At 42.6% G+C, this 121,488-nt stretch overlaps 2 protein-coding genes and 1 non-coding gene across 3 annotated transcripts; 1 reads left to right on the top strand and 2 right to left on the bottom strand.

Moving 5' to 3' along the window:
• The first annotated feature begins 6,379 nt into the window (after window positions 1-6,379).
• CEP83 (centrosomal protein 83) lies at window positions 6,380-32,836 on the top strand. The gene is made up of 16 exons (XM_065742688.1): window positions 6,380-6,446; window positions 15,437-15,608; window positions 15,907-16,057; window positions 16,815-16,907; window positions 17,192-17,323; window positions 19,807-20,058; window positions 20,750-20,881; window positions 23,850-23,964; window positions 25,402-25,546; window positions 25,682-25,831; window positions 26,476-26,551; window positions 27,674-27,831; window positions 29,997-30,126; window positions 31,013-31,116; window positions 31,855-32,035; window positions 32,651-32,836. Exons 2-16 carry the CDS (start codon window positions 15,460-15,462, stop codon window positions 32,834-32,836), a joined length of 2,154 nt encoding a protein of 717 aa, XP_065598760.1. The 5' UTR covers window positions 6,380-6,446; window positions 15,437-15,459.
• A 3,115-nt stretch (window positions 32,837-35,951) lies between these two features.
• On the bottom strand, window positions 35,952-99,966 carry PLXNC1 (plexin C1). The gene is made up of 31 exons (XM_065742678.1): window positions 99,019-99,966; window positions 90,142-90,264; window positions 87,108-87,242; window positions 84,976-85,076; window positions 80,122-80,236; window positions 78,976-79,120; window positions 75,983-76,052; window positions 74,453-74,528; window positions 74,277-74,333; window positions 70,347-70,486; window positions 68,975-69,154; window positions 67,576-67,663; window positions 66,486-66,692; window positions 66,182-66,373; window positions 62,506-62,605; window positions 61,261-61,362; window positions 60,774-60,877; window positions 57,780-57,821; window positions 57,186-57,310; window positions 56,420-56,618; window positions 54,898-55,044; window positions 47,294-47,471; window positions 46,617-46,720; window positions 42,929-42,983; window positions 42,064-42,095; window positions 41,868-41,975; window positions 40,276-40,439; window positions 39,785-39,932; window positions 38,152-38,292; window positions 37,999-38,073; window positions 35,952-36,780 (listed from the first exon to the last, which is right to left on the bottom strand). The coding sequence occupies exons 1-31, from the start codon at window positions 99,964-99,966 to the stop codon at window positions 36,676-36,678; spliced, it is 4,506 nt and encodes a 1,501-aa protein (XP_065598750.1). The 3' UTR covers window positions 35,952-36,675.
• Window positions 99,967-106,796: 6,830 nt separating this feature from the next.
• Window positions 106,797-106,868, bottom strand: TRNAM-CAU (transfer RNA methionine (anticodon CAU)). Its single transcript has one exon. It is a non-coding gene; the product is annotated as a tRNA-Met (tRNA).
• Between the last annotated feature and the right edge of the window lie 14,620 nt (window positions 106,869-121,488).

The following is a 121,488-nucleotide window of genomic DNA, read 5'->3' as shown; positions in this document are numbered from 1 at the left end:
AAAAATACATTAAAGCGCTCTAAAGGTCATTAAAGAATTCTTTGATGTGCAGCAGCTCTGAACACAGCTACCAGGAAGGACGGTACCTGGCCTGCAGGCACTGCTAGTGGATCAGATCAGGCACACCCCATGTTCATCACCCAGCCCTGCTCAGTCTTCTGAGGAAGATGGTATGAAAAGCAGAGGTCCTGCTGCAAGTGGCATCATATCATAAAGCCCAAATGTACCCATGGCCTCCTCTATGGCTGGAAGAATTATTAGATAGATACATTCTTATTTTTTTTTCTTTTTTGCCTTTACATCTGTATTCCCTGAAGAGGAGCATGGCAATTGTGTTATGCATAAACCTTCTCTGCCTTAGTTGCTGCATGTGTTCCTGCTGCTCCTTGGTGCAGGAAGACCTTTCTTCCCACTTCTCTTAACCTGTTCTGGCACTGTGCACAGCAGCAGGCCTGTAGCCCCCCTGACAAGTATCTGCACTGGCCTTCTTTCTCGGCCAGCTGATTAACTGAGACTGCCTCCACTGATGCAGCTTATAAACTTCTATTCACAGGAAAGTCTGCTTACAATTCTAAAAAGATTAAAAACAGGAAAAAAAAGAAGTTGCTCTTTTCTGGCCCTTACATCACAAGAAAAGATTTCCCTTGGTCTCTTTTTATGCCCTTTTGATGTATGTGAGACTTCCTTGGTCTTTTTTACTCTTTCAGTATAATTTGTTCCCATCTTCATTTTTAAAAAGGCATATACTACATTTTAAGCTGTACTTTTCATTTCTTTACATCATGCACGTGCTTCTAGTCAGAATCCATTGCTTTCTGAAGCCATTTGCTAAATTACAAGTAATCCCTATGACTTTTTGTTCTCAGGCCATAAGCATCTACATTTGTTACAAAAAAAAAAACCCACCACTGAAAAAAACAAGAGAATCCTGGAGGTGATGCTCAGAAACACAGGATGGCGTGCTCTCTTGCCTTCCTTATTCTAATCTGCCTTCTTGTGCTTAGCACGCACAGCCACCTTCTGGTTGGGCTGCTTAAGAAACCACTGTCCAGCGTTTTGTTACATGGGTTCGGAAGACTACGTGCAGAAAAGGCTGTACCAAGCAAGTGCATTGTTAATTTTACTTAGAAACTCCTTTGCCTGATGTGCGATGAGATGTTTAAACAGATGAAACTCCTGTGCTATAGTGTATGTAGTTAAAAATGAAACATCAGGTAGTTGGTCTGGTACATCCTGAGGATGCAAATGTTTCTGCTCTGAGGTCACACTGTGACAGTGCTGGAAGATGTCCTCCGTGCAAAATGAAGGTAGAATATAAAATCAATGGGCCTGTGAAAGATATTCATAGATTCATATTCATAGATATGAAAGAAAAAAAAATCTGTGAAGGATTGCTTGCTGTCCTAATAAAGTATCTGGGGCCAAATTGGAAACAGAAGGGCCCTGCAATTTCATATTGGCTTTTATCTGACAGCGGGCATAGAAAAAGCTGTAAGCTCTGAGCAATGTTACTTACACAAATTAAACAACCCTAATGGACAAACGGGCACAGCCCTTCTCTGGGTTATTTCTCTGCTGTATTTAAATTGCTGGGCGATGTGATGTGTGTCAAGAAACTAAGCAAGACTTGAAGGACAAAAGACAGGCTGCAGCATGAGGAGCTCTGCTGAGCTTGTTCCCACCCAAAAGAGTGATTTGTTACCTCGTGCTGACACGTGCTGCAGAGAACCTTGTTTAACTTCTCAATCAATGGACCACATCTGTTGGGACAGTGTGAACTTTTATGTTCTCAAACAGCACATTCAATGTCACTCAGTATATTTACTGCTCTTACTCATCATGAGCCTATAATACACTCCCACTCTATAAAAATTGCCGATGTCTTTTCTGCCTGATGCTGCCTGGTAGTCAATTATTTCACTTCCCTTTGATGTCATTCTCTAAATGAAATGTCCTTCAGTTAATTTTTAATGCCTGTCCTTACGACTTCATTTCAAAACACTTGTGTTACACGGTGTCTCTGCTGCAGGATCAATGGACATGGACCTGGTATCTGCAACCTGTGAAGGATCTCTAAAAGCCAGTATTTTTCTCTGAACAAAACCTTAAGTGCTTCCACAGGGACTAGAAATCCAATAGGTGAAGCCAACTTGCTGTAGCAACAATACAATGACTGGAAGTTGAAGCTGGGCAAATCTAGTGCACAAATCCAGTGTAAACACAGCCCAGTGATTGTAAGAGTTAGTAGCTAATTGTTAGCTATAGATTAACGCAGACAAGGGCTCAAATATTTTTAGCTACAGTTGAATGGTGTTGTTCAAGGAGGAATCAGTCCAGGCTTATGTTTGATCCAAAGTCAACTACGCAAACAAAAGTAGTGCTTTCAGAGTTAACACTGATGAACAAGAACTGATTTGGGGAAACAAAACAAAACAGAAGCTTCCAGCTCATTTAGTTGGCATGGGATTTTGGAAGCCAAGATACAGATATATTACTTCTGGATTCAATGGTGTGGCAGAAGGTAAACACAGATTAATGTAATTAAACATTTTAATTTGGATAACAGAATTTAATCACTTCTGAAAGTGCAGCTAGGAACTGCAATCAGGCAAGTTTTCTCTCTTTTTTAATCAAGCAAATATCTGTCTACTGTCTAGAGTTTTGTTTGTTTTTTTTTTTTTTGTAGGTTTTTTTCATTTATTTATTTACTGTCACGCCAAAATTTGGCCTTCAATTAATCATATTGCTCCCTTTTAAAAAGCAATAGATGATAAGAGCCTTATTTTCAAGTAAAGTTTGAATGATCTCTGATGCGGGATAGAATCCAGGAGAAAGAATTTCATGTGACCATTTCACATTACAGCGATGAAAGACAAGGAAAATTCCAATTTTAGTTAATGGAATTGTGTATCGTCCCTGACAAAGGAAATAGAGTTGATGCTGTCTATGAAGACTGCATGAGGACTGTCAAATGATGTTGTACAGCTGATTTACTGTATGTTTAGCATATGAAGTTATACTGTTGTTGGAAAGTTTTGCACAAAGCCACCTTTCCTTCCTTCTTTCCCACCCCCCTCCAACCTAGGGAAACTGGGCCTGTAAGTACCAACCTGTACCAGAAATTGTCTGTTTTAATTGACTGAAGTTAATTGTCTCAATGTGTAATCTCCAGTGTTTCTCATAGTGTATTCATTTTGTGCACCACTGTGGAGAGATGTAACTGTAAAAATGTAGTTTTTGTATATTTTGTTGTGTAGTCATGACTGCCTCTGAGGTGCCATTAACTTTTTTTTTTTAAATAATAAAACTTATTTACATTTATTTGATGATGGAAATTGTTTCTTAAAGTTACTGTCTGATCACTCCAACCCATATCGGTTTCTCTTTGTCAGTAGCAGTGCGAAAGAAAGCTTTCAAGTACTGAAGAACCTGAGCATTCTGCTCTGTTGAAGTTCTCATCCAGCTGCTCATTGGAATTGCATTTACAGCTATGTCATAGTAGAACTGCAAGCATAAGAGTTATCATCCCACTCTTCTCAGAGCTTGTGTGAACATGCCCTACGTGATGTCACTGTGCCAAGCAGCTGGACTCACTCTGGATTACTTGTTTGGAAATCAGAATTTGAAACCAAAGCCAAATTTTTTACATTGTTGTCAGAAGTCTTGGTCACGTGCCACAAAATCTGTGACGTGCCTAATAGCTAACATATGAAGCAAAATATTTTGTGTTTCCTCTTCGCATAGCAGAGTTTCTGTCATCTGGCACTGGCAGCCAGTAGCAATGACCTCATTTTACCACCATGAACAGCACAGTAACAGCGTTCTGCTTTGGGTTCACGCTGTACTTCCTATATCCTCCTAATCCTCCCATTCAGATGCTCCTAGGTCACCTGCAGACTGGTTTCATCGTGCTGAGTCTCACACAGATACCTGGAACTCAACTCTGTATTAAGACTAACTCAATTCACAAACAGCAGGGTCCCCTCCAGCTGCTAATAACTTCTGCCCATTTCTGAGATGAGCTGAATAACCCTTGCTAACACACCAACAAACCAGACATAAAAAACAGCATCATCTGTTCTGAGCTGCTTGTTTCTCTGGTTTTGAAGAGTGCATAGCACACCCTGACCGGTGTTTTCACAGTATCACAGAATATCCTGAGTTGGAAGGGACCCACAAGGATCATGGAATGAAACACCAGGCTCCACATAGGACCACCAAAAATCAAACCCTGTGTCTGAGAGTGTTGTCCAAACACACCTTGAACTCCAGGAGCTTGGGGCCATGAACACTGCCGTGGGGATCCTGTGCCGGTGGCCATCACCCCATGGTGAAGAACCTCTTCCAAACCCCCAACCTGATCCTCTCCTCACACAGCTCCATGCTGTTCCCTTGGGCTCAAGAGAGTAGAGCTCAGTGCTTCCCCTCTGCTCCCTGTGAGAGCTGCAGCCGCCATGAGGCCTCCCCTCAGCTCCTTTGCTCTGGGCTGAGCCAACCACGGACCTCAGCTATTCCTCATATTCTTCCCCATCTTTGGAGCCCTCCTTTGGGTGCTCTCTAATTGTTTTATGTCCTTCTGATACCATGGTGCCCAAATCTGCACCCAGTGCTCGAGGTGAGGTCACACAGCACAGAGCAGAGAACTCCTTCCCCCAACAGCTGGCGGTGCAGGGCCTGGTGCATCCCAGGGTATGGTTGGCCTTTCTGACTGCCACGGCACACTGCGGTCTCACATTCAACTTGCCACCAGAACCCTCATGCAGCCTTCCCATGGAGCTGCTCTCCAGTCTGTACACAGAGCCAGGGCTGCCCCATCCCAGGTGGAAAATTCAGCACTTGCTCTTCTTCATGCAGATGGTGGCCATCCTCCCATTTGCCAAGATCTTGGTGCAAGGCTTCTCTGCCCTCAAGGGAGTCAGCACTCTTCCCAGTTTAGCATCATCTACAAATTTACTTAATATAACTTTCAGATCTTTATTGGAGTAATTGATGAAAACATTTAATGAAAACTGGTTCAGAAGCCAGGAGCTGTGTGGAGTCCCACTAGTTCCAGCTAGGGCAGCTCTCAGGCCATAGCCTATCCTTGCTTAACACAGCCATGTTTTGGTTGTCGTGGGACACAAGGGTCACACTGCCATGGCTTTTACCACAAGCCACTTCCCTGTAAATACAACTGCTATACATACAGCAGCTCTGACAACAGAACATCAGTCTCTAGCTGACTTGTGTGGTTACGTGACATGAAGAGCAGTTTTAAGTCCATTCCCACCCAGGGCAGGCCTTTATGGAGGAGGATAGATCCTCCTCCACCAAAGAAGCTTCTCCTTTAGAGGAGCAGTAGCAAATCCAAGCCAATGGATACTGATCCTCTTGATGGTGATGTTGAGCTCCTGGAGGTGGGCCTACCAGTGGAGGTGGATTCATCTCCACCAAAGCTGGGCAACACGAGTAATGTTTTCATAAACTGCCTCATGGTTTCTATCTATTGTGGTCTTACATGCTAGAATATACTCTGTACTACTGTGTACTACAAATTATATTCAGGTCCTACTGAGCTCCATGGTAAAAATTGCTGTGTTTACCCAGAAAAGACTCTTATCACAGCACTATGGCATTTAAAAACAATTTCATCTTCTGGTTTTGCAATGCCAAACGTATTATTTTTTCAAGCAATTTACACCAAACAAAGTACAGCTCAGCTGCCCAACACCAATACCATGCTGCTCGGTTACAGACGTCCCTGCTGTTGCAGGAGATGACAATACCACTTGCACGCTTTCAGGCTCTGCTGACTCTGCGAAGCGGGGCTGTGCTGCCAGCAGTCACAGAATCACAGAGCTGTAGGAGTTGGAAGGGACCTCTAGAGATCACTGAGTCCAACCCCCTGCCAAAGCAGCTCCCTAGCCCAGGTTACACAGGTAGGCGTCCAGGTGGGTCTTGAACATCTCCAGAGAAGGAGACTCCACCAGCTCTCTGTGCAGCTGTGCCACTGCTCCGTCACTGCACTGTGAAGAAGATCCCATGCACGTTTGTGGGGAACTTCCTATGCTTCCGTTTGTGGCCATTTCCCCTCGTCCTATTGCCACACACTGCTGAGAACAGTCCCCCCAGCAGCCCTGTTTGGCCGCCGTCCTGACAGGCTGGATTCGGGTCAAGGTGATACAGACTAAGTGGGGATTAAACTTCAGGTACGACCAGCAGCCTGCGTGCTTAGCACAGCGTCCAGGCCTCTCGTACCACAGAACCGCAGAGCCGCTTCCGCCTGAAACCGCCCCCATCGTGGCGCGGGCGGTGCCGGGGCCGACGGCGCATGCGCAGACGGGAGCGAGGAGGCCGCGTTGTGTCGTCACCCTCACAACGCGGCCCCGCCCCACCCCGCGGCCCGTCCCGGTGCTCCCAGGATACCCCGCGGAGCCGCGGCGGGCGGCGGCGCGAGCGGGGACGAGGTGAGGCGGGGCGTTTAAAATTCAGCGCGCCGGGCCGTTCGGCTGTGGGGCTTTCGCTGTCCTCAGCGCTCTCGGTTTTCCTCTGCTTTTTCGGGAGTGTTATTCTTGTGCGGGGCTCTTTAAGCGCGGAGAAGTAGTACGCGTCGCGGACAGCGCTGGTCTCGGTCTCGCGTCGGGCCGCGGCTGGCGGGTATGGGAGGTGCGCGGGGTGTGCTGTCTGCTCCAGGCACTGCACTCTGAGGCTGAAATCTTTTCACAATGTGTGCCACAGGTACATAGCTTACTCCAAGAGCAATGCCCTCTGTTTGTTTCCGTGGGTTCCGCAATACAAAGAACACGGTAACGCTACTTTGCTGCAGTAACTATTATCAGCTACAAAATACTGTTTTTCTGCAGTCCCGGAGCTTTGATGGGCAATGAACAGAAGCTTGCGTGCTGAACTCCTCTAAATTCGCACTAGTGGAGGTGGCTGCTGTGACCACAGCTGAAATGCACCCTGTGATCACATCTGCTGTTCATCCAGCAAGTGCTGATGAATGTCAACGGGACAGTGTTTTCTGAATGAAGGAATCCAGTGACGCACTGTGGTGTCATCTGCACTTTGTGTCAGATGCTGTCTGTCACATGGCAACAACATGGTATGCAACAGCGGTGGGAGGTTCAGCCTTTACCGTCGTGCCACCAACAGCCACCACTGGTGTTGTGGCTCACCATAATGAAACAGGAGGCATTACTTTTGGAGCAGCCCTCACGTTTGTGTCTGACGTCTTTTGTATCTCACCAAGTGAGATGGTAGGAAGGACAGGATTGTCATGTGTATTTGAAAGAAAGAAAAACTCCAACAAAGAGAACCACAAGGAAGCCTGGTATACGTAGGCTAGGTGTTCCTGAATGCCACTAGGAGATACCCTCCCATGCAGTTCGATCAGTGATTGCTGTCAGTTTGCCCTACAAGTGCATGTGACCAGAGTAAGATCTTTAGACCTGGGTTATGTTATGACCTTGTCTGTTGCTTTTTATCTATCTCCTAAGAATAACCCTGTCTGTAGTACAAAGGGAATGAAAAGGGTGATGCTGTGTGCCATGTGTAAGGATGGACTCTGAAGTAAAGCATACCCAGTAGTTAAAATCTGTGCTTTGAATCATGGTGTGGAAGAAGCAATACTGGCTGAAGTGAGACTGATGCCTTCTGTTGTTTATAAGTATAGAGAAGTTCTCCAACATTTCTGCACCTAGGCATGCAAAAGCATTGTCCTTATTTTCACTGGGCTCTCAGTGATGGCATCCAAGCAGTTATCCAAATTACAGAAACCACTGTATAAAAGCTTACGCATTTCCTCTCATTTTTTTCCAAGGTGTTTACTTTGGCTGTTGTGAGTTGCTGCTGATGGATTAGGAAATACAAACTATTAATGAAATGCAAAGTATGCAGGCGTATTTCTCAAATGATGTGCAATTTTGTTTTATTTTTCATTCACTGTGGTGTTTTCGTTAAGTCTAATCCCTGCTGTGCTGCATAGATATAAGGTAGGGCTCATGCAACCTGACTTTATCTAAAAACTAAGCACTAAGGGAAAGCAGGAAGGTAATGCAAACCAAAATTAACCTCCCCACGTCCCTCCAAAAAGAAAACAACACAACCTTTAAAATAATAGAGCTCAGAGATCTTATCAAAGAAGTCCTTTCATGATGTGTAGGTATAAAGGAGAGAGCAATGTGAAGTAGGTCTTTAAGCAGTGTTTTTTTCCATATGAAGACAGTAATTGGAGAAGAAAAACAGAACGAAGGTGGTTCTTGGAAACGTAGCCCATGTCCTTCACGTAACTTCATATTGCACCAAAAATATAACTGAAGCTCAAGGACTTTGCACCAATACTTTTCCACGTGCACCTGTGCAGTATGATGTTAAGTTTTCGTAGCAGCTGGTGAATGGTTACCATTCTGAAGCATGATAAGATTTGGCATATGTACAAATGATTTTATATACGCTGGGGTTTTAGTTTCTTTAAAGTGTGTTTTATGGTTCTCTACTTTTCAAATAGGTCTTCATGAGAGGCAGGAATTTTAACTAGTGTTCTTGGACAGGGAAATGATATATTGTCTTGGGGAAATTTGAAGGTTTTTAGGTCTAAGCATCAACTGTGTGTTAGTACCACTGACACATAAGAGGTTCATGTCAGCAGTTGAGTATTAGCAACCCGAACAGTAATTATTTTGTTTTGGGGAAAGAAAAAAAAAAAGTGAAAGAGAAGAAAGTGAGTAGTCTAAATATTCCAAGTAGCCGACAACGATTTCAAGTGATGAAATCTGTCGCTGCAGAATGCAAATCACGAAGTTAGCCGCTAGATGTCCCTGCAAGCCAAAATAGCTTTGTTGCCTTTAGTCCGTCCTGCTTAGATTTTTGAGGGTGTGAAATGGTTTTGTGCGCACCGTTTTCCCCCCTCTCTTCTTTCCTCTTTTCTTATACCTGCAGAAAACGCCATGATTCTGTGGTGATGTTGGATTTGTATCTGTAGTATGACTTCAGAAGTACTTCCTGCTCACATAAGGCATAGGTTTCGGGCCCAAGCCCCGTGCTCCTAATTCTGCAGTTTGGCATGCAGTTGGATATTTTCATTTGGTATTGCAGCTTATGGAACCAGAGATGAGGATGAGGAATACTGTTGCTTGCTTTTTTCATGGTGGTCACGATTAACTTTGTTGATATGCCTAGAAATTTTGAGGAGCATGCTGCCTGGAGTTCTCTTTGTCCTCTCACATAGCTTATTGTCCTTAGGGTTACTGAGCAGTTTTCCCCACACGACTGTTGCTTGAACAATAGCAAATGTCATGATATCGAGTCTGGAAATCACTATTGTGCCTTATCTCTCAACAAACAACAAAAAGCAGGATTGAAAAACAGATGCTAGTTTGGTTAGAAAGGCCTTCATAATTTGTTCTGTAAATATACAAAATGTGCAATGTATGCATGTGGGCAATCATCGAGGAGAATGTTCTTTATTCCTGTTTTCTCTTCCCTACCCTCAGCAGGTATGGGCAGAGCAGAATGAAAGTAGTCATGTCACCATGTGCTGGTACTTGGAACACTGATAGGTTTTGCTCTCACCTTTTCCCATAGAGTGACAGAGAAAGAAATTGGGCATTAACACACATTTCTTTTCCTATTTGGCAGATAATTTTCATCTTGTTTGTAGTTTGGGGCTTTCTAGAATCAAATGCTAAGCGTTCAAAATAGGTCCATGGAAGATCTGGGGAGCAGAATGCTGATGTATCCAGCTCATAGGTTCATAAGGTTGGAAAGGACCTACAAGATCATCTAGTCCAACCATCCTCCTATCACTATCCCTACCCAACGACTAAATCAAATCCCTTAGCACCTCATCTAAATGCTTCTTGAACAGCGCTAGGGATGGTGCCTCAACCACCTCCCTAGGCAGGCCATTCCAGTGCCTGACCACTCTTTCAGAGAAAAAATGTTTCCTCAGGTCTAATCTAAATCTTCCCCGGCGCAACTTGTGGCCATTCCCTCTCATCCTGTCATTATTTATCAGGGAGAAGAGGCCCACCCCCTCCTCACCACAGCCTCCCTTCAGGAAGTGGTAGAGTGCAATAAGGTCTCCTCTGAGCCTCCTCTTCTCCAGACTAAACAATCCCAGCTCCCTCAGCCGCTCCTCATAAGACTTGTGCTCCAGACCCCTCACCAGTTTTGTTGCCCTTCTCTGAACACGCTCCAGGGCCTCAATGTCCTTCTTGTAGTGAGGGGCCCAAAACTGAACACAGTACTCGAGGTGCGGCCGTACCAGAGCTGAGTACAGGGGGATGATCACCTCCCTGCTCCTGCTGGCTACACTATTTCTAATACAGGCCAGGATGCCGTTGGCCTTCTTGGCCACCTGGGCACACTGCCGGCTCATGTTGAGCCAAGCATCAACCAACACCCCCAGGTCCTTTTCCTCTCTACATTCTTCAAGCCATTCTGCCCCAAGCCTATAGCATTGCATGGGGTTATTGTGGCCAAAGTGCAGGACCCGGCACTTGGTCTTATTGAACCTCATCCCATTGAGCTCAGCCCAGCTGTTCAGCCTATCCAAATCCCTCTGAAGGGCCTCCCTACCCTCAGGCAGTTTGACACATCCTCCCAACTTGGTGTCATCTGCAAACTTACTTGAGGGTATACTCAATCCCCTCGTCTAGGTCATCAATAAAGATATTAAACAAGATGGGCCCCAAAACTGACCCTTGGGGGACACCACTCGTAACAGGACGCCAGCTGGACTTAACTCCATTAACCACTACCCTCTGGGCACGGCCCTCCAGCCAGTTCTCCACCCAGAGAAGAGTGAACCTGTCCACACCACGGGCTGCCAGTTTCCTCAGGAGAATACTGTGGGAGACCGTGTCGAAGGCCTTGCTGAAGTCCAGGTACACTACATCAACAGCCTTTCCCTCATCTACCTGTCTGGTCACCCAGTCATAGAAGGAGATGAGGTTGGACAAGCATGACCTGCCCTTGGTGAACCCGTGCTGGCTGGGTCTGATCCCCTTGTTGCCATGCACGTGTCGTGTGATTTCCCTCAAGATCATCTGCTCCATAACTTTCCCTGATACCGAGGTCAGGCTGACAGGCCTGTAGTTCCCCGGGTCTTCCTTACGGCCTTTCTTGTAGATGGGAATCACATCGGTAAGCCTCCAATCTTGTGGGACCACTCCAGATAACCAGGAATTCTGATAGATGGCAGAAAGCAGCTTGGCAATCACCTCTGCTAGCTCCCTCAGCACCCTTGGGTGGATCCCATCTGGCCCCATGGACTTGTGGCAGTTCAGATGGAGGAGCCGGTCTCTGACTGTCTCTGCTTGGATCACAGGGGGTGCATTATGCGCCCCGTCCCGGACTTCTAGGTCAGGGCAAGTACCCTGTGGACAACTGTTCTGTCTATTAAAGACAGATGTGAAGAAGGCATTGAGAACCTCAGCCTTTTCCTTATCATCTGTGGTTACATTCCCTGCCTCATCGAGTAAAGGAGAGAAATTTTCCTTAGTTTTTCTCTTGCTGTTAATATATTTGTAAAAGGGTTTCCTGTTCTCCTTTACAGCAGTAGCCAGTCTAAGTTCAAGCTGGGCTTTAGCATTTCTAACTTTCTGCCTGCAAATCTTGGCCAGTTCTCTGTAGTCACCCCAAGTAGCCTGTCCCATCTTCCAGAGGACATAGACTCTCTTTTTCTCTCAGAGTCTCAACAAAAGTTCCCGGTTCATCCACACTGGTCTTTTTCTCCTCCAGCTCGACTTACGGGACTCCGGGACAGCCTGCTCCTGTGCCTTTAAGATTTCCATCTTGAGGAGCATCCAGGCTTCCTGGACCCTTTTACCCCTCAGGAGCAAGTCCCAAGGGACCCTTGCAACAAGCACCCTGAACAGGTCAAAGTCTGCCCTCCGGAAGTCCAAGGTAGTAGTCTTGCTAGTCACCCTCTTGACATCACCCAGAATAGCAAACTCCACCATTTCATGGTCACTCTGGCCAAGACAATCTCCAACCTTCACATCTCCTACTAGTCCTTCCCTGTTAGTGAAAAGTAGGTCTAGCAAGGCATCTCCCCTGGTAGGCTCTTGCACCAGCTGTGTCAGGAAGCAGTCATCCACACATTCTAGAAATCTCATGGACTGCTTCCTCTGCGCAGTATTATATTTCCAGCATATGTCAGGGAAGTTGAAGTCCCCCATGAGAACGAGTGCTGGCCATCGTGCAACATCTACGAGTTGTTTATAGAACACCTCGTCTATTTCTTCATCCTGACTAGGTGGTCTATAACAGACCCCCACCACGATGTCACTCCTAAAGACCATCCCCCTGATCCTTATCCATAGGGACTCTACTTTATCATTTCCAACCTCAAGCTCTTCAACATCAAAACACTCTTTGATATAGAGAGCTATGCCACCACCCTTTCTTCCCTGTCTATCCCTTCTGAAGAGCTTGTAGCCATCAGTCCCAGTATTCCAGTCATGGGAGAGGTCCCACCATGTTTCTGTAATAGCCACAAGGTCATAGTTAGCCTACCTCACAATGGCTTCAAGCTCTTCTTGTTTATTGCCTATGCTGTGTGCATTGGTATAGATGCACTTCAGCTGAGATATCTGCCTCACCCCTTTCTCCAGCACAGCCTCCTTAGGCTCTTTACTGGTGAGCCCTGTTTTATCCCCTTCCTCCATCACAGCTAGTTTAAAGCTCTCTCAATGAGTCCAGATAGCTCCTGTGCTAGGATTCGTTTCCCCCTTTGAGATAGGTGCATCCATCAACAGATAACAGGCCAGGAGCCAAGTAAACTGCCCCGTGGTCAAAAAACCCAAAGTGTCTGTCTCTACACCAACCTCTCAGCCAATTATTCATCACCTGTGTTTTCCTAGCCCATTCTGTGTCCTTCACCGCCCCAGAAGGTATGGAAGCAAACACCACTTGTGCTCCCACCCCTTGAACTAATCACCCTAATCCCCTGAAATCTCTTTTCATAGTTCGCAGACTTCTCTGAGATATTTCATTGCAGTCTGCCTGAACTACGAGTAACGGGTAGTAGTCAGTGGGGCGTATCAAATCCGGGAGTCTTCTAGCAATGTCCCTGATCCGGGCCCCAGGGAGACAGCACACTTCCCTGCAGTTTGGGTCTGGTCTGCAAATGGGGCCCTCAGTTCCCTTTAGAAGGGAGCCACCCACTACGATCACCTTCCTTTCTTTCTTAGTAGCAGCAGTCTCAATGCACGGAGGTGACTGCCTTGCCATTGGTGACCTCCTGCGGGAACCTTCCTGCACTTCACCCCTTATCACCTCTTCAACTTCCAATGCTGCAAATCTATTGCTTAGGGGGATCTGGGGACACTGGGGAGGCAGAGGGGGAGATTGCCCACGGTACCGAGCAGGGTACCGAGCAGGGACTCTCTGCCAGCCCTCCCTATCCCTCAGATATCCCCCTTCTGCCCTACGGGGACAGGTCAGGGAGTCCACCACCAATTGCGGGGGATCTCCCCGGTACCTTTCTCTCTGGCGTTCTAGGGAGTTACTCCACCAGTCAATCTCCCGCTCACAGTCCCTGATGGCCCTCAGTCTCTCAACCTCCTCTTTCAGTTCAGCCACCATGCTAAGCAGATCTTCCACCTGCTCACACCTTGCACAGGAGAACTGCTTAGCACCCTCATCCAGCAGTAGCAGGCTCTGGCACTCCTTGCAACCAGAGACCTGTGTAGCCACGCTTCTAGGCAGACCTTCTGTCTGGGTTGCCACAGCCTTCTTAAGGCAAGCCCTCTGTGTAGTAGAGACCATGGCACAAAAAAGAATAAAAACAAATAAATGAAAAATTGAAAGTAAATAAATAAATAAACAATAGTTTATAATAATATATATAGATATGAATTGTAATAACTTAAAAATAAATAATAATAATAATAATTAAATATATATATATATATATAAAAACCCACAAACAAACAAACAGTGGGTAGTGACACTTCGCCGCCCTCCCTGAGCCCTGTTCAGCTGAGGGGTGTGGGCGAGGGCGCTGAAACCCTGGCAACGCCTACGCCTTGTTAACGCCTCCTCTCGCGAGAACAGCCTAAGGGTCTGGCCGCTCTCACTCGGTTCCCGAGAGACGGGAACCTCCCGAAACCCCCCCTGTACCTCAATCAGCCACTGCAGCTCCGGCTGCGCCGATTTCAAAGCAGTTGATCACGGACTGAGTGATACTTCCGGGTTCTGACCGTTTTAAATCCCCCGCCGTTGCCCTGGCGACGCCTACGCCACGTTAGCCTCTCGCGAGAGAGAGCTGCCGGGATCTGTCGGGGACTATCCGCTCTCACTCGGTTCCCGTGAGACAGGAACCTCCCGAAAACCTGCCCTGTACCTCAATCAGCCACTGCAGCTCCGGCTGTGCCGATTTCAAAGCAGTTGATCACAAGGACTCATATGAGGAGCTCCATATGTGAAGGAGGTGAGGTATTTACTGAGGCTGGAGAAGTAGGATGTTTTGTTCACACTGCTAATGTGGAGCTCTTAGGCACCAGCCAGTTATGCTGAAAGCTAAAATGGCAGAGCAGTTGGTTTCAAAGTCTTATAACTTCCCTTAAATTCAGTTCTCGCCCTCCCCACGTCCACATCCTCTAGAAGCTTCAACAATGATCAGTTTAAGGCAATGTCTTGCTCCAAATATCAAAAAGAATTGGTGAGGCATATTATAATACTTCCTTGTTTCTCTGCATCTGGTGATTTGCAGCTTTCTCACATCCCCCTGAGATTGTCACATTTAGCAAAACGTTTGCTGGGAAGTTGACAAAAACCCACCACATGAACTTCAAAAACGAGGAAGTGACATGTATTGGTGATACGTTTCAGAGCTGAGCTCTGAGTAGTCTGGAAGATGGGCACCCATGGAATCATCCCTCTTCTCCGGAAAGGCCCTGGTAGGACCTCAGCAGTGGGAGCTGTCCCTGTTCTTCCAGCTGATGCGATGGTGTGCTGAGCAGCGTGATGTGTCAGTAATGTGAAAGACTGTGTCTGATCAGTAAAAGCTATTTTTATCTGATGTCTGTCCTCTGCTTGAGCTCTAGTTAGCAGGACAAAATTAACTCCGTCATTTGATTTTCAGCATACAGAATAAGTAAAAGGAACATTCTGTGTGTCTGGCATTGATGAGATGCTTGTGCTTGTTTTGTACTGACTCAAATAATCTCTATGTTTAGCTTAATTATGTGTCCCTGAGAGAGCAGGAGCAGTGAAGAGTTGCCTTTTCAGCAGGAGATTTCTAACCTGAGTTACAGCAGAGCCAGGGTACTTCTGTATTGAAAGCAAAAGTGGCATGTGAAGTGTTAGGGCAGTGAGTGTCCTTGATTGCTAACCACATCTGCTTGTATTTGTGCCAGGTGACCCTATCTTCTATGATGGCAGCCAAAAGAGTGCATGTTGATGTACATTTGTTATTAAGTTAATCTTTATTTTGTCCTCTCGATAGCCATCGTGAACAGTCATCATAAAATGGCTACTCTGGGCAGTCTCCTTCCTCCTGTGACTGACAATAGTGATGCAGCTAACTCACAAGAATTGCAAAAACTTCTGATTGATGAAAAAATGCGATGTGAACACCATAAAGCAAATTATCAAACTATAAAGGCAGAACATTTAAGGTACACAAATTTAAATAGATTTCTTCATTTGAACTGTTAAAAGATGTGTTGGGTGGAAGGGGTTTTGTGTATTTAGCTATTTCTCTATTTAAGAACGTTTCTGAGAATTGTTTACTGCAGAAAATAATTCAAAATTCCTTAAGACGTTGTAGGTATGAAATGAGTTTTCAGTATATTATAGGAAGAGGATATTAAAAGCTTAATTCGTCCACAGTATTCTTATTCTTGTTTCTGAAGGTGAGATTTCCGAGCTTTAAATTGGAGTGTAGCTATAAAAGAAATTTGTTTTCTCTTGCAGGTTACAGGAAGAATATACAAAATCACAAGATGAACTGAAGCGGTTGCTAGTTGAAAAGCAGACTGTACATGACAAATTCAAGCTGCTTCTTGCAGAATACAGGGAAGAGTTGCTGGGTAAAACACAAGAGCTGGAAAATCTGAAGATGCAGGTAAGCATTTACTGGCAAAGCTTAACATGGACTTTAATCCTGTAACAGCGCCATGCTTTACTTCTGTTTGTAACATTCATACACTTGGCTTGGATCTATTTCAGGTATCTTGAAACCAATCTGAATAGCGTTTTTTCCTTAGAGTGATTATGGCATGAATTATTGTTTTGTTATTTAACAAAATCTTCCATTTATTTTTATTGTGTACTGCATTAAAGGTAAGACCCTCAGTCTCAATCTGTGAGTGCTCTCCTGTTATGAGGTGAATCACCTGCCCTGGTGGATAGCTTAGATGCCTAAACCTGTTAGCATAAGTGATTACAAGAGTAAATATTTGTATCTCTTTGTGATGGCAACTTTCCTCATCATAAAAACAAACAAGCAGCACGAAAGACATTTAAGTCCACTTCCATGACATTTTCTGTAATAGCTTGTTTCCTTAAACTAATGTGAGGCTGGGAAACGTGTACAACTTCTAACAGAGGATCCCCGGACACTGACTGGCATTTGGACTGCTTCTTCCAGTGAATACTGACATTTAAAATCTGCTATCTTCCCAGAATTTAGTTCATTAATATCATACTTCTTTGCTTCTGCAACTGCCATTTGAAAATTTCCTTAGAAAAACATAGAAAATTAACCAGAACTTAAAATACTTTAGAACATAACCTAAAATACTGAAGCCTTACTTAAAATACATTATATATTTGCCTGTCACAATGATCATAAATGAATATGAATACCTTTCTTTCTCAAGGTGCTAACTCCTCAAAAATTAGAGCTGCTAAAAGCACAAATACAGCAGGAATTGGAATCTCCAATGAAAGAACGTTACCGGAAACTAGAAAATGTAAGTGAATTTTGTTTCTTTCAGAGTAGTGGCTGCCAGTTTGTAATTGTTCCTAAAAACGTTAGGAAATTGAAACTGAAGGGCAATCCGTGTGTGTGACTTTGCTTTGCCCAGTATTTCTCAGTACTGCTGCCCCAGATGGCAAAGATTGAAACCCTAGAAGAGGGAGGGATCCATTTCTACAAAAGAAATGCCTTATGAAATGACAGAAATATTGCATGGATGTTTGAAGCTGGATATAAGACTGAAAACTTCATACTGAACGTTTTGTTTGTCTGATTTAGGAAATGGAAAAATACAGAACAGAATATAACAAGCTGCGTTATGAACAAACGTTCCTGAGATCAGAATTTGAACATCAAAAAGAAGAACATGAACATATTTTAGAGGAGGAGAAAATAAAATACGAGGCAGAGGTACATCATACTTCATTAGCTTATATTATATCTGATAAAGCTGCATGAATGCTGTGAAAGTGTTTTGATGGGTCGTCAGTTTGACATAATTTCATAATGTAATATTTGTTTCTGCTCTCATAATTCTCCTAACACTTTATGAGTTACCCTTAGGCTGTCTCTGTAGGCTTCTTCAGTGATGTGTTACAATGTCGTATGTGCTATCACAAGTAAGGGTATGCTTGCCTTCTAATGAATCTCAACTAGTAGCTTTGCTTAAATGATTTTTTTGGAAATTGGGGCGTGAGACATTACGCTAATCTGAATTTATATAAGTTATATGAGCAACTGATTAAAAAAAACAATTTTTCAATTACTTATGTGGTAACTAATCAAAAAAGTTCAGAAGAAGATATCGTTGCCACCAGACAAGGGCACTTGTCTTGAAGCTAGGTTGGATTATGACAGCAGTGGTAAAAGTGATACTGAGAAGATACTCAGAGCTTTGGTAACTTGATTTCAGTTGTGTCAACTCTTGAATAAGCAATCCATAATTTGTTTCAGAACTGGACTTTCATAAATGTAGCTAAATAAATTGGTGTCTTATTCATCTTTTAAATACATGCAGCAGTGTAAATGAGTGTTGTATGCATCATTTGCATATTCATTTAAGTATTTGTCTGGGAGCGTATCATAAGATGCCAGATTTGAATGCATTAGTCCAAACATCAGGCACAAATCAAAGGCAATCATTGCTTTCGAAATCAGTCCAAATTCAGAAATGAAAAGCATTAAAAACAGAACACTTGTCCTTCCCAGAGCTAGCTGCACATGCTGCTTTACAGCTTGCCAATCTTATGGGCTTATAGGGTTTGTGCTGGTGCTGCAACTAATTAGCACACTTATGGACAGTGGAGTTACCTTGAGCCCAGGGCAACATATAGTCTAGTTTCTTTCCTTTACTTAGAACCTTTTTAATCTCCCACGTTATTTATTGCAAGGAGGCTACAAAAACATCCTAATTCCTAAGTGCTGCCTCGGGCATGTCGTGCAGTAAGACTTGAATCTTCTCAAGAAAGGGATTAGAGGGCAACTGCTGCAGATTTTGGCTTTGCTGTGTGGAAATCACTGATGGAACTTCCAAAAGCACTACTGCTGAGCAGAGTTTGGAATATCGTCTTCAAATATGGAGAAAACTCTTTCAGACCTTAATGCCATACTTAAATAATAAGGTGTAATGAGATTGGATTGCTCAGCACTGGTCTCAGCTGAATCCTCAATAACTGTGAGGATAGAGATTGCACAACCTTTCTGGGCAAACTATTCCAATATTTAACCACCTTCACGGTAAACATTTTTTCCTATTATCTATTCGAAATATTTCATATTTCAGCTTGTCTCTTGCCTCTTTTCCTGTCACCATGCATCTACACTGTCCTGTAGGGAGCAGAGCCTTTCTTCTCCAAGCTGAACAGGGCCATTTCTCTCAGCCTGTGTTCCTGTCATGTTCTCCAGCACCCAGATATGTTGGTGTCCTATCACTGGACTGTGTGGCAATATTTGATTACAGGACACAGTATGCCAGCTGTGGTTCTACAAGAGCTGGAAGGTGGAAAAGGATCATTTCCTTGGATCTGCTAGCTGTCTTTTTGCCAGATCACCAGGTTACAGTAGGTTATCTTTGCTGCAGGGACACTCTGACTGGCATTACGACTATCCACTGACTAATGCTATAGTTGTCAGCAAGGATATGCAGATTCCTTTCTGTGCAGCAGCAGATCTTCCACCCGCTTTTTCACATACTTTTTCAGCCCACGTCTCGGCAATTTGCTGAGATCTAGTGCACTTTCATAGCCTGCAATGCCAGGCACCTGTTCCTAGAAGGAAGTAAGTCAAGTATGTTTTGACCGTGGTAAGCTCTACATTCCATCGTCTTGTTTATCCATGTGTCTGGAAATGACTTTTGGGAGGGTTTGCTTTGCAACCTTCCCAGAGACAGATGTGAGGTTGACCATCCTGTAGTTACCTGGATCCTCCTCCTTGGCTGGTTCGCCATTCCTAATGACAGCTTTGCCATCTGCCACTTTCCAGAGTTCAGGAACCTTTTCTGATTGCCATGACTTTTCAGAGATAATACAGAATGGATGATAGAGATGATCTCAGCGAGTTCCTTTGAAATGCTTGGGTGCATTCCAAGGACTTAGGTGTCCAGTGCTTTTAAATGATCCCTGACTTCTTCCTCTACTGTAGCTACTGCTTTACTTCCACAAGTTGCTAGGCAGTTTAGGAACATCTGAGGACGAGCCTTATTGATGAAGACAGAAGCAAAAAAAGGTATTGACTGTGCTGGGCCTGTTGATTGTTCTAATACAAATGTGAATATGATTTCTTAATACCTTAAAGGCACACTGTTGGACTTTTCTGAGTTTTCAACCACTGTATTTGTTGCTGCATGACACCTAACCAAAGTAAAGGCTTATATTTTTCCAATTAACAACTCTCAGATTGCGAGGCTGGAGAAGGATAAAGAAGAGCTCCGTAATCAGCTGGTTAGTGTTGATCCCATGAGGGAAAGTAAACGTGTGGAGGTCCTCTCCAGAGAAAAAGCACAACTGTATCAGAAATTAAAAGGCTTAGAAGCAGAAGCGGCAGAACTAAGAGCGGAAAGAGACAATTGTGGCTTGCAAGCAGAAAATGTTCAGAGAGTGCAAGTACGACAGTTAGCTGAGATGCAGAGTCTAGCCAGGTCTCTAGAGGTAAGAGTCTTGTTTTATTTTTCATCTTGTGTCCTTGTAGACTATAGTGACAATAATGCTTAGCTTGATACAACTGTCATTGAGGCCACTGATTGTTTTGCCATTGCCTTCACCATTTGAATTTGTAAATTTCAAAGTTAAAACTAAGTTTTAAGTATCTTAGAGTTGTACAACCGATTCAGCTTTGGAAAGGTGGAGAGCTTAACTGAGAGATTCTTTTCATTGATCTCTCATCTGAACATGTGAGTGTTACCATGTTGTCTGCTGCAGTAAAACTGAAGTTCTTTTGAGAGGTGAAATCCTAGGTTTAATTGCCTTTTTGATACTATAGTAAATCTCCTGTCTTGAGTCTGTAATACTCATAGTGGTGATTCTTGTGTTTAGAGCTGAGTAATTTACTGGTAGCAACACGTGCTGCCTTCTTACTTAGTCTGATTATCTGTGCTTTTGAAATTAGGATTGAGGACGCATGTGATTCTGTGCAGGCTGTGTTAATAAAAGCAGTTGTCCTCTCTGTGTAAAACACAAGACCCTTATTGTATCAGAACATATTGTTAACCAACGTTTTGATGTTTTTGTGTACAGTTATTGTATAAAAGGTCAGTAATATTTAAAGATCAATTGGACTATACGCTGAATAGTGAGAGACAGCCCTGCTCCAGAAATCTCACAAATACCTCTTCTATTCAAGGCTGAAAAGAAGTCAGCTGAACAACACGTTGGTCGGATTGAGAAAGAACTGCAGATGTGTCATGAGCAGAACTTTCTTTTAACTAGCAAACTTTACAAATCTGAGCAAGAAGTCAATTCCTTGGCTGCTAAAGTAAGCGCTTTTATGACATCTGAAATAGTTGTTCATATAAGTTTTTCTGTTTACCTTTTACATTAAGAATAAGGTGGTGTTTTCTTCTGTGACTTGAAGTAGGTTTAGATTTTTTTCCCAATTTCAGATGGAAGATATATATGAAGCATTTGGCTTTACAGGAAAAATTTCATCCCTAAAAGTATCTCCAAAATTGATGTTAGGCATTTTTTTTTTCATTTTAGAAATCTTCTGTGCTAAACGTAACACCGCACAGTTCACAAAGAGGCATCTTCTTGTTTTTAGCACTCGTGAGGCTGGTCAGCCTATCACAATAGTGTAAATGACATAAAAGTGTTCTTTCCTCACAAAGAGCAACGGAACATCGAATAATTTTATTTATTCTCCCTTTCTTGAGTAATCAGCACTGGAATCACCTGCTGAGATGATTTAGGTTGTATGAGAAACGGGATGGTTGTGTTGGTACAGCATTCCTCTTGGACTCACGCCAGCATAGCTTGTACAGAAATGTTTCTGTGCAGCATTGCATTCCATCATTTGAAGTAGATCATTGTCTAACAACACGTTTGAGTGTCTTACGTGTTGGGTTGGCACCGTATCTTAGAGATTTAGATAATTTTTTAGGAAAGTACTGAAGTGAAAAAATAAAATAAAATTGAAAGGCTTCTAGTATAGGGAAACCTGAAAGTGTTTATTGAGAAGCTCGGCACTGCTGTTCAGTGTCACCGAATAATTAGATCAGCATGGACACCAGGTTCAGAGTCATCTGGCTGCAGCTACTCCTCAAGCACTCTGCTTGCAGACAGATCTTTGTGCAGCTTTCTGTGTGTGAATTTGAATAAGGAAACAAAACTGAAGCTCTAGTAATTTTGTTTTTAGCTCAAATGTTGCAGAAAGTTGCATTGCTTTATGTAAGCCTGTGTCAGCATACTAGTCCTAATGAAATAAGTACCTAGAGAAATACTGGCATTTTGTTGTTCCTTACTGGAGAAAATACTGGGTGATAATTTTTAACACAGTTGTCAGTTATTGGTAACAAACTTCATCCTGTTTTCTCACTCTTATAAGAAGTATTTAGTTATTTCTGAGCCAACTGTGAAACCAGTAATTTTGATCTTGTACCTCTAGTTGAATCATCTTAAGCACTGTGCTGGCCTAAAGCTATCCAGTGTTTCTAACTATACTCTCCAAAGTAGCACTGAAGTGTTCTTTGTATGTCTGTGATAGTTAATATTGGCATAATATACTTCAAAAATGGATACAACGCAGGAAATAAAATCTTCAACTTCCTCCATAATTCTTTTGCAATCTCAGATTTCATCCAAGGCAAGCTTTACAGTGCACATTAATGATTGTGAACTGTTGAATTTTGGTCCTTAATCTGAAAAAATCCCTTTCTTACTGTAAGAATAGGATACACCACTGTTTTAAACTCTTTGTTCAGTTGCCGTACTTGCTGAACGTGAGTGACAAACTGGAGGAAGGAACGTTTATGAAACATTTTAAAATCAGTAGCCTGTCAGAATATATAGATGATCACAGTCTTTACTTTTTGTATCAGCCACTTTTCTGTGTTCACATCCAGAAGCTGGAGGAAGTGAAGGGATGAAAGCAGAAATTCATTTCATACATTAACACCTCCCCAGCACTTCTGCAACCACTCAAACTTACTTCTGGACAAAGATGGACTTCTGAAAGTTGTGCCTTAGAAAAGCTACCTTCAGTCTCTGCAAATTACCCTAAAATGTTCTCAGCTTCATATTCAAGCTACCAAATCCACAAATGTAGTTACTTAATAAGCAGCTGTGTCATTCTTAACCTTTTGCCACTTGCTTGTGCTAGCAGGTTGTAATTACATTTGTCACCATGAATGGATTTTTGGTGTAAGTGCTTTCCTCTAAGTATTTAATTCTCATTGACCGTGTAATTACTGTGTACAAATGCTGAAACTATAAAAAGTTTCTGTGCAAGCAGTAATTGTCTTTGATGATTTTATATTCTTAAGACTCCTGCTTTTAAGAGGCTGTTTGATGTGCGTGTCACAGCTGTAGAGAAGTATTTGATTAAAAATGCATTCTACATCTATGAAGACTTGGATTTTAAAAGTAGCATAGCACTCCAGGAGGTCAAGGGTGATGAAAGGGATAAGTGATCATCAAATTGAAATGACTTTGGGGAAGCAATGGATACCCTGGTTTTGTATATCACTGTTTTGTTTTACTCTAGGGAGATTACACTGAACTTAATTTTAGCTTTACTCTGAGGGATTTGCACTCAGAAGTGAGGCGTGTGCAAGCTGACATGCTAATGCTTAGTGAGGCAGCGGGACCTTGTGCAATGTTGAATCAGTGTCCCAGCAAGACAGTTCAAATAAGCAATCTTTTTGGAACGACTCCAGTGTTTGAAAGCTTGTTTGCAAAATGTTTGCAAAAATATTTGCTCAGAAACAGAGTTTTTACAGATAATCCTGCACATTTTTTGCATGCATCACCAAATCTTAAGGAGTATTTCCCACCCTATAGCTTGCAGTAACTGAATACATGTCCATTGTCAGACAGCTTGGTTCTTGGAATGTATGGGGTATTTGGGCACTTTGTCTTCATTAGGGAACATGCAAACCTTGTGTTTCAGGATGAATGCCAATGCATTCATTAACTCAGTGTCTGACTTGAAGTAATAGAACGTATAATAGTACTGTCATAATCTGGGGAGCCGGGTCATGTCGATGTGTTGGGTGTTACAATATCTATATAATCACCATTAAAAATTATTGACAAATCTAGATGTCGTGGTATGACTTTCAGGAAAGCTGTGGATAAAAAAAAGATATTTACGAAGGTGTATTTGAGATAATCCTAATTACCATTATTTGGCAGATTTTCTCGTTAGCAAAGTATTGCCTGAAAAACAGTGAAGTGATGAATGCATATTGTGTTTTCAGCAGATTTGTTATTTTTCTAATTCGTAGGTAGAAGAACTTAAACAGTCACACAAATTAGAAGTAACAAATGTCAAACTGGAGGCAGCGAGAACTAAGAGTGAAGTAGAAAGAGAGAGAAACAAGATTCAAAGTGAAATGGATGGTAAAATACGCAATTAATTTCCAGTGAAATTAATTTCTGGTGGTTTCTTTGATAACTTCCGGTTGGAGCACTTCACTTCAATCACTTTTCTGCTAAATGTTCCCCAGCAATCTTCACCTTCTGCTGGTCCATGTGATGGGTCTGAAAATTGATGTCGGTGAATATACTCTGTCCTGTCACTTGGTCTCCTAGGTTATAAAGAGTCGTTACAGAGCAACCTGCATTTATGTAAATTAATTGCTTTGTGATACGAGTTGAGCATAATCTGTTTCAAATCATGTACTTCCTAGGGTTTTGCCTTTTCATTTACTGCCACGTTGTACAGCTATGTGCAATTTGCTTGAGGCCCTAACGTATGGTAAGACTTCAGAGTTTTATTTGTTTTCCGATTCTGTATCCGTGGAATCGAGGGAAAAAAAGACAGGTTAAACATTTATGTGGAACAAAATATAATTTCTAGCTTGTTCTTTGAAGAAAACAGGCAGTGGTCGCAACCAGTTAGAACTGGGCCTGCTGCCAACGTGAAATAGCCAGTGTGAAATGTGAAAGGCCAAGGCTTTCGAGGACCTGTTGCTGAAGATGTAAATCAGCACGCAGCTTTGATTTGGTCTGTCTTCACTGGTTTGCCATAACCTTCATCTGCCCGGAATGGTTGTGTCTGCTGATTTGGCTTTCATCCAAAGTTTTCTGAGAGCAACGAAGTGCTGATTTCTGTGTCGACAAATCACTTTCAGTATATTGCTAATGAAAAATGCTGGGTTTGAGCTGACCTGATGTCACTGTGGAATCCAGTTTGCACCACTGAATGAGTTCAATAAGTAGAAGTGGTCGCATGCTCGTTGATCTGACACCTGAACTCAGGTGTCTTGGTTACAGCTTCTTCATGTGCATCCTTTGCTCCTGCGTGTGGTGTCACACTTTTGGAATTGCCTCACTTGCTAATAGGACTGCATTAAAATGGGAGATGTGCTTTAGCAAGGTTACTGCTGTTTCACTGATAACCCCTGATTGGTTTCTCTGGACTTCATGTCCTCTGTGAGAGTAGCGCACCTTCTGGCTTGTCCAGTTCATGGCTATTCTGGAGCACTTGCTATAACCACACGTAGCTACATAGCAGAAGTAGCTTTGGAATTTCAATCTGTGTAAATACTAACTGTTAAATTACATTTGCATGTTAAAGTAATAAGCCCTCGTTAGGCAAAGGTTGCAGAGTGATGGTTACTCCTGCAAAGCTTTGTAAAGCGCTGCTGTTCAAATACAACAGGCCTCTTATCTTCTGTCTTTCTTCATTTATTTTTTCCTTCATCCACACTCCGTCCCAGGAACTCGGATTTTTAGCCCCCTTTTTGCTATTGATAAAGTGATTCTAGGGATGGATTTCATCAGGTTGACATCGATAATGACATTTTAACATATATTTTTTAACGTATAACCCAGGATTGCTGTCAGACAAAGAAGTTCTTAAGGAAGCCGTTGAGCGTCTCAAAGTGCTTTTAGCAGAAAAGGATCAAGAGCTAGTGCGTAAAGTGCAAGCTGCCAGAGAGGAAGTGCTTGGAAAAGTTGCAGCCTTACAGGATGAGAAGTATGTGTTGATTTACTGCTCGGCTTCTAAAAGTCCTGGGAAGAGTGTTTAGAGTAACTTATTGAATGCTGTTTTTAGTAGTAATCTTTTAGCACTTCATTGCGGTTCTTCTGTAAACACTGAGAAATGTTTCAGGTCAGAACTCGAGAGCAGATTAGCTCATGCAGAGAAGATGAAGTTGGAGCAGGACACTTGGAGACAAACGGAAAGGGATCAGTACGAAGAGAAGCTTCGTGTTGTGCAGCTGGCAGAAGAATCTAGCAGGAGGGAACTTCAGTGTCTGCGGTAGTGCCTTTTCTAACCTTACAAATTGTTCATTTCTTAATTTCTTTTCAGTAGTCGTTAGAAAGGTTTGCTATTTATGGGTATGTAAATGTATGTTATGTGAAATGAAACAAGGTGTCTTGTGCAGTGTGTGAAAAGATGGCAGAGGAAAAAATGTGCTGTTTGTCTAAAGTTAACATCTTTCATTCAAACCTTAAAAACACTGCAACTTAACCTTTTTAAGAAGTGGATTCCGTTATCTGTGTTAAAATTTGGACCATGTTGGCCACTTGCAAATCCCATTGTTATAAGAAACCATTTTTCTTTGAGCAGTGGCATTGTGTCAGCAACTGGCAAACTGGGACAGTCGTATCTTTGGGTTTTTGATTACGGCGCTCAGTGAGGTTGGTTTGCTGTAGTATTTGTGTGAAGGTGGGTACAATAAAACCAGCAAAACTCCCACTCCAAAGCCATCAAATCAGCATATTTCTTACGGCTAGGTGAAGTCTAGTCATCAACAAAAATAGATTTTCAGACATTGTGTGGTTAATTTGTAAGGCTGCTAAATATGTATGCAACATGTTCTGTTGTCAGACTGATTTGTTCTTGCATCTAATGTCTGTATTTTAATTCAATACAAATAAGAGGATCTTATACAATTTTAGATTAAAAATTCAACAGCAAGCTATTCAGACAGAGGAGCTAGAAGAACAGAAACATGAAAGAGATTATCTAAAACAGGTAAGCATTATGGTAACACTTTACAGAGAAACACAGTCTCTCCCACAGTTACCATGTCCACTGTCTGAAAATCAGAGTGGATTTTTAAGGGTTTTTTATTTTTTTCCTGGGGGACAAAATGCATTTAACAGATCTTTAAATCAAGTGTTCAGGAATCAGTCCTGCTTTCCTGGACTGTTGTAAATGGATCACAGCTTTGTGCCTCGTGCATTTTGTAGGTATCCACGATTTCAAAGCAGAATGTTTATAGGGTGCTATATTGAATATGGTTATGCACTATTTAACTGGAGATTCAGTTTCCATGGAAACTATAAATTGTTTCTAGGTAATGCTCTGCATTTATACTGCATCTCTCATCTGAGGTTCTTCAAGTGCTTAACAGATGTTTCATAAACGAGTAAACTGGTGTAAAGAGATATATTACTATTGCAAGATGAATTGATGGCAGTACTGGAAATAAAGCCTAATAATTTTAACTCCTGCTCAGCCATACTACTCTTTGGTAGATAAAAATATGGCTGTGCATTAAAGAAGTCTGGAAGCTGTGTGCACCTGAAGTTAAGGCATTTTTTTTTTCCTCTAGAAATTAGAATATCCGTGAGCGTGTAATTAGGGAGAGGAAAAGGAGAATAACCATCTCCTTTTTATGTGTTGGCTGCAGGGATTGGACTTTTCAGCCTCTCCTTGCTTTTGTGAACTGGTTGGTGCAGCCACTGAGGACTGTAACATGCTCAGCATCAGCACTGTGCGCTGGGAGAGAGAAGAGTCTGAGCAGCTCCAAAGCTCAGCTCATCAATGTGGTGTGGTGCTCTGGTTCTGTTCAGCTCTGAGGCATAGTGTCGGATTCCCTGAGTTACGGGGGACTTGGGACTGTCAGTCAAGTCAGTCGTCAGGCTAAATTCCTTCCTCTCCTTCCCTTTCTTCTTTCAGCTACGGTAGAAAATGTCTATCTTGTCTAGTAGCAATTTATCATAAATCTGCTAGGTAAGCTATTGAGTAGGGAGAAGGGAACAAATAAGAAAGGTTATGATAAATGAATGCAGCCCGTTGACGCGTGCAGTATCTCAAAATTAATGTAGATATTTGCTTATCTAATCAAATGGAAATATTTCATTTCTATAGCAAATTCATGACATGCAACTCCAAGTCACTTCACTTTCTCAATCAGAAAATGATTTGCTGGAATACAATCAGAAGTTGAAGGAAACAATAGAAAGATTGAGACAAGATTGTCAGAGCGCAAGAACTCAGGCAGAAAAAGCCCAACTGGAAACAGAGAAGTAAAATTTGTTCTTTTTTGGTTTTGCTTTTTGTTTTTGTCCTGCTTGTATTGCTTTCACATGGATTGTTTAGTACAGAATGTAGATTCTGAACATGTCTGAAATTGACCTGATCTAGCTGTGGGTGTCCCTGCTCAATGCGGGGGGGTTGGAACAGATGACCTTTAAAGGTCCCTTGCGACTCAAATGATTCTATGATTAAATGTCAGCAGGAAAGTCCAAACAGTAGTGCTTCCAACAAACAAACAAACAAATATACCTTCTGTTATGAAGTATATATAAAAACTTTGCTCCTGAAAACTTCAAAAGTAGGAGATTGATTCCATTCGTCTCTGTTACAATTAATTATTGACTAATGAGATGCACCAGTTGTATAAAATTAGATTCTATTTCTATTGACGTGAACATAAAACTTGCACGTGGCGTGGATCCAGAATGTCACACGGTGTTTTGAGTGTTAAAGCATGAAAAGTGAAACAAGTGACTGTAGTACTGTGCTTTGATAAGATTCTGGGGACCCAGTCTATATGTGTGTACTTTTTACTTCTTCCATCACATCCTTCTAGCTGATATGAGGCTGAGATAATTCTGTAAGTCTATAGATAATAGGAGATGCACCAAGCCTGTTACTGCAGAGACTAAGAAGCTTTGCAGCCTGCAAGTCCTCCCAGTCTGTCCTTCTCTTACGATGGAAATCTTGGGATGTTTCCTATTTATTTTTTCCTGACTGAGTGGCTGATAAGACGTCTTTCCTCAGTTCAGTAATTCTTTTGAGCTTGAACTCCAAAAGTTAAGTAGCACCAAAGCAATATAGCATAAAGAAGAAGTGAAAAACGGAGCAAAAGAGAAGAGAACCTGAGATATCCAGTTTCAGATAAGTTAAAATAATGCTATTTGGGCAAGTAGCAAGAGTAGGCAAAGAATTAACTGTGTCTGGCTTAAGCTTGGACATGAAAAAGTGAAATGAGAAAGAAGAGCCAAAGGCAAAACTGGGAGCCTGATAACTGATAAAGATGAGGGCTGAGCTCAAGCAGGCACTTGTTAAACATTTCAGGAACAGTATTAGTGGAATTTCTTAAAACAAATAAATAAATAAAAATCTCACAGCGTTTTTAACCACTATCTCAGCTGAAGTTCTGCTGTTAAGCAGTGCATTTCTTTTTGGTTTCTGGGGTAGTAATAATTCTTTCATGATTAACCGGAAGGTAGAAACCCCACTGAATCTGCTAAAAGAACTGTTAAGGATACCAGGTAGGCCAGGATCCTGGTTCTGATCTGTGTGATGTTAACAGTGTGGGGAAGGAAAAGGGTATTTGATGAGTGATTTTTGGAGAATCATCAAGAATCCCACTGGGGGAACTGCATCAGCCCAAGTTTAAAGTGTACAGATGTGCTGAAACCAATCTGCGTTTCTAAAAAGGTGCTGGGCAGAATCTCACCATTTGATTTTTTGGTAACAGTGTAGTTAAGCAGGCAGTTAGTTCTTCTCTCCTTTAGCCACAACAAAAAAAAATCCAGCAGAGAAACTGCCTTCTTTCCCCATCCACTGCTAGAGAACACAGCCTAATTTTAATATGTTATAAACATGCAAAGTCCTAAACAAAGAATGGTTGGCGGTGGTGTGCATCCAGCTGGGGTGATGTCGAGGAAGTGTATCTGTGGGAGCTTCTTGTCATGCTGGTGTTTGTTCTGCTTGGAAGCACATAACAGTCAAATCTGAACTTCTCTGTTACGGAGGGTTTGTGCAGCACACAGGGCAGCAACACGCTGCTATGCCTTAGCTCTCGAGCACGGGAGGCAGTCATCAGCCCTTCTGACAGCTGATGCTTGGCACGATTGTTTCGTGTCGTGTTCCAGTGTGATGGTTTGATTGCAATTTAGAGATGTTCTCTGGACAGTTTGACACCATGCCGACCGACAAGCGGCCTGCAATTAACCCGTTTCTGGATTTAGATTTCAGCATTTCCTTGGAAGATGTAAAACCTTCCGGGTTATGTTAATGCTCGGGTTCAAATCTGATGAATCTTGAGCACAAACACATTTCAGTCAGAAGCTTCAAGCATATAAAGGTGGGAGTTGTATGATTTTAAGAGCCTTAAGGCACTAACTCAAAACACTGCTTCATCTGTGTAACTTCTTACCCTTTTTCCCTGTTTTCTTCTAAGGACTATAGAATACAAGCGCATAGAGTGGCTGGAGGAGAAGCATGTGCTTACACAGCGCATCACAGAGAAGGAAGAGAAATACAACAAGATGAAGAACAAGCTGTGTCGAGCTGCAGTTGCTCAAAAAAAGGCACGTTGGCTCTTCTTTTGTAAATGATAGTATTTATGAAAAGTTCAGCTGTCCACACCAGAATTGTTTTCATATTAAGAGCTGATTTGCAATCTGCTGTATATAATGATAGAGTACATCCAGTTCTTCAAGATCAGCAGAGAAATGTGCTGAAGTGATACGCCCAATAACATTACAGCTGACAACTTTGTTTGAACCCCATCGAAGATTCTTTAAGTGTGTGTTTCTGTGCTTTTAAGAGGTGCACTCCTTGATTATTAAGGATGATGTCTCAGGTATCAGACAGATGTTCTCCTTTGCCTCGATTATGTGTTCCCCATCGATATTCTGTGTTGCAGTGTACTTTGTCCCTGGAATATTAGACTTCGAAATCTTCTGCTAAGCTTGTGTTTTATGCAAAAGCTTGAAAGGAAAAACTGACTAATTGCTCGTAAAAGCTTGGGATTAATCGGCTATTTTCTACATAGGACATACAGTGGTTATGAAACTAGTTTGTTTCTAAGGTTGTTAAAAGCTGAGTTCAACATGAGCAAAAAATAAAAGCTCACAGGATCAAGTGTACAGTTTTTTAATTATATTTATATGTGGTCATCTATTGAAAGAAAGAATCTTGTATTTATACAGTAGGTGCTTGATAATTCAGATAGTCATCAGTCAGCAAGTGAGTTACAGCTGTGCATTTTTTGGTCTCAGCTCTGGATTATTTCTCATCTCTTTTGTTCTATGTCATGGGGACTCAGAAGCTTCCAAGAGCACAGCACTTCTCAAGAAAGGAAAACCCCAAATGTTCTCAGAGCATTAAGTCGTGTGCGGTACAGATTTGATTTTCACAGGAACTAATATATCAAAGCATTACTTTGTTTTATTTGAAATGTCTCTTTGGCAGAGAAAGACTCTCAATGATAATAAGCAAAGGAGGCTGCAAGAGAAACTACAACTTCTGGAAGCCAAGATAGAAGAACTAGAAAAAGAAAACCACATGTTAAATAGGTAATAAGTGTTGCTTTTTCTTGGCTTGAAAAATGATATACGCCCATTTCTGACTCAGAAATATGAAGTGCTTTTGAAGAAATGTGCCAGTTAGCGCAGTAATGAGTACAACCTCGTGGTGTTTTCTGCATGGAATTCTTTGAGTGGAGTCCATTTGTGATGGCTGCATTGGTGTGGACAGCTTTGAGTTTCTGAGACAGCTGCAGGGCTGCCCTGGGGAGATGGAGGGAAAGCTATCTGAAAACTGACTAGATGTGGTAGCAGGGATCCCTTCAAACGAAGGAATTCATTTTACCAAAAAAAAAAAAAAAAAGGGAGATGTGATTGAAACAACGTTGTTGAAAGCACAGTATGGGAAAGTGAGAGACAGGAAAGAAAACTGACTCCAGAATGACAAAGGAAACAGGCATAGCACCCTCTCAGAAGCACTAGCTGCTTTTTCTCTTCAGTGAGCACCTATGGATGGCTGGATTCAAATACTGGATGTAGTGGTGCTGCTGTGGCTCACTACAGGGAATGCTGTTAGAAGTGTAGTTTATTCCATGTACAGTGGAATCCTGCTGTCGATTCCTGTGCAGTGGGACTCGTGGATGCTGAGGCAGAGGAATGTGCACAGGCCGTCCACACTCATGTCTTCCTTGTGGGTTTCCTGCACTGGGTGGGTGAGCAGCAGAATGCAGAGAGGTGTGCTGCTGTGCTGGGATGGGCCTTTGAGCAATAAGAAATGTTATTCCATAGGCAGAATGTTTCCTACGAAGAACACACACGTCTGCAGAAGAGTCTGAAGGACTTGCAGCGCAGGCACAACGAATTCCGCAGTTTAATTCTGAATCCCGGCATTCCGTCCCTGAACCCGGTCAGTGTAAGGGCAGCACCCGGCCCGGCCCCCCGGCCTGAGCTGTCCTTCCTCCTCCTGCAGGTATCCTGGGACCTTAGTGTTAAGGAAGGGGAGAGCACAAGGTCTTTAAAAAGAGGAATTCCTTTAGTTCCCTTCCTCATAATGGGAAAGAGTCCTTGCAAGACAAAGGGCACGTTAAGCACGTGTGAAGTACGCGGTTCTAACCCTGTTCCCTGCGCTCTGTGCTTGTGCTGAGGCTTTAAATGGCTCCTTCTGGACGAGAAGCACTGTAGTGTTTTTCCTCACATCACGACTCCATAATTACAAAACATTATTGCTGCTCTTCATTTCTTGTGGGCTTAAAAGCATTTTCTGTGCCCCAGAGCGCTTCTAGGGTGATAATCTCTCTGAGGTTGGCCCGGCCAGCATCGCTGATTGCTGTCCCTGAGGCGAGGCCTCAGCTGCGTGCAGCTTCATCTGAGAGCAGCAGTGCTCCGCTCCCATTTCTTGCTGCTGCTGTTTGCCATGAGCGAGACCCCCTAAAACCGGGGGGGGTGTTAGTGTAATGAATAACAACATTCCGAACATCACCGTTTTTCTTTCAAAATCGTGACTTAGAAGGATGAAATGTCTGCTCGTTTTTGGTCCCTTGGAGGCATGAGAAATGTAATAGAGATACTTTTTGTTAATTTCAAGGAGGAACAGCATCAGAGAGAGCTCTCCCTGCTTCGCAAGCGGCTGGAAGATCTCGAAGCCACGCAGAGAAAGCAACTGCAGGAGCTCAGTCCGGCCGGGGAGTGGCCCCCAGCGGGAGCACGCAGGGAGCTGGCACCCAGCATGAGTGTGGATGGAGGTGCTGTGCAGAGTCAGGGCTACACATAGTGTGCAGCCTGCACGTGCTGTCTTCAGTCGCTTCTTGGTACGTGCTGTTCGTATCCACTGCGTGTGCCTGAGATGCGTGACATACAGTCTGCAGAGCTTGGTGTTTTTCAAACAGGATGGTTTTGAAATGAAGGCATTATGAGAGAACTAGAAAATATCTTTACATAAAAGGTACCGAAATCTTTGGAAGTCCAAGTCTTGTCACGTAAAACAGAATACTTGATCAAGTTTTGTGTTGTGCTGAAATTTTGACATTTGAAATATATATATATGTGTGTGTGTGTGTATATACATTTTTTTCTATTGGGGGTGTTTCTGTGGAGCTGTGGTGTGGACACACAGTGTGAAATGGGCACTCTGGACTCTCTGCTGCTCCTGCCCATGCGCCTCTTGACCTCTGTAACAGGCAGAAGCAACGATCACATACTTCAGAGAACGTGGCAGTGTACCTTAGCATGACCAAAACAGAAGGTCTGTGGTGGTGCTGCCACCGTAACTTGTTTTGTCAGCTGCAATAAAATCTGTTTATTTAAGGTTTGTTAATCTATTTAAGGTTTGAATCATTTTCCTTCACTATCAGTTGAATAACACCATTGAGGATCAATCACTTTTTGATGATAGTGAAAACTGGGAAGCGTGGGGATGAACTTTTTGTCCTTGCTGGTTTTATTTCCAGGACACTGCAATGAAAATCTGTTAGTGAGCAGCGTCGAATGTGCTTAATGCTTTCCTGAGTGCTGCTGATGGGCTGCAGGAACAGAGTGCTGAGGAATTAGTGGCATACGGTGTGTGGTGGCGTCACAGATTCAGCTTTGCTCTCCAGCACGCTTCATTTTGTGCTGTAGGTAAATGTAAGCGTTGTATGACTTTTTCCTGACTGCTCTCCAAGGAAAGCAGTGTGTGGCACCTGCAGCTGCTGGCAGCAGTGGGAGCTAATCGTACAGCATCTTGCACTCCCCTCCTGCCAAGCTACAAAGCTACTACAAAGCTGTTTGCTCTTGTGCACACAAGGTGATCTGACCAGCCTTCAAATGCATTTTATTTGAGATAAACCCATACAAACACCAACATGTATTTGTCGTTTGCACTTCTTCAAAATCATTCATTTTAAACAACAGCTTAACTTCTGTACAACAGGAATTACGTTACAATTAGTAGCATTTGACTTTAAATGACTGCAAAATAATGCTCTGTAAGCTAGTGTTAGAAAAGAAGCTGTTTGCAATAGCGGATTGCCTGTAAGCGTGTGGAAATGAGTTCAAGAGAGGTTTGCTTTCATCTCAGAGAACGTGACTCCAGCGGTTGGGCCGCCAGAAGGCGGCTTTAAGTCATCCCTTGTTTTGTCCAAGGAACAGTGTAACAGCAGACTGCTAGGGTGGGAGTTGTGCCAATGTTTCGTGAGGTCCCAAACCTACCAAAAAGAGCTACAATCACTTCATCATACTTCACGTCACTTTGTGAGATCCACTTTATGGGTTACAAAGTCCCAGCATGACTTGAAATGGGCTACAACAGTGAAGCTGGTTAGGAGGCTCCCATACAAGGCAGGATTCCTATTCCAGGCCACAGGTAAAGCTACAGGGCCTGCTTCAACACATACTTAATCTCTAGAAATCATGAACGCTATTGCAGCAAACAAGCAGAAGTACAAATACAGAACAGGACTGGTTTCAGTTTTCTCATCATATAAACACACCGAGTGAGGTTCACAGGATCAGACCCACGCAAACAGATTCTATGTTACAGCTTTCCGAGCAGAAGTTCCGAGCTGTGCTTCTGCCTGTACAGAAGGTCACTGCCGAACACAACGGCCGCGTTTCCTTGAATGCACTTCCAGCCACCAACTGCATTGGAGCGGAAGGCGCCAGACGTCTGTCAGTGCAGCCACCAACTGCTGCTGCCCGCCCTTCAGTGGTAGCTGCTGTGCTTTAGGATGGATTACTTTGATGCTGCTTTAAAAGCTCAGGGTAAGAATATTAAAAATCACAGCCCTTAAGTACAGGTGATCTGTGTTTATGTGCTACTGAAGCCACAGCCCGCTCCGTTAGGACAGAGGGCAGGACGGGTTCGGATTGCTTCGGTTCCTTGCCATTGAAATGAGACAGCGTGCCGTTCTGTGCCTGGCACAGCAGAGCTGCTGAGAGCACTGCAGTGTAGTGCAGCTTCCTGAACAAAGCCGTACATTCCATCAAGTACAAAGTGTAAACTTAAGAGCAAGTGTAAGACTTGAATTAAAACAAAGCCGTCGCAGTAAGGACGGGCGGCTCCCCTCTCCGATATGCAAGAGGAGCAACTTGTGCAATCATACTACAGGGAGGGGGCAGACCAGGAGGCAACGGGTTTTGTTTTGTTTATCCCGTGGTTTCACCTGCCCAGCTGTGGCTGCCTCTGCTGCTGGCCGGCCATGCACAGCTAGCTTGGCCAGCTCCGCTCTGCTGGTGTGTGCTGCGGCCTCTAGGCCCCACCAAGGCAGTGCTGCACAGCAACACGTGTTCGGAGCGCTCAGCTGCCTGGGAGCTGTGTGCCACATCTCTGCCCTATCCCGACCTCAGCAGATGCTGCCTATGCTAAGTATGGGCCGGTCATACCAAGGTGGCACACAGCGCATCTCGGCACTGTCAGGGCTGGAGCCCTCGGAGCCCTGAGGCAATGCTTTGTGGGCCTTCTCCCATGTTGAAGTGGGGATGCCTCCCATCAAAGCCCAGCTGAAACCTGGGTGCTGGCCATAGCTGTAGGATGTGCCATCGTGGCAACCAGAGCAGAGCCCACCGTGACCAAACCTTGCAGCTCTGTCGTGGCAGGGGGGAGTGCAGCCTGTGTGGCAGCACAGCCTCTCTTCCACGGGGTGTCAGCCATGAATGCAATGCTCCTTCCCGATGGGTCTTTCTCTGAAAACACCCAAGCCTCAGAAAGCACCCCAGCAGGATGAGGGCAGGCTGCCCCAACTGGCCTTCCTTTGACAAAGCTTTTGTTTGGGCAACCTGGAAAAATAACATGAGACGCTGGCCTTGGGTTTGTGAGACACCCGCACGCGGGACGTGAGGCTGACAGAGCAGGGAGGGGCTGTGCTCTGAGTGCAGCCCTCACTGCCGCCTCTTCTGAGACAGCGGGGCCGCAGAGATTACACCAGTGAAGCTGCTCACAAGGGTTTCACGGCTTGTGTAAGGATGGACAGGCAGAAATGTAAACACAGACTGATGCCAGCCCAGGTCCTTTCTCCAAAGCCCTGTTCAGTGGTTGGCTCCCCCTGCAATGCCATTTCTAAACTCCTGCCACGCGGCATTTGCACTTCAAAGCTCAGCTCCCCCCCCCCCCTTGCTAAGCAAGCTTCTCCCAAGTGTCACTGGATGCCGGTTTTCATTCCAGCAGGAGCCAGCCTACATCTGCGTGGAAGGAAGGAGCCTGCAGCTGGCCAGCGTGCTGACCCCACAGCCTGGTGTGGGAAGGGTGTGGCAAAACATCAGCTTTCTCTCTTCAAAACAGAGCAAAGCAACGTAAAGATTCACGTGGGCAACTCCAAGCTTGCAGTGCGCAGCTCCTGCAAGCTGCTTTGCAGTCTGTGGGAAACTTATTTAGGCAGTAGTTTTGAACCAAAAGGGTACTGGGTTCAAGCACCTAAAACCTCCAGGCTGCCAGTGCCAGGCTCAGCGGCACCGTCACATCAGCATATCCAACATCCAGCCCTGCGCACCCTTCGTTCCCAAACTCGGGTATGGAATGGTCAGAGTGAAGCAGTGTCCAAGTGTCTCGAGCCCTGTACAGAGTCATTCAGAACTGCCCGGGGAGCAGCAGCGCTTACTTCAAGTTCCCCGCAGCGATGCTGTGAGGCAGTGCTCTGCTCAAACCCATTTGCATTTCTTCTTCTCATCAAATAAGGCTTTTACTTGCTGGAGCTGTTTCTGGACTTCTTCAAACCCCCGCTCTCGCTCGAGTTTGCTGACAATCTGTTCACAATTAGCAAAGGAAAAAAAAAAGAGAGAATAATTCTGTTAGCGTTTCTTTGATTTGCTGTTAAAAGCCTGCTTTTCTGCATTCCAGCAAGCACTGGCAGAAGAACTCATCTGAATGCCTGTCTGTATGTAAACAGTCTCTTCTGACTCCAGCACTTTGTTTTGGTGGCTTTCCTTTCAAGTCCTTATAATTACAGCATTTGCAGCACTTCTACACAAGGAAGAGTGACAGAGCAAAGCTAAAAAGCAGATGAACCCCCTTCCACGTTCAGCTGTTGAGTGCGAGGGCTGGCTTTACCCCAGTGCAGATCTGCACTCAGCCTTTACTTCTCACCCCACCGAGCGCCTGGGGGAAGCACAGGCAGTGAACTAAGGACAGGGGTAAGCAGAGTGGCTTTTTTGGCTCCAAGAGGGCAAAAACCAGCATCAAGACTGGAACATATCTTGAACACTTCCATGTCAGCATTTCTAATATGCTTAATAAACTGCTGTGCTTTTCTAAGCTTCATGTCAAGTGTTTTCTAAGAGAAGCCTGATGCCAAAGCCAGGTAACTTGAGATGCTGGAGACCAGAAACAGGAGCCAGCAGGTGCCCAGGAGCTGGGGACTGCAGCAAGGCTGCCACTGTGCTGCTGAGAGGCCCTCGGATTGCACCTCAGTCGTCCCCATCTGCAACTGCCACAGCCTCCTGAGAGGAGCTGAGCAAACGGTGACAAGAATTGCCAGGGCAAAGCGAGGGCAGGAGCTCCTCACAGGGCGGCCTGGAGGCTGCCTGTGGCTAAACACATCCAGGTGAGAAAAGGTTCTTTGTTAGTAATAGCACTATTGCTTCTCTTCCTTAAGGGAGAGGCTGCTGGAGCAGAGGGCTGTGATGCGAAAGGAGCAGACATGCCTTGCTGCAGGGCCAACTGCTCTGCTGAGGAGTTCACACCAACTGTTAAGATCCCCGGTGCTGCATCTGAACCTGTATTCTCACTCCCCAGAGAAAAGGAGTGCGAGCACAGGAGCTGCAGAAGGCATTAAGGGACACTCCCCAGACACTAAAACACAAAAACCTTGACTGCTTTCTCAAGAACTGCTGGCAGAGTTCTATGGTCAGCAGCACTGACATCAGGCTGCATCACGCCCCGGGCTTGTAACCCCCACGTGCAGGTGGGACTGCAGCGACACCGCCTCGGTGGCACCCGGCAGAGACAGGCCTGGCCAGGCTCACCTCATCGTAATACTTCACGATGTATCTGTAGATTTCCATCAAGGCCACTTCCTCATTAAATTCATTTTCATGTTTCTAAAATGGAAAACAGCTGTGGTCAGACAGTTCTCGTTTTCTAAAAGAGCGAAGGAAACTCCCGCTTCCCAACCCCACCTTGGATTCCTGAGTTAGAAATTCTTCAACCTCTGAAGTGGCCAAGGGAGGCAGATCCCTGATGGCTTTGTAGTACGCCTTCACCTCCTTCTTGTAGAGCGGAATGTCCTTAGCGTAGAGAAGCTTGTTTGTTGGCGCTTCCTTAAGAGAAAATATTGGAAGCATTGTCAGTTTTCACAGCGCAGACTTGCAGAGGTTCCACCTCCGCACAGTTAATCGCATCTGATTGTGTCTCTGTGTGACTCACTTCTCTTTGCTGCGGTTCCATGCAAACAATCGACGTTACAAAAGAAAATTGAAGAACACCCGCAGCTGATCAGGTGCTCAGAGCCCCTCCAGCCTGACCTCAGATGTCTCCAGGGATGGAGCACCCACCACCTCTCTGACCACCCCACAGGTGCCACTGTTTGGTAGGAGCCAAAGCCCCATCTGGAAACCGTGACTTCAACATGCAAAAGAGGGGGCTGGTAGTTTCCTGTAACAGCTCAAATTTAAATTCTGGGGAATAAATGACATAGCCATGTGACACCTTGCCTGCACTGTTTCCACTGCGTGATGAAGCATCTTCAGCGTATCTGTTTCTTAAGTAGCTATGAAGAATGTTTTAAGATGAAAGGCTAAAAGTCACAAAAGTCAATTTATTTTACTAACTTCCAACAACTTGTTAATGGCATCACAAAACATCATGTTTCAGGACACCTTCTTTTCATGTGACTCATGGGAGCTGTTGTGGCAACAGGACTTCACAGTGGATGTTGGGTGCAGAAACTGAACCGACTGTGCTCATCTGCATTTTTCCCATCAAGCAGCAAAGTGCTTAGCTTTAATTCATGACACTTGGCTCCTGAAGCATGATAAATCAGCACACTATTTGTTATTTAACAGATGAGCAGTCGGTTCAGCTCAGCTCACACAGGAAATTACTCAATTTTTCTCTACAGAATTTTAGTGTGAAAAATCTCTGGCCTTCTTTTCTTGGTAGCATGAGCCTGTGTAAGTACTGCCTGCTTTGCTGCAAAGGAAAGAAATATATCCTCAGGAAAAAAAATGAATTATTTCTGGTCCCTGGACTTCTGGACATGGTACTAAAGAACTTCTGAATGCAGGCTTTCTGTATTTGTTCCTTTGGTAAATAATTCTGGATATAAGGTGAGCTGCTGATAGAGATGAATGGACCTGTGTTGAATTTTTGCACTCTTTCAGGCATTCTTACTGATCCCCATAGCTTACTGTGATTTTCTGCACATCAGCAAGTGGTGAAGTTTGGAATACTTCTTAAATAACGTCAATATATAAATAATGACCTCTGCTTAAAAACTGTTAAAAGCTTTGTTAAAATCTTTACCATTTCCACCTTCTTCCACATATTCTATCCGCTGCACAAAAACTCACTGCTGGGAGGATAAGCACCAGTTTACCACGAATATGACATTTTAGCTGCTATGTCTGTCTGCCCTAATGGATTCTCCTTGTGAGATGGAACAACAAGAAATGGACGCCTGGCTTAGTGACACCACTGCCATTTTTGCCCTCGGCCTCAGCACACCCAAGACTTCCTCCCCCAGATTGTTCAACAGTTGGAAAAAGACGACTGGTTGAGAAGCCAGCGAAAGCCACGCAGGGCAGCGTTTACCTTCCCCATCGTCTGTTCTGCTAGAGAAAAGGCATCCATGAAAGCTTGTGCGATGACCGACAAGCAGCCATCTATGTGTGACGTCTTCTTAACATCAAAGACAAACTGGGGGTTCTTCAGTATGTTCACCCAGAAGCGCAGAGGAAGACTAGGCAGAGAAAGAACAAGCACATGTTACAATGCTCATGTTACAAGAGGGATTGGGAACAGAGGCTATGGAGGAAACCCATCAGCCGGTCCCTGCTCCACCCACAAATATCGCTCTCAACTTCTTTCTGGCTCTGAAGTCACTCTGCAGACCCCGAAGCCCTGGGAGCTACGGGGGTTTTAATGGTACTTAATCCATGAACTCACATCACGGGGACCCATAGAGCCACAGCACGCCTTCACTCGGACCTATCCAAATCTGATTCTTCAGATTACAGGTGACCATCTTTGCAACTATGCCTCTGAAGAGCACACACACTCCTATGCCTGCCACAAGGACGTACCTGTTGGTTTTCCATATGTGAACCACATCGGGGTCAGTGATTCTTTTGCTCTCAGCCTGGGCATCCAGAAAGTCAAAAAAGTACTTGATGGCAACAGGTGCTTTATTGTTAGGTAAACTCCAAATACTCCGGAAGAGATTTTCGACGACCGAATGAATTGCAACCTGAGAAGTGAGGAAGCCAGGAGTGCTACCGTTACACAAGAGGAAAACAAGATTTGTCATCGAGAGGCGAGCGTGCCCAGGGGAACCACACACAGAAATTACAACGTGCCTGTGGCAGACACCTGGGCCACGCGCTACCAGCAGAGCCAGTAACAAAACTGAAACTACAACCACAGCATAGCGAGCTGCCTTCACACATCACTACTGCTTTGCAAAGCGGGAAACAAGTGACAAATGGTATGTGGAAGGAATCGCCCGTGGTATTTCCTGTACAAAGTACATCGGCTCTTCAGACACTGCTCACACCTCTGCTGGAGGCATCTGGAACGTGTGACTGCAACAAGAGGGAGGTGAGGAACTGAAGCTGAACCAGCTCCTGAAGGCACGAGCCGTTACAGACAGAATGTGAGCTGCTCGCACCAACAGCACCTCTCAGCTGAGGCGTGTGGCTGCTGATCTCATCCTAGGATGGCATATGAAGATGAACAACTAAAAGCCGGGTATTTCTGATCCAGAAATGAAGCTGTTTGGCTGACAGAAGCGAGGCCTGGGCTGCTGATGGACCCACTGACATCCTCACTAATGGTTTACCCCAGCAACTCCTTCGGGCTGATGCTAGTTTCCATGCCTAATGAGAAGTGACCGGTCTTCACTCTCACTTTGAGTCGTATCCCAAATTGCTTCAGATGCTATCAACAGTCTAATTAAATGATGATTGATAGCTTTTTAAATGCAAGAAGGCGACAGCCATCATCATCCCTTCAGGCCTCTTGTATCACACAGCTCTCAGCACAGCACACTGATTAATATTCTAAGTAATATGCTGCTCAAAGAATTTTATATCCCGTCTGAGCAAGTCAGAAACAAGATGACATTACTGGAGGGAATAGTCATGGCTTATTCCTAAGGGATGCGAACTGCATATATTAGGTAATTACATTACCAATCCTAAGGACCCTGTTTTTAAAAATTCATTTAGTTATTTCAGATGCTTCATTTGAGACCCTAAAGGATTATTTCACTGCATGGGCTGAATTTGCTGAAACTCGGGCACTGGGACATATGAAGTTGTCTCTAAGCCGGGCAAACTTTACCAGGCAACGTTCTTGCTCTGTGGAACTCAGTGGCAAAACTCAATTTCTACAACACCAATTAAAAAAAAAAAAAAAAGTTGCACTTTTGGGGGAGATGGAGTGTGAAAGTGTGAATAAAGGTATTTTAGAACTCCAGCATTAGCAAACCTGAAGCATGGCTATCTTTGCAAATGGCCTCTAGTCCATGGTTACCAGAGTGATTTTTACAGGCTTTTTATTTAGCACTTCATAAGGCACAGGAAACTTGCATAATTTCTGCTTAAATTTCTATTTTCCTTTGAGCAAAACTTGCCAAGCCTAACACCAGTCCCCAGGCAAGACCTTCACAGCCTACCTTGGTTGACAGTAGCTTTGTCAGATACATTTCTTTCACTTTGAACTTTTGCTTTCCTTTGTGACCTGATCCTTTCATGTCTTTGTTTGCTTCAGAGTCTGGCAAAATCTGTCATGATGAGATTAGAGAGATTACACATACACAAATACAGTCTGGTACCACATCTACCATGTAAAAGTACAATGACTGAACTCACCAAATGACAGTGCTCATCCGAGTAGTCCGCATCTAAACAACAGAAAGCAAAGAGCAAACAGGCATTAATGAAACACACAGCTACCAGCTGTGAGCTCTGTGCTGTGCTGTGTCAGGGTGCTGAGCAAGCAGCTCAGTGTCACGCTTCCTTGCCTGCACGGTGGGGGAAACCCCAGAATCGCATCGTTGGTTCTGGGTCACCTCCTAGTGCCAACTTGTCCTACTAAGATAGTCATCAGCTGCTGGTGGAGTGAGCTGGCTGCAAATCACAGCCCCTCTGAGAGGAGGGTGATCAGCAGCAGAGGAGATGACTGCACAGTTTCATCTCTGGCAAGTGCCCTTGGGGTGCAGGCAGGCCGAGGTCAGGTTTGAAAGCAATGTCTGGGAATGGACAACTCTGTTCTTGCTGAGGGAGAGGGCGATGCCATGCTGTGACTTGCTGCCCAGGGACAGATCTTCTGACTTGAGATGCACACTTTGATGGCACAGGGAGTCACCTGCCACGTGCACGTTCCTCCCCAGGGGCTGACACACTGGGGCAAGTTTCCTGTGCTGGTCTCATCAGTCAGTGCTGTTATATGGGCTTCCCTGCTTTCCTGCCTATGAGTTTGTACCTTGAATCACTCAGCAGCCAAGGACTGTAAGTCCTTCTGCCTTTCTTTCCTTTGCCTTCTTTCTCCTGGGCCCACTATGCCTGCCAGAGGCCCACAGCCAGGGTAACACAGCTCTTCATCCACCTCAGTTCTATTGAAGCTCCAATTTTTCTGAGCTGCTACTGACTGAGACACAACCTATCATAGCTCAGCTCTCTGCACCCCCAGTCCCTTCTCCACAGAAGATCAAATAGACTGCAGTTCATTTCTTACCTGATTGGGTATTTGTCTTCTTTTTCAAGACTTTTATGGTTGCTCCATTTGAAATCTGAAAGCAAAACCAAACACACCTTGCTGAAATAGGTCACGCTGAGGGCCCAGCCCAGTGACCCCCGGAGTTATGTTCAAACTTAATTCCCAAAGCCAACAACTTATTTATGCCCCACGGAATGTAAGATGCATAACCAGTTACCTCTTGATTTCTAGGAAAGACCTTGCCTGAATTTATAGTGCTGCCAGGACAGTGACCGTTATCTTTGACTGAAAGAGCAATAAAGCAACTCATGCTTTTACTGTCACAGAACAACACGGCTCTCACTCAGAACGACACCACTGCTCTGCTGTCAAACGCTGGGTTTTGCCAAGTGCTAGTATACTTCCCTCTATAATTACAAAAACAACTGGCCAGTTCTAGGAAAGGATCTCTGCCAAAGTAATTCAAGTGTTTTTTAAACCTTGGCAGCCAGCCCGGTGTGAGAAACCAGTTGAAACATTAAGATACTCTATCAAAAGCTGTGTCTTGCACCAAAGAAATAAACGCTTACACTTGCTCCTAGAAAGTAAATTTAATCGATTTCATAGGCCTTATTTTTTGCAGCATTTCCACTTAGCATACACTGTTTCAGAACTCTTCAGATAAAACAGAGCACTTTAAAACCTGGCACAAGTGGGAATACGCTCTAAGGTCCTCTCGTGACATGACAAACACCCAGAGAGAACAAGAATCCTCCTTCTGGTCCCTGGACGCAGGCAAACAATCCCTGAGCAGCATGGGCCACCTGATGGGGGCAGGGGGAGAGCAGCCCAGTGCTGGGATATCAGCTCCTGCCCTCGGGGAGAAGGGGGGGGGGTTCAGGACAGAACTCTGCTTCCCTCTGGGAGTGGAGCTGTGGCTGCAGCATGATCAAGATCCAAGAACCTACTTTGGGTTTTACTTCTGAGGCCAGAGCTGCCTTTAGTACTGAACAGAATATGCTTCCCCTTCTTAATTACTGCTGCAGTGGCCGTATTTATAATTTCTTTCAATGTGGTCTATCAAAAAAAAAAAAAAAAAAACAACCACAAAAGACCACAATATAAACCCTTATTTTGGGGTCCAACTGCCTGACTTCTTATGGTGGGTGGCTCTTATGGGCACCTCTGAACACTGTAACTGAGTCGGGTGTGTCACTGAGGGGAACAAACAAAGAGGGCAGATGTGTTCAGATCCACGCACAGTGTAAAGCAGCTCTGCAAAACAAAAGACACAGCGCAGCTCTGTGCCTCTGCCTTGCCCTCCAGGCCTCCTGTCCTCCCTGAAATAATTATTTTCAAGGTCGATGTTTATTCCTAGACAGCATGATGCCACTATAGCCTGAGATGCTGGACATGACAGGACAGCAGATCTGAAAGCAGCTCTCTAGCTCTCTTCTTGTATGGGAAATAAGACTTAATGATAATCAACAGCCTTCCTGTCAGAGCTTGCAATTGGTCTCATGCAAGCAATAGTGCAGACCTCATAAATAACCATAGCAGCGTTCCTACCAAGAACACAAACTTAGCAAAAGGAACACATAAGGGAGAAACACACAAAGTTCTCTCTCTTTAGAAACACCACACCAAGACACGAACACCCCCTACTTCTGCATTTTAAAGTTAGTATAGAAACTGCCTGCTTTTTCAAGAGTGGTTGGTGAGTGTAGGACATTTGCAATGCAATCTTTGCAACGTTTCAGTATCTTAAAAAAGACTTGGTGGTACTTCCCAGTGCCAGCTATTTGATTAGTTTATAGTGTTTAAGGGTGGTAAGCAAAACAAAAGTTCTGGCTTGTCACAAAACTCTAGGTACTGCTGAGATGATAAGCTCAGGCAACGCTACTACTCTCACACTGCACACACTGTTTCCTCTTCTTGCTTTGCTTGCCTTTACATTCCTTTTTGCACCAGTATACATACAAGAAAGTAAACTGGATATGCTGATTCCTGATACCTGCTGCTAAGCTGCAGCCTAACATGCCAGTAAGCTCTGCCTAAAATGTACAGAATCTTCTCAAGGTCAGAAAAAAATGGACTAAAATATCTAACAGAGATGCTCACCACTATTTTCTTAGGGCAGCTGCTAAGCTATAATTAGTATAGTTACAGCTTTGTAAAAAAAGAAGGAACCTCCCATCTAACTTTGCATCTGCCTACTGAAACCACAGGCAAAAACAAGGCCCGGGACAAAGACACTCAGAAATGGCAGTGAGCAACTGGAGCAAACTCATCTGCCATGAGCCACAGCATACCATGAGCTCAGGGAGTGTAAAGAGCTGCCATGTAAAGCGAGGCAGCGCTTGTAGAAGCTGCCTGCAGTAAAACGGCTGGTGCTAACACACTAGGCACAAGATGATACCTTATTGGATTCAAATCTACAATGACCTTTACTCCAAAGATACTGACTGCAACACTGCCATGCCCTTATTTGTACAAAATCTCTACTGAGTGAAGTCCCATGCTGATGCACAGGTAAGATTCAAGAAATGCATAGGAAAATCTCTGAGACAATGGACTGGGACTCAGGCTGTCTGGATCACCTTTGTGTCCCTAGCTGTCACCCTGCTATGGTGAGCAACAAACACCTACAGAAAACCACGAAGGGGCTTGCTTCAGACCCCAGCAGCCTCGTGCTCCACCCAAGCTACAGTCAGTACTGCTGGGAGACCCCTGTTCCCCTCTCTGGATGACACTGTACTTGCAGACAGCAACTTGTTCAGGGCTGGCTCTGGTTTCTGAGCGCCGCACTGCATTGTGTGACACAGGCCTACACTCATCAGCAAAGATCACCTAAATAAAAACTGACTGTCCTGTCTAGAGCCAGACTTTCAACAAGGCACGAAGAAAGCTCACTAAAAGTACTAACACACAAACTTCATTTCCAGCATCGGTTGGTAAGCATCAAAATGTGAGCTCCCCTATCAGCTGAGGCCAGCCATCTGGTACACCTTACCTCAGTCTCTCACACTCTAGTTCGTCCAGCATCAGTGGCAACTGAGTGGCAACTCCTTAACAGGCAATGCTGCTTGCTATGCCTTTGCAATGTGCTACTCCCAAAAGGGTTCTGCCACTAAATATGGACCTCTGTGTTGCAATGGTGGAGAGAGAAGTGCAGCATTAAAAAGAACTGGTTGAGAGCTGGCTGCAATTGGAAGTGGAGGGGAAAAATTAGGGTACAAGTGGTGATGTAGGTGGATGCAGAAACAGAGGAAGTAGAAAGAGTTAAGAACAAGGTCTCAAAAAGAATAACAATCAAACTCATCTCAGCAGCCATTTTATTCTGGCTCTCAATGAGCTTCCACAAAAGTTCAGATAATGAAGAGGTCCATAGCTGCTCATGCTGAGACAAAAACTCAGCAGCAATGAATAGAAGAGGCTCAAGACAGCGATTACAGCTGGCAATCAGATCATCTTTTATCTGAACCGCCTGACTAAAGTAACTGTTCCCCTGCAAGGGACCCTGCAACAAGAAAACTCTCTGAAAGGTAGTAGGAAAGGTGACTCGTTGGCGAGAACACTGTGGATCACAGCTCCTTCCTTCTGCTGGTGATGCTCAGCTTCAAGCTTTTAATCAATCACCATATTCCTGTGCAGACAGCATTTAGAACTGGGGGAAAAACTGCTTCTCAGTTCACTGCTATTTATTATTCATTGTTTTCCTGCTTACCTTGTAATGAGCAATGGTGTTTAGCTTCCTTATCCCATCCTCCATCATCTCGGAGGAACCATCAATATCTAATAATTCTCTTTGCTGCTCCTCAGACACAAGCTCTGCAGTACGACAGCAACAGAAAACAATTACATCTCAACCACAGTCTCACTGTACAGACGGTTGTAAAGAAAAACACCAACACCATTATTTTTGTACAAGTGGCTCCCAACAAAGCTCTGCTTCTCCCCGGCCCTGTGCAAGATCACATGGGAGTGGTTTTGCAATCCCACACTACAAATTCTTCTTACAGAGAGACAGTCTGGATGGCTTTCACTCCTGGAAGCTGTTTTGTGTTGGTCAAGACAGGGTTTTCAGAGGTGCTATCACCTGCTATTCTTTTGCACAAGTGTGCCCTGGTGTTATGGTTATAAGAGGACTAAAGCACACAAAGGATATCATGCTTACTGCTAACTGCGTGCCAAAGTCCCTGCAGAAGTGAAGTAGATGCAGTTCTGCTGTTCTAACTGGTACTATAAACGATGCTGGGTCTCCCCAGAAATACTATAGATAATGTTCTGCCCAGAAGTTAAAAAATCTACATATCAAAGCCAACTGTAGGAATTCCTAGAATGGAAACCCCACTGACAGATCAGTGAACTTTATGGAAACATAACACAGTGACATGCTCTTACCAAGACCAATTTCATCCAGCTGAAGACCATAGGGAAAGCCATTCTTATTAAGGAAAGCTTGAAGGCTCTTTTCCTTGGTTTGGCCTATGGTGTCACAGTCCAGCACATTAACTGGAATAGTCTGGCAGGCATCTCCACTCTCATTTTCTGGGATTTTTTCAAAGATAACATTCACTGTCTGGGGGAAGAAACACAAGTCACGCTGACTTGAAGGGAATATCTGGCATGGGAAACCTACAGCAACCTCCTGACTGAAAACCTGACACAATATCAGCACATTCATTAATAAGGCTATTTTGAATAAGGATTATTAGAGCAAATTAAACAATGAAGCATTCAGAACTCCTCATGCCTGAAGAATCAAACATAGATAACTATGTATTTCCAAAAATGCCTTTTTGTATTCTGCTTTTGTGAAAATCTTTTTACGTGGATTACAACAAAAAGCCAGGAGAGATTACAATGCATGTTTAGAGAACAACAACAACAAAACAAACAGACCCCCAAACATTTCTCTCCTTTAAAATGAATGTCTTAAAAGCAAAAACTGTAAGCAACTAGAGATCTGATAAGGTTGCCAAGTAAGTTGTCATGGTAAACACAGTTGATTTTGAGCAGTTAGGAAGCAATGTTAAAATACATATTTACTCCAGTGGTTTATGCTGAGTATCCCACGTCATACAAAAAAAACCAACCTCCCTTGGAGACATCAGTGTCTGTCTACATACAGCTGTGCCCTTATAGGTAGGACTGCCATGGCCATGACCAGCTGCAGATGCAGTGGAAAGGGAACACATTTCAGGAGTCAGAACCCAAAGTTCTGGTCTAGACTGCACAGAGAAGCATAATTTAACCTATGCCGCGTTACTCCAGGTCAAACACCCATAGGATCTGTTGAGCTGTAACAGCCCTGCCCTTCAGCTCATAGCAACTCTTAGCTGGAAAACAACTTGTCTGCTAAAACTGCACACAAAGTACGTATGGGTCAAGGGGATGAGTCAGTGAGACTGGGTGAACATCTCTGCTCCTTTTTTCCATCAAGTTCTATTTCTGGGCAGGTCAGGTCACGCAGATCAGCTGCTTCCAAAAGGAAGGGAAATAAGGATGATCACAGGATAGCTACTGCATGGTGGTAAGAGCAATCCCTCCTAGTGCCACAGCTTACTGCCCACAGAGACATCACCGTCCAGCTGCATGCACACATGTTCTGCCGGCGGTGTCTCCAGACAGAATTACAGCAAGCACTGTAGGTGCCTGCAAAGGAAAAATCAACCTACTTGAATCATTTTGCCTGTTGGATACCCCTGGTATAATGAGCATCTTGTGACTGAAATGTGAGGACTGCAGGTACAACTCAATAAAGGAGTGATCGTTAAAAGAGGAAGCAACTATAAATGTTTATTTTCTTCCTGCCTTCGTGTGAAGGAAAGAACTTCTGCCCAGGTTGCTGCAGGAACATGCTTTGTCTCTTCTGAGAAAAACGAGTAGTTATTAATAGCTCTGAAGTGCTCTTCTCTGCTTTACTACCCAGTAAGTGTAGAAATTACCAGACGCTGCTGGTATAAAAAGTAGTTTAATAAGACATAAATGAACTTTACTGTTTCTATAGTAGCAAAAGAATCATTGAAACAGGGTTGGGCAGCTATGAAGATCAGGATTTAATGACAAGTAGGACACAAGTAACCGAGAATAACTTCATCATTTGGACACAGAGAGGCTTAACTGTGAGGAAAATGAGTCCACCAGAAGGACAGACAGAACAGAAGAGGAGGAGATGTGGGAATGGTGCCTGCAGAAGGAGAAACAGACTGGCTGCCATGCCTCAGGTTGGGATTTCATGCAGAAAATTAGTAAAAAATACACTGGCACAAGAATGAGGGAGTCATGCTTGGTCAGACCCAGAGACCAACTGAACAGACAACAGTACTGTCCTTGACTTTGACTTCACTAAAGTCATGGTCTTGTGGGATAAAACAGTGGACAGAGACTAACTGTACTTATCTCTCCTCTACATGTAAATCAAAGTCTTTGTCAACCTGATCTTTCAAGAGTAGCTGCTCACTCTTGAACTGATGCTGATTTGTCTTTACATTCTTGGAAACACTCTTTCCTTTAAGGAAACCTCGTTCCTACACTGCAATATTCACAGTCCTGTTTCTTCATACATAGATCGTTTTTCCCTTCAGACTGTTAAGCTGTTCTTCACTCTTCTGCACTTCCTTTTCAGCACAGAACGCATGTAAGCATGCAGCCTCTTCACACAGTAGCACATGAGTGTCCTCCTAGGCCTGCTCAACTCACTGTAGGGCGACAGGACAGCAAAAAGAGAAAGGCAGTTCTTTATGTAGGCAAAATACAAGTCATTTACAGATGGCTTAATCCAAAGTTTCCATGATGTAAGGAAAATGAGTTCGTGTCTAAAGAAATATTTAAACACAAGGTCTCTAAACCAGGGGAACCAGACAGTTTTGCTGATACAATTTCCTGCAGAAGTTAATCTTAAGAGATGAAGAAATTGATGAGGAGCTAGAAAGCCAATTATGATCATGTCTTCTCTCTGCAGCTGACGTTCTCACAAATCACATTCAACCTGTCTGACAGGACAATCCCAGGCTTTAGAAACCATTAATCAGAACCTGACAGTCACAATCACTGCATTTAGACACAAAGCATAGAACTGGAAAAAGAATCAGAAATGACTGTAAAATTAAGGACGTTTTTTACGGTGAACTGTGAAGGTCAGAAAACAACAAGAAAAATCACAGGAGAACACACGAACATCGTTAAGTAAATATTATTAGGCCCTTTTCTAAGATCTCTAACTTTGCAAAGGAAACAAATAAAAAACCCACACAAGTTAACTTAGGGAGAGACCCGGGAGGAAATTACAGGACATTCAGTGTAACTTGGTAGTATGTAGAACTGAGATTTTGTGCACTAGAAATTAGTGGTTAGCAACATAAAGTCACAGCGCTCTTCAGCAAAGGCTTAACACAGGTTGCAAAAATTGTTAGGGCTATTTAAGGAGAAGGTATCAAGCATCTGGAACTTCTTGTTTAGAAACTAGCTTGAAACTTAGCTAAAATAAATTAGAAAATGGTTTTTTTCCACACATGCACTGACAGTAATAATGACATGTGACGACAATGTTTACAAATGACTTCTCAGATTAGTAGTTTTCCTGAAAATGAATATCAAACAATGAATTATTCAGTAAAGCTATTAATATCCATAGCAGATAATAAGTGAGATGGGGTTTAATAAAGAAATGCCATAACACCATTTCTTTTATTAGACGTAAGGAAAATTCATCCAGGAAAGTCAAGAGCTCTTAATCATTTTCATGTTCTCTATTCAGCTTTGCATCTGAACAATTGCCATTTATCAGGCAGACTAAGAAAGTAAGAAAACCTTTCAAGCAGTAAAAGAGAACCACGTAAAGGAGATAACACCAAGATGTACAAACAATGACACTGCCTTAAACCTATTCCCTTATCTTCCAGACTAGGGAATACAAGAAACAGGAAAAATCAGGCTGATCACACGATCCTTCTGAAGCAGCCAGGACATTTGTTTGTCAGGAGGTTATAGTAAAGCCAAGAAATTGGCATAGAAAATGTCATGTGAAACAACATCTGCATTGCTGGCTTCCTTGCAAGGGTTACTCCGTCCCTTTCTGCTGATGAAAATCTCCAGGCATCGCACACTTCTAACAGTTTCCTTACCTCTCACCAGCATCCATTGCATCTTAGCAGGAAATCAGCTTCCCTGTCTTGGCTTTACTCCCTTGCATCCCTCCCACCCCTTTAACAACACCCTTCTTTTAGCTAGTAAAGCAGTTAAAGCTTTAAACGACTTTCTACCACGACACAGCTTTGCTTCACTTTTGAAAAAAGACTAGGGTGAATTAAATCATTTCTTCACATCTAAAAATGCAAACTTACTTATTTCAGCAAAGAGGATTGAACAGCCCAAATCCCTTTCAAAAATTCGAGATAAGTTTGTAGCTCTTAAATGCCTGAGCACCAATTCTACCCATGATCAGATTGTCTCTTGATTTTCCACAGGAGAGATTCCACCAAAAATTTCTCCCAGGTCAGACCCACAGCATGTAGCTTTTCTATTTAAAACAAATCACTTCAGTCAAATGGTAACACTCAGCTGGGCACAGTTTTTTTCATCTGTCATTGAGCAAATTATCTACTGAGAAGTGCAGCTGCTTGCCTTGCCTGTGAGAAAGCAGGCTTGCTTCCTCTGCTTCTGAAAGGCTCTGTGACGCATCCACAACTCTTTCAAGGCAGTTTTATTTCTCAGTACTCAAATACAAGCACAGCATGAAATCCACACTGCTCCTCAGCCTGCACTGGACCACTGCTTTTAAAAGCATCCTTCTTTCTATTCCTCTGTTTGAGTATTGACTTCAGAAGCTAATTCCTATTCAATATCTGTCCCTTTCCAGCAGTGAGTGGTAACTGTAGGGGGCTAGCTGGTCCCAAGGTCTGTGGCCTTTTTAAAAAATGTACAGCTTAGCCAAAGGACAGCTCTAATGTAATTCAAGAAAAAAACCCAACACAACTCTTAGTTTTTTTTCTCTCTCTCTCTCTTTTTCCTATTACAAATGGCCTGATCTTTGAAAAGCCTCCTGCCATTTTTTTTGCATGCCCAGTACTGCTTCCTTCTCATGCCCACAGGTCTATCTGCTTAGTGGTGTGTTTAGGAAGGGGCCTGTGGAGCTTCCACTGATTTCTGGTTTGGCTGTATCCTGCTTTTATTGGTTTAAAATGGAAGTCTTGCTCCTGAATTAAGGACATGCATGTAGATTGCCTACATTTCTCTTTAGTGCCCTGATTTCAGAATTCAACTTTGTACTAGATGCCTCCCTGCATCTTCAAGTGTCTACATACCACAACATTCTGGACACTGGCTGTCTTCAGATGTGCTGCTGTAATTTCCTGACACCCTCTTTTGGGCTGCATGCTTTAGCATGCCACATTTGCAAGGCCTTCAAAAGGGGCAAAATAAAATGGAAAAGATTGCAAGACTCAATGCAACTGCAGTGCCCAAATGTGCAAAGGAACTTGAAAACTCAGCTCAGAATTTGATATATTTTATTATTATCTGATATAGAAGATAAAAATGCAGTCATTTTGACAGTAATTTGCTTCTACAGAAAGAAGATGGTTCCCTGTCTGTACAACTGTGGTTCCCTCTCTGAAGAATCAGATCCTGTATGTCCTACGGTATTAGTAAGAGAAGAAATGCTGACTCCTACTTTAACAGCCTGTTAAAGGCTGTTCTTGAAGAGAAAACCTGCACAGATGGCCTGCTCCATCACCCAGAAAGCTTCACTGTTCCACCCATATCTCTTCCACAACACAGTTCAGTTTCTAATATAAAACCTAGATGAAATTAAAAAAAAAAAAAAAAATGTTCTCCCCATCCAGACAGAGCCAGAGTCCTTAACACTCCATCTCCATAATTTCAGTGCAGGATTTTCTCTCTTCTTCTGGTAGGTTTAGATGGAGTATTCAGCCACTTCTCACCTGAGTCCAACACTGCAGGACCTTGGAAGAGGAAGCTACTTTATTCATCTTCCAACAGTGTAATTTACAAAAGCAGTACTGCTTTAAAGGCAAGAATGCAAAGTACAAGGTAGCAAACAACACTTGAGAAAGGCTTTTTGCTCTCACTTCCTCATCCATTCTCCGACAGCCTTCCCCAAAGATACCGAGTCCTTCAGACCACTCCCCCTCTCTTCACTGCAGGTTGCCCACAAGACCCTATCAGCAACTGCACGCACAGAAGCAATCACGGGAAAAGAATTTAAGGCAGTATTCAGTAGGCTCAGAATCAGCTATCCCCCAAGGTGCCTCTCAATGTGAATTTGTGCTACAAATAAGAAAAGCCAATCAATTCCACAGGACCAGATGTTTCTGTGCTATCTATTAGCAACAAGCATACTGAGCTTGCCTGAAAACTATTGCTCTGCATTAACTACTGGGTTTTGTATCCTATGGCTATATGTAGTAATGTATTTAAATGTACCCTGGATCCCAAATGCAGAGCACAAGCAAGGAAAACAAAGATATGGTATTATGGATTTGACTAATTTTCAGCCAGTGGCTCCCTTTCCAAAAGCACGCGGTGGTAACTTAGTTTGAAGTACCCTCAAATGATGCTTCCAACAGCAGCCTTTAAAGTAGCTCCAAGAAGCTTTGACTGTAATTTTGTCAGTTTTCAGCAGAAAATGACAAATAAGAAATCTGTCACAGGAAAGTTATTATTTCAGTAAGCTTTCCTATATGACCCAACTTTTGACCTAGCTACTCCAACAGGCTGCTGACCAGCCAGAATTGCCAGAGTCATGAGTCTACTCCAATACAAGACGTCTTAGGACCTTCAGGTAACTGTTGCAAACACGGAAGACATGCAGATCTGGAAACTGATGCCCTACCTCAGGGTATGGGCTATGGAAAAGCCTGGTTTTTCCTCCAGAGCCACCAGCACTTGCACTGTCCTTGTCATGGTAGCTGCTGCCCTGTCCATTTCTCCTCCCAAGTTCTAAAGCCTGCTGTTCGGTCACACTTCCCAAACTCTGGAGCCATTCAAGGTCAGGCTGGACCAGGCACTGAGCAACCCCCTCAGTTGTAGGTGTCCTGGCTCAGGAGTTGGTCTAGATGACCACTGAAGGTCCCTTCCAACTCAAATGATTCTACAACTCTACTCCTCTATATGTCTGACTACAACAGTAAGTTGAGGGTTGAGAAGCAAGGAAGCCATGGAATGTCAGGAAATGCAGATTTTTAAGTTCTCCGACTCAAAATCATTTAGAAATTCTGGGGAAAAAGTGCTCTGCTTACTCTGAAAACCTTTTTCAGACTTTCTACTTAAAAAGTCACTAGTTTTACATGCTCAAAAACACGGTTATCTTTGCTCTCTATTCTCCTCTCAGTTTCAGAATGACAGTCAGGGAAGTCCAGTTTTCAAAGAATTCTGTATGTAGCTGTGAAATAGGAAGCCCTTTGCTGTTGCCTTGGGAAAGACAAGAAATCTACAGTAAAGTTCAGAAACTCAGCTAAGTTTCCCAGATAGCTTAGTTTTAACTAAGCAACTAATGAAAGTGCATTACACTGTAACCTTGCTGATTTGGAGCTAACAACATGGAAGCCCACAGCAAATGGTTGCTGCCTGAAGACTTGCCACAAGAAAACACAATTGAAAAACAGAACCTCTGCATTCCATTCTTTCATTCACTGGAGCTGTGTAGTTTAGTTAAAATTCTAAGAGTATGTCTACAATTTTGTAGTACACTTTAAAATCAGAAGGAATTTTAATACACAGAGACTTTACTAAACCTAGTCTTTGGCTATGAAAGCATGCTGTGAAGCAAAATGTGATGGCTATTTTTAAAATGTCTATTGGTGTAACACCATCCTGTTAAACTCCACTGGATTTCGAAACTTTGTGAGCAATAGTAATTTTGTTCCTCTCTGTCTGGGAATTTAACCATCACCCTAAGTGTCTAAGAGCCTTCATTTACCTTACTAGAAAAAAAAGAGAATGTTGTAGTTGTCTGTTTTCAGAATGTAAACTGCCAAACTTACCACTGTTTTGAATTCTGACACTTGCCACAGCAGCCAGTCTTCGTTAAGCGTGTACAGGGCTTTGCAAGTTATTGCATCAACTGGTCCTTTGTTTATCTTCTGATTGAGGGTTGTCACTAGCAAATAGAAAGGTTCACCAATTGTCTCCTAGGACATGAAACAAACACAAAGAACTTTTGCAGTCACTAGACAGGCATAAATAACTAGAAAAAAAAAGTCAGGTGTAACAAACTGATTTATTTCCTTTTAACTAACTCGTTATTTTGCATCCAGAAAAGAAAACTTTGAACACTACCTACTTCTTTGTTGAACCTCCATGCTTTGTCTTTGCTTTTCAGTGCAAAAGATTCATTAGAATAGTAGGAGACAGCTGGAGTGTGTGGCAAACTAGCTCACAACCCCTTGCTGTGCACAAGCACACTACAAGCTGCTCCTTCTCAATATGGCAGATGCTTGCAAGTTCCACCCAGCCACTCGTGTTAGAGGAGATGTGCCTGTGTTCATGTGTGTAATTCAGTTACTTCTTCCTTTTCAGTTTTGTGAGAAAACAACGCAATATCTGGTTTCCTTTTAACTTACTTCTCCTGTTGTGGTTTCTGAAAAAATCACTGGGAGAAAAGTAGTGGGGCGTACCATGGTTTATCAGTGAGAGTGAATGGTACTGAGCTTCCCTTTCCAGCCTGCACCCCAGTCTCCAGGCAAACACTTGAGAAAAGAAGGATGCATCTTTGGCTCCATGCAACACCATCCCTGCAGCCCAGCTAAAGCATTTTACTAGTACACCTCCACAAAGCCAACTGGTGTACCGAGAATAAACCCCTCTGACAATTCCTTGTCTCTTTCCTGGAGTTTCAGGAAAACTATTCAAGTTGCTGAATCCCAAACAGTTCTGCTGCTGTATCAGTGGCACAGGCAAGGTCTGACATGAGTGATACCACCATGCTTGTGAGTGTTATGCAGGCAGGACTGATATGAGTGATACCATCATGCTTTTGAGTGAGACAGGAAACATAACCAAGCACTGAAACCAAGAACGAAATGCTACCAAGCGGGCTAAGATAAACAAGCTGCAAAAGAAAAAATGCTTATCTTTTTTTCCACTTGAAGTCATAAGAATTCTTGAAATGTACAATGCTGTTGGGAGGCTAAAAACCCTGGAAAGAAGTTTAGTTTTCCAGGAGATTTTTCTTAAACGTTCACCTACACAGCAGCTTTCCAACAGCATGCACAGACAGGTACAAACTGCATTTTAACATGAAATAATGGCTGACATGAGAAAAAAGATATGATAGGTTTGCAAAATTATCCAAATCTCTGAAATAAATGAAATTATGATTTCTTATAGTCCATCTCTTTTCCTGCATCCCCTTGACGATAGCTAGCTGTGTCACCTAAACTAGAAGAGGGCACTTTAATAATGCGTTAAACAATGCCTTATGCAGATTCCAATAGTATTCCTTACGGAAGAAATCAGTTAAAATACTGTTTCTGTATCTGATGCAAAGAAAAGATGTGCCCATACCCGGAGAAACCCAGAAAGGCAGACAGACATCCAGTTTGTCAGCAATTTTTCTACCACAGATTCAGTTCGTCTAAGCAGGAGTTTAGGCTGCACATTGCTTGACTGCTCCATCAAGTCCTTTGTCAGTGCTTCCAAAATATGGGTTAGATAAACCAGCTTAGTTTGTAGTGCAATAGTCAAGAAGGATGCAAACAAGCACCTGTTCAAAACAAACAAAACACAACAAAGCAAAAGAGAATGCTATAGTATTTGAATTTTCTCTTCTAAAAAACATCCTCATTAAGGGAAACAATCATTAGTGCAGTTTATATCTTAAGTTTTTAATCTTTAGGCGCTGAATCTGCCCACTGATGTCTACAAAAATATAAAAAATGCAAATCCATCTGCTCTTGCAATTATTTTTTAAACATACAATTTGTCTCTACATTTAATTCTGCAGAATTACGACTGCTTTGGTGACAGAACATTTCTAAACTGTAAAACTGTTGATGTAACTGCAGGAAGTATTTACAGTTTTGATGTGAGCTTTCCCGCTCCTTTCCCTCTTTGTTTACATCTACAGACATTCTGATTTCTCTGTAATGGCTTGTTTAATGGCAATGTTTTTCCCTCCTCGGTGTGTGCAGATGGAGAAGATGGAAAAATGCTCTGGAGAAATGCAAGTTTGTTTTGTAAGAAGAGGAAATTACATTTGGATGCTACAATCTATGTTGACTTTTCCTGTTAATTCTCCGTCTTGAAGATGATAAGCAAAATCATACTATACCTGTCTTTCACAGAGAAATTTTTCTGCTTTTCAAGAGTGTGAATGAGAGTAACAAGAAAGCTCTTGTTACAAATTAAAGCATGCAACATGTTGAAGCTTTCATCCTTGCGAGTTTGGTCTCTGCTCTGGAACAGTTAAAGAAAAATAAGCAAACTGTAGTTTGGCTACAACGGATTCCTAATGTTCAGCACAATGGTTAGCAACATACAGGATAAGGTCCTGGCCTCATTTCAATCAGTGGTGATTTTGCATTTCAAGGGTCTCAGGATTTTACTTAAGATAAATTTGTGTTTGCATACAACATGCACACAGAAAGAACATACATATTCTAGCATATCCCAAGAGTAATGCTAACAGCTAAGTTTGCCTGTTGCATGCCATGACTAGATCTTGTCCATGTTGTTTAAACATACGTTGGCTTACAGAATCTTGTAATCCATATTCCTCTTATACATAAATCCATGTAACCTCCCCAAAGGGAAAAGGAGTATACAGAAAATGCAATCTGATGTGTTATAGGTCAACACAGTGATAAGGGATGCAATGGCTCGTGAAAAAATACTGATTGAGACATATCACACTACATCAACTTACCTGTGGCATGTCTTCACTGAAGATGGACGCAAAACCTCCTGACTAAAATATAAGACAGGTGATATATATCATTCTGATGGATATCCAACATTTCACATTAAACATGCCAAGCGTGTTTGCGATGGCACAAGACTTGAAATAAAACAATGGAAATCCTGGCCTCTACACACTAATTTCTTCTGGGTTCACCGAAAAGTAAACTCCAGAAGATGACCTGGTGTGGATGTCAGTGCTGTTGTGTGTTACTCTACGCTGCTGAGCTGCACTAGCACAGCAGTGAAATAATGCTCTGCAGGAAAGACTGTTCATTACCCTCATCTCCAAACGAGCTAGGGTTACTCCCTGCTGCATCCTGCTGGAAAGCAATGATAGAGTTTTTGTATCACAGTGACACTTGAGTTCATCTGCCTCCATTCATTTCAAAGCACTTTCTGAATGTTCCCAAATGAACTCTCCAGGAGGTCCATGCTGTCAGAGGCACAGGTGCTACCGCATACCCAGCCCTTGTGAGTGCTGTCACAACAAAGGGACGCCCCCAGTTCTCTGACACCTTGCATATGCTCCTTGTCTGACTCTCTCAGCCTGCAAGTGCAGCATTCTTGAGTGCCAAATTTACACTAATCACATTTACTATGTTTTATCTGTGATGCTGGCAGCCCCTTGTTTCTTAATGCTTCCATTTCTGCATGCCTCAGGTTTTCTTCTTTTCTATCCTCCTCTTCCTCTGCTGGCTTTTCTCATCTTTATCAGAACTTGTTCAGCACTCCTAACATTACCTATCAGTAAATTTTTTTCTCTCTACTCCCCTGCTGTCTGTGAAGCAACCGGAACCACGTAGGCTAAAAATAGTTGTAAACAGGGAACAAGTATGTCAGTGTTAAACCAAACAATGTGGAAAATGGAGAGAGAACAGAGGTAATAAAACAAATTTTAGAAGAAAAGCGAAAATCAGGCTGAACATAATGAATACTTTAAGAATAGCTGTAACATCCATTCAATTTAACACCTACAAGCATTAAGCTCAAAACAAAAGCTATCAAGCTGGACTAAATATAGAAAACTGGAGCAGCAGGAAGCTAGAAGCTCAGAATGAAGATGGAGTGCATCACTCTTAATTTTAGGTATCTGACTCCCTCCTCCAGCAACTAATCCCATCCTGAGACAGATGTCCCAGGCAAGTAGGATGAATCACGTTGAGCTGTCTCTCCTTACATCAACTACAGAAGATGCTCAGTGAACAGCTTTGATGTTCGTGTTTGAACAAAACCCACTGATCTCACTGGAAGGCAGAATGAGTAAAATGTAGATATCATTTAAACACATCAGGTTAGCAAGGGAAGTGGTGGTTTATCACTTTGACCTTTCTGACACAAGGTTGCAATCTTCTACCTCTTCTCTGCTTATCTGTAATATTTGCTTAATAAAACATTTCCCTCTTGCCACATCCACACTGTACAAGATATATTTGAACACTCCTGCAATGTAAATGATAACCACTTAGCAGGAAAGATTGATATACAAGGCGTTTAATAACCTGCCTGACACTACATATCTGCAGAGAGCTAAAAGGCAAGTTTACTTCCTCCTCTTATAGGTATTTCAAACTAAGACAAAGTCTTCACTGCAAACACTTCAGAGCTGCAAGGTAACATGCAACATGCATTTTGCACCAGTGCAAAAAAAGGAGTCCGTCTTTTTCTGATTTTACATAATGCAACAGAGTGACACAATTTGTGCCTTTTTTTTCCTTTTCATTTTGTTTGCACGAAGTGAACACTTTGCCCAATGAAAAAAAGCAGAAAGCAGGTTTTGTTGGCTCACTTAATTCAAACCTCCCAAAATTAGACTGGCAGCACCGTAGCAGGGTAAGGAGAGATACTGCAACTTCCTGTGGTGGGAGAACTGGTCTCAAGCATATAAAGATTGAACACACATACTACGTTAAATATGAATCTGATTTAGTAACTCCTATTTGGCACTGTACCAGCAGGAGCTCCAATTCCACACTTGTCACATAGGTTTAACTTTATCACGATGAGCTTTCTGTGGGCTTGCATGCAGCGATAAAAGCAAAGCAGTGGGCAGACAAGATTGCAAGACTAGGCCACAGCAGTGGTGAGTGACATATGCCAAGCAGCATGTAGCTACAGAAGCAGATACCAGCTATAACTTAAAACACCACTGCACTAACCAAACATTTCCACTCATCGATGTCAGCTACACAACAAAACATTAACAGCTGAGACCAGAGCTTCTGCCAATTAGCTAACGCAGTCAGCACTCTTTAACATCATGATAGAATTTTGAAAGCTGTGGCAAATGCACTTACCAGCACAGCAATGTGCCACATGAACAACAAATATATATACAGGAAAATGTTAAAGAGAAGGCTTCTCCAGTCCTTTTATTATGCAGTGCCATTAACTACTCAAAGACCAATGAAACTATCTGCTTCTGAATAGGATGGCCTTTTGGTACTTATGTAATTTTTAAGAATTTGAGCTGTATTCCTTTGAATCAATGTCTTATCATTTCTGTCAGCAGCTTGAAGTAGGCAGTCAGCACAACCTGAGAGCCATCTCCTCATTCTGAAAGTCTAATTAGGAAATGTCATGATGATAAGCTAGCATGTTAGGTAGCCTGACTGTTACTTTAATTAGCTATAGCACAGGAAATGAATACATGAGAACAAAAAAGCAATGGATAAATTACAGTTTTGTTAGGATGGCCTGAAAGGCAAAGCTGGGCAAAAAGAAGCTGATGTATACACAATCCTTGAAAATTCAACAACAGTGCTTTAACTACAGCATTTAGGCGTGGTTAAATACAGAGATGTACAGCCTTAAAGTGCACTTTGGTAGCTGTTGATTTAAAAAGGCTTTCTTGTGAAAGCAATGTGCAGTGACTGTGTAGTATTTTGTTATTTGATCCTTATCTTTCCAGCTTTTTCATTACTAGAGAAGGCTGACAACTGAAAGACTTGTAAATATTTACCTCTGGAAAGAAAGTTCTAATAGCAAAGTGTTTGTAGTCAAGGAAAGGAACAGTTCCAAAGCTATCCACCACATCTAATTCATCCATCTGCAGTTCAGCAAATCCTGCAAAAACACCCCCCTCCCCACCCAGAGAGTTAGTTTACTTGACACAAATTCATCTCTACAATTAAAACTTGAACCCAATACATGATCCTGAAAAAACAGTTTTCAGTCAAGAGGATTTGCTTTTCTGAAGCAGTTAAAGGGCTGGAAAGTACTGATTTGTTTTTATTTTCACTTTTGTTGAAAGAAATATTACATACAATCCTATTTAGTACTGTAAGCTACTGAGAAGCAGACCAACATTAAAGAGGAACTCCGATGCAACGCAAAAATAATTTAGCAGCATGAAATTAAAATGTTTATATAATGTGAGCTTCTTCTTGACAGTTTCAGTTCAGAAATTATGTTGTACACTTAAGCACTCTAAAGCTCTTTACACCTACCCTCACGTATTTCTTTCCGAATCTCATATTCCAACAGTTCAAGCTGCTGACTCTGTTTACGAGTTAACTCTTTGGACTTGTACCTAGTAACTATGAATGCCACTAAAAGGAGAGAAAAAACAGACTCAGTTCGTAAATTGTAGAACAGATAGCTCACACTAAAGGCCATATATAAATATTATTAAGAATATAACGTAATATTAAGTTTAATATACAAGTGCAATCCTCAAATGGATTCATGCTTCTACAATCATGAGTATGGTAGCAATCATGAGCCTCAGTTATCTGGATCTAAGACCTTATTTAATAAAAGACATTCCCTGTAATGATATCTTACAATTCTAAACCCAACCTTATTTGAATGTACAGCACACTCTGCTACATACAACCTGCACAGTGAGGTACAGCATGTAACAACCACTTCTACTGCTAACAGCCTACTTAAAGTAGCACTGATTAAACAGGAAAAGCAGTTTTGAAAAGGCAGTGTCAGGCTGCTAACTTCTCCAAAGCTTATTTTGACAGAGAAAAGGCACTAGAATATGGTTCTTGTAAAGGTAATGCACTTTTTAAAAAGGAATCCAACCAAACAAAAGAAGAATATAACACCAATCCTATTACAATAAACCAAAACTTATCAAACACAAAACCGAGTCAAGACATTAGAAAAGAGGAGTGACAAAAAGAGAAGGGGACGATTATGAAATGATGGTTCTTCCTCATTTTTATAATGACTTGCAAATTCACTCATTATCCAGAAGAGACTGAGCAGAAGCACCACAATGAATGCCTGGGGATAAACAGTTGCATGGGGCACATCCACCCCCAGGGAGAGAAGAGAAGCCCAGCTCTGACTGCTGGAAAGAAATCAGTATTTTGCCTAACACAAAAACAGACCCTGAGGCTTGCCTCACTACATGCTAGTAAATAATCCCAGCAGAATGGCCATAACTACTGCCTTATAACATGCTGTTGTCTAGTGAGATGGGACTGCGCTACCAGCCCAGATTTAACTTTGTCTGCGCTTACTGGGAACCGTGGAAAAACACCAGACTGCGAGTGTCTTACACAACAAAGTTTGTCTTGTGCATATATTTGTATATTTTTGATAAATTTCAGTTTATAGTAATAAGTTTGGCTCTTCTTTTGTTTGCTTGAGCTTCTTCTTAAGTGTTTCTTCGTAAGTGTTCATGTGTTGCATATCCTGCAGCAAGTAAAAAACTGAAAACATATGATAGTACTTACCTATTATGACACCCACTACAATAGGTAGCAAAATTAGGACGTATAAATAAATGTATGATGATGTTGGTTTGACTTCGAGCTCAAAATTTCCTAATTTGACCTGAAGAAAAGCAATGGCTGCGTTAATAGAGAGCAAGTGTTTCAGCAATACTTAAAATGGCATTTCATAAGTTCATAAGTTCATAAGTTCATAAGGTTGGAAAGGACCTATAAGATCATCTAGTCCAACCATCCTCCTATCACTATCTCTACCCAACTACTAAATTAAATCCTTTAGCACCTCATCTAAACGCTTCTTGAACAGCGAGATTTCATATATATTAACAAATCATTTGAAGCACGTTATGTACCCTGGTTCTGTGGGTAACGTGGAAGAGTGCAGCAATTTGGGAAAAAAATACACAAAGCAAAATAAACAACTTCCACTGAAGTTGATGTTTAAGCCTGTTAACAGAGCAGCGCCTAGAGAGAGATTTGGAACTCGTTAATGAGGCACCAAATTTTTCACCATGCAAATATGAGCCCTCATCTGAATGAAATACAAGGTGGGCCTTCAGCTGTCTGAGCGCCTCATGAGCTTCTGCGTCACTACTAAACATTCTGGCATTTCAAAGCAAGGAAGGCAATAGTTAAAACATTTCTCTGCACATACAGCGTTAATCTGTTGAGCAGAAAAGCAAGGTAAAACTCAAGCTGATAATGAGGGAAGTAATTGCAATAGAGGCCCTGGCCCATTGTCCTCTTCCCCTTTTCTTTGCAGATGTTTCAGCCTCTTCACACAGGACTGCTGGGTGCTCCTGAAGGTCAGCTTCAGAACAAATACAGCATACAAAACATGTACGTTGCCCACAGCCAGTGGGCTTGCCAAAGGCAGGACAAACATTAGTTCTTAGGAATACACCAAAGAACTCAGGCACTGACCACTGTTGATTATGGCAGAAGAAATTTTGCAAAGAAGGACCTCCAAGAGGACTGTGAAGACACATAAATAAAGGGTAGCTAAGACTGTAAACAGACTAGGAGTAAAAATACACTTTGATACAGAAAAAGAGTACCACCAAGTGCTGGGGATAGAAATGAGCCTCAGATAATTGAAAGGGAGAGTTGGGTTTAAATTATTTTGGGTTGCAGCAGGGAAGGCAGAGATCTGGTGATTGAATTGCTGGCTTGTCACAGGAGGTGAGCAGCCAGTGCAGCTGGAAACTGCCAACTGGATAGTCACACTGCAGCTACACGGATATAAGCACGCAAGGAAAACCAACAGGGCTGGAAGGATACAGCCTTCATACTCTGGGGGCTGAAAAGAACAGAAGAAAAAGCAGGTCTATTTCCTCCAACAATTTTTTTCCTTTTTTGTTTAAATGTTTTCAAGTTATTACACAAATAACTTTTAGTCTGAGCCTTCCTAGGAGCTCATTTGCCTTTTCCAAGGCTGGAATGCATTGGTAACTAATATATCTGCCTTTCTCCTCTTGTCCAATCAAAGTGCTCCTAAAGCAGAAATTCCTGTTACTCATCCCTGCTTACTAAAAACTGAGGCAAAACGTTCCTTTAATTTTCAGGTCACACTTAGAATACCTTTAATCTTCATCACAACCTTCCTAGTCTGTGGCTCCATTTCTTTCCTTCTCTTCTGTTTATTTTGCTTATGAATCAGATTAAATATGGTACACCTGAAATCATCTGACTTGAATATGTTCCCACATTCATTTCATTCTTCCTACATGGTATTGTGAAATTTTCCTCCAGATTGGTAATGCCTCCAAACTTTATGGCATCAGCAAATGTTATTAGTGCATACCTCATTTATGTGCTCAAGTCCCTAGTGATATTAAATGGTACCTATATAAAAATCAACACTGCCCAGAGTCAGCTCTCAATACACAGCATTCAGCTGTTATAATTCCTAGCATCTTCAAAATGACCATGTTAAGTAGTTTACTGAATGACTTCCAGGTACATGCAAACTACTGTTGTTTGTTGTTGAGAAAGTCACTCATTTTACCAATAAAAAGATATATAGTATAATCTACTTTTATTTAAAAGACGTTGCCAATTATCCCATTTTCCATTTATCTCTTGGTCTTCTGAGAGCTCCTCATTCAAAACACAGTGTAAGGCTTTACACAGAGATAGGATTAAATCAGCAAGCCTACATCTGCTGAGTTCTATTTGCTTTTTAAATACTGGTTGTACATTTGGTGTTCTCCAGTCATACAGTACCTCCCCTGACTACTGTTTTTGTTATCATTAATCTTTCCTACCAAGTCTATAATATCATGTGCCAGTTCTTTCTCTGTGCTGTGATGGGAATGAGCCCACTCTTCCCACCTTGAGCCCTCTGACCTGTCTGAATCTTGTTTCTGTCACTAGAATGGCATTTTCTTCTTTGCAGACTGATGATCCTGTCTTTTGAGGCCATACTTGACACCCTTTTTCTTACTGAAAACTGAGGCAAGAGAGAAATTTATTCGTAAGCCATAACTATCTTATCTTTAGCACCTAGATTATCTTCACAGAGGCTCTACTTTTTATACAGTTATTTATTTACGATTGAAAAAAACACAAGATGATATCCTGCTTTCACATTTTTTTTGTTGTTGAAAAAAAAAAAAGCACCAGAAGTAAAATGTTATATTATTAACTATTATTAACTATTATATTTGTATTTGATTTTCCCTAGCGAGGGGGTGACCTTTCGGTGACAGTTATTCCTATGAAGCTTGCAGGATGGGCATGTGATATTGCAAGGCAGTGTTAGTATTTAAATCCAACGGCCATCTCAGAAAGACTTTTCCATGCTGTAAGTGGCTTGGTTGGCAGAATCCACAGATGGGAGACCAGTTAACAGTGACATGAAATTGAGAATAGCTTCATTAATCTTTACTATATGCCATATGCCTTGAAATCAATACAGTTATTTCTGCTTCATACCAGTTTTACACCACCATACACTGCAAAGAGTCTGGTATCATTTTTCTCCCTTATACCAATGATGATAACTGCATTTAAAAAAACAACTGTATCTTCATCTTACTCACGGAGCAAATATCTTAAGATGCAACTTAGCCTTGACATCCATGCTAATGTTCTTATATTTGGGCCTGGCTTTGTGCCATATGTTCATAGTATTTTGGTCTCCTCAGTGCATATTGACTTTTACCCCCTTTTTCATCCAGAAATGCTAAGACTTGAGTCTTAGTGGTCCCTATGCACTTGATCAAGATACGTAACTTGTTTTGAAGGGGAAAAGTGAACAGGAGGACAGAATCCTTTCCTCTTGGACGCACTGCAGCAGCAGACTGCTTACAAATCCTGGCACTCCTGGTCCCAGTGATGCTTCATTATTAATTTCTGTGCTGCAGCCAGAGGTGTTACAAGCTACAACTCTCCTGGAGCTCAGAAGGAGGAAGCTCAGTTTAGGCTGCAAAGCCTACTTCTGACACTATGACAGCAACCAAGCTGGAAAAGAACTCAGTACTGCTAGTGATACCTATGCTGGGGAGGCAAGCTCAGATGTAAGGAATATAACCAGACAACCAAGTACCAAGAGAGCAGAAAATGCATCCAATTTCTCCCTCTAAAGAAATATTCATTACTAGAATACTAATGCTACATTTTACTACATCCGTATAAACAACCGATGTTAAATTGCATAAAGGGAAATTCGACTTACAAAAACTTTCACTGTAGAATAGTCAATCTTTTCTGTTCCTTCCCTTTTGAATTTGCACAGTATGGTGCTACGGTCTGGCTTTTCAGTAATATTTTGGACACTGAAGCATATCTTCACAGTCTGTGAACCATTCATATACAACAGATAAACTTCTACCTCAGTTTTAGAAATATTCAAGTTGTCATTTTCTTTCTACAGGGAAAAAATTGAAGATAATATGCAGTCACTAAATATGGTAAGATATAACAGAAACATCAGTGGCTATTTTAAATAAGTACTTACAGTTTATTACTTTCAAACTTACATATATTTTTAATTCCAGATCAGGATCCAGCTCAGTGTGCAGCTGATAGTTAATGAACACTGGGTCAGGGTGATAGTGCAATTTGACACATGGTATGAAGGTAGTTTCCACTTTGAATATCATATCAACAACTTTACCCTCTGCTGCATGGCTCAAACTTGGCGATAGGTAATGATACTCAGATTTATTTTGAGGACACTCAGAGATCTAGAAAAGCAATAGCAAAGCTGCAACAGTCATTAAGTACTCAACAGTGTGTACAATTACAAACAGAGGCAATCAAAATAATTTTAAAGCTTTCCTGACTTCACACGGATAAGTGGTAAACGTGTTCTCTACGATCACGGCTGCATGCAGAGCACCTGAGACAGTTTCTGTGTTGAGCCTGTGTCTACCTTTAAGCACATTTACCACACTCTCTGCATGCTGCTTTAAGGCTGACTGAACGCTGAGACGGCAGTTATTTCCTGCAGTGAGATGGGAACAGTGATGATGAATTCTCCTTCCTTCCTTCCCCTCAATGCAGGTCCTATGAGACAAGCAGAACAAGCTCTCCAGCATCCTTGGGCACTGCCTTTCCCCACTCCTGAACCTGTTAAAAGTGGAGTTTGTTACAGACATCCCATGGGCGACTCTGCAGGGCGGTGCTGCTGTTTTTTGGTCCCTGTGCTACAAATTCTGCACACCTCCTCACAGCCCTGGAAGAAGGCTTTCATGTCAACATTATCTTATCTCCTGTTTGCTGAGGCACTGGCACCACGTGGGTGCCATACAAGACCCCCTCCTTCAATAGAACCACATCTAGAGCTTGAGGGGCGCTCAAGAAAGGACTCTTTGGGAATAAGTCTTTGAAGCACAGGAAATGTCACAAGGAATCATGCAGGAGAGTAGCTTATATTTATCCATGTTCCTGCACTGAGGATATATGCAACCATAATCCTACAAGTGGTCATGTTTATTTTAGGAGAATGACTGATGTTAAGTGAGTGTGAGCATTTGAAAAATGCTGAGATCCTCCTAAAACCTTAGGAACAAAACTTAATCCCTTAAGAGACCTCCATTTGGTATTGTAAAGGGGATTAAGACTTACGGTGAGGTTTGATCTCTGGTCATCTGAAATAATCACTTTGTCCACCACATTCAAATTTCTACCAGTTGTAGTTATTTTGCGACCACCACTGTTAAAAAAGAAAAAAAGGTGGGGGAGGGCAAGGTTAAAATTATCCCTACAGATAAACTCTCTATTAAGCTTTAGCTGTGAATGAATTACTCATGCATTTTCCTTGGGTAGCAGCCTATAAAATAAAGTCAAAATGCAGGACAAGATAATTTGAGCTACATAGTGTCATGCCATGCTTTCTTCATAATGTTATGATAAATGCTTTTGCGCAAAACCCAGTGATTTGAAAGCATAAGAACACATACACTTCTTCAAAAAGCTTTTCTTGTGTTTTCATTTCACACAGCCTAAGAACCAGACTGCAAGTTAATATTCTGTCATGAGGAAAGAACATCACGGTATTTCTCTATCCTAAAGCAGCTCTGCCTGTGCTTAATTCCTGCCGTCCTCAGGACAAACCAGTGGTGCCAGGCACCTCGCAGGGAACATGCTCGTCAATGTTCAGACCATCTGTCTCAGCACACACAATGGTGCTTGTGTACAAGGGCTGGCTCATCATCTCTGCTGAACACAGTTGGAGTGGTTTAAAGTATTATTAATTTCCAGCTGTCTGTGCTGCGGCTCACCTGGAGGCAAGGGCACGAGTCCTATAGCTGCTCAGCTGCTGCAGCTGCCAGCCCAATGCACTACCTCAAACCCACACTTGGCAGTGCTTGATGCCAAGATGTCAGCTTGAGAACATAAAAGAGGGTAAAATCCCTTCTGCTATTCTGCTGCAAAGGCAGACGGACAGGTGGAAAGCTGTGTCTGAGAACGTCTCAAACCACCCTGCAAGTCTGACACCAGAGCTGAGAGCTTCCTGCAGAACACAGCAGAGACTTGATGGGAGGTTTTTTGGTTTTAAAGGATCCAGTAAATCACAACTGCACCTACCACTTCAGTGCTGAGAATTTTCCCTTTCAATTCATTGATATTTATATTGTTTCAAAGTGTGTATGAGCACCAAGAAATTCATCAGAGTTTGAAAGAAAGTTAACTGAAGTTTGAATTTACATGTGCTAGCAAATTTTGGACTTAGCTTCAGCACAAGAGATGACTTTTAGCTTCCGCTATGGAGACCTGAGGCAGGCAGTAAGGGGTTTATGGAATCCCACATATCACAGAATCACTCTTGCAGCTATTGTGACCCTCCCTGTATGTTAAATGTTAAATAAGTTCACTGGCAGAAATTCATCCTCCACAACAGATTACTGCAGTCATCCACATTCCTATTAGCTGCAGTCTGGCCAAGGAAGAACGCTCACCCATACTAGCTCAGTGAAATGACATCTTAATAAATACATAAAAAGTATAGAAAGACACATTTTACCTGATCCAGGAGGTATTTGGTGTGATTCCAAAACATGCTGGCAGTGAAACATAATGCAGGGTAACTGGTGGTGAACATTTTCTCCCGTCAGCCTGTATACATACACTTTTGGCCTCTTTACGTGTTGGTGGGAGAGCAAATGTCATTTGTGTATCATTTATCACATTTCTAACTTTAATGCTGGAGGAGAAAAAAAAACAGTCACAGATGCTGGATCACAGATGCCATTATGTCACTCATTTGGTGTTACTACACGAAGCCTATAACCTAACGCAAAAGATGAAGAGAGGAAAGGATGGAATCTTTGAGCTGCCAGATGGAGATGGAGAGGGAGAGCAGGGAGCAGAAAAGACAAAGTAGGGCTTCTTTTGAATGAAATCGTTATGTGTCATAATAATTGTACAGTATGGTATGGATACTGGTCTCAAGGCCTTGAAATAAGGCTAAGTAGTGTAATGTGCGATTTTGCTGTTATTTCATACTTTTCTGTTCAACCAAAATGGTTCAAAAAGCTAGTCAAGAATGAAATCTTCAGATTACTCTCCATTTTCACTCTTTCCCCCTTTCGTTCTTTGTCTTTTGCTCTTCCCTCCCTTTCTCTCCTTTCTTTCTTCCTCTCCATTGTCTCTTCCTCTTTTTCCTCCCTCTTTCTCTTCTCTCCTTCTCTTCTTTTCCCCTTTCTCTCCACCCTCCCCATGCTTGTCTCCCTTCTCTTTCTTCTCTCTCCCCTCTTCTTCTTTCTCTCCTGTTTTGTTTTTCATAGTCCTCGAGAAATTCATGGTTGAAGTAAAAATTGAACAGTACCATATGAATACTTGCTCAAGTGCAAGCTATATAAAAAGGGCTTGGTAATCACAGACAGCCATTGCAGCTGCTCCTGAAAATGACTGATTGAGAATAAGATAGCCTAATTACCTAGGGTTTTACACTGTGCAATCATCAATAGGCAAAAGCACAAGTTGTTGCATGAGAAATTCCCTTCCCTGGTGTATTGTCTGTGCCTTCAAAAGCCAAATCCTAGAATATGTGGGGAATAATCTGAAGCAGAAGAGAGCCAAACAAAAGGTGAGGTTTTTGGTTTCCTGTGGGGGCCACTTGGATAGGCATGACCTAACTAATGTTGAGAAGAACGTCCACCTGCCCACCCTACACCTTGTACTGTATCCAAGCACCACACTCATTTCCATTCTTTGGGAATATTATGCAGAAGATGAACTAAAGGAGTGCAGACCATTCCCCTTTGCTGAGGAAAGGTCCAGGACAACTGTTCACACAACAGTATTGCTAGAAAAAAATTGGGTTTGGGGTACAAACACACAATTTACACTATGCAAAATAAACAGCAGTACTTTTCAGAGCTGTGCTAACTCACATTTCTTGTTTACAGCCACTGCTTCCTGTCAGTATCAGTTTTATGCCTGATGCATGTGTAAAGTTTTCTCCTTTGACTGTTATTTCACTTTTGCCCAATGTAGAAATCCACAAAGGCTCGATGGAATGAATGTTGATATGCTATTAGAAAACAAAGCAAAACAAAATCTGTTTATAAAAAGGCTAGGCAGTTAGACAGCAGCAAAAACAACCACCGCTCAGAAATATGGGTTTGATGGAACTGAGATACATTTTTCTTATTAATTTCAGATCTTGTTAAGCTTGATCCTGGGAAGTACTGTCAATCATAACTTCTTCACAAGCCAACTATTTTTACCTACATAATTTATAATTCAATTTATCTCACAAGAAATCTGCCAAAAGGAATCACAGTCTGACATGCTGGAAGGTATGTATCATAAAAACCCAGTTAGGAATGATACATTTTGTGTGGCTCTTGAAGAACTACAAAACAACATGAGACAAAAAACATGGTGTTGTCACTGTGGGAGATCAGAGAAACAAATGAAGGTACCTCTCATGACCCAAAAAAGGAAAGTAGAGTCAAATCCCAAAATGGAAAGTCAAGAACAGCCCAGAACAAGGTTTCCTACCTGAAGGACAACTGCAGAAATCTTTTGGTATTCCATTCTGATGCAAAGAAGCTCACAAATTTAAATCCACACATTTAAGAATAACCCTAGTTTGCACTGATGCTGTCAGACTTACATAACTGTGCTTAGTTTTTAAACCAAGTTTTTCTACTTGTTCTTCTTTGTGGATCTTTACATTTACTTACTCTAACTCACTAACGCCACCAAGAAAGAGAGATTTTTTCCTAGCATATTTACTTGATGTGATTGACAGCATCTCATGTTTATTCAGTTTTGATGCTTCCCTATTTTGATAATCGGGTCCCTCTCTGTGCATCTTTCAGACTTCAAAAGAAAACTGTAAACATTCAAAAAAACAGGAAAATACACATGTGAAACCACAAAAGTGTTTGAAACCTTCTCAGGCGAATGATTTCTGTCATGGTTTTAGAGTGCCTGTACAATCAGTTTCAATTCAGTTTTTAGAGTTCTGAGATTATCTTGATTTCTGCTAAGTCTGTCTGTGGACATATCTTTGGGTATGTTCAGCCTCTTACTGAGAAGAGAGCTAGTGCTATACCTCAGGAAAGCTAGGGACATTGTTGCCACAACAGTTTTCTCCTCACTGATCTTTTCATGTACCCAGATCACCATCAAGACTTTGGGCTCATTTCCTGAGGGGATGATGTGGGTCCCATCTCGAATCCTTTGCAAATGCAGCTGCTGCCTGCTTCAGAAAGTGCATTTTCCCCACACACTACCATTGAGCGCCTAAGCAATGCAGAGCAAACATAAGACCTGTCACAGCTGACTAAAAGCCACAGCTTGTGCCTCAGGAAAGAGTAATGGAGGGCAAAGGCCAGGGCCAAAGGGCTTGTGAAAGCAAGGAATTTGTTAATGAATTTCCTTTGCTCCAAGGTGACTTCTGGTAGGAATAATGGAGGAGGGCAAAGGAAATGCCTGACAAACTGCTGAAGGGGAAAGTTCACTCCCACTGTGACCTGGGGATCAGATTAACCCTTGGTAAGTGAGGAAGATGAATGAGGCAGAAATCTGAGAGCCTGAAGCCCTCGAAACAGCAGTGCCTTACTGCAGCTACATCCTTTCCTGTCCCTCTGCTTATGCCCCCATGCCTCACACACAGTCACCAGCCAAACACTACATAAAGGAGGCCAAAACTGCTTTGGGCTCCCACAGGCAACCAGTAGGATCATACAGCATCACAGAAGCACAAGGAGACCCCCAAAGCTACACGCTAAGACAGCGAGCACCAGACAGAAACACAGAGTGCCCAGAGGTGCAGGCAGGAAATGAGGCCTCTTCAAACTGCAGCACAAAGCCAGCAGGCGGCTGAGCAAAGCAAGAAAGACGGTGTGGCTTTTGTACAGAATGCTTTGCTTGCCTTCTCTTTTTTTAAGCTAAGTGGAAATGAGGGTGAGGGGAAGCTTCAGCCCCAGCTGAGCCTTCACCACATGCTGTGACACAGGCCTCCTGACTGCACCCTACAGTGCTGCATGGTGCCAGGCAGATAGGGGCAGCTCTGGGGCCAGCTTGCCTCCACCACTGGACAGCCAGTCTCCTGACCTGCCTCGGCAATCAGCAACACTTTCCTCAGCAGCAGAGAAGCTGAAAGTATGAAAGCCAAGGCTTTCTCTCTCTCAGGCCAGCTAGCTCGGCAGTCCTTGCTTCCCCAGAGCAAGGGAACCGTTGACCTTTGGTTCCTGCACACACAGCCCTTGCTTGGCCAGAGGAGGCCCCTGCAAGTGAGAGGGAAGGAAACAGCAGAGGCAGAAAGTCGTTTATAAAAACCAGAAGTTGTGAGGCACGCTGATGCCATGGTGACGAAAGAGAGGCACACAGAAAGGGCGCAGCAGGACCTCAGGTGATGTAAATCAGCACCGCCCTGTCAGCTCCAATACAGCTCTGAGCTTCAAGACCTAGCCCCGGCCTGGACAGCATAGCGCTTCCCTGGGGCTGTGTAAACAGTGACAGTCACATCCTCAGAGATGCGGTTAGTGGTTAGTGCGACTGCAGGTCACAATGAGATGCTTGGTGATGGCCTGGTTTAATCAGTCTCTGACTCCCCGGGGAGCTCATGCCTCTCTCTGCACTCCTTCCCCAGTGCTGGCACAGAACTCTGAGGCCACACGGAGACCTGGATCATGCAGCTGACCCAGCTGAAAAACAATCTGCTGAAAGAAAACATTGATTTCCAGCCAAATCAGTTCCCCCATCAAATGCACGTGCACAATCACTCCCGCTGTTGTTGTGGTGCAAGGGGAGGAGGGTGCAGGCATGGAAACCAGCAGCTGGAATCAGGAGAAGGGCTGGAGCTCCCATCACCAAAACGAAGTGTATTATTATAAATGCTCTGCTGAGGTTGGGGGAAGACACAAATCCTCTTTCTTGACCCTCCAATATGTTCTTCTTAAAGCCCCAGTAGTCAAAGGAAAACAGGATTTCAAATGCAATTTCAAGCCCCCTGAAAGGATCAATCGTGTCTAAATAAACATCTGTCTTGGGGCTGCCTCTAGTGCTTTGACAGCCTTGTCCATCACTGTCTTTTCCAGATAAGGCATGTGGAAGAAAGCCATCTCCCAGAGAATTTCACCTATTTACCAATGACAAATTAATGCACTTCGAAGCAGAGCAAAGGAGGATTTCCTCTGTTCTTTCATCAGCAATAATGCTTTGCATGCACACCAAATCCAGAATATTAATGTTCAGAAGCACAAGTATTGCAATCCCACTCTTCACTGTGGAAAATAAGACGGATTTTTTGATCTTGTCTAAGATGCTTCAGCTGAATGGATTTAAGAAGTAATTCCTGTCTTCACAGGTAAAAGTTTGGGCAGTTCTAATGAAACATTCAGAGGTAAGAACACAGTGCCTATTTATAGCAACCATGCTATCATTCTCAGAAAAGCAGAAACCAAAATGTGTAGGCAGCAAATGTCTATGTACTTACTCATCAGTCAGATTTTTCTTCACTACTCGTTCCTCTCCTAATACCTGCATGTTTTTAAGCACCATATGCTTTTGTGGAGTGCACAAACACACCAAACATGACATTTAAGATAATATTGCAAATACTGTATCTAGAGATAGGCTTCTGCAAAGCTTACTGCCTCAGTGCCTGGATCTGAAACCCAAAACTTTGCTGGTACCTTTGAACATCAACCAAGCACTAAGAAAAACAGTTTTAATTCAGGATATGCATTACCTTTCTATGATCTTCATCCATAACTGAATTCCTCTGCAAAGGCCTCTCATTTTACAAAAATTCCTCCCCCAGCCCACAGTACTTCAACAATGCTGATCTCAAAATGCTAACTAACCTCTGATTTCTGCGCTGTGGTGATATCCTTGGAAGCATTCCGGGCACTGCAAATATCCTGAAAAAAATCAGCATTTCTCCATGTCAAGACAAGAAAAAGACAGATTACTGCTCAGATGTAAAGAATATAACAAAGAGGTATCACAAGGGATTCCAGCTCTCCTCAACAAACTTCACCTGGCAGGCAGTGGCAGGAGAGACACGCATCCAATTACAGCTGGCACACTCACCGTCGTGTATGCACCGTGAACAGCTGTTAATACACAGAACAAGAGTTTTTGTAAGATCCAAGGACTCAATCTAGATTCAGTCATGACTGTGAAATTTCAAGTGACAGAAAAAAAAGGACAAATCCAAGAGAAAAACCTGGCAAGCATGTAATGAAATACGTAAAACATAACCTGAGTCTACCCTCCAAGCCTACTGTTCTGTTCTGCTTATTCTGAGGACAAATTTAGTATGAAATAGAATCTGTGCTAAGCTGCTGAAAGTCATACATTTCTCAAAAGCAAGAAGCAGAAAGAGCACTTTATATTTTATTTTGCTTTGATCTTCTCTGGTATGTAAGTGGCCAGTTAGTACATTCTATCCTGAAAAGGGCAAACTTCCCTAACTTCTTCTTTGACTCTGCATAAGCATTAGCAAGTATTGCTAGTTTGTTCTTGCCTCCTCTTACCAAAAAAAGGCCTGTTGGAGATCAGCTCATAGCTGATGAATTAATCAGCATAGAGAATGGTCAACAGCAGCATGCTGTTAGATTCATTCATGCTGAGAAACACTCTGACTTAGAGGAAAACAGTTCCTTCCCTATGTTGCTCCAGGGATCAGGCAGCAATGTGCTACTTCCCAAAAAACAGGAGTTCAGTTTCATCCCAGGTGTCTATCAATTAGCCTCCCCATAAAGGAGAGAGGTGGTCTGAAAGTTAATACTGTAGCTACCTAGAGTATATGTTAGCCAAATCTAGATTTTAACAACCACTTATCATAAAGGTTTTGGCCATGTACTGAGCACAAATGATTTCTATTGGATGCTTTCAACAATGAGTTTGGCTCTGAAAAAAAAAAAAACAAACAAAAAAAACCCAAAACATGTACAGAACAACAGGTATTTATTATTACTGTTAGCAGATTAGATGCTTTTTTTCCTGGTTAAAATGTATTCATTTTATTCATGTCATCCACATTCAAGACCCACCTGGATGCCTACCTGTGCAATCTGGTCTAGGAAGCCCGCTTTGGCAGGGGGATTGCACTCAATGATCTCTAGAGGTCCCTTCCAACCCTTACAACTCTGTGATTCTGTATCACATTTGAATCACATCCTGCTCAGTTAAAGAACAGCTTCATAAGGTGACTTTCACAGATTCTCTTGATTTCTCTGACCTAGGTCTTCTCCTGAACAGCAGGGGCCCACTTTTTACACAAGAACAAAAAGGATTTTAATGTCATTATGGCATTCTTTATTATCCCTTCAGACACTTGTCATTCAGTCATTGTAATGCCTCTCCTACAGCTGCCAGGGTCCAGTTAAATAAAAGAGTCATCAGAAGTAGCTTTCTAAAGGCAATCAAAAAAGAGGTGAAGGAGGAATTGGGCCAAGAAAAAGGATTCAGCTATCTTTATTGAAATGCATTTCCTTAATAAATAACAAAAAAAGAGCAAACACATAAACACCCCAAAGAACTGCAGTAGGAATCAGGTTCTTACTTTTCCAACTGAAACGTTTCTGTGATATTCCAAGAGTTCGAGGACAGCGATGCTTCAAGGACCATACAATCTGGAAAAATGTGACTATTAGACAAATGCGGAATATTACAACAAATACTTGTTAAAAAATAATAGACCTGAAGGCTTACATGCATTCAGCTGTTCTCTACATGGTACACACTATCCCTCACACACGTATTCTTCACATTTTTGTCCAATAAGAATACATAGATTTTGTCCTTCTGCTGAGTGTTTCAAACGCTACACACATATTCATCAATTGAACTAGATTCCATCTATGCATGATGTAGTCAAGTAACGTTATTGACAAGATATAGATAAGGAAATGTCACCACAAAGTAAGGATGTAAAATCATCTCCTGAAGAAGATACAGTATAGCCGTGGCACAGCCAGACCCTGAATTCAAGCTTTCCAGCACAACAGAACAGACTGTTCTAATGCAGGAGACCCCAACATACTGTACTTCTATCTCCTTCTGTCTCACTTGGGTTCAGAGTCTTCTTTTGTAATCTATGCACTAGCAATTTTCATCCTATTTAAATCTTTTATGATTGCATGAGTCAATTTGCTATTATTTCAGCTAGTAATTACTATACCGGCAATTCGCTGGCAGCTGTGGAATGAAAGAAGATCTTCTCCCATGAGCAGAATACCACATCGAAAAACAGAGTTAGATATATACCACTTAAGCCATGGTCTCTTTCATCTGCGTGCCTGCAGATGTGTACGTCTGCAAAATGAATGACTGTCTGAGATCAAATGAAACCCACGTGTGCAGACCTTTCTAGCTTTCCTAGGCTAAGAAGCAGATAGCTTTTTAACACAGGAAAGCTACACAGATTTAAAGTATATCCACCTTGCAAAGGTAGAAAAAGCTTTGCCTTTATCACAGGCTGGCTTGCTCAGATGAAAACCAGCTTTGGCTATATTTAAATAGCTAAATAAGTACTATCTCCTAGCTCCACATGCCAGCAGGGCACTTGGGTGCTTACTGCAAAGGCCACCTGGCAGCTTGTTAGAAACAACCCTTGGGACTGTTGGTGTGCTCAAATAGCTTACTAACAGGAACGCAAAGAGTCTGATTTTAAAGTTATGTCAGTAATTGAACTTTCACCATGACAAGGCTTTGGATGAGCTCCTGAAATATCAAAATTGCAGGGGACCCGCCTCTATTTTGTTTCCAACATTGGCAACACAAGAAAGATGCAAAAACAACCTGTATTAAAAAAGCTCTGTGCTTCTACATAGACTCCCAAAGCAATACAAGGGGGTTGCTGTTAGTCCAATGAGACTCTACTGTGAAGGATTATCACCTGAACTCTGGGGCTAAAACCAAGAGAACACATAAGAAATCCATACATTTAGTAATTTACTACCTCATTCTAAGTCTCACATAGAATCATAGCATCATTAAGGTTGGAAAATATTTTCAAGATAATCTAGTCCAGCCATCAACCTGGCCTATTGAGTCCCATCTCTAAACCATGTCCCTTAGCACCACATTGTACATCTCTTAAATACCTCCAGAGATGGGATAACATCATCTCCCTGGGCAGCCTGTTCCAGTGCCTAACAACCTTCCCCATGAAGAAATTCTTCCTAATGTCCCATCTGATCCTTCTCAGGCACAATATGTGACCATTTCTTTGTGTCCTATCACTTGTTACCTGAGAAAAGAGACCAAGATCCTCCTCACAGCAACCAGGTGGTTGTAGACAGTGAGGAGGTGACCCCTTAAATTCTCCAGACTAAACAGCCCCATTTACCTCACCCACTCCTCATAAGTCTGTCTAGTCTAGTCCCTTCAGCAGCAAAGCTGCTCTTCTCTGCACATACTCCAACAACTCAATATTCTTGTAGCAAGGGGCCCAAGCCTGAACATAGTATTCAAGATGCAGTTTCATCAGTACTGTGAACAAGGTCACAATCACCTCCCCAGTCCTGCTGGCCACGCTATTTCTGATGCAGGCCAGGATGCCATTGGTCTTCTTGGCCACCTGGCCACACTTGCTGGCTCACATTCAGATGGCTGTGAACTGACACCTCCAGGCCCTTTTCTGCTGGGCACCTTTCCAACTCATACCACTGCATGGAATTGTTATGAGCCACATGCAGCACCCAGCGATGAGCCTGGTTGAATGCCACATGGCCAGACATACCCCATCGATTTGGCTTATACAGATCCCTGTGCAGAGTCTTTCCTGTTTTAAATCACATCAGAAGTGCCACCTGACTTGGTTTTGCCTGCAAACTTACTGAGGGAGTGTGCAACCCCCTCACCCATCTTGATAAAATTGTTACACAAAACTGGCCCTGAGACTGAGCCCTGGGGAATGCCACCAGTGACTGGCTGCCCATGGAACTGAACTCTGCTCACTGCGACTCTGAGCCCAGCCATCAGCCAGTTCTTCATCTGCAGAGCTGTACATCTGTCCAAACCATGAGCAACCAGTTTCTCAAGGACAGAAGTTACCCACAAAATGCCCCAAAAGATCACACAATCCACGTATCCTGTACAAATAGTTCAGGTCTCTAATTTTGAGAACAACATGTGAATGATGTAGCACAAGAACTAGTGCAAATGGATTCAACCAATAATTTAGAAAGATAAAAAAAAAACCAAAATCCAGTTGAACACAGACAGACATGTCAGTGAAACTGCTCCTGAAAAAGAGAAAATACAACCTCCAAAGCTGAGACACTGCACTGCTATAGGCTGATTTGAAGAAGCTGCTTCTAGTAACAGATTAATGTGTTTTATTACTTCTAGAGAGGAGTCCATAATAACAAATCATTAATGATCAAGAGTACTGTAAGCACACTCAAAATCACTTGAAAAAACAGGAATAATTTTTAATGACATTTAATATTAAGTATTACGTACTATTCTAGGATCTGTATTTATGCACAGTTCTCCTCAGTAATAAATGACAGTGAATAAGTATTAAATAAATATAATATTAAGACATACCATTATCCATTGTCACTGGAGTAGTGAGATTGCAGACACAGGATGAGTTTTTCAGCACTACATTTTCATAAATTACTTCAATAGGTTTTACAATTTTTATTAAACAGGAAGTAAAAGTTTTGCTTATACTTGCAGACACGGAAATCTATAAAACAGTAAAAACATAAGCATTCAATAGATTTATTGTAATACTTGTTAAATTGCCCCCTTGCCTTTACTGAAAACTTCAAACCATGAAATGTAGAAACATAATCTTCAGTGGCAGCAGCAGACAACTCATTAGGCAGCTTCTCAAAGGAGAAGACCACTCCCAAGTGGAGAAACAATACAAAGAGTCCTGAAAGGAACAGCATGGCTTACTTACACAAATTAAATGCATCTCTAATGTATGTGAGGGGAGCAATCTAGACTATTTGGGATTTTAAAATAAGAATTTTGCTATAGCAGTATTATCTGCTGTTATAGTTCCTTCAGAATTTTTGATCAAGAATTACAAATCCTCGCAGAGAAGCTACATTTGCATCCATATCCAAAATTCACTTTAATTATCAAACAGAATTTGTCTTGTAATTAATTATTCTTTGTTTCTGGCTGAGAGTGCTTTACAAATATGAGCACATTAATGCATTCAATCAGGAAACCAGAAACAATAGCATGCAGATTAAGTGGCCAGTCACAATACTTGATAATCAAATACTCAATGCTATGTTTGCTGAGAACAGATACTGAGTAAATACTAATATCAAGCACTTAAAGAGACATTTGTGCTAGCATATGTGTTCCAGTGAATGTTTTATAACTTGTAACAAAGCTCAGAACTTACATAATGGACTCAATACACAGCCACTGGAAATAATAAAATAGCTAATACAGTGATATAATTGAAAAGTTGTCTTTATCAGTACAGAAAATCTTTGAGTAAACATCGTGAAGTATAGCTTCAAGATACATTTTACAGGAGAGGAAGAGAACATCTGTCTGATCTACATATTCAACTTACAGAGCTTTCCAATACATTTGTCAATTGTTGAGATAAGAGGGATTAATATGCGGAACATCATGACATAAGAAGGGAAGCTGCAATAGGTAACAACATGACAAACTTTTAGTCACAATAAACAAACGCATAAAACTGGGTGTACATACCTGATTTCTGGCAGGAAATCTTAGCAGGATTTTCAGATCTTTATCAGGTGCATTTGAAATGTTATACCAACCCTTTGTGCTGTTTGAACGTGTACAATTTTCTTTTAATGTGCACCTAAAATTATACATAAGATTATACTAGCTTCCTTATGGTGGCTTTGATTTCAGACACTGTACTTCAACTTATTTAGTATGCTATTGATTTTTTACATGAACACTATTGATTTTTTACAGGGAATATGGTTATAACTGCAAAAAAGCTTCAGGGAAACAATCAGTAAAATCTTTTGCTTATCAAAATAAATTACAATGCATTGATATATGCTCAAGGGACCTAATTAAGTCAGTGGGACTCAAGCAAATGTTAGATGCTTGGCAAGTAACAACAGACTTGGTAGACAGGGACAGACTTCATTACCCCGACTTCTGACTGCTTCATTGTACAGCTCTGAATCTGACCTCCCCCTTTTCCCTCTACACTCAACGGAGACAAATACACTCTTCCAGGGTCAGGTTATCCTAACCTATTTTATACATTAATGCAAAAATGAAATGAGCCACATTATGAAAGCTGCTCTTTCTCTCCAATGTAAACAAAAGGAGATGGGGGTGAAGCTCAGATGTGGAGCTACACTTCGAATGTAAAGCTGAGATTAATTGATCCTTCTTTCCAGTCACCTCTGCTGTCCACTGCTTTGAATGGTAGTCTTTGCTTTTGGTTATAAACACCTTTTTTTGAAAAGGCAATTCAAAAAAGATATCTCTATCTTCAATAACAAAATTAATTTCAGAAGTAGGATGGTAAAAAGCAAATGAAAATGTTACAGATGCCAAATTGTAGAACAAAGAAACTATACAACAGCACAAATTAAGGAAGAGTGAGGAAACACTGGGATATGTAAATACTATAAATATTACACGAATGAAAAAGTGCAATAAGGAATGGAGGACACCGACATACAAATTAGATGGATGACCACTGAGTCTAAGAGATGAATCCTTAAAATACTGCCTGGTGTGAGCAGCTAACAAACAATTCATAGATTAACTTGAAGCAATTTTCTAAAGCAAGCAAGTAAAGTTATTGCTAAATGAATGTATCTCAATATTACAAGTGAACATTCATAAACAGATGCAGTATTTAATATTAATGTTTTAATAATAACACTTTTCTACAAAAGGTGGAAGGATATTTAGCTTCAATTGTGACAATGACATGTGCCTTAGGAACTATTCCTTTGCTAAAAATTAGAAATGTGGACATTCTTGAAACACATGGACCTTGATATAGTACTTCCACTAGGAGCTCACTGCATAAACATACTTCATGTCCAATGTGTTTGCTCTCCAGAAGGAGAACACATGAAAGACTTCAAAGAAAAACATCCATCACTTTCCAAAATGCCCAAAATAACCCCACAAACCATACAAGCCATAAAGCCATCTTCTCTTTAAATCAAGACGTTGGCAACGGGAATGCACTTAAACACAAGGTCACTTCCTTTGTGGTCTAACTGAGGAAACTGCTACATAAGAAGCTTGCGGAGCTTTGCATCTGAATACATTCAGATCATAACTACACTGTCAGAAATTGAGAGTACATCTTACATGCTTCAAACTGACTTAACTAGGACAAATTTCAGTCTCATTTAGATATTTCTTCACCTTACTGAGATTGCAAAGGTCCATCAGCGCTGTTTTAGAGCCACAAAGGATGGATGGGATCTGTCATCAACAGATGCCCAAAAACCAGATGCTCATCTATATGTAGTTAAATAAGTCTAAATGGCAATGAGGAATGGGAGAGACATCCAATAGTTTCTAATAGGCTGAGGATTACACTCTTGAACATACAAGGCAACATGCTTGTCATACTTCGCACTAAATAAAGACATGCATTTCAGTGACATAAATACTAAAATATTAAGAAAACGGTACAGCTGAATATTCAAAACTGTCCCAGGACAAAGATATTTATATTCTTAGACTGCCAAAGCAACATAAGCAGTGAGCCAGTTTCCCTCATCTAATAAAGAACTTAGAAGCTTCATGTCAAAAACGTACTATCACCTATTACCAAAGGCTGTACTTGTCTTCATGTCAGGGAAAGTTTGTCTTTTTATGCTCTAAAAGATGATCTTTAACATTCAAACAATGGAGAATGGTCATTACATAGCAAACAGCCACACAGGCAAGTAGAGGATCTGATGTCTCTCAATGTAAACTCTCACAATTGCCTTGTAGAAGCCAAGAGTAACATGAATTCCACTCACTTGAGGAAATTACTATTTTGTTATATCCCTATTTTCAGACAATTTATACTGTTTGCAAGCATACTATAATGAATGTAAATATGGTTCTGAAAAGTAACATACAAATTCAGACAACTAGTAGGAAAGTAAAAATGTGAATGCAGTAAAGGTAGCTGACAGATTCTGGACTCGAGTTTTCCTGGAAAGGTGGACTAGACCCGACCCTATAAAACATAGCATTAGACATAGTAGCAAGACAAGATACAAAGCAAAGGGTGAGGTTAATTAATCAACTGGGAGAAGAGAGCAAATTTAGGGAGAAGGATTCTTAAAGACTTCCATGGGAGACACAGGGGCACATTCTGCTTTCAATACCCCATAAACTTCACGATCAAATTTCAGGCACACATAGATATATTGGGTTATTTATGTATAGAAAAACCATGTAAAACATCAGTGCCTTCTACTGGAATAATTGTAACATACTTTAGATAAATCCAGTTCATCTAGAAAATTCATAAACAGTAGGAGAAATCACACTGTTCTATGACTCATTGTTTTGAATTATTATAAGGGAAAAGGGGAATATATAGATATTTGTCCCTATGGAAGACAGAGTAGAAATAGAGTTTTGTTCCTTTCTGTTTTCACTTATAATAAGATGTGTGTATTTTCATCAAAATATGGGATTTGAATTCACATTATCTTTAAAAAATTATTATGGAATATATTGCTTTAGTGGAAAAGCATGGACATTGATAAAAATACCTGCTAAAAACATGTCTTCCTCTTTTTTTCCTAATGATGAAATCAGAGCTCTCTCCAAAAGAAACAGGCATGTAATGATGCTGAGTACTAACAATGAAGAAAATATGTAGGCGTTGAAGAGGAATCATATTATAGTAATCTATATTTTGTCCAAATTACAAATTATTTCTGTTTTAACTAGGTGGAAACCTATGGTTATTTCCCTGATAAGGAGGGGATTTACTGACTGATAACTGTTATCTGTATCAGATAACTAAAAGCCTGAAAAGCTTAACACAGTAATTTATACAGTCTCTAATAAGGTAGCAAAAGAGAAAGAGATTTTAGACGAAAAACCCCAAACTCTACAGAATAAACACCTACTCTCTTCTAACTACCTTTAGAAATACAAAGAAGCAGAAACAAAACCATGGTAACATGGTAAAACAAATGAATCTCCATAATCAGTTTTCTTTAATGCTTTAACCAGTGATTAACTGGTATAAAATAAAGTTATATGCTGATAGCATCTGATGATGTCAGGAACAGTACCGTGCAGAGTAGGGTGAGACCATCGCACAGAAAAACTTGGATAACTTTGAAATGAGATGACGTTTCAAAGCATGAAGTACAAGAACATGTACCTACAGCAATAAAAATCTCACAACCCATATGTGCTATAGACTGGAAACTCATCAGCTGGAAAGAAAACAGAGAAAGAGAAGGGCCTGAGGGCTTTATCTGATCATGGATGAATGTGGCCCATCAGTGTGATGCAGTCATGAGAAAGACATTTGTGATCCCAGGACACACTAAGTAAGGTACTTCCTGGACAGACTGGGAAGGCCACTAAGAAACGTACAGTTGAAATCTTGTGCGGAATTGTTTGATAGCTTTGTCCATCCTTACTTGGAAAGGATGCATAAAAACTGCACAAAGGGTAAACTTCAACAGTTAAAAAAAAGTAGTGTCTTATATGAAAGGAGCTTACTGACGCTGGCTGTTTCTGTACAGCAAAATGGAAGTGAAGAAGGGAACTGTTTTCAACAGAACAGTGAGAAGATAAATGTGAGGGACAAAGAAAACCTACTGAAGCAAAAGCAATGTGGGCAACTGAACAGGCAAATATAACCTGACCACAAATACATGTGTGATAAAAACGAGCTGAGAGATTTTAAGCAGAAGAAAAATGAAACTCTTGGAGGGTCACACAGCCAAAGCAGGGTGTGGAAAAGGGTTATGAAAATTTAAGATTGAGCTTGATCAGGGTGGGTTTACATGATATGATTTCTTGCAGCTGTCAAGACTAAGCTCAAAGACCCAGGAGTTCCTTAAATCCAGGCCAAAGACATGCAGTAGCTTTCAAACTTGATTCAAAGAAACCGAATCTAATCAACTCAAATGCAAGGATTAAGTGTTTAGAAACTAATACTCCTCCAGCCTAAATGAAAGGCAGTGCTTCCAAAGCACCACGAATACTGAAGGCAACTGAGCACTCTTTCCCTGTTCTCCTACGAAAGAAGCTCCCTGTTAAAATCCTTCAAGGACAAGTACATAGTTTTACCTCTCAATCAATTCTTAAAGTGAAAATGTGCTCTAAAACCAGATTATTTCTTCTTTTTAGCTTAGCATACATTTTATGAGTACATCTCAAAAATCTGAGGGCTAACACACACTTTAAAAGGTGCAGAGTTCCTTTTCACATAACAATAGTGCCTCACATTTATGGCGATGATTGATTTCATAAAAATTCAGTAGATACAATCTTGATGTTGAATACCCCCAAGCCTGTGAAAATGTACACTGAGTAATAATGCATTGCTTTTATATGCAAGGCTAAAATACCAGAAAATACCTTTGATTCAAAGAACACCACCCACAGTAGGGATCCTTTGCAGAAAAGCATTCTTGCTCGGAAACATATCTACCACAATTTGCAACTGGTATTCTTCTCACCTAAAACCAAAGAATGCAATAATAGACCAAATTAAAATCGCCTCCAGAAACAAGGAAATTGAGGGTTACCATAAAAATTCTGACATCAGTCAAGCACGATCCCTTCAGAGAAGTTTCCTTATGGACTCCCCTCTGCCAGAAGACCTTTGGATAGAAATAGGTGGCCTATTTTACACACGCTGCATTTTGCCATCAGATGGTGAAACTCCTCTGACAATGACAATTTGGTTCTACTACTCAAAGGCCAGCATGGACAGAGTAATGCAGGAAAGTCTGATTAGCATAGTGAGTTATAGGCAACATTAGAAAGGAGGTTTATTTTATGAACAATGCTCTGCTAAGTAGCATATTTTTCCTTCTCACTAGAACTGAAATTTTTAAATGACTGATGAAGGTGCATTCAAAAATACATGCGCAAAACCAAATGCTTCTGTGTTTACATCAACATGTCAGGAAACTGCATGTGCACACTGCAACAAGCGCATGCAACTACTCAGCATGCATGCAAGCAAATGCTATTTCAATAAGCAAATATAGATAATTGTGGCTATATCGTATGTATCTATACTTGTACATTCAGCTTGAATATCCTAGTCAGCCATTTTCAGAAAAGGAAAGGAAAAAGAAAAAGAGAAAGCTGTTTACAAATACAATAATGTTATTAATAACAATGTAAATTAATAATATTAATAAGAAAAATATTCCTGATTCAAACCATTTGTTTACAAATCTGTAAGTTCCTATGTTTTGTGAATAGAAACAAGGACACATAGCAGGTTTTTATACAGGTATTTACTTTTTTCCAACTACACACTGTAAAACTAAATTTACCTGAAGGTGTGTGAGATAATATAGTCAGAAACTAGCCAACATCTTAGACAAATAGCCAGTTTAAAAAAATAAAAAACAAAACAACAGTGTAGATGTCTTATTGAAGCTACAGGAGATGATTAGAGAAGCATGTACTCCTAAAAGCTGTTGTTCCTCTTTAACAAGTTGCCCTTTTGCCAGTGCCAAAGAAAACTGAAGCCTTTCCTTTGAACACTTACGTATACTTTTGACTGAAATTCTGAAAGTTTCTGATGATATATGGTTTATATCAGTCAAGAGTTGTCCCACCGACTTACCCACTCCCTCAGACGGCAGGCTAACATTTATGTTCACTACTGGAGAAGTGATCTTACTGTAAATGAAGTAGCCATGTGCTGGGGTAAAATCCCATCCTGTTCAGATGGCCCTTATGTTTTTCCTGCCATGTTCCCAACTATTGGTGAAACAATGGAATTTGCTGAGTTAATTTTCAGCAGCACTGCTGCAGGATGTGCTGCAACAACTGTGCAGGCTACTGGGAGCTGCTCTTGGCTTGAGATATTGCTCTGAAGTGTGTGCCCACGTGCAGAAGCTTACAGGATCGTTCAACCTCGCTGTGTATATCCATTAATCAGTTCTAATTGTGGAGTTGCTCTTATGTTTGCTTATTTGTCTGCTTGCTCTTTTATCTAGGCCAACCTGAAGATGATGACAATATTATTGACTTCAGCAGGCCTAAAAATCCAAAGCTATCTCCCAAATTAAAGAGATTTCTGCACATCAGAAAATCCCCAATTGAATAACAAGCCCTAGCCTACCAATACCTGGATTACTACTTCAGAGGAACTGTCTCCAAAGAATCTAGTTTAGTGTGCTACCTTCAGGCTTGATTCTGTGTAACGTCAGTCTCCAGAAAAAAATAAAATAAAAATTGACACTCTCAACTGAACGACATAAAATAATCAAGGGATTAAGGGCCTCGCTGAATCAGAGCAAGAGTGGGCAGCACCATGGAAACAGAAGCTCTTCTGAGCTCTGCAGAAGTGCAACCAAAACTTAGAAAGCGTAACTCGATCTTAGGCATAGAGCTGGTAAGTGCAGTTTGGGTGTTACAGTTCAGGCTCTGACTGACCCAATCTGATACTTCATCTACAAATGGCAGAAGCCCTTACAGCAGCAGTTTATTTGAATTTATTTATTTATTTTTAGTGCTGTGCTTACCTTATTGGCAGAAGACAGATAGATGTAGTTACTATCTACAGGGTCAAGTCGAAGTTTGGGAAAAATAGAGGTTTCTTCCTCAATTTCATACAAAATCTCTGGGCAGTTAGATTTCATATCCTCATTAAGAATAGCCTAAAACACATGAAAAGAAATTATTCAAAACCCCTCTTGTTGATCTGTAAGTATTTTAACCCAAAGTCTAATTTCTGTTCTTTCACTAACAACATCAGAGTCTCTGAGATGATTTACTGTGCCCTGATATAGTTCACGTACTGCACTCTCTCATGCTGCAGAAAAAAGAAGGAAAAGGCCAACAGAAAGTATTTCTACAACATACATAGCAGAAAAATTCAGCATGGAACCTGGCATTGCTTTAGTGTACGAAACAACCCACTCATCAAGTATGTTCATGACTAATGCACAAACTGAACGTGGAAGAGACTCCTATATCTCAGAGTCATATAGTGTTAAGTAGTTCTATGAGTGGAAGAAAGAGCACCGTTCTTCAGAAAAAAAATGAGCATCTAGGCACCCAAAATATGAATGTGGTTCTATGCTAGTAATTGACAACTGTCTTCAACAGAAGTTTATTTGTGGATTTTGAGAGTATATATCTAAGGGGGTACTCTATCATATCTTGCCCAACTGTAGCTGTCTATCACCCTTCTCAGCAAATTCAAGAGAACCAGAGATCACAGAAACTTTAATTTGTGAATTAATAAGCACACTAACATTAATACAATTTTGTTTTTCATAAACATGACTAAACAGGGTTATGTTCAGTGTCTTCACTGTGCTAAGGAGACGTGAATGACAAATGACTTCAATTTTATTTTTCAGTATCAGAAGCATAGAAAAATCAAATGGACAAAAGCTTTTGAAACTATTATACTCCTTTCCAACTGCCTGAACAAAAAAAAAAAAAAACAAAAAAAAAACCTAGGAAATTAGAGCCACCCTTTCCAATGTAGACAAAAAATGCATATTTTACCAAAACTCAGAAAAAAATTAAAGCATAAAAGACATTTTGCAGGATAGTGAAGAAGTTTGAGAGTGAGATAAGATGACTTACACTTCCGTGTGACTGATTTAAGCTAGCTAGGTCAATTGTTGAGAAACCAAGAGAAAACGGGCCTTGAATTTTCTTATAGATAGCTACTCACATGACACAGACTAACAAAACAATAAATATGCTGCCTTCCAGTGCTCCTCAAATCTACCAGTATTTAGTATTTCCACTGGAAAATGTAAGGGCATGCAGAAGGAGAGTGTCTGCTCCTTTAAGGGTACATGGTCAAGGACCTTTTCTATTATTATCATTCAGCTGGGTTATCTGATGGAGAACTTCTAAGCTCAGAGGCAGCCACAAGACACAAACCTCCCACTCAGCGGGCTATAAAATGTCTGTACTACACTCAGCATGTGAACCAGGGTGTCCTGGACTGGGAAAGTGCAGAAACCACAGAGCTTTGCAAACCCATGGGGTTGTGCACAGGAAGGGGAGCAAGAAGGATTAAGATGTGAATAAGTAGAAAAGAGTAGAAAAGGGAAGAAAGGGCCTGGTCATGTGTAAAAGTGAGACTATTAGTACACTTGTCTAGCCAGGCCCTGTGCCTGATCACTGCAGCCCATCCTACCTTCTTCCATTTTCTCATTAAATGTTTCCTTAACACTGTTTCTGCACATTTACACTCTTTCATGTATGCTGCGGGGCAGAAAACAGTATGTATTCCCAAACCAGCTGCTGGGGGGGACTGGTGTGATGAGGCAAGTGTGACAGTTGAATGGGGCTGTGGGTCACAGTCTATGTGCCTGGTGGTGCTGGCTGCTGAGACAGAGTGAGTGCGCATGGGTTCCCTGGCCTGGTGTACATGTAGAAATACTACATGCCTGGTGTGTATGTAGAAACCTGAAAACTTCAAGCTGAACCAGATGACAGATGGGCAACCTGTAAAGTGGATCCATGGCCTGTGATCCAGACAGAGGTGTAGGGCAGGTCTGTGCTGGTGTGACCTCACCTCGAGTACTGTGTGCAGTTTTGGGCACCACAGTAGAAAAAGGCCATAAAACTATTAGAGAGTGTCCACTGGAGGGTTACAAAGATGGTGAAGAGTCTGGAGGTAAAGACTTATGAAGAACAGAGGAGATAGAGAGGTTAGCTCAGGGCAGAGCAGAGGAGCTGAGGGAAGGCCTCATGGCAGCTGCAGCTCCTCATGGGGAGCAATGGGGAACCACTGAGCTCTGCTCTCTGTGACAGCAACAGGGTCTGAGGGAATGGCATGGAGCTGTGTCAGGGGATGGTCAGGCTGGGTGTTAGGCCACACCTCAGGGCAGTGGCCGTGGCACCAACCTTGCCAGAATTCAAGAAGTGTCTGAACTACACTCTCAGACATATTATCTAATTTTTGTACTGTGTGGAGCCATGATTTGGACTCAGTGATCTTTATGGGTCCCTTCCAACTTGGGATATTCAATGATTCTATGCTTCCTGTTATTGGTCACGTCAATGTCCTGAATCTGGGAGTGCCGGTGTCTCTCTGGGATATGTACTCAGCTTTGCTGATGGTTGGACCTGAAAAGGGGAAAGCAGCAGCCGCATCTCAGGCTGGGCAGAGACCCTTGGGTCCCCAGGCACTGGGATAAGCCCCAGCAGTCAGACAGGAGTTAACTTGGGCTGTGTGACCAGAGGATGCAGCCACACTTTTTACCTCACTTAACAGAAAATCAAAGCAGGGAAATAAATAAAAAGCAGAGTAACTGACAACTCCACAGTCCATAAATTGATTACGGAGGGCATTAGCAGATTAATGAAATGTTTCCCTCCACTTTAAGCAAGATACATAATTGGTTTTGAAAGTTATCTTGTTCTTCAAGTAGCAATACAGCAATTACTTCGTAAACAAACAAAAAAGATAGTGATCCCAGGTGGTGTATCTGCTTATAATGCAGTGGCTAAACCACAGGAACTATATACTTATTTGAACACAGTAGTAGTCCATGCAGAAGGGAAGAATTCCCATGCTCCACTTACCTTCAGTAACTGTCCATCATCTGTTCCCAGAAAGAGAACAATCTGATTTAAAACAACTGTGCCATAAACAGCCACTAATCCAGAGTGAATCAAAGTGGGTGATTTCTTGATTGATTGTACCTTCTGAAAATCAGATACAAGAGAAAACAATTACGAAGTTATTCACCTGTATTACAAAATGTTAACAAAAAGAAGAATCCCTGGAAAGATTCTCAGAAAACTCATCTATTGAAAATAGTGTGGGTAACATCTTTATTCTGGCAGAATTTCAGAGCAACACATCATCAGAAATGGCACATGAAACTACTTTTATATATATAAGGCAACTAGTCACATCCATGATAAAGAATACATCTGCTGCGGTTAATCCACAGATCTCAGTGGGACACAGACTTGGTCTAACAGCTGCACACTAATTTTCAATAGAATTTCTCTTTTTTTGAGACATAATGCTCTGAAACTATTCTGGACTGACAGCATTTCTCAATGCAACCATGTTTTTCCATCACCTGACAGCACCTATCATAAAGACTACAGATATGCTCGGCAACCACATGAAAAGATATGCAAATGACCTGGAGAAAGGATGTACTTCAAACACTCAGACTCTTTTTTTCTTGCCAGAAAATGCAGAGCTTCATCCTCCCTTGGTATCGTTTCCTGCTTTACACTAAAAGGAAGTTGAAACTTGCATACTACATAAATATAAAAATGATATAAAGTAGCATAAAGTTAATGTCAGGGAGGACATAAATGTACTTGCACAAACTTCAAAATCAAATTTTACCTATAATTCTCTGTCCAAACTGGATAAAGTTAAGAGACAAATGCACGTAAGAAGCTCATGAAAGAAAACATTGTGTAGGAAATCCCTACATCTTGTGGAACAAAAAAAAAAAAAGAAAAAGAAACCATATAAAACAACTCCGACCTACTACCTTCACTGCAGAAATTGTTGAAAGGAAGCCCTTACTGTGTAAGAGGCTGGGGGAGGAGCTGAGGCAGGACAAGGTCTTTGAGAATAAGCCCAACAGGTCAGTTTAAAATGCCCATAATCTTGGCCACAAGGACAGGTTCCTAAACCTACAGGAACACCGTGAGTGCAAGAACCTATTTTGCATTAAAGCACTAGACAAAGTGTAAGAATGGACTATTAAAATCCACATTTTGCAGAAATGCAAAGGCATTTCTCAAACTTACGAAGTCAAGGACTTTTTTTCAACTTAAAAACAAACAAACAAACAAAAAAACCAGAAAAAAACAAATCTATAACATGGCAGCAGCTGAATCCAACTCTCCTGCATACTTGAATGCTGGCTTAACCCCAAAAGCCTTTCTACATAGAAATACATTTTTTCTGAACTGCAATCCTAAGTCAATTAAAATCTTTTTCAGTCATCTGAATTATTTTAATTAGCTTGCAAGAACAGCCATTTGGAGTAAAAGAAGATTTGATTAACTTTCATATTTAAAGATCTTTTTTTTTTTATTTCATGCAGCAGGAAAAAAACATAGGAACTGCCATGTACTGGCACAGAATTTCAGTAAAACTCACTTTGGCATAAGACTTCAGTACCACAGAGATCTCTTTTATATACGGGTAAGGAAAAGTGATTGCATGCATCAGAGGGTAACAAATTCCAGCACTGGTACACACAATGAGCCCTTGCTCAGACCAAGGAGTGAGGAGATGAAGTGTTCCAGCCTTTGATTACCAAGAAAATTAGGATTTTTTTTTTCTCAGTGCACTGTATAGCAGTGTTAGGAAGACCAGCTCAGGTTTCCTGCAGACTCTGTACAATAGGATCACAGAAGAGGGGAGGACTCACCCAGTCTCTGAAAAGCTTTGCTGCCAGATTTTATTTTGACCCACATACAAGTAAAATAACTAGTGTCATATCAGTGCATCTTCCTCATCTGACTGAGGAACCAGTACTGACAAGTGTGGAAGCCTCCTCCCCTCACTCTGCTTGCTAGAGGGAGGGTCAATGCGACATTGAGCTAATATAGATAAAGAAGAGGAGGAATTTAGATGGTGGGCAATCACAACAAAAATTTTCTTCTCTCTTTTGCAACCTATTTCTCCAGCTTGCCCATTCCCTCCAGGGTGCAGCTGCTGCTTTCACCCTTCTGTCATCCCTTTTCCACGTGCATTTATTTTTTTAACAAGCCCTCTTACTTCTTCCACTGTAACTAATGGGGTTACAGCACTGTAGGGCCTTCCCAAGCTTTTCTCTTTCACAGCTAAGCCTAGCCTAAAACCCATTTACAGACTAAACTTCTTTTATACTTGAAGAGCCATTCATCTCCACAATCATCTGTGCTGTAACACTTCCAGGCTGATACAGAAACCAGAAATGCAAACAAAAAGAATAAATGCTGTTATAGAAAACTTACTTGTTTTGTTCTGTTTTAATTCTTCAGTTGCACTTTTCTATTTTAATCTACTGTTCCCCAGAATCTTCACATTCTTAGGTAAATCTACAGATCTCCTGAATTAATTTACATTTTGCTTTCTATGCTGTTTGGCTCTTGGCATTAAAGTTATTTTTATTCATTTCATATTTTGCATCTCATTTTCAAATCTATCTCCACATGATTCCAGCTGCAGCAACCATATTCACACTTGTACTTTCTGTCTTGATTTCCTCTTGATTCTCACACCTCAAAGGGAAGGGCAGCACTCTAGCTCAATCAGCACTCAAGTTATTGCAGATGGTCAAAAAGTAAAAAGGGTTTGAGAAATCGGAGTGAACAAATGGAAGCAACTATACAAAATGACACAAAACTTTTGAGCTGTGTATAGTCAGCTCTGGAGCAGTACATAGATGTCTTTCCTAGTGGGAGAAATCTTCTGGGACGTCATTCTTTCTGAATTCCACCACCTTTTAACCTCTTCCATCAATTTTTATGACATCAGCAGGTAACAAATATCGGTGCACATTGTGAGCCTTTGTTATGGCTAAGGAATGAGGAGTTGATTCATTCCAAAATCTTATTTCCATCAATTTGTTCTTTTTTTTTAATTTGGGTACTGCGTAGAAATGCTAGAAGTTCAAACCACCAGGGAGGACAATAGGAAACGAGGGTCTAAACAGCTACGCTGTAGACACAAGATCCTGACCTTCACAATGCTAGGCAAGAGGGAAACTTGGAGGCTCCACTTGAGGAAACAGCTGACTGAGGCTCCTGAGACATGGGAGGCTAGAAGCCTCTTACAGAAGAAATGCTCCTCCTCTGCCCCCAGGTCTGAATTTAGAGGATCAGTAAAGTGCCCTAACAACTGAGGAGGGAGATGAAGCTCTATTAAGGAAGGCTTGGAAAGCAACTGGGTTTGAAATGAACAGTAACAGAAAGAGCAAGAGGAAGCGGTGGGTGACGTTGGCTGGAGATTTCCTTCTGTGAGAGATGAAGGCACACATCTGTTAAACAGTCATGCTGCTAAAACAGGTTTCTTTTCTTAGGTTTCTTGCAGAGAGATTGCCAGTGATGTTCCATCCCTCAGACTACCATCCACTGTTGCACACCCACGTGGACATCTAAGACACTGCCTAGAGAAAACGAGGACTACAGAGCTCTGGAGAAGACAGGACTCCAGGTTTTGTCAGTTCTGTGAGATCAGCAAGAGGTGATGCTGTCCTGGGTTTGCTACTCACAAGGAAGGACTGACTGGAGACGTGATAATCAATGTCAGTCTTCTCTGCAGTATCTAAGAAATCACTGAGTTCAGAATCTTGAAGGCAGTGTACAGATCCTGCAATTCCAGGCTTCAGCTACTTCAGGGAACTGGTTAGTGGGATCCCCCAAGAGGCAGCTTTGAAGGGCAGGGTTTTCAGGACAACCTCCTCCAAGCACAAAACTCAGTGAAACGAGCAGACAGAGCAGGAGATGGGCTAGCTAAGGGATGTCTTGATTTAACTACGATGTTGAAAAACAGTATAAAGGTGGTGGAAACAGGAACCAGCTGCTAAGGAGGAACTGTCTGGGCAAACAGGGATGGTTAGTGAAGTCAATGTTCACCTTCTGTTGAAAATAGCAAGGGATGTTGTGGGAAACAAGAAAAGCTTCTATTCTGTCCACAGACTAAAAAAGAGGACATTTCAAGTGGATGTGATCCTTAAAAAAAATCATGATGGGGACAATTAAGCAGAATAGGTCATTCAGAGAGGTTGTGCAGTTTCCATCCATTAAGGTTTTGAGATCCAAATGAAGAAAGCCCAGAGCAACCCTGTCTGATCTCAGAGCTCACCCAGGAGTCTGAATGGAGAATTCCCCTGATGCTCCTTCCAACCTGAATGACTCTGTGGAGGAAGAAAAATTCTCTGTTGAAGAGTCCCCAGGCTCTCAAAAGTTTCCATTAAGAACAGCTGGGGAACACAGATGAGTAAAAGCATTTCTACTTCTTACAGATATTGTGAAAACTCACAGGTTTCATGTGACTTATTTCCAGCACCAAATATGGACACTGAAATTGAAAATTCATTGTAATTGGACAGAAATATTAACTCTAGAAATGTTAATTTGAGAAGTCTGTCAAACATCAGGTGAAATACACGGGAGATGACTTTACCAGTGGAAAATTAATTGCAGCATCAATTTAGATACCAAATGATACTTAGAAGTCTGTAAATCTCTCCTTAAATAAAAGTCCATTAATCATTTTGGAATGAGTTATTGCACAAATTCAAATTAATTTCTGCAAATTAATGGCTGTGATTAAACTGATGCAACTGTTGACTTCAAAATATTATTTCAGTCAAGTTTCTAACAGCTAATATCTATCCCAAGACCCCAAACCAAGCTTGACAAATTATGTAGCACATATCAATTCACATGATTATTACCCCCTGAATAACACAAAAAAAATCAGAGAATGGGCTGTTAAGTATCTTTACTTGAATCAAAGAGCAGAAGAAAATTCAGCAGAGCTATTGTTTTTAGTAGCTATCACAGCCACTTTCCCTTTTGTAGGATTTCCTTCCTTTTTCAACTGCAAACCTAATTTCCAGATTTCTCATTGTGGGTAGGTAATTTCCTACAACTCTGTTCTGTCGTCATTCTCTCATTTGAACACTCTTCCAATGCATCTGCTTTTCTGTGATCTACTAGATCCTGGGGTCTCCAGGAGAGACTTGATATACTAGTAGCTCCATTTCAGCCGCAGAACAGAAGGAATGGTTTTCTAAAAGCTCACAAACTACTGGAACAAGTCTGTGACAGATTCCAGCAAGCCTCATAAGTCCTGGCTAAGAATCCTCTATTTTATAATGGTAATCAACAAAAAAAGTTTGTTAGTGCTCTGAAAAGAAACCAAGAAAAAGATTGGGCTAATTCAGATTTACTGACTTCAGAAATCCTGAAGACAATGTGCTTACGTACATGTAGTTTACCTGATCAAGTCCGTTAACACATACAGCTCAGCAGTGTGTAAGCAGAAATACATAAAATGAAGAGACGCACAGATCAGGGGAAAACAAGCTGAATACAGAACTGCAGCAGGTTTTCAAAGTGTCACAAGTTCTGTTGTCTCTTGCTGGTTGTGGATCATATCACTGGAATACACTATTGTACGCCCCCAGAATAAATACTGCCAACTATGACAAAATGCTTTGTGCATACTACTGAAATGTAAGCATATTTAGCTGCCTCTCACGAGCAAAGATTCTGAAGGGTTTTTAGCAATCACATACATTTTGATAAAGCAAGTAAGCAAGGATTTTAAAAATTACTCATTCTGAATGACAGACTCAAATCCAGCATTAAACCTTACTGCAAATGTCAGCACTGGCCTAAGTACTGATGCGAGACCAAAGAGATTACACACCTACAATGAGATCCTACAGGACAGCAGGCAATTTGGCTCCAACCCAATGAAGTACTCAAGTTCACGCTTAACTTTAAATGCATGGGCATCTGCCCTGAAGATGATGGAAGTACTTATAAGTCTAATGTTAAAGATGCCCCTAAGTGCTTTACTGGGCTAGGGCCAGAAAGCTTGGTACCTTATAGGAACAAGCTCACAGTGGGCACAGACACCACAGAGCAAGGAATCCAGGAGCACAGATACCTCAGGTAAGCCCCTCCTGCAGCACACTATTGAGTCACAGTGCCAGTGCAGGGCAAGCACAAGCAGCTGTGTGGCAAGTCTTGCCTAAAAGCAATCAGAATAGTTACAGAAACTTGAGGATTGACATAATCGGAAATCAAATTGCCACTAATCCCTAACATATACTTCTACCATAAACAACAATTCTGCAGTGAATAAATGTTATTTGCAGTTCCTTTACAAACTGCCAGGACACGTCCATGCACACATACCTCATCACAACTTGTCTCAGCTCTACAACTCAAGAGCACCTGGCAAAGATGACTAAGACATGCAGCGCCTTACAGTCATAACATCTTCAAGGCTTGCGTTGGACAAGGTCCACCAGTCACAAACACCATGCAGGTCTTGCATTCCAGGCAATCACAACATCACAACATGTTCATTTGCTCAGTATAAACACTGTCTGAGAAAGACTGGACTTAAGGCACAAGTAAACACTGATGCTTGGTGCTATTTCTACACACTCTCTAAAACGTGCTCTTGGTGCTCTCTGCTACAAGGCACTCCTTTCTGGCCAGATCCCCTGCCAGCTGTGGCACACATGTTTCTGCATACCGTGGTGCATGCCATCTTCCTGCCAGCTTTGAGCTCTGTAAGCTTCTGAGTCAGAGAAGGGCATGTTCTGCTTTGTAGGGACTCATGATTTGGTGAGAGACGGTAGAAGGATCCAGGCTAAAACAACCCAGAAGCAGTAGCATATGGGCCTGTCATCTCCAAAATTACTCTGCATCAGCCTCGCCTAACCTTCTGTACTATAAAAAACATATTAAAGCTGAACTAGATGCTTTTATTTCTATGTTTATAAACTAAGAGCACATATCATTAGCTTAAATAGGCAATATAATTAGTCATGTAATGTTGCAGGTCATAGTACTACACAACACTCTGGTGTCCCGCTATCTCACAAAGTATTAAAATACCATCTTCCCATCAGTGGTAAACTGTATTTACTGTTGTGCCAAAACATCATGATTAATGGTCTCATTGGAGTCAGGGACATGGTATTAAGCAAATAACCACTTTGATCATTTTTACTGTTGGGACTCTTCAGCATGGTGCCCAAATATAACCTATATTCCCAGGAGAAAGTCAGACCTTTCAGGACAGTAACCCTGGTGTAACAAGAGACTGATCTGAATCAATCCTTCAAGATATGGGGTGCTCATTTTTTGTGTTCAGCTATATGGATACAATGGAGGGAGGGATACAGATCAGACAGATGCCAGCTTCACCTGATACATATCACCTTACTCTGCAAAATCCCAGAGTCACTTCCAGAATTCCTAGTGTGGGGCTTGGAAAAGTGTTTATCAAGGATCTGCAGTCCAGGAAAGTTTCTGTTTCCGCTTTTGCAGGCTCAGAAAGAACCTTGTGAAGAAATCCCATGAGAAATCAGAAATCAGGAATACAGTTAGAAATGCAACAAGCATGCAGATGTTTTGGGAGGAGGACAGGGCTTCATATTCATTCAGCAGGTTTGCCTTGAAAGAGCACCACCACAGTAAGTTACACACTGGCACCGAGTACCAACAATCTGGCTCTGTTGTGAGTTTCACTACGTACTTCAGCACGGTTTTTTTAATCCACATCTTAGGTTCTTGTTCATAATTGCATCTTCTAACTCTGGCCGTGGCTTTGCAATTCAGCTGTGAAATGAGCAGACTGAATCACATGTGCCCTCAGGTAGTTTTTATCTGAGAGAATCTCAGCACGCTGCTCTGCTGGGGGCTAGATTCTGTCACCAAGGAGAGATGGTAAAACACTTCAAGGAGTTTTCAGCAAACTCCTGCCACAACAGAGCAAGGAGCCAGGGGTTAAGCTGCAGACCCCATGGACACAGAGGAAGCTGCAAAAAGCTGTGACTTTTCGGCATTGTTCCTTTTACCACAACTCTGAAAAGATTTCTGAAGGTGACTTGAAAGCGTGGATGGGCCTTGCAATAGCACCTGTTTGTCCCGAATTACATTTGTGGCCTTCTGAAATTCTTTTTTCCTCATTTCTTGATCAGCTGCAGAGCTCGCCTCCCCCTCCCAATGTACAGCCAGGGAGAAGGAACTCAGAATCAGTGTTGCAGAAGTGGGTGACCAGGGGATCTCCAAGGGATACAGGCTGCCTGTGAAAATGTAACTACTGCAGCAACAAAGATCTACTGCTACTGCTACTGCTACGGCTGCCGCACAGCTGGGGGCTGAGAGCCCTCCTGAACACCGCCAGTCATCGCAGGCCTGAAGAACACCCACCGCTGAACGAGCAACCATAAATAACTCGTGAGCAGTGGGCAGAGCAACGCGCATAGCCCAGTGCACAGGAGTCAGCTTGATGGGCTTTTTTTCATTCCTGATGTAGCTGCAATGACATGAGATGTGAATGCACAGAACGAGGTAGGAGATGCTCTGTGGAAAATACAATGAAGGATGAATGATCCTTGGCAGAAAAGGGTGCATGGAGTGAAAAACACGAGACTGGAGCCTGACCCAGGATGCCCTCAGGTGCTCCTTCAGACATGCCTTTCCCAAGACATAGATGGGAAGCACACTCCAGGATCCACTAAGGGATCACCTCCCAAGGAAGGGGACAGACAGCCCCCCTTAGCACTGACTGAGCATGGGCTGATGCTCAGAGCCTGGCCCGGCTCTGCAGTCCCCCTGAACTCCATGCACCTTTGGGTCTGTCTGTCAGGGACACTCCATGAATCATGCACAACAGCCCTGGCAACAACAGCAGTGGCACATGGGATGGAAGGTTAGCAAAACGATGCCCAGACTTACGCAGTTGGTCCCCGTGTAGAAGTGTGTGATGTACACACAAGTCGGCTCCCGCATCTCCTCCATCCCAAAGACGCAGACGGCGGTGGAGTCCCAGGCCCTGTCACCATGGTTGTGGCGGAAGACGCCCACCCACCAGCCCCGCTCTCCCTGGCGGACGAGGCTGGAGGAGATGAGGAGGCTCCTGCAACCACAGTCCAGATACACTTGGCCTTGTAGGTCAAAGCTGTGCTCTGAGCGATGCGGCTGGTGCATGACCACCATGCTTGGCAGCTCTGGATCCTTGTCCAGCTCGGCCTTCAGCCGGTAGTAGGGAAAGAAGAGGCGACCACCCCACCACAACGCGTCCACGAAATGCAAAGGCTCCTTGTTGTACTTGATGATGTCCCCCTCTCCTCGAGGCTCCAGCGTCTTTATGGGGCGCACGGTGATCGCCGCCGTCTGGCTCGACTCCGACGGCTCACAGCCCGCGAGGGGCACGCGCCCGCCATTGGAGTAGGTGGCCGCCACCGCCAGGTACCAATCGTCCGCCTGCCGGAAGACCACGCCGGCGGTGGAGCCGCGGGGCAGGCAGCTGACCACCTCGGTGCGGTTGAGGATCAGACGGTAGTCCGGCAGCCGCCAGACCTCGCAGCTGCCCTGCCCCTGCGTCCAGCCGGCCAGCAGCTCGTCGCCGTCTCCGGCCTCGTTGTGGGTGGGCAGCAGCAGCTTGCTCCGCACGCCGGAGTGGTCCCCGCAGCCCGGCCCGACCGGCGGCACCACGCGGCGAGCCCGCGAAAGATCGGGCCGCACCTCGTACAAGCATCCGCCGCCCGCCACCAGCACGAAGCGGCCGCTCACCTCGATGTTGTCGATGGGGGCCCCCGGCAGCTCGAAGGAGCGGCGGCCGCCGGCGCCCGCCAGCGCCGCCAGGAGGGGCAGCGCCCAGCTGAGCGCGGGCGGCGCCGCCATGGGCGCGGGCTCCGCTCGGCGCCGCGGGGCGCTTTAGGTGGCGGCGGGCGGCGGGCGCCGCTGAGCCATGCTGCGCCCAGGGGCCGGGCGCCGCCGCCTTCGCCGCCGCCGCTCCCTCCTCCGCCGCGGCCGGGCTGCTGCCGGGCGGGCGGGCAGTTCCTCGTTCGGGGCGGGGAGGAGGGGGTGTCTGATGCGGGAGGAGAGGTGGGCCGGGCTCCTCCGGGAGGGCTGCTCAGGCACCTCGCCGCCGCGCGCCGCCGCTCCCCCGCCCGGCCCGCCTCGCCTCGCCTCGCCTCGCCTCGCCGCGGACGAGGGGCGGGAGGCGGCCCCGCCGCCGGGCTGCGGGGGGCCGGGACGGGGCCGCGGAGGGGGCGAGGCGTGGCGCCGGGCCTCGCCGCCGCAGCCTCGGTTCAAGCGGACGCCGGCAGCGGGTGCGGCCCCTGCGGGTCCCGAGCGGCCGCAGTCCAGGAGCCCCACGGGCGCGCCGGGTGGAAGGCAAGGTGTGCGGTGCCGTGCCGTGCCGTGCCGTGCCGTGCCGTGCCGTGCCGCTGACACCGGGGGACAGCGCGGGGTGCAGCCGCCGGGCTGTCGGCGTCCGTGGGGAGAGGGAGCTGGCGGAGGCGCCCTAAGTGCGGGCTGCCCCGCGGGACACCGCCGCCCGGTACGGCGATCTGCGTTAGAGCAGCGCCCGTAAGCCAGCCGGCCGCTGCCGCTGGGAGCAAGATGTCAGAGCTCGGCTTACAACCTCGCGGTCCTGACTGAGGTGGAACAAAGAGCCTGCCTCGTGTCCGTTGCTTTGCGCGGCCCTGCTGTCTCGCCGCGGGTGGCTTTCAGCCCGCGGGGCGAGGATCGGTCGCGGAGAGCTTGGTCCGCGAGAGAGTAGCGTCGCAGAAGCGTTGGTTGGGAAGAAAGATCACTCCAACCCGCGGTCCTTCTCCTGCTCTCTCGTTTCTGGCACGGACTGGCCAAAACGAGACCTGAGGGCTGCATGCTCGGCTAATTGTGATCTTTTTGATGACTTTTAAATGAAAAGTGGGATTGTGAAAGGTAGCAAAGGTGCATTTTAGTGAATCATGAGAATATTGTGAGAACAACTTGAGCGGATAGAAGCTGAAGGACAGGAGGCTTGCATAAATGCAAGCTGAGGAACGAAGTGCAGAGGCCACAAAACTTGTCAAGTGAAGATAAGAAAGTAGAATAGATGTCCTGCTTTTGAAGATAAAATGGCAGAACAGATGCCTCAGCTCATTAGTGTATTCCATCAGGTGTCGCTGGTACGTCTGGGTGTGGATGGCACGGGGCCCATGGCCACTCTTACTAGGAAGAGAGCATAATGTTCAAAACTGACGCCAATTTCTCTGACACTGACCCTCCATTTGCACAGCTTTTACTGTAAAGTGGCTTTACAGCAGGACTAAGTGGAATGGTAAAAGCTAAAGCAAAAGTGGTCTCTGTATATGGGTTGAGCACAGTATTTCCAAGAAGGAAGCACAATTTGTCAGCAAATCTGTATTATCCTTGTCCATTGCTTCACCTAGCTGAAGTTATTGTGCAAGAAGGGCTGTTGCTTTGGTCAGCAAAAATATTGTACCATCTTGCACCCATCAGGGTCTAGGACACATACTACACTGACATTCAAAACCCTGCACAACTCATCTGCTTATCTCACATACAGTGACTCCAAAATCTGCCCATTGTAACAGGAAATGTGGAAGAGAATCCTTGCACAGGTCTTTATTCTCCCCAGGTGCAAAGATAGACTACTAACAAACACTGCCTGCAACTCCTTGACTTCCACCTTAACTTCTAGTCGCTCTTTAAGTGCAAATACAAAGCTCCCAGTGATCTACATCTTGCTCAGGCTCTGGGGAGAGCCAACCAACTGTCTACCTGCAAGGCATCTTTGATACTTGTCACAGAGCACATCTCGCTGTGACTTCTGTGTTCAGCCCTCCCATCACAAAACCATGGACTTATGCATTTGCTGAGCTTGGTTCAGTACTGGCCAGTTGACCTGTTTCTTAGGTTTTTTGCTTGGAATATGTCATGCATGCATCACCAAGTGATTGATTTGGTGGAGTGGGTGGTGCCAGGCTTACTCTGGTCTTAGACAACAGTGATGGCTCCTAAGGCTGCATGCTCCTCTGACTGCTTAAACAGCAACATTCTGCTTTGAAATGTGCTTATTCTAGGACCCAGGAAAAAGAGATCATATCTGGGTATAGGCATAAGGAAGTAGCCCAGCTGCGTGGGGTACAGGTGCCCTCAAGGCAGGGCAGGGGGCACCACCTGTCCCCAGAGCAATCAGACTCATCCATGCATGCAGCGCTTTTCCATTTCTGTCCCCTCTCTCTTGCCATGGAAGCAGAATCTAGGACCAGGTCCTTATCTTGCAGTGCTGAATATTGTGTACTCTTTGGAGAGCTTCTGAAGCAGCTGTGCACTGGGAATCAGTTCATGGAATACTGCCCACGAGAAGCCCAGTTCTTGAGGCAGCAAAGTCTGCTTGATTTCTTTCCAATCCTCCCAAGTAAACATGAGCTTTTGTCCTCAATCCATTCTTCCAGACACAGCCAGCAGGATACCAGCAGAGCAGAGTATGCTGAAGTCAGGGAGATAGAAAGCAAGGCTACGGGTGTATTTTGTAATGCTGCTGAGTATAACATTCACTATTAATACAGAAGACCGGAAAATGGTGCAACCATTTTGAAATACTCTTAAACATCTAAACAGAAGAGGGCAAGACATTGCATTGTGTTGTGCTGTCTTGGTCACCAGTCCCGTATTTGGTAATTCTATACTGCTTTTGTCTATGTTTTATTTTTCAGGTACTACAGACATGGCAAACCTGTGTGTCTGCCCACTGCCTCAAGCTGCACCCCAACCGAAACTCCTAAAAAAGCTGGGGGAGCATAATGCTGATAATTTCTGAGGCAAGCTTTATTTATTTCAGTGGGGCGCGTGAGATCTGAAGGTAAAATGTGAATCACACCAGGGCTTAGATCTACATGTACAATTTAATGAGCACTCTTTTAAATCTTCATCAATATTAGCAGAGCACATCCTGAATTAACTTCTGATTGCCTCTCCCACTGTGGCTCAGCTGCCTACCTCCCCCCTCTTTACTTCTCATCTGCATGCTAAGCTTCTCAGAATGGATGGATGACTCTGCAGAGGACCTGACAAAATATTAGTCATTAAATGAAATTTGTTTTTTTTTATGTTTAATTTATTTAGCTTAACTTTGATATTTTTTCCTATTTTGGAACTCAGAGCCCAATTAAGATTTGGTTTGATCTGTTTATTTAATGCTTGGGGTTACCTTAGTTTAGTTCTGAAATGATTTTTCTCTAAGGGAAAATAAATAACCTTCTGCTTATGAAGCAATAGCAGGTAGTGTTACCATTAACAAGCATTTCATCCTTGGTGTAATATTTGAAATGGCTGCATTTCTCTTTACACAGTAAGTCAGTTCTGCAATGTAACTAAATGTTGACTAAATAAAAAGGAAATGCTGAGCAGTTTTTTAGAAAGTTCTTCTGAGAGAGTTTCTTTTCCTTGCAAAGTAACTGCATTTGAATACCAAAACTGAGTTTGCAATTTTGGATTTCAGTTCTGATTTTTTTAAATTTTTTATGCATCGTTCAATCTAAAAATTACTGACTCTTCTGCATTTTCTTATGGTCTTTAAGGTGGTGAAATAATTTTCTTTTTTTTTTTTGTGAGCAGCTCCTTTGTGACCCTTAAGAGGAAATTCCAATCACCACTGCAAAAAATGAGCAATTGACTCTGGCAGGTCTGCAAATAAAACAGATGAGGGTAGAGGAGATTGCCCTGAATTCATGACTGTCATATTTATCTACATAGAAATATTCCCAGGTTCATATGCTTTCCATATTGTGAGAGGGGAAGAGAAAGAGGTAATGAAGGAAGAAGGGAAGAAGAGAGGAAAGGAAGAAGGAAGCAAGCAAGGAAGGTTTTCATCCTATCTCCATTACAAATACTGTAACATTTTGGATAAAAGGTCAATAAACCATTATAATATAGCTAAAATGCTTTTTTTCTTGTTGTTGTTTTTTTAATCACATTATTTCTTTTCAAATGTACTTTGAGATAGAGTAGCAATGATACAGAGAAAAAAAAACAAAAAACAAAAAAACAGGAAATGTACACAGGAAAAAATAGTTTGCTCTTTTCTACGTTGAGAATTACTCATAATCTAAATTAAAGTGACACCAAGAAGGTAGATTTTGTGCCAGAAAGACAAACAGGAAATCTAGGTTCTGGGTGATCTGTGCCACAACCTTATCGAACATCAAACTAGAAAAATATCTCCCCCTGAACCCCATGTTTGTCTCCTACATTCATGAGATAAATAAAATCAGCTAGCTCTCAAGGAAGCTCTGTGGGTCAACACCAATAAAGGCACTATATACATGGGAAATAAAATCACAGGATTACAGGAAGGCATACATGCAAAACAGATAGCATCACAAGAGAAAATACCTTAATGGGTTTTCTGCTTAGCTTATCCTAACTTCCACAGCTGATATACATCAACAGCTGTGTTTTATCTAGAATGTGTTTTCTTTTAATTTTATGTATTGTAATACATAAAATTGACGTCCATCAAAATAATGTCTTCATGAAATAATTGCAAAGAGGCAGAGCTGAAAATATCTTCTTTTTTTTTTTTTTTCCTTTACAGCTGTAGGGTTTATCAGCGGTGCTATCTGACTTGTACTGAGCTGAAGCAGAATGAAGTGCTTGGATGGAACAGGCCAAATCTTGACGATATTATATTTGATGGTGTATTTAGATGGGTTTTGTTTTGATGCACACTAGGACTTCTGGACAGAGAGCTTTGCTCATAGTCCATTGGGGCTGGGTCTAGTGTGTCAGTGTATCTTGCTACATCCAAAGCAGTGCTGACTAAGGCAGGCACAAAGGTGTTCCAAGGCCATGGTATATTGGTACAGGGCTCTTTCAGTGGTTCATTCTCATGCCAAACTTCCAAGGAAGGGTGGTAGCATAAATGCTTTTGAAAGTTAGCCAAGCTGTTGTCCTGGCTGTGTCTTCAGACAGTGATAGCATTCGCACAGTAGAAGCTCTAAGATCTAGGGCAAAGTGTGGCCACTACTGACATGGGTGAAATGAGGAAAGAGCAAATGTGTTAAGATGTGTCCTTTCCCACATGAGCCAAAATGCAAAACCTTCTTTCTAAACCAGTTCCTCACTGTTAGACAAACATGTTCTCAGTATTATGGGGGCAGATTTCACCTGCCATGTTTAGAAAAGAAGAATTACCAAGAACCTGTTGTAAATTCCTTTTCTTTTTTTTCCTAGGAAAACTAGCTTACTGCTCCTTGACAACAGCAGAGATATCTGCTGTTATATCAGTCTGGAGGACTGATAAATTCAGGTTGATAGTTGTTGTGGTAAACAGCTGAGTATGGGTCTCAAAGTGATAAAGAAATGGTGACAATCACCAAGGAGTGTGTGTAGGACTTTGGTAATGCCTATTGATGTGAAGGGAGGCTGAGTGAAATGCTCAGATCCATTTCACAGATGCCTTTATTGTTTCTTAATCTACCTTTGTATTAAAAACTCATTCAGCTTTCATTAAGAGTGCTCCACCACAAAAACACCACAACTGCTGCCTACAGCAGACTAACTGCCTAATTCCCTAATATCTGTGAAATTCTGACATTCTTTCATTGCTCAGTTTTGTTCTCACCTGCTGGTTTCTGACAAACATTACAGATTTAACAGATTTACTAATAATCTTCAGTAGATACGTTTAGCAAAACCTTTTTAGAAATACTGATTTTGCATCTGAATTAAGTTTTCATATTGAACCTGGTTGAATTTGAAAAGCCTGGATCATCCCATTAGTAAGAACTTTCAAGTCCTAGAAAAGTCTTAAAAATACCATATTCCTTGAGATCTTGAACTCAACCAGGATTTGGTCACTACAGCTCAGACCGCATCCAAACTTCACCTCCTTTATGGTCTCCCCTGCATCGATGAGCACCAGGTCCATTAACGCTTCACCTCTGGTTAATTAGTGTGATATCTGCACCAGGAAGTTATCCTCAATGGTTGGATAATACAGGAGTCTCCTGGGCTGCTTGCAGCCCACCATGTTGTTTTTCCAGCAGACACCTTGAGTGATTGAAGTTCCCCATCAGGATGGGAGCCTGTGCGCACAATGTTTCTTGTAGCTGAATCAAGAAGGCCTTCATCTGCAGACTCCCCCTGGTCAGGTCATCAACCTCCCACCACCAGATGCCCTTTATTGGGCTGGTCCGTAATTTTAATCCACAGGCTCTCAACATATTTGGAGAAGTTTCTCAGAGGCAGCTCCTTTGCAATCTTTTTCCTAGCATGGAGGGCAACTTCCCCTCCCCTTCTTTTCCTTGCCTACTGCCTTCGTGTACACACCTTCTAGCCCTCGATTGATGTGTTACAGTTGTGCTGTTCATCCCACCACATTTTCATGATAGCAATTATGGTCACAATTTTCTAATTGCACCATGGTTTCCAACTGCTCCTGCTTATTTCCTGTGCTGTGTGCATTGGCATAGAGACACTTCAGAATTAAGCTCTTACAACACTGGCAATTGAATGCTGATAGCTGCGTTATCTTCTTAGAGGAGCATTCCCTAATTCCTTGGGAACAGTTCTCAGGTTTTTCCCTGCTGCTTCCTAAAGTGACAGTGTTTTCTGCCTCTTCTCTGTTACTTAGAAGTACATCCCCTTCCCCCATCGAATCTAGTTTAAAGCATTGCTAATGAGTCCAGCTAGATTGCTGCCCAAAAAACACACCCTAGCAGAGGATGGTTTCGATCCATCGACCTCTGGGTTATGGGCCCAGCACGCTTCCGCTGCGCCACTCTGCTGTTCCAGGCTGCCTCACAAGCAAGCAAAATGAATGGCTGCTTCAAAGAACTGTCATCACCACTTTAATTACAGGGCTGGTACAAGAGTTGTCATAGCATTTTCACACCTGGAAGTGCTTAGGATTCAGAATAGGTTCTGAATTGGTCAGCTATTATTTATTCCCAATGCTCTTTTCTCTGATTTCTCCAGTTGATATCAATTTTGTGCAATCCCTCTGCAGATATGTGTAAACATGCTCACTTATATTTATAACTATGGCTTTTGGTTGTGATTTTTAATCTGGTCACAGCCAAAATTTTGTAATTTGACAAAGATGTCACTTGGAAATTGCATCAGATTACAAATATATTCTGCTGTAGCAGGTAAGAATTAGCCAGAAAAGAAAGTTGCCAATGGCTGTTACACACAAACCTACAAGCCTTAATTATTTATAGTTTCTGAAGTATGCATGTGCTCCTCCACTTACGTTTCTGGATGACAGGAGCTGTTTTGCTTGCTGGAAGACCCACTGACATCACTTGGATTCGATCACATTCCAAGTACTCACCAGCACTGTAACACTGGCATCACATCCTTTAATTCCTAATATGTGGACTCAAAGATGACAGCACACTTAAGCCTGCTTTTCTGAAACATTCGCAAGAATAGCCTCAGCAGTCCCTTATCTACAAAGGGAGGCTCAACGTCTGCATAAAAGCATCTTGGCCTTTTACAATTAAACATGTAAACAATACACTAGTGCTAACAGACTAATATACAGAGATTCATGGAATTAAAGTGGATTTCATCATAGAAAACAAAATATTTGTTTTACAAATGATTTTTCTTCTAGGGGACTGTGTATAGAATCACAGGGCTGAAAAGGAACTACAAGATCATCTAGTCCAACCGTCCACCCATTACCATTGCTACAACAAGCACTAAACCATATCTCATAGCTCCTCATTCAGATACCTCTTGAACACTGCCAGGGACGGCAGCTCCACCACCTCCCTGGGCAGGCCATTCCATGGAGGTGGTGGAGTCACCGTATCTAACTGGATCTAAGCACCTGTTTAGATACGTATACCTTTCCTTGTGTACTGACCTCAGAATTTTGAAATGCTGTTGGTGAAAGAACAATGATATAATTTCTTAAAGTTTAAGATCTCTTTCACAGCAGTTATGACTTATCATAAAAAATATGACATCAGAAAAAAAGAATAACTTTGCAACTGGCTGTGCATAGGAAGGCAGTGAGAGATGCCAACTCCACTCAGAGGATAACCTGAAAAATTTCTGGCGTTCAGTGCAGCCTTGATCTCTCACTCTTAGTACTGGACCTTTCCAGAGATATTCTCATCTCACTGCCTCCATGGCTGGTTTTCGGAAACACATTTTTCAGGAAAGGTGAAAGCTGGCCCAAGCTTAACTCCTTAGTCATCATTCTTGCGACTGCTTATCATCTCTCATTTCCTCCTTTTTGTTTGAGTCCTGGAGACTTTCCCATGGAAACAGGATGTCAGGAGCTAACAAACTGGCGCAGCACTTCAGGGTCATCAGTGCCCAAGAACTGCACTTTGCCAACTGCTATTTTTTTTCTGCTATGGTAATCTAAGAGGAGTCAAACAGACAACAGAGGGAAAGGCACACTTGGCACATAAAAAATGCACAATTTCTATAGAGAATGCTTTTCAGTATTTTCTAGAGATCAATAATCTTCTACCATATGTTTTTTAAAAGAGTGTCAACGTGACAAAGTGCACTTAGTTGTCTTTTCATTCATTTTAATGAAAAACTGTTTAATTAAGTTAGCCAAGTTAATTAACCTAGTGAAATAACCAGAACAACTTTCAGGTTTGTGTCCAGAGGCTACAAAAGTAGTTTTTGCCAAATTATCTCAGTACTACCCCTTTGGGCTGATAGAAAGACCCAAGAAATACAGTAACATTGCCACCTGAGAACAGTGGAATTAATCATTTTAATTACAATTATAATTGTTTTTCATTAGTTCCATGCACTAAATACTAGAGCTTGCCTTTTCTTGGATGATATTAAACAGTGGTGGATCTGAAGAAACAGAGGCAATCCCCTTAATTTGTAAGGATTTTACTTGAAATATGCAGGTTTTTCTTCTCATGTTTCTATTCACTGTGTTAATTCTGAGAAGAACCTGTATGGTCATTATCTCTGATGGTTCAGCAGCAAATTCACCCAAAAGAGATTGCAGTTTATGGTTGTACCCTGAGAACAGCAAACCCTCCCCTCCCCTCCCCTCCCCTCCCTTTGACTTCTGTCTTCACATTTCTAAAAGTGCTGCATACTTCTTTACAAATTCACCTCCTGTGGAAGTGGTTTAACCCCAATATATGAACATAATCCTCCTCCATCCCTCTCCTTTCCAGCTGGGATGTTGTTCACTGCAAAGTCTTAGTAACAGTTCCTTGTTGCGTGTCCTATTTCTCATGTTTCTTGAATGAAATTTACAATGTGAATGTGAAGTCAGAGCGTATCAGAGAAAAATAGGTACAGGAGAGTATTTTCCTGAACAAAGATCAGTGGAAGCAAGAAAACCTGGGATATATCAGGTCGCTCAGCTTCCCCATTGCAGAAGACATTGAGCTTAGTTACTATCTGCAGAAATACCTTATTTCTTTTTTTCTCTTGCTACAGATACCTGTGGTTTTGTCCACGAATGCATAAGAGATGACCTATGTTCTCCTTATTCTCTAACTTTAGTAATTCACCAGGTAATCTACTAGATGACCTCTGATGCAAACAACCCTCTAGCTGTTAAACTGACACCACTCGTATGGAATGAAATATTCACTGTACAGACTGTAGCTCGAGTGAAACTTTAGTTACTGAGCCACAGCGTGCACTCACAGCATACCTCTGCTGAGGCACTGGCACAGGCTGCCCAGGGAGGTGTTGCGGCCACCGTCCCTGGAGGTGTTCAGTAACACTGTGGACGTGCCACTGAGGGACATGGTCAGTAGGCATGGTGGAGATGGGCTGATGGCTGGACTAGATCATCTCAGAGGTCTTTTTCAACCTCTGTGATTGAAGTCTTCCATGACTTAGTCTACATGAAAAGGTACCAGATGTGTTTGTCTTCTGGGAGAGGACCACTATATTGCTTTTAGTATTATTTTGGTATTCTAGTCTGAATTAAAAGAAAAAAGTCACAATTTGCCTGTAAAATAAATGCCTGAATGATTATAGTTCTCTCTCTATTTCAATATACTCTATCTGCTTATTATTTTATCTCATTTACACTGCTAAGTACAAGTTTTCTGCATGCACACTTCTTTTAAGTATTTCCAAGAGCATTTAACATGCACAAAAAGGCTTTGAATCATCATTATGTTAAAAAAAATAATAAACTAGATGACAAGGTATACGCAGTTAGGCCTGGATTCAGAAAGACAAAATTCAAGAATTACATCTGTTACAGAAATATGTGGAAGCCAGTCAGTGGCTCAAAGAGTAAAGCAAGAAGCTTGCTTTTTTATACAGGGAAGAGCAGCAAGAAATACAGTCCAGACAGGACTGCTCTGGATTATCACGGTTTGCTTGCCCAGATTAGTCTCCTTTTGAAGAGAAGCAGTAAATAAACTCTCTCCCTTTTCAATGTACTTAAGGCTTCTTAATCTGCTAAGGTGAAATACTTTTAGAAACTGCCCCAAGGTGATGCAGCTCAGCAAAAAGTCAACATTTAACAGCTGTGTTCAAAAGTCTCCTGGGGTTATTGTTTGCAGTGAGTGTTGGCAGGCACCAGGCTGGGAGGGGCTTCAAGCATTTTGGAGGACAGGATTATAAATCAAAATTATCCTCACAAATTGGAGAAGTACCTTGGGGGAAAAAATAGGATGAAATTCAGTACAGGGAAAAAACCCACATAATTTGTTTGGCTGTAATACCCATGACTTGAAAGATGATGCAAGTTCCTTGAAAGTAAAACAGACCACTTTAAAGTGAAACAACCAGAGTTTCAGGCCTGAGGTTGGGAGAAACAAGGTTTAACAGGAAAGCATTCATGTGGTATCATATCACAAGCTGGAACACGTGTCAATACCATCACGCTTTTGTGAAAAATCACTTGGAGAGGAAAATTCTGCATAAGCAGGAGTAATGCCCACAAGAGAATGAAGCAATCCTTCCGTCCTACTCAGCAGCAGCAAGACAACAGCTGAAGGCTTGCCTCCAGTTTTGGGCATCACCCTTCAAGGAGGAGAAGAGCCACACAATTGACAATGGGCCTTTGAAGACAGGACTGGATAAATTAGAACAGTTTGGGACTGATTTTTCTCCAGAGGGCAATAGAAAAGGGTAAACTGGGAGGGGTTGCAAGGATCTTCAACAATGCAACAGGAAAGGAAACTGTTTGTTCCCCATGTCTGTGGTTGATTGCTTCAGAAGAGAACTGTAGCCTGTGAGATTCAAGTCTGAAATTATGAAATGTTAATAAAGAGAAATTTCACACCATCAACAATGGCAGTTTTTAAGAAAGTAAATCCTGATAAGGAAAGGCAGAGTTGATCTTGCCTAGAAGGAGACCCCTTCTGCAGGGACCCACCAAATCGGATTAATGTTCTGACTCCATCTTGCTGAAAATAACCGGGCCTGAGCAGTTACGAGCAATGAATAACTGAAAGAAGATGTGTGTGAATAGGGGTTGCACTATGTATTGGGGAAGGCGTGTTCTGCATTCATGTTTTGTGTCTTCATCCCAAAGTCAGGCTACTGACATTCTAAGGATGTTATTTGCTTCTCTTTCATGTTTTATCAGTCCTTGAATTCATTATTTCTTTTCCTCCTTCAAATTGCTTTTGTCTGGGGAGGAGGAGAGAAGGGGGCTCTCACTCTCTCATCCTATTAGAACACCCTGCATTTTACAGAGATTAATAGGAAAGAGATCTTGAAGTCACAGAATCACGGAATCACAGAATCTTAATGTTTGGAAGGACCTCTGGAGTTCATCAAGTCCAAACCCACTGCTTAAGGAGGTTCTGTGCAGTAAGTTGCTCAGGAAAGCATCCAGGTGGATTTTTAATATCTCCAGAGAAGGAGGTTCCACAACCTCTCTGGGCAGCCTGTGCCAATGCTCTGTCATACTCACAGTAAAGAAGTCCTTCCTTGTGTTTGTATGAAACTTCCTACATGGCAGTTTTTGCTCATTGCCCCTTGTCCTATGGCTGGGCATCACTGAAAATAGCCCCGCTCCATCCACTTCACTCCCACACTTAAGTTATTTATAAATAGTGATGAGATCCCCTCCCAGCCTTCTCTTGCTGACATCTTCATTATTGCTGTGAAAAAGGGAAGGCCCTAAACAGCACAAAGGCTGCAAAGGCCTTGAGAAAGGCAAAATGAAGCCAAGATTTTGCAGACCAAATATTTTCAAAATGTAGTCTGGGAAAACTGAGGAGAAAATATCTCACTAATAAACATTTATTAAACATAGAAGAATGATCTCAGATGTGAAAGATGGCAATGACCAAAGCATGAAAAAGGGATGCTGATCCTCTTTAAAAGTACAAATTTAAATGTAATGCAAATTTTTTAATGTTTGCACAATACGTGATACACAATATTCTCTGTATTAATCAGAATGTTATTAATTGACCAAAACTAATGAGAAAGTATTTCTTAACGGGCTTAAGACAGAATAAGATTTTACTTTTACTACAAAGAAATGACATTGTCCTTAGGGTACTGGAGATTTTGTGCTTTTATTTTAGTATTAGTTAGGTATTACAATCAGTGCAGAAAGTCCCTTCACATCAGTCAGATCTGTAGAGACTGAAAATTTAAGCCACAAATAGAAATCATAGAAAATAAGGCTGAACAGTACCTTAAGAGGTCCTCAAGTCCACCTTCTCTTTCTCATAATGGAGGAACAGCTCCAAGAAAATAATTCTCAAGAGATTTTTGTCTCTGTAGTTTGTAGGAGTCATCAGTAATGGAGAGTCCTCTGCCTCCCAAGACAGTCTATTCCTGTGTTTCATTAACTGTAGGAGCAGAGCCTGAATGGATAAGATCTGTCAGATTTTCTCTGGCTATTTGGAAAATGATTGTTAACATTTTCCTGTTCCATCTTGTTTGAGGCATCTCTCTGGCAGCTAGAGAGCTAATATGGAGAAAGCCCCAGAGAGCCACCCTCACTGTCTAGGCTGTGAACCCGTGAGGGTGGGTGGCTGAGATACATGTACTTCTGCTGTGGGCAAACACTGTTGGAAGGGTGGGGGCTGGAGACAGCATCTTCCACTCACAAGTGAGCATTCATGCAGCAGGATAGCCAGTGCTTCCAAATGAAGAACAACTCCACAGATGATCTATAACTAGTTGAGCTTTAGGTTTGCTTCTCCCCAGTGCTTGAAATCTGATGTGGTAGGAGGAAGGAAGCAGAAAGGAAATCAGATTTTGAAACTGTCCCTCCAGATCTTCTGTCTTGGAGGATAAAGGACAGAGCAGCTTGACTTCAAGCTCTGTAGGCTGTGTCAGGCAGCGGCCTTGGCAAGGGGAGCAGTGGTATGTAGCCATGGGCACAAGTCAGCAGGAGAGGCCTGGCCTGTGGGAGCCCTCAGTGAGCACTCTCTCTGCCCATCTGCATCAGTATCTCCCATTTTTAGGCAGCACGTCTTCTTCTGCCCTTTCCCCATTTCCTGCACACAGGTTCTCCCTCTGAAGGTACCATAGATGTGCACCCGTCTATAGACAAGCACCTGTGGTCTGCCTCATTTGTTCAGCCCTGAGTGTTTCTGGGATCAGGCTGAAGGGCTGAGGCCATGCAGTGAGAATCCTATGTCTGAAGAAACTGTGACAGTTTGCCAGCAGCGGAGCAGCGGAAGTCTTCCTACATGTGCTTAAGGGAGACTTAGCACATCTCTAGATGACTTGGCTCACAGCCCATGCCATTGCAGCCACACAGCTGCTGCTACTCAGCCCAGGGATGGAGCCTGCAGGATGTGTGAGCATCAGCTGTCCTCATGTCTGTATGCGGGGATGTTTTAGGGAGGTTTCTTTCACAAAGACGCTCAGAATAATGGTTTAAAGTTTAGGTAGTCCTGTGTGGAGCCAAGAACTGGGCTCAGTGATCCTAGTGGGCCCCTTCCACCTTGGGAGAGTCTGTGATTCTGAGTGCTAACACTGCACAGCTCCATGCTATCATCTTTTAAATACTGAACAAAGCGGGCCAGTGGATTCTGGGCATTCTGGATCTGCTTACTTGTTCACCCACAACCCACTGTTTATGCATGTATGTGTGCACACATATATGTAAATACAAATAGCATGAACACATGCATAAATGGTGACACATCATATCAAAGGCAGGGCAGATTCTCCTGTTTTACAGCGTATGCCATACACTGACAGGAGCTCACTGCAGACATTTTGCTTCCTATTTGCAATTACGTGGATCACATCCCTTCTCACAAACAATTATATAACTTCCATGGCAACAGCAGCAGTTGTACAGGAAAATAATGTTGGGAAAATATGTATGTATAGCTGTTTCACTGAAAAAACAGAAAAGGAATTTTCCAAGGGTAACCAGATGTCCAAATGCCAGATTATTTTCTTTCTCATGGGGGAGACTGGAAGCAGTTTCCCCTTGTTAGGAGGAGAACTTGCTAGGATGGATCCAAGTCAAGGAGGGCAGGCAGGGCTTCCTGTCTGGGACTAGCAGGTACCGTGCAGCTGGGAAATCCTCGGGCCGGTGATATTTGCAGTCTGTATTTCAGCCACTTGGTGCCGCTACCCTTTCAGTTGACAGAAGCAATTACTCCAGCAAATACGACGGAGGAATTTAGCTATCACGCATAGTTACAGCCCGGCCCGTGACGCCGGGTTTTGTGGGGCTGCCTGTTGTCCAAAGGTTTGTGCAATAACCCTCTTGCCATCGCCAATGGGGCTCCATTCAGCTGCAGTCAAGATGTTTCTTCACAAAGGACTGACTTTTTATTAAAGTGTGCAAGTGATAGATGAGTGGAATTAATAATAAAAGGATGTAAAAAAGAATTTTAAGAGGTATTTCATAAACTTCGTAGGACTTATAAAAAGTGTTAAAAAAACGGATTCTTATGATATGATTTCAGATGAAGCCATTGAAAATAAGCTATGTGACTCCACTATTATACAAACTCATAAAAAATATTAGTGAAATGAAATGATCAACTAATCCTATTTCAAAGCTCATGGATTACTTCAAACATCTCCTTCCTGGTCACTAGGAAAGAGCTGTTTCAGATTTTTTTAATCAATTGCAGATTTTTGAAGACTACTTCCTCGCATTATTCTCACTGTTTTTGTGATTTGGTTACGTCAAGAACTGCTGTATGTATAAATACAATCACAGCTGTATAATGATACATTCGCACTTGAGAGGTTTTATTTGCAGTCCTCAGTGGTTAAGGAGGTGCTCTTTTTTATATGGGAAAAGCCTACACTTCAGTGCATGCAACTGCTTATTTAAAAACCCATCAGCATTTCAGTGTCTTCAGGTACACAGGGAAATTGCAGTGCTGTGAAGTCACGTCTCCAGCAGCAGATGGGCAGGTGACAGCTGAAAGCCACTGCTGGAGGACAGAGAAGTGGTGACATAAGTTGGAGAGAGGGATATGTTTTGGTTGGCCAAAGGAGAGGAGGAGAAGGGGCAGCAGCAGCAATGAGGGTGAGTGGAAGGAGAAAAAGCAGCAGATAGGGGTGGTGGTGGTACGTGCTTGTTTTATTAGCAGTTTGCTCTGGTGAGCCTCTCTTATGAAACAGTCGGGAGCCACTGACCTAGAATTCGTGGTTCTGCAGGTGATAGAGAACATGTTCTCATTCTGAATTTCATAACTTCTTCCTGGAAATCATAACTTCTTGAATGTTACTGGAGTCTGGCCAAATCAGATAGAATTTCACAGATCCTCTGTCTGAAATCGATTTATGATAGCGCGGCAGTGAGACAGTCTGACAAATAACTCCACAGAGCTGTTCTTGATTGTGGACTGGATTTTATATTTTAAACAGAAATTTGCCTCTATTCATAGTGAGTTGCTTTTACCTTCCTGATATTAGCTCACGCAACAGTGAGTTTCAGGCATGCATTTCAATGTCAAGCCTTTGAAAAGAATTTCCCTTTTTTTTTTTTTGGTTATTTATCACCTTGCTTCACTTCCCTGTGTTCTGCAAGATCCACGATTTTAAAGAGTAAAGAAATTTAGGGTGTTTTCATGCCATTTCCATGCACAGTACAGGATCGATGTTCCCACAGGAAATATTCTTCTTGAGTCCCTAAATGTGAGCTCAGTAAAAATCCCCAGGTTCTCATTAAATGGCTGGAATGTGTCGGGCTGCAGGAATCAAAACACTCTGCAGAACAGTTCAGAGAAAGCTCCGTCAGCCTGCTGCTGAGGTGTGTGTGTGCCCTGCTCCACCAGCTGCGGGATGCCCCTGGTGCTGTACCCACAGCTGCGTCTCCTTGCAGAGAACGTGAAACACTTGGGTTTCTGCTCCACAACTGGAGGAAAACATCTTCCAAAAATACCCAAATCCTTTTCCAGACAAATCGATGTTGCTCTGGCAATCCAATTGCTGTCTCTAACACTTTTTTTTTTCTTTTTTTCCCTAAAGAGGTGCTGCTATGGGGTTTTGTCTGCACAATCTGATTACTTGCAGGCTGGTTAATGCCACATGGGGTCATTGCTGCTTGTGTCCAGAGAGCAGACTGCCTGTGAGAGCAGTGGGAGCTGGGAGCACACTGCAGTTACTGGAAAGGAAGCACAGGCACTTGTCTCTGTTTGCAGTTGTAATCAATGTTGTATTTTCCCAGACCAATTACTAAATCCCCTTTTCCTTAATAAAGACCTCTCTGTTTGCATTGTTTCTCACGTGCCCACGTGCAGCAGGTGTAAAGGCAAGCAGGGCCAGAGCCTTCAGCTTTCACATGTCTCAGGAAGCCGGTTCAGGTTGCTAAGCCTCTTGGCAGGTGATTGACAACTGCATTCACTATGGTGGGAAAGAACAATATTTAAAGAAGCTAATGAAGAAGGTGGCAGGGAGGAGCTGGTAACAACATGACTGCTTATAGCTGGAGTTTTGTGTACCATAGGAGTTTATGCCAAATGAAGACAACTTGTTTCACCCAGAGCACTGATCATGATTGGCTATGTTCTTTAAAAACAATCCTACACAAGTAAAAGTGCAAAGGCACGGAAGGATTCAGGCAGCCGCTTTTTATTGATGCCCCACACAGGCAAGCTGGTGGGAACAGGAATGTAAGATTTCCTGAAGAAAAATGCAGTGCAGTGTTCTGTAGTGAAGAGAATAAAACAGTGAGAGAGCTACTAAGCTCCTCAGCAGGGGGAAGAGCCTGCCCACCTTCATGTGCACAGCTGCACAAATACTCCGCCTGTGCTGCAGTCCTGCAAAGTGGTGCCTGAGCCTCCTTTCTCTGCTGCTTTCTGAGCATGGCACGATGACAGCAGGCTTGGGCTGAAGCTTGAGCAACCCTTGCAGAACTCAGGGCTACTGCATCTTGGCTAGAGCTGGTTTGGATATTCCTGAAACGTGTTGCAGAAATAACCCTAGTCTGACTGCCTCTTGGAGACCTTGTTTCGACTCTGAAAAAAGAACCAAAGCTCAGGGGAAAACAAACAAACAAACAAACAAAAAAGAGCCTGTTGAGGAGTCCAAATGACTCAGACAGGCTCCTCTGCTCTCTGGCTCCTCTACTCTCTATGGATGGTTTCAAACTTTGGGCCTGAACAGCACTGCCATTGCAATTAGTAACTTCAGGGGAACGAAAAAGGGGCTCTTCTTGCTACAGTGAGACTTGTAAGATGATCTCTTTCCCAGTCCTAAGCTCCCACCGGTCCAATAATAACCAATAACTGGGATTTCCATCATGTGCATCCTCTGGGAATCACTGATTCAGATCACAAGCTTCCTTGTGATGTGACTGCCATAAGCCTGGCAAATCAAAGAGTGCTGACAGCCCAATGAAGGAAGGGATACTGAGTAGAGCTGGACAGGAATTTTTCAACAGAACATCATGTCAACACCCAAACATGTAAAGGAAGTGATACTGGTGTTGGTGAAAGTTTAACGAGAAAGGTATTACAGAGGGAGACCCATCTGCTTCAGGACCCATGGTGAGGATGTTACTGACAAGTGGCATGGGTGTCCCTTCTGACAAGGCTGCCACCAGCTCAGTCTGTGCATAGGCCTCGCACTCAAAGCGTGATACTTTCAGCCGGTCTGCCAGATGGAACAGACCCCTCCAAACTAGAGACGCCACATGCTGGCAGACACACTTTGGGGACCCAGAAATGGCTGCCTCTCAATAAAAAGAAGCTTCCAGCCCCTATCCTGCAGCTCTCCCTCCTACCTCACCTCGAAGCAGCAGGGCCCACTTTCCACACACTGCAGGGCCCAGGGCTCTGTGGCTTCTGAAGGTACAGACAGCACTCAGTGGAACTGAACCCTATCTTCCCACCATGTTATGTCCACTTGACTATGTTGTGGGATGACTGTTAGACTCAATACATTTGAACCCCTAAGAGTAAGCTTTTTTGAAGTAAAAATAAAATAGTTTTTTGTTTGCTTGTTTTTTGTTTTTCTTTTTAAGTTATTTGCAGTATGTTTCCACAGTGAGTTACTGGAGACCCAAAGTCTGTATTTGACAAAACCTAAGCCATAGAGTGGCTTCACATCCCATTAGTGGTATCACTGACGCACCCCCAGCATGCTCCATTCGTGCCTGACTTGCAGGCTGCCTGATCCCTGAGCTCAGATCTACTTCCATGCGCTAACTACAGCACTTGCAACAGGTGTAAACAACTTCCCATTAGAGGTAATGCTCATGGTACATTAGACAACATCACACTTTAACCTTCCAAGATCTAATTTAATTCCTAGGATCAATAGCTCGTGTTTCTAATACATTTTGCCAAAACCCTGCGATCATGTCCTACATATTACAGTAATTCTTTCCAGAAGAATTTCAATTTGTAAATAATGAAGAGCTCGTACAGCTCCTTCTGTTAGCAGCACTGCTGGGCCTTTTGCCAGTTTGTAAGCTGAAGAATTTTGGTGTTTAGTGCTCCCATCTGTTCAGAAAGCCTCGGGGTGAGTAGTTATCAAAAGCAATATGTGGGCTTTTTTATTCTATGTCTGCAATTTTATGACACACTTTGTCACAGAACAGGCCACTAGGGACAGGAGATTTCCCTCCTCCTGAGCCTCTGCCTGGGGAACCTCTGAAGTCCCACATACTTGGTTTTTGCCCAATCTTGACCCACGCAGTCCAGAAATTGCACAAATATCTAGTAATCCCCATTCTTGATGCCCCAGATAGAAACATAACGGAGTGATTAACAGTTTCAAAGGAATTAAAATCTCAGGCATGTATATAGTCAGTGCAGAGGAATTTGATAAACATAGCTCTATTTGAACAAGGGCTTTGAAGGCAGCCCTGATGTCCAGGTATAAGGAAACGTTTGTTCCCCAAATGCATACTACAACTGCGTCCTTCTGCTGCATCGAGGTTGTGGAGGTGGGCACTCCTCTTCCCAAGGGGACTGTGGGGCTCCTATGGGGCTGGGGGAGCAGGCAGCATCCACGGGACTGCCTGGTGACAGCACTTCAATGAGCCCTAAGGAGTGGCCACTCAGGTGGGCCACCTCAACCCCCTCTTTGAATGTACTCCATCACGGCACACAAGCTCTCCACAAATGACCACTTTGTTAGAAGTCGCTCTGGACACCTTGGGGAAGGTAGTTTGACAGCTACATGCTCTCAGCTACGTTTGACAGATACATGCTGTGTCAAAGGGCAATTTGTTCTCTGTCCTCTGTTCCACCATACAGACCCCCTCCCCTCCTGCTGAGGTGCTCACTGCCTCTTCTAACCCTGGGCCAGTGTGTCACTAACATTTCAGTGCATCTCATGCAAACTCTGTCCATAAAGGAAAGTGTTTAACGAAACAAAGGTTACCATCAGCTCCTCTGGTTGCACAGGACATGGGGCAGATGTCCATCAGGCTGGTGGCACCCATTGCAGCCAGCAGAGGTGGGAAACATCAGTCTCACAGAAAGCTATTAGTACAACACAGCAAGTTGCTGCTTGGCACTACACCCCTGGATTTCAAAGTTCAGTGCAATACGAGGATATAGAGTGATTTATCCCTCTACGTTTTATCTCTTCAGGGAAGCTTAACTGTGCAAATTAATAAACTGAATTGCACAAAATAAAGGGAAAACTCAGAGAGGCTTTAGATGGCAAGTACATTTTCTATTGCTCTTTAAAGCCTCCAGTTTATGGACATCAGCTTCTTCAGGGTTCCTTTCTGGTCTGCTTTAATTCAGAAGACTCAGTGTTGAGATAATCATGAGCAGAATACGAAATATTTGCTGACATTTCTTTACTGTTTCTTATAAATGTTATAAATGCTATAAATGTCAATATTTAAAATGTTGATAGTTTTTGTTAGGTTCCTCCATTAAAAACTGGTGGTTTCACGTGGCTGTGTTTTAGCACATCAGAAACCAAACAAAACTCAAATGAACTCTATTACTAAAATTAAAACCAGTACTAAGAATGTAGAAATCATATGAGTTCCTAGAATCTTGGCATGACAGACACAAGGTGAAGAAGAAGTGTCAAAACATGATTGTGATAAGGAGTTCCAAGGAACATATTTTAACACCCTTTTATCTCCAAATCAGCCTATTTTCATATTCATTAGATAGCTGTATGTCTACAGTTATCTATAACACCACACTAACTCTGTGTACTACAGTCTTCCGATTTCACATAACTTTGTCAACATTAATACTGCAATCTCATTAGAAATATGAAGCAACTTTCATTCTACCCTCCACACATCTACTGAACATTTTGAAGTCAGAACAGCTATTTCCATTAAAAAATCCTAAGTTACATCTGTCAGAGCTGCTTTTCCTTTACTTAATCACAATGCATTCCAGTCCTAACAAACTGGCACAGCAAGAGGTTTATTGCCCTGCTTCCTGATTAAGAAACAACAGGAGTTTTCCTTGTCAACTCAGATCATCTGAAAACTGGTCTGCATTGTATTTGTTATCAAATCTCCTAGCTTACCTCAGCTAATTAGGACTTTGTCTTCCAAAACCCCAGTTCTGCTGACACTATTATGCTTAGGTTCAAGTTTTAGTTGACATGTACATGACACTGAGCAATGCTGCTTTTGTTATGTTTCCCAGCTTAAGAGAGATTGTTTGGAAAGTGATTAAAGGAGTCTAAAACCAGTACCTGACCAAGATTTAAACACCTTACTTCTCATCTGCATTGAAATGGGAAGCATGTATTTTGGATATCCTTGAAAACCAGTGCCTTAAGTGTGGGAAATTGGCTTTATTCTCAAAACTCATTGTAACATGAGCCATGCATGTAGCTCTGATAATGAGCAGTGCTGCAGCTGATGGTCAGTAAGTTCCCAGATGTGAGAGGATGCTCAGAGGGGATGCGGAGCTTGAGTGCTGCTGCCTGGCACCATGGTGGCCTTCAGGATGTCCACATAGGGTCAGGTCCCCCACAGCCAGACACGGGGCAGTTCCTGCATGGCATGTTCTGTGAGGAAGGTCTGAGGGGCACAAGGCATGATCTGTGGCT

This window comes from Cyrtonyx montezumae, unplaced genomic scaffold, assembly GCF_038088225.1.
Source record: "Cyrtonyx montezumae isolate F1298 unplaced genomic scaffold, pur_monq_1.0 scaffold_3, whole genome shotgun sequence".
Taxonomy (NCBI): Eukaryota; Metazoa; Chordata; class Aves; order Galliformes; family Odontophoridae; genus Cyrtonyx; species Cyrtonyx montezumae.
The sequence above is the reverse complement of the archived record's forward strand: the minus strand, read 5'-3'. Positions and strand labels throughout refer to the sequence as shown.

What these genes read in the sequence shown, in the direction of transcription:
- CEP83 (XM_065742688.1), top strand. Translation starts at nt 15,460, where the DNA reads ATGGCTACTCTGGGCAGTCTCCTTCCTCCTGTGACTGACAATAGTGAT. An exon ending in GTTACCGGAAACTAGAAAAT is followed by an intron (nt 16,908 to 17,191) that starts GTAAGTGAATTT and finishes TGTCTGATTTAG; the next exon opens with GAAATGGAAAAATACAGAAC. An exon ending in AAATAAAATACGAGGCAGAG is followed by an intron (nt 17,324 to 19,806) that starts GTACATCATACT and finishes AACAACTCTCAG; the next exon opens with ATTGCGAGGCTGGAGAAGGA.
- PLXNC1 (XM_065742678.1), bottom strand. Translation starts at nt 99,966, where the DNA reads ATGGCGGCGCCGCCCGCGCTCAGCTGGGCGCTGCCCCTCCTGGCGGCG. An exon ending in TCTACACGGGGACCAACTGC is followed by an intron (nt 90,265 to 99,018) that starts GTAAGTCTGGGC and finishes TCTGATTTTCAG; the next exon opens with AAGGTACAATCAATCAAGAA. An exon ending in CCACAGCGCAGAAATCAGAG is followed by an intron (nt 70,487 to 74,276) that starts GTTAGTTAGCAT and finishes GTTTTCTAATAG; the next exon opens with CATATCAACATTCATTCCAT.